The sequence below is a fragment of the Cricetulus griseus genome, chromosome 7 (genome assembly GCF_003668045.3).
Source record: "Cricetulus griseus strain 17A/GY chromosome 7, alternate assembly CriGri-PICRH-1.0, whole genome shotgun sequence".
In the NCBI taxonomy this organism is placed as follows: domain Eukaryota; kingdom Metazoa; phylum Chordata; class Mammalia; order Rodentia; family Cricetidae; genus Cricetulus; species Cricetulus griseus.
The window spans coordinates 58,383,828-58,528,006 of NC_048600.1; the positions used below are offsets into that span (position 1 = coordinate 58,383,828).

General features: G+C 43.2%; 2 protein-coding genes across 2 annotated transcripts; both read right to left on the reverse strand.

Annotated features, from left to right (window-relative positions):
* Nucleotides 1-6,643: 6,643 nt before the first annotated feature.
* Ttc1 (tetratricopeptide repeat domain 1) lies at nt 6,644-29,235 on the reverse strand. The gene is made up of 8 exons (XM_027425259.2): nt 29,122-29,235; nt 27,376-27,741; nt 21,445-21,505; nt 18,864-18,976; nt 13,820-13,856; nt 12,906-13,054; nt 11,004-11,058; nt 6,644-7,276 (listed from the first exon to the last, which is right to left on the reverse strand). Exons 2-8 carry the CDS (start codon nt 27,706-27,708, stop codon nt 7,140-7,142), a joined length of 885 nt encoding a protein of 294 aa, XP_027281060.1. The 5' UTR covers nt 27,709-27,741; nt 29,122-29,235; the 3' UTR covers nt 6,644-7,139.
* Nucleotides 29,236-47,062: 17,827 nt separating this feature from the next.
* On the reverse strand, nt 47,063-104,391 carry Adra1b (adrenoceptor alpha 1B). Its single transcript, XM_027425260.2, has 2 exons — nt 103,443-104,391; nt 47,063-47,661 (listed from the first exon to the last, which is right to left on the reverse strand). Exons 1-2 carry the CDS (start codon nt 104,389-104,391, stop codon nt 47,063-47,065), a joined length of 1,548 nt encoding a protein of 515 aa, XP_027281061.1.
* Between the last annotated feature and the right edge of the window lie 39,788 nt (nt 104,392-144,179).

Genomic DNA, 144,179 nt, shown 5'->3' on the forward strand with positions numbered 1-144,179 from the left:
ACAGCACACATGGCCTGCAATCTCAGCACTCAGGGTTATAGTTCAGGGTCATCCGACACCTATCAATTTCAAGTCCCCAGGGGGAGGCCTACCCAAAAAGACTGATTTCTGTCATCGCCTATAGGATTGATTTGTGAACCAGAAAGTAACTCTTGGTTGTCAGGAGAAAAATAAGTTTCTGAAAACCTGTCGGGAAATTGAGATTTTTGTGTGTATGTGACTGATAAAGACCTCCCCATTTTAGTAAAGAAAACCTTTAAAAGGCTGCCTGGTACTCAGAGGTATATGGAGCCTTTAATCAAAAACACTGTTTAAGTCAGTTGAGCTAGATATCCATAAAAAAGAGCTGCTGGAGTCTGGATCAGTTCATGAGGTCAATAGAACATTATTTTGGGGTTGTCCAACCACGCTTGCAAACACTGTGTCCCACAGACAGCTAGCACATCCCACATCCTTAACATGTAAATACTTTTTACCTCATTCGGTCCTTTTAGCCCTGGCCACTGAGAGCTGCTGTAACTTCCTTCAAGTCCTGAGCTGGATTTCTGGCTTCAAGGTGAAGACACTGACTGGAAGCTGCATTTTGTTGGTTTATGATGTACCAAGTGTGAGTCCAGGTGATGACCCAAAATGATGACCAGCTTGGCAGTACACCCACAGCAGGACAGTGCCATTCTTCCAGTGCAGCTTTCTTCAAGTGTTGTTTCTGTCACATCTGTTGTGACCACCTAATGGCCAGTGACTCTCAGGGTTTGATAGCAGTTCTAGCAAGGGGAACTAGCTAGCAGCTGTGCCTGAGGACTCACCATCCCCAGGTGGCTGAGATCCTATAGCTGACAGTCTCCATCAAATATGGCTCTCTCTAGACTGCCATGGCAGGTGGGGTGGGTGTGGGTGTGGGTGTGGGTGTCTCGGGTGTTGGGGGAAGCAGTAACCCTGCTATGCCCAGAGTGGGAAATGAAAATTACAGAGTTTCTCCTTAAGTGAAGGGAAGAAGGAGGCAGGAGATTTTAAGTTTTGGCTTGGGGAGCTTCTGTATGATGATGTTTATTCATAGCTTGTGGGCTTTGGAGGGATGGAAAATGGAAAGTAATCTTTAAAAAAATTATAACCAACTCAAAAGACTTGTAAAGGTGGAGGCTGGCGAGATAGGTGGCTCTTCAGGGAAGACATGTGCCACTAAGCCTGGCTAATTGAGTTTGATCTGTGACCCATGTGGTTGAGAGAATGACTAGTTTTCCTCTGCCCTCCAAACACATGCTATGACAGGCATGTATGAACATTCACACACATATAAATATGTGAGTGGGGAGATTAAGTTCTTGATGCTCTGAAATAGAAGGGTATTTTTAACCCTTGGAGGGTTTTATATAGTCATTCTGATGTTCTAAGGCTTATTCTAGTTTCTTGGTCCCAAGCAGTCCATTTTTCTAATTTTAGGACCACTCATGACCTCTGGAGTGTGCTCAGGTCAGCTTTACACTCCAAACATTAGGTTGATTAGATTAGAAATGACTAGTATTCCTTGTACAGTATAGTAAAGAGAGACTCCCAGCTACTTGCTGGAGCAGTGAGACAGGAGTTTCAGTGTAGTTTAGGCTAGTCTCAACCTTGTGCCAGTCCTCTTGCCTCAGTCTCCTAAATTCTAGGATTACATTGATAGACACTATGTCTAGTTAAGGTGAGGTAGGTGTGTGTATGTGTGTGTGTAAAATGTAGTGGCATACACATACATTTTGGGATAATCAATTTGACCACAGGGCCTCATACCCACTAGGCAAACCTCCTGTTAAGCTGTAGCTCTAGCAAACTTTTTTTTTTTTGTTTTTTTGTTTTTTTGTTTTTTCAAGACAGGGTTTCTCTGTGGTAGACCAGGCTGGTCTCAAAAGAACTCACAGAGATCCACCTGCCTCTGCTGTCTCCTGGGATTAAAGGCGCCCAGCTTCTAGTAAACTTCTTAATTATTTAGGTTCTTTTTTTTAAGATTTATTTTTTATTATGTATAGTGTCTGTTTGCATATATCCCTGCAGGTCAGAAGAGGGCACCAGATCTTATTACAGATGGTTGTGAGCCATGATGTGGTTGCTGGGAATTGAACTCAGGACCTCTGGAAGACCAGCTAGTGTTCTTAACCACAGAGCCATCTCTCCAGCCCCATATTTATTTTTGAGACAGGGTCTTAATATGTAGACCAGGCTGTCCTCAACTCAGTTCCACCTGCCTGTGCTTTCTGAGTGCTATTGTAGAAGACATATGCCACTATGCCTAGCCATTAAATATTTTAAAATTTTGCGCGAATGAGTATTTTGCATGCATGTATATATGTGCTATACGTGCATGCCTGGTTCCCACAGAAGTCATATTCCCTGAAACTGGAGTCATGAATGGTTGTAAGCTATCATGTAAGTTACAGGAATTGAACATGGGTCTTCACCAAGTGCAACAAGTGTTCTTAACTGCTGAGCCCTCTCTCCAGCCCTACCCAACATTCTGTTACATTGATTTCTCCCTCCCCTCCCCAGAACTTTTTTTTTTTTTTTTCTATGTCTTGGTTGTTCTGGACCTCTGTAGACTAGGTTGGCCTCAAACTAATAGATCTCCCTGCCTCTGCCTCCCAAGAGTGCTGGGATGAAAGGTATGTGCCACCAAGCTCAGCTTCCAATGTTCCTTTCTTGAAGGGACCCCCAAATGATAGAAGAATTGGACTGATTAAGGGGGGAGTTGACAGGCTGAAAAAGATCACGGCCACTAAATTCAGGGAGATTTTGTAAACGTGGGTGCAGAGAGCATACATTATACCCAGGACTGTCACAGAATTCAGTACCTTAAGAAAGGTAGGGGTTTGAGTGTTGGGCATGGTGGCATATGCTTGAGTAACCTGAGGCTGTCCTGGTCTTTATGAGTTCTCGGCCAGCCAGAACTAGATAGGGAGACCTCATCTGAAGAGAAGAAAAAGGGGAGGGCTTAATAAAGGAGGCAGGATAAAGGAGTGACCACAGAAGGCCAAAGGAACAGAGGTTCAGGTCTGGCAGCTGCCTCTGGCTGTAGGCTAACAAGGCTGCTGCATCATATGGATTGCATCCCGTGGACTCCAGCAACTGTCCCAAGGACAAGTCGAGAGGAAAGAGGTAAGCATAACCAAGAGGAAAGCAGAGGCTTGCCACTACTTGCTTTCTGTGCAGAATCTGACTTGTACTATGGGCCTGCTTACCTTTAACTGGACAGTCTTCCTTTAAAGCTCTCAGCCAGGTCCCAGCACTCAGGAGGCCGAAGTAGGAAGATCTTGAGTTTGAGGCCAGCCTGGGTTGCAATAGAAAACCTGGGTTGCTATCTGAAAAGCAAGCTCAACAGGATAGGTAATTCAAGGTCATCTTAGTTATACACTAACTTCAAGGTCAGTCTAGGACACCAGACCCTGTCTCAAATAAAGCTCCCCCACCTTGGGCTGGAGAGATGGCTCAGTGGTTAAGAGCTCTGACTGCTCTTCCAGTGGTCCAATTCCCAGCAACCACATGGTGGCTCACAACTACCTTGAATGAGATCTGGTGCCCTCTGCTGGCATGCAGGCAGAAGATTGAATACATAATAAATAAATAAAATCTCTTAAAAAAAAAAAAAAAAAAACAAAGCTCCCCCCACCTCTGGGAAATAAAGCTACCACTAACTTGCACAGCTGTCTCAACAGTCTGCCTCATGAGCTCCTATCATACTTTTCCATTTTGACATCCCATTCCTTGCTAAGGTGGTTGTAAAAGGCAGGGTTCTTAGGCCAGCTTAGCACTTAGGATAATGCAGCCTCTGAAAAGTCTCCCAGGTTTGTGTTTAACATTTGCTGTTCATTCCCACCCTGCTGTCTATTCAGAATGTCACCCAAAAAGCCTATATCTAGCTTGAATACTCTGAACTGATAGTAGTTTTAGAGGCAAGAGTGGGGATTCATAGCACCAAAAAGACCTATCAGCACAGCTAACATTCTAAGTGGTCCCCTACCTTATCATACATGCCAAGACAAGCACAATATCTTGTACGTGAGCAGCTCTGAAGAGCCAATGCCATGGCATTCTGCTGAAGGTTAGATGTAGGTCCACTACTGTGACATGAGTCACTAGGCTAGACTTAGCAACGGTCCCAGCCTCTGTATCTTGAGACAGTGTAATGTGTCCAAACTGGCTGCAGTGCTCTGAAGACAGGCACATCCGGGAGAAGAAAACAGATTTGAACCAGGACTGGAGGTTCAGGTCTGTCAACTGAGGATAAGGAAGTTAGATCACAAGTTGAATGTTAATGCTGGGCTACAGAAGTCTAAGCTGCCCAAGACACAAGGGTCGTGGTTGAGCCCTTGCCTACTATGCCCAAATCCTGAGTTCAATCCCTAGCATGGGGTTAGGGATAGTCAGGATTCTAAGAGTGGAAGGTGTATATAAGAGTTATAAAACCACATTGTGAGTAAAAAATTAATCTACGGCGAGCTGTATACAGACTCACATGAGTATGAATTTACTGTATAATAGCCCTAAGTATGGCCAAGCCTCTGGAGATACTCCACCAGTGGACAAGTACCCAGGTGAAAGTCACCATATGCTGTGGGTGTAGACACAAGAAATGGCAGAAATATAACCAGAGCGAGTGGAGACACTGAGATTACAGGACAGGTAGGAACTTCTGTAAGTCTCAAGACAGAGTCTAAACTAAGATGTGAAAACTGAGAAGCAGGAGACAAGCACACAGCTGAGGACATTCTACATGACTAAGATGGCAGAGTAGCTTCAGGTAATCTCTTACACAATCTCTTGGCGCTTTGTGGGTATAACTAACAGCTGGACTCACTGCTGAACAAATCCTAGTAGAGCCCTCCACATTTGCCAGAATTACACTTTCCCCAACAATGCATCAGTTGAAAGTCTTCTGTTAACAGCGGGGCCATTTTTTGAGACATGGTCTCACTTTGTAGCCATGATTGGTGTGGAACTCATTATGTACATCAGGGTGGCCTTAAACCCAGTCTGCCTCTGCCTCTAGAAGGCTGGGACTAAAGGCTTGTGCCACCATACCCAGCTGGTTAAGTACGATCATAAACACCTTTCCTGACCACACATAGGGAAAATAGATCAATTCGAATCTGAGGCTAACTTAGACCGAGTCTCTGTCTTAAGAAAAAAACAGCTGGGCTGGAGAGATGGCTCAGCGGTTAAGAGCACTGACTGTTCTTCCAGAGGTCCTGAGTTCAATTCCCGGCAACCATACGGTGGCTCACAACCAACTTGAATGAGATCTGGTGCCCTCTGCTGGCATGCAGGCAGAAGACTGTATACATAATAAATAAATAAAATCTTTAAAAAAAAAAGAAAAAGAAAAAAACAGCTGGGCAGTATTGGCGAATGCCTTTAATCCCAGCACTCAGGTGGTAGAGGCAAGTGGATCTCTATGAATTCTAGGACAGGCAGGGCTGTCTCAAAAAAGAAAAACAAACCTCAAATAGTTAGCCATCATGAGACACAGGCAGGTAGAATCCCTGGAGAGATGACTCAATAAGAAGTTAGCCATCATGAGACACAGGCAGGTAGAATCCCTGGAGAGATGACTCAGCAGTTAAGAATGCCTGTTGTTCTCAAAGAGGACCCAGGTTTAGTTCCTAGCACACATGGTTGCTCACAATCATCTGTGACCTGACTCCAGCCCTGTCCTCTTCTGGCCTCTGTGAGCCCTACATGAATATGGTATACTCACACACACACACACACACACACACACACAAAAACAAAAAAAAACAAAAAAAAACAAAAAAACAGCCCTGCATTAACATGATGCATATAAACACACAAACACACAGAAGTCTTGAGGGCCTTCCTTGTTCCTGGGTTTCTTCCTGAAAGCCTAGAACTTAGTGAGAGGAAGGTGCGCAGTGTCACTTTTGAATTGCCAAGCCTGTCTTCCAGACTGATTATTTAATCAGCCTGGAACTTGTGGTGATCATGTGTTGAGACCTCAGCCTCCCAAGTGCTGAGGTTTACAGATATTAGCTTCTACACTCAGCTCTGCTGTCTACATGCTAAATCTGACATCCAGTTTCCCAGAAATGGGTATGTGTCTACAAGTTGTACAGAAACCCTGGCCAAAAGGAAATTGCTGTTAGGTGCAAAGGCTAAACTAGGTTATAGTACAAGTTCCAAGGCAGTCGTCCCACACAGCTCAGAATGACATGGCAGCTCATTTCCAAAATAAGGTCCACATGTAACGGTGACATTCAGCTAAGAACTAAAATCTCACTAGCATCAACACATGCATAGGAAAAATAAAACCTTGCCTTGAAACTTCTGTCTTCATGCAGTCTGAACAGGTTCTGTTTGGGGACCCATACCATTCTCAGTGAAGCTATTTTAAGCTGAGAATAGACTGATGCTTGGTCAGAACCACTAACTTCACAATCATACAAAGTTCAAGGTTGCCCCGGATGGCTCATGAGGCAGGATTTCTGAATTCCTGCATACTGGGTTATTTATTCAAGAGCTGGTCAAAGAGCAAAAATCTTCAATATCCTTGTGGGTTTAGAATCAGTGACCTTGACTGAAACCAGAACTGGTTCTGAATGTCACAGCATCGACTTCAGCTACTGTTATGAGAACACCATTAACAACACAGCTCCCAACTGTCACAGAAAGCTTTTATTAACACAGGAACTCAGGGATGCTGAAGCTCCTGGGGTGCAGCCTCTGAGAATATGAGCAGGGAGGGGCAGCAGGAGGGGACCCTGTTCAGCATGTATGGTCATCAACTGACAGGTTTGCGTGGTTAGGGAGAGGCTTTTGCTGGCTAGCACATTTGTGTGGCTCTAAGAGGTCAGCCTTGACAAGTAGGCTTCTCCCAGGAAAAAAACAAACAAACAAACAAAAAAACCCCCAGCCAAAACCAAGAACAGCAGCTGCATAGATACCACCTTAAAAATGGAAATTAATGAGGCTCATTACATCAGGAGGCACATTCCACCCTAATCATAAAACAAGAGCAAAAAGGCGGCTCGGAATCTACTACACAGCTTTCTTAGATAAGACACTTTTTAAACATTAAACACCTGCAGGGTCTTGCCCTTGTGAACAGTTCATGGCCTCCCAGCCAGCCTTTATGACTACTGTTAGTTCTGTTATCTATTATTATTATTTGGATTTTGAACAAAGTTGATGGAGTAGGAGCCGGTAGAAGAATCCTGCTTGATCTGGAAATTTTCTGTGGAGAGCCCAAAAGGTCGAAGAACTAAGTTGCCAAGATCTTTTAGTTTACCTGCAATATAAAAACAACTCAGATGAATGCTGGAACAAACAAGCAGGAAGATATCAGTTGACTTTGCCTCTTGTCACACATTATAGATATGCTTGCTTTCAATAATCTGACACTTTCTGGGAGGATTCTCAGCCTCTTCTCAGTGGTGCTGTCACTCCACTCCTGAGTGACACTGGAGCTCCAGGTCCTTCAGGCTCCCTTCTAGGGAGATCATAGCCTCCTCTCAAGCTGGGCTAGCCAAACCTGGCCTTCAGAGCTGTGAGGGCAGCAGCCCCCAAACTCACCTATTTAAGGAAAACAGCAATAGCCACCTGCTGAATTCACATTTCTACAGTCTTCCACATCTCCAAGCACACTCTTAAGCCTCCTACTCAGCCTCCTTAAGGCTCCTGGCATTTCTTGGGGGAGTTGAGATTTTGTTCATTTGGATAGCGCCATCAACCTCAGTAGTTCAGTGTCTACTGACTGACCCAGCTGTAGGCTTTACTCATTTATCAATTAGGTAATGAAGACATACCACAATGTTTCTTATGCTGCTCTAAGACAGAAGAGGCCCATGGAGCTTATAGGTTAAGATGGAACTTGCAGGAGACCATGGGGATTTATGGAGTAGTGGATAGAATTTTCAAACTACGAGTGTTTGGAAAGCCCTGACTAGGATGGGGGAATACAAAGTTTTAATGCTTTCTGAACTGTGTTAACTTTTTTCCAATGGAGGTAAGGATGAGGGTAGATGGAAAGAGACATCTTAGTCCTCATAGCTACATGCTCCTTTGTGTGCTCCTTGCAGGCAACATTTGCCACCCTGAATCCCCAACTGAAGTGAAGACCAAGTGAAGAACTTGTGAAGTCTCATGGTCTTCCCAGTGGGAACTTCTGGACTTCATCTGGAGAGCTGGTCCACAGAAACTTAATGTGTCTGAAGAAGAGCTAATCCATTCTCGGAGACAGCTCCCAGAACCTGGGGAGATCACTCTTGCAGGTGTCCCAAACTGAAATCTGGAGCAAACATGTTCACTGCTGTGGTCTTTGAGCATCACTGACACAGACCTTGGGTACCTACACCCTCAAGCACCCAAGAAACTGGAGCACAGCCATAGTGACAGATATTTGGGTGGCATATCACAGCATACAAAAATCAAGCCAGGTGTTCCCAGGGAATTCCTGAATCACAAACAGCTCCCCCCCCCAGCCCATTCTGAAGTTGTTAAAGCAGGTAAGGAGGGAAAAAAGCTACTTGAACACAACACAATGTCATTATTGGGACAGGCCTGTAATTCCAGTACTAGGGAAGCTGAGGCAGAAGAACTGCCATGAGTTCAAGCTAGCCTGGGATGTAACATGAGCCAATGGTATGCCATCATGCTCCATAGTACAGTGTTCTTAGGCACCAATGATTTGTTTTCAGGCTGGTCTGAACTGAAAGAAATGTGTTGAGTGCACAAAGACAATCCCAAGCTAAGAGGGAAGTACTCAAACTTCTCTAGGTCATCACTTTCCCCAGCTGGCTGAAGGACCTGACGATATGAGGACCTTTGAACTCCATGCTTCTCCAAATGCAGAAGAAACTAAACACTATCATCATGCTCAAACCAAAGCCAGCCTAGTTATGGGTTGCTCAGGCACGTAGGGATAGATCAGGTGGAGGCTACTCGGGCTCCCGATGGCTTTGCTGAAACTGCAGTGGAGGACCCCCCTGCTCTGACAGTAGAGACAAGAACAGAACAGGATTAAGTCTGCACAGTTACAAATGCCTAAGGCCTTCTGATGGATTAATTCACTTAGCATGTGCAATGTGCATGCACACAGCTCCCTGTGTAGTACAAATGGAGTGAAGTGAGCTACACAGCAACATAAATTAAGAATTTGATGGGAGGTAAGACATAGGCAGAGATGGTGAGCCATACATCCAATGTGTGGAGATGACATGAGGCTGCATTATGTATTCAGGTCCTGAGCCAGGCTTAGTGGACTGTAGCTGTTATACTACAGGAGTTCACTGGCAGTTTGAAACAGTTTTAAAGTTGACACTTCTGGTAACAAAGAGGAGAATGGACCCAAAGGGAAAGCTTAAGGATGCTTTGGAAGTTAATTGTGTGGCATTACTCAAGAGGTCATTTATGGAACAAACACCTCTACGAGATTTGGTGAAGAGTCTGAAGCCAGAATACAGCCAGGGTGATCTCAAAGGAACACAACAACATATATGGTAGACTCAGTTTTTAATGTCTGAAAAAGTCAACTTTTGCTTTCTGTGATGATGGCAGGGAAGCAGCCAACTTAGATGAAGACTGCTTAATACACACAATCACACATACTTTCTTGTTGCTGTTTCGACTACTGTCAGTGTTCAGAGGCTAAGCAGCCTCCTCATCCCCAAGGCAGCCTATCTGCCATACTTGTCCCTGGCTGCTAATGCTATGTCTTTCTTACATTGACAGCAATCAGATTTCCTTATTCCCTCCTGTAGCAAACTTGGAACCTTCAGCCTGTGCATTCCAACATATCCATGTAAGGTGGAACCTAATATAGTAGGATCTTACGGCAGTGAGGCTTGTACTGACACGGCTCTTTAGGACTAGAGATCCAATTCTGATTAATCTTAGTTTCTCTGACTCAAAGCAACATTCTATCACAAGAGCCCAAGTGATTCATTATGTAAACATCCCTTTAAAGATCCTGACTGTGTGTGAGAAAGTTTACCCTGAGGATAAGCAGGAATGCTTTGCTTTGCTGTGGCTACAGCACAAGAGGGAGAGATGAAACCCAGTGACTGACGGCTGTTCAGGAGACGCCTGGTACTTCTGTGGTATGGCCACATCCTACTGTGGCTCATAAGCCCTCACCTGAGCTGCCTCTACCACATCTCCCCTCCTAACTCTGTGCCCCAACTGATACTCCCACTCTTGCCCCATTTTGTGTGTGCATGTGCATAGGTGTGCAAATAGAGACCAGAGGACAACAGTGAATATCTTCTATTCCTGCCTATTTTTTCAGACACGGTCTTCTCAATGAACCTGCAGCTCTCCAATTCAGTAAGAGTAGCTGGCCATTGAGATCTCTGTCTCCCCAGTGTTAGGATTATAGGTGTATGCCACCCTGTCTAGCAGCCTTTCTTTTTTTAACTATGGGTAATGGGGCTCTGCACCCAGGTTCTCTGAGTGATCCTCTCAGCCTCCCCACTTATTATTTATTTCACATACTTCTCATGTCTTCTCAAGCACTAAAGGGACATGTAGTGCCATTTTCAAACAAAAACTCCCTTCATTCTGACATTACTGGCTGTAACGACTATACATTAAATGAAATGAAAACCTTAAGAGGAGATTATACAACATAGAAACTCAACTGTTTTATGAAACTATCTGTGAAAGACAAGGTAGAAATTTTGTTTCTGAAAATGCTGATCCCCTCTCAAAACTACACTGCACTTCCTGAAATTAAAAACAGCAGAGCAGGGCCTCATTCCTAGTATTGCTGCAAAGACGCACTCTCAGACAGACAGACAGACAGACAGACAGACAGACAGACAGACAGACACACACACACACACACACACACACACACACACACACACACACGTCTCAATGATACACATGCACATATGAGCACATACCTCAGAGAGATTCTGAGCTGCTGTGTTCTCTAAGTCAGTAAGAACACTGATGGTCCTACCCTAGCTCTTCTGTCTGTTAAGACCAAGAAAAAGGAAAGGAAGCAAACTTACCTAACATCTCTTCTTTTAATCTTTCATTACGTTCTTCAATTTGCTTAGGTAATCTCTGAGGAAAAAAAGGAAAATGAGCGTTCAGTGAAAAATTCTTATTTAAATCTGAGAAGTGTTTAAAAATTGATAAAAAGGAGCAAGTTAAGTAAAAAATAAAGAAAAAAAACCCCACTGATATTGCAAATGACTACAACAGAGGAAGAGTCTTGTCTGATGTACCACTGCATTCTCAGTTCATTAAGTTTTTTTTTTTTTTTTTTTTTTTTGACAAAGTGTTGTTCCAGGCTGGACTTGAATTTATGTCATTCTTCCTGCTTTAGACTCTCAATTGCTGGGATCACAGGCATGTGTGTACCCGAACACTAGGAATGTATTATAAGAGTAGTTATACAAACTAATGTGCTGTATTTTAAAGTAGATCATGTACTCTGACCATATTCACTTTCAATTATCCTTTCCCAATTTTCTCATGTGTTGGTAAATAAGACAGTAACTTAGTAATAGAACAAATGAATCCATTTTTACAAGCCCCACTCCCACTCACCTCCATATTCTCAGTTCTCTTAAAACAATAATATTTATTTTGTGTGTGTGTGTGTGTATCAAAAAATAACTTTCTGGAGCCAGTTCTTTCCTGTCATATGTGGGTTCTAGGGATCATTCCCCAGAGTTCATCTCAGGGAGTCAGGCTTGGCAGCAAGCACCTTTAACTGCTGAGCAGTCTCATTGCATTTTCAGTTCTTAACAGTGTCTAGACCAAAGGAAGACCTCAATAAAAGTTTGGTGAATAAGTCAGTTGGTGTACACACCTGTAATCCCAGTACTTGTGAAACATAAGCAGAATGATCTCTGAGAGTTGGAAGCCAGTCTGGTTTATGTAAAGAGTTACCAGCTAACCAGAGCTACATATTAAGACATTGTTTCAAAAATCCCCAAATGGCTCAGAGAGAGCACTGACTGCTCTTCCAGAGGTCCTAAGTTTAATTCTCAGCAACCACATGGTGGCTCACAATAATCTATAATGAGATCTGGAGCCCTCTTCTGGCGTGCAGGTGTACATGCAGGCAGAACACTATAAACATAATATATAAATCTTAAAAAACAAAAACAACCCTCCCTCCCCGCAAAATAAGGGGTGGCAAGATGATGAGTTTGAGATCAACTTTAGTTAGAGTGAGACACTATTTCAAACAGACAGACAATACAAAAGCATAGTTCAAAATCACCCATTAACTCCATTTCTAGGGGATCTGATGCTTTCTTTTAACCTCCACAGCCACTGAGTACCATGTGGTATACATACTTACATGCAGGCAAAGCACTCATACACACAAAGTAATATAAAATTTTAGAAGACACTCACTAAACCATGTGTAACAAAATATGCCTGATACAACAGAGAAAAAAGCTTATGCAAGTCATTTATTGTTTTTGCTTAATTAATTTTTTGAGATAGGGTCTTTCTATATAGTCCAGCTAGTTCCAAATTTATGTTTCTTTTGCTCCAGTGCTGGGATTACAGGAGTGCGCTGTCATGCTGGTTCATGTCACTTTCAGAGTGGAGATCAAATGGTACATGGTCCCAATGAGTAAGTAGCCATCATAAAGATCTATCTCCCGTATATTTGGTAATCATAAAAATAGAATTTAGTTGTAGGCCAAAAGACTAAAAAGTCACTGAGTACAAAGCAAAAGAAACAGATTTTTTTGGGGGGTGCAGGTAGCAGGAGAGAGACAGAGGAAGGTCTCTAATACATAGCTCTGGCTGATCTGGAACTTGCTATATAGTTCAGGTTGGCTTTGAACTCACAGAGATCCACATGCCTCTGCCCCCTGAGTGCTGGAATTAAAGGCAAGCACCACTGTACCCATCCCAAGAAAATACTTTAAAATTTGTTTTACCATACAAGCTTCTCTTGCTTGATGTATTGATGGATCTTTTTCTAATATCAATTTATAATCTTCCAGTGCTTCATCTAGTTTGTCTGTTTTCTCATACAACTCTGCTCTCCTCAATATTGCACGGATGTAGCTGGGGTTTAACTGAATTGCTAAAAAGAAAAGAAACTGTCATCACAAGAAACGGTCCTATGTACCTTTGGAAGAGCCCTCATTCATTGCTGCTGGCGGTGCAAATTAATACAGTTACTATGGAACTCAGTTTGGAGATTCTTCAAAAATTTAAAACCAGAACTACCATATAACCCAGCTATTCTATTCCACTCCTAGGCATAAATCTAGAGAGCTCCAGAGATAGTGTTTACTGCTAGCACAGATAGGGAACCAAGCCCATTAACAGACAAATGGGGATTTAAAATGCAGTACATATACAAAGTGGAATATTATTCAGCTGTAAAGAAAACTTGAGGAAAATGAATGGAATTAGGAAGTATAATATTAAGGGAAGTGATTCAAACTCAGAAAGAAAAAAAAACTCTATGTTCTCCCTACACATAGATTCTAGCCTATGATGCATACATGTAGATACCTAAACAGCTGTGAGCGTGAGTTCAGAGACTAAGATCCTCAATGAGTCACAAAGACAGGTAATTTGAAGGCTATGGGAGGTAAATTCTGTTCCACACTTGAGTTCTGATGCCAAGGTAGCTTCAAATGTTTTTACATATTGACTACATAATAGGCTGAAAATCCACTTGAAAGCATGCTTACCCTAACATGATGCCCACACAGTACCTCTGAAAATGTCATCCCATAAACTGCTTCTTTAAAAGCCCCAGTATGAGAGACTCGCCTGAATACATATCCAACTCTGTCTGTCTCACTGAGGCAATATTTTTAGTCAACAGAAGTTTTACCTTTGCTGCAGTCATTGATGGCCATTTCCTTCTTGTCCTGTAAGGAAAGATGACATTAACATATTGTATTCCTCTAGTTTCATCTCAAGGGCCAAGCTCCCATTACTATGAGCTGATCATCAGGGTTGAGTATGAAGATAAAGAATGTGGGCTTGGAGAGACTGCTCAGTGCTGAAGATAAGAGCACTTGCTATTCTTGCAGAGGACCTGGGTTTGGTTACCTCTACATGGCAGCTTTGCTGTAATTAGAGTTTCAGAAGTTCAGATACCCTCTTCTATCCCCTGAGAGCATCAGGCTTGCATGCATATGGCATATATACATACATGCAAGCACTCCATACACACATAAAATAAAAATAAATATTAAAAAAGAATGCTGTTCAAGGAAATCTCATGAAAATACATGTTACTTCCAATATAAAATTCAAAGTTAATGTGAGCTCGTCTCTGAAAGACTCTTGGTAACAAATGTACAAGCACTTTCTTTGCTCACCTAAGATGCTGCAAGACAACTTACATTAGAATGTCAACAGAGAAAACTCTGTAGTCAATAAACAAGACTGACATACGGAATAATGAGCCAGTCTTGTTCAGTAGCTAGCTGCTACATTATCACATCTAAAGTGGAACTATCGGGTCCATCTAAAGGGACACTGTCTGTTACAAACCTTATCTTACCCACTGATAACAGAAATATAAACACATTAAATAATGCACCTGATTTATGGCCTGATTCTAGAAACATAGCTATGTCAACAGAACTGGATTCTGGTCCCAGCTCTGACACAGCCACGTTACTTTTCTTCAGTAGGGCTTAGTTTCTCATGTCATTTACTAGCAGGATGAACTGAATGCTGGATAACATGCCTTCAACTTTAAATGTCTTTTGTTCAGCTCAGTAGTACAATATCATAGAAAGAGGTTGGTTTATATAACTGTTCTACAACTATAATGATCACTTTAGCAAACACTGAATATTTTACAGAACACTCTAGAGCAGCATCTAAACTGTGTTCTAGGATGGCTATGTGACTGGTTGTTAAGTATGAAGTATTCTTTCAGGGTCATGGAAGTTCTGGAACTAGATAGTAGTGATGGTTGAACAACGTGATTGGGGAAGTACTTCTGTGTATGTGTTTGTCTTACTGGATGATAAATAAAGTACTGTTTGGCCAATGAGGCAGCAAGTTAGGCAGGACTAGGAGTCAAAGAGGATTCTGGGAAATGTAGTAGAGAAGTGGTGATCCAGGCAGGAAGTGACATAGCAAGGAGACTCATATTTAAGCAAGGAAAAACAGGAAGTCCGCCCCTTTTTTCCCTTCACCTCCTCCAGTGGTGCCATATGATCCACCGGCAAGGGAGGGTGCCAATGGAAGGCGTCCGATAAGTCTTATATATAGATTTATGATAATTAAAACTGAGCTAGCAGATGAGAAATCCTACTCATTGGCCAAGCAGCATTTGTACCTAATATAAGTCTGCATTATTTTGTCCATCCACATGTCGGGCAGAACTCGGGCGGCTTTGGCGGAAAGATTTATCGTAACAAAGTTGTGAAAATCTTTAATTGTATACTGAAATTAGTAAATGTACAAGCATGTGCAAATGCCCTGGGTTCCAGCCCCAGCTTCACATAAAACCAGGTGTGTTTGAGCACACTTTTTATCCCAAGTTGAGTCCACTCTGGGCTACAAAGGAAGACTCTGTCTGGTTGGCTTTTATTTTTCCCCCATATATAAAGCTATTGTATTTTAAAAATGGTTAAATATTTTGGTGAGGGATATCAGTGACTGTATATGGAAATTATAGACTTAAGCTGCAACTTAACACTGACAAGTTTAAAACACCTGTTCATGTGAATGAAGAGAAGGCTTTAGAAGGGAAGGTCAGAACCATTACTTTAGAAGAAAAACAGCTAGTTCAGCATATCTTCTTTTGCAAACTTGGAGTTCTTGAATAACTGCTGCCATCCTGCTTACTGTAAGGTATCACTTCAGTTGCTCTGACATGCTGAGTTCTTGGGCTGTTGTACCACTCTGAGCTCCATGTTTGCATTTCCGCTCATGTACACTAATGTTATGCAATGCTGTAATCTTTGTCCCTGAAACTGTGCATATTAATGATCCTTGATCTTTCAAACTGTAATAATAAGCAAGGAAATGCAGGAGCCCAAAGAAAGATGGTTGTTCCCTGCAATTGCAAAATCAGTACATTAAAAACCTTAACATAGTTGGACCATATAAAAGCACAACCGATGAACAGGGGAAGTGAACTGTAAATTCATGGATGGAAAAACTGGAAGCATATTCATAGTATGGACAATTACTTTTGAAATATTTTACTTTATTGTAAGCTAACTCACACCATACAAAATATAAAGCCATAGTGGAAAATGGCTTAGGATTTGTGATACATCTGGAGATTGAATGTCTAGATAAGTTGGATATTTTGGGTCAGCATTATTGACAGCATGTATCATTTTAATAAACCTAATTTTAATTATCAATAAAAATGAGAGTAAAAACATTTTGTAATCAGGTTTTATCAAAGTAATCAACACAGTGAAACAATTATTTGCTCAGGCCTGGAATTTACCAAGTAAGCTAAGTTCACCAGCTAGAGAGTCCTAAGGATCTGCTTCCCTGCCCTGGTATTACAAGCACATGACACAATACACAACTTTTTCTCTTAGGTTCTGAAGATAGAACACAGGTCCTCGTGCTTACAAGGCAATCATTTAACTGAGTCATTTCTCCAGTTTTCTATCTTGTTCTTTTATGGACTTATCACTTGGAACCTGGAACTTCTTTACAGAGAAGACTTAGATGAAGGAAGACTCCATCTCTTTATTTATTTTTTTTTTTCTTTTCTTTTTTGAGACAGGGTTTTTATGTCCTAGTTGTTTCAATAGTCCTAGTTGTCTTAAAACTGGTTGTGCAGACCAGGTTGGGTTCACACTTAGAGAGCTCTGCCTGCCTTTGCCTTGAGAGATCTGAGATTTAAGGCGTGTGCCACCACTGCCCATCAGGAAGACTCTTATCTTAAAAAAAAAAAAAAAAGAAAAGAGAAAGAAAGAAATCTTGTAGAAGAGAAATGAGAACTTAAAATTAAGTCTGTTTCTTAAAATTTATCAGATTTCCATAAAGTGAAGACATGTCACCAAATGATTTTGTTTTATAAAGTTTTGAAACAGGAAAACCCCTTTACATTAAATGTACACTTGCCATAGTACACTTTGTTTTTCCAAAAGCTTCTATTACGATTTTTGTGTGCGCATCATCTATGTACCCAGAGGCCAGAGAATGATGTCTGTTTTTCTTTACCACTCTCTGCCAGTGGCCAGCAAGTCTTAGCAATGCTGTCTCTGCATTCTTATAGTGCTGGGTTACAGGCATGCTCATACCATACCAGCTTTTTATGTGGGTGCTAGGATCTGAAGTCAGGTCTTTCACACCCCCCAAGCCATCCTCCAGCTCCCTTGAAGAAGCTGTAATTAGGTTGCAGTACATCTTATCATTAGTTGGCCTCTTCAGTAGAGGAATCTGGGCATTTGACTCACTGCAAAACCCTTAGTTTAAAAGATGAGAATAAGCATATATATACATATATATACATATATATACATATATATATATATGTATATATATATATATATACATATATATATATATATATATGGAGTCAGTAGTTTTAAAAAACATAAAGCCCTTTGCTTCCTTTAAAAATCCCATTCAGGATTAGTTAGCTAGATCTAGAGTAGAAGCCACTAAAGCCAAGTTGGCTTTTACTGCCTTTGGAAATGAAATGTGGGGTCTGACCAGAGACACTCAGTCAGCAATGCTACATAGCCTATAAACTTGCCTTTCTGAAGTTCTTCTCAATTAATTAACAATTTGTGGTTGGGTTATTTGTTGTTATTTTACTTTTTCTTTTTGTGGGGTGGGAGCGGAGTGTCACTCTATAGCCCAGGTTTACCTGGAATTTCTGGTAATCCTACTGCCTTACCCTCCCAGTGTCTTCTCAATTTTTAATTTTAGGTTCTTTTTTAAACCTTGTGACAGTTAATCTTGATTGTCAGCTTGGTAGGATTTAGAACTACCAAAGAAAATAACCTCTGGCACATCTGTGAGGGAGTTTCTAGATTGGGTTAACTGAAATGTGAAGACCCACTCTCCATGTAGGTGAGTCCTAGACTAAATGAAAAGGAAAAAGCTAGCTGAGCACCAGCATCCATTATATCTTACTTTCTGACTGTAGATGCTCTGTTTGCCATGCCTTCCCTGTACATATTGAAGCTGTGAGCCAAAGTAAGCCTCCTTCCTTAAACTGATTTTTCAGGGATTCAGTCTTGGCAACAAGAAAATTAACTAGTACAAAATTAACTAGTACAAGTATTAACAAGTACAATTAATTAACAAATCTCAGTAGTAGTATCAACGCATATGTTTACACTTCTGCTTACTTCAGTCTTCTTGCTCTACCATACCGTCCTCACTAATGTAGAAATACAAAGTATTTTCCCCCAACATGTATTTTGCACTTAAGGACACCTTTCATCTCAAGTGTCAGCAACTTTTCCCAGTGTTTATATTTTTAACAGAAAAACCAAAGCCTTAGTAACAAGTGTCTTTTTAACTAGTGCTTCCTTATGCCTCCAAGTCTTGAGAATTCCAGAAGCTTAAGAAAAGTGGCTGTAGCTATTCTGGGATGTGCACTACTTGGCTTCCGGCTTCACAAACCTGCCCTAGTTAGTGGAAACTTGTCAGCCTGCCTTTATGAAAGTATTATTCACCCTGCTATTTTAATAAGGATTGTTAAAGCAAGCCTTAGCTAAGTTTTTCTATGTATTTTTCTATATACTTTTCAACAGGGAAATGCATGGGTACAAAAAGAATAGGAGCTTGAAGCCCCTGTACTAGCTTTGGAGAGAAATGATCCCAGGGACACTGAAAGATCATGTATGACCTATGGAGTGCTGGCAGATCATGCATGAGCCTACAATCACCGGGGATCATGCCCTTAGGGAAAGACCAATAGCTCATACCTGTTTCATCCTTGCAGCAGCTCTATTTGAAAACAGAACAGACCGATCTTTCTGGAAACAGGATGGGCACATCTGAAGGGCTTGACTGTAAGAACTCTCAGCTTCTATGTAATCTAAGGATAATAGCATAAGATGTATTATAATTTTATTTCATCAGATCTCAATGCAGTTTACTACTCACAGGACCAAAGTTTCTAATGAAAAGATTACCACTCTAGGTTATCAGGTTTTAAACATCATTTCCCCCTTTTGTTCCTTCTGTAAAGAAATAATGCCTGCTCTTTGCAATGGCACCAGGCATGTGTTTGGAAACACATGCTGAACATGCTGTCAGTCAAGAGCCCTCAATGCTTAGAGCAGCAGCATGCCCTAGTTACTCGGCTTTCACTTGGTTCAGCAATTTAAAAAAGAAATTTCCAAAGGGGTTTAAGGAACTGGATAGGTTAAAGACTAAAATTCAAGGTCCATGATTCAAGGTGCAGAAGGCATTTCTAAGGTGTGGAATGTAGCTTAGTGATGGAGTGTTTGACCAGTATGGGCATAACTTTGGCCCAGTCCCTAGGACTGGGAGTGGAAGGGAGGAAACAAACTATTGGTTCTGGTATTAAAAAAGTAAATCTTAGCTGGGCAGACAGTGGTGGTAGTCACCTTTAATCCCAGCACTTGGGAGGCAGAGGCAGGCGGATCTCAGTGAAGTTCAAGGCCAGCCTGGTCTACAAAGTGAGATCCAGGGCAGTTAGGACTGTTACACAGAGAAACCCTGTCTTCTCCCTACCCCCCAAAGTAAGCCAGGGCCAGGCATGGTAGCCATGCCTTTAATCCCAGCATGAGGGAGATAGAGGCAGGTGGCTCTCTGAGTTCAAGGCCAGCCTGGTCTACATAGTGAGTTCCAGGACAACCAGAGCTACAGTGTGAGACCCCATCTCAAAAAACAAAAAATAAGCAAACAGCCAGGTGTTGGTGACACACACCTTTAATCCCAGCACTCGGGAGGCAGAGGCAGGCGGATCTTGTGAGTTCGAGGCCAGCCTGGTCTCCAGAGCGAGTGCCAGGATAGGCTCCAAAGATACACAGAGAAACCCTGTCTCGAAAATCAAAACAAAAACAAAAACAAAAACAAAAAAACAAGCAAACAACAACAGAAACAACAAAAAACCCAAACAAAAACAAAACAAAACAAAAAAACAGAAAGTAAACTAGCTGGGTGTGCTTTTAATATCAGGAGACAGGTAGATCACTGAGAGTTCAAGGACAGCCTGGTGTGCATAGAGTTCTAGCCCAGCCAAAGTTAATATAGCAGGACCTTTTCTTAGGGGGAAAAATCTTCAGAAAAAAAAAAAATTAACCTAAAAACCATGAAAGGAAAACTTGAGAGCTCTCCATTCTTAGGCAGGTGCACTTTGCAAATGTGACAGACTGTATAACACTGAGTGTGCTATTGGAATGAACTCCTAAAGTATTCTTAACAAACACAGAAAATGAAAAGAAATAAAAAACACTGCTCGGAAATTGAGAACATGGGAAGAGGGGGGAGGGAGCTACGAGAATGAGAAGGGAAGAAAAGGAAGGATGCAGAGGTCACAAGGGAGCAGAAAGGTTGAGTCAGGTGTAGATTAGGCGAAAGGATATGTGATAGGTAGGGTTTTTAGCTGGGGGGAATGGTAGGGGAGGAAGGGAGGCAGAAGGGAACTGGATTGTCATGTAATTCAATCTTGTTTGTAATTCAAATAAAAAATAAAAATAAAAAAAAGAGCCAAACAAACAAACAAATAAACAAAACTGCTCGGGTTTGACTACAGCTTGCTCCTCCAATGTTTCATGCATTGGTGGAGAAGATCTGCAAAAATAAGGTTTCCTGGCAGGTCCTTCGTGGTGGTGCTGCCCCAGGAGGGGAAAAATAGCTGTAGTATATTGGAGTGAGTCTACAGATAGTTGTTACAAAGCCTGAGCCTCATCCCCAGTCTTCTTCCTCATTTCCTGTGTGGTTCGAGATGTTATCCCTTCCTCTTGCACACATTCCCACCATCTGGCATGGGACCCTCACCAAAGCAGTCACTGTGTTTTTTGACTTTTAGCCTCCAAAACTATAATCTAAATAAACTATTTCCTTTATGAAGTTAGTCTGCTTCAGATATTTTGTTACAAGAATTAAAGTCTAACCAGCAATCACAGAAAAAGGCACACAAAAGAAAGAAAGGTGGGTATGTCTATCCTGGCCTAGAGAGGGGGATCTTGTTTCAAGGGGAAAAAAAAAAAGAACAGAAAGGAAAAACTAAACAAACCCAACAACAACAATTACTTTTCTTTGGAAGGTAGCAAATGGGGACTGGGACGATATTGTTACAGCAATATATTAATATATTAAGGTTAGGGTTTTCAAAAGCTAAAGAGCTTTCTCCCTGATTTCTGGATCCAAAGCTAAATTAAAAAACAAACAAACAAACAAACAAACAAACAAACAAAAAACTCTGCAGGTGCAGGAGCCTCATGGTAACTACCCTTTGCTACTGTTCTCTAGTGTGTCTGGAACAGTGAAAGGACAGGGTTGGGAGAGCACACACTAGTGCAGTGTAGACCTCACCTCCTCTCTTAAACTGTTCGTTCCCCTGCTCCTTTAGTTTAGTGCTCTCTTCTCTTCTTTTCTGAAAGAGATCAAAGAATTACACAATTTCTCATAATATTATAAATGAAGCATGGTGGCTCATGCTGTAATTCCAGCATTCAGGAAGCTGAGGCAGGAGGATGATGAGAAATTGAGGCTAGCCTGAGCTATAATTGAGACCCTGTGCCTAAATTCAAAACTTAAACTTCAGTGTCTTCTCTTAGCTTCTAATAACTTCAGCAACTTATACAGATGGCTTCAAATGTATCAAACACAAAGACAGAACAAAGGCTAGCCTACAGAGCAAAGATAGGACATGCTGAATCTGCTTCCTTCAAGGGACAACCTGACACTGTGGTTGTTCCAAGGCCAACTGGAAGAACTATCTGGAGGCCTACTTCCCACCTCTGGACAGTATTTTGTCCAACCCCCCTCCAAAAGCAAGCAAGCATACAAAGAAAACAAACCATAGAAGTCCCTCCCCCATCTCTTTGTTTAATCCTGAAATCCAATTAACTTCAAAGGGAAAAAAATAATGCAAGCAAGCTATTTCATGTACAAGAGAAGTTAAAACCTAAATAACTGGTACTTTCAAGACTAGGAGCTATACCCGGCTAGAGTGGCACACACTTTTAACACCAGCACCCTGAAGGCAGAGGCAGGCAGCCCCCTGAGTTTGAGGCCAGCGTGGTCTACAGAGCTAGTTCCAGGACAGCCAGGGCTAAAGAGAGAAACCTTGTCTTGAGAAAAAATTGGAAACTAAAATAAAAATCTTACTTGTCTGGAGAAGACTTGCTAATATATTACTGAGGTCATGTCTTGTTAGATGCTGGGTCAAACAGAACATCCGAATGTCGGTAAGGATGCTAAAAGGTAGGTGTAAATTGAAACCCCTCTTTTTTTGTTGTTATTTTTTCAAGACATGGTTTCTCTGTGTAGCTTTGGAGTCTATCCTGGCACTCGCTCTGGAGACCAGACTGTCCTCAAACTCACAGAGATCCGCCTGCCTCTGTCTCCCGAATGCTGGGATTACAGGCATGCACCACCAATGCCCAGCCTGAAACCCTTCTTTACGACATCTGCTGTGACCAGACCCAAATATCTATATGTGTACAATTCATTTCAGGATACAGCATGCCAGGAGTAGAGCATTTGCCTAGCACACACGAGGCTCTGGATCTAACTGCCACCACCAAAGTAAAAAGTAAACACACCCCTTTCCATAAGCAACCACATGTTCTAAGAGTATAAGCTAAATGGGTGGCAGTGATAAGAAAAAAAAAAACTATAACACTAAGATTATATATTCCCAATATCCATGAGATAATTGGATTATAATGTTCTCTAGTGCACTGGTTATAGGTTTAGAACACCTAAACAAAATATATTAAGGAGTAGGTTTAGGGAAAGATACCCAGGAGCTCAAATATCAATAGGAAGCTTCAAGAACAGGTTGAAGAGACATGGCATGAAGCAACTCTCCTGATGACCAAAGCAGAAAATGCTTACTCTAGCCAGACAGGCTGTCAAGAGCAGCAAATAAGAAGTTCCAGTTATTGCCTTGCCTAGATTCAAGATCTTGGTTAGAAGTACCCAACGAACCACACACAGGTTACCTGACTTGTCTGTTAGGAAGGTGGTAATAGACCCAGGCTGTAGCCACTCAACACAATGCTAACATAAGAGAAGCCTGCAACAGAAATGCAGGGTTGGATGATGAAGAGCCAAGAAAACACTGGAGATGTAGAGAGCAGTCATTTTAATCCAGAAATCTGTTAGTTTCTGTCCAGTTTGTAGGACTTTTCAGTTTCCTCCTTTTAAGTGTAATCTCAGCCTACTTTCACATCTGTTGTCCAGAGGCAACTCATAAGGGTGGTTCTACAGGTTCAGATTAAGCAGCCAACCAGATGAGACTCTTGAATGGAAAGGGAGAAAGACATAGGAGACCACTCATGCCCGGGTAAATTTAACATTGAATTTTCAATAGACAAAGATGAGAGCCTTCACACATCTACAAAGGGGTAGATAATCTGGGTCAGCCTGAAAAAAATTTTTCCCCTCCAATTCTTTATAATTAGGAGGACTAAAAGTTAAACTACCAAAGACAAGAGCTCTAGAATATAATTATGAGGTCACTGTGAGGTCAATTACTCTATTCTGGTTGATACAATGTAACCCAATGACCTACTTTGCAACACAGTGGAGTCACTGCCACCTGCTCCACTGATGGTGTAAACTTATTAATGCAATTATCAATACCATGTTGACTGTCTCCATGGAAACAACTAAAAGCAACATTTTAGGGAGAAAGCCAAACTATCTCCCAATTGTGCCAAGAGACGGAATTGATCCCAAAACAAAGACACGGGTTTATTCTGTGCCTTGAACACACTTTTTTCAAAGGACAGCCCAAGAACCCTGTAGATGTTCCTGAAACCCAAGGACAGACTTCATGGACAGGCCAAGCACCAGGAGTCTCTCATGCACACACTGGCAGCAGTGCTAGTATTCTGCAGCACCATAGTACAATCTTCCCTTAGTTGAATCAGGGAGCTCCAAATTAGGTAAGAGATTCTGTCTTTAAAGATAAGATAAGGAAGGAAGAAACCTGACTGCTGTCCTACACACGTGCATACTACATACACAAACTATTTGAGTACTAGTATTCCACCAAAATGATACAGCAATTTAAATTACCAATATTAGTACAAATTTCTGTCATCTTCTTACCATCAATATTTCAACTTTTTCTGCAATTGTAATCTTTCATTACATTTATTTATTTAGTGTGGGAACATTCGTGTCACGGGTATCTCAAAGTCAGAGGACAAGGTGGGGGAGTTGGTTCTCTCCTTCCATCCTGTGGGACTCATCAGACTTGGCAGTAAATGCCTTAACTGCTGAGCCATCTCAACTGGCCTAAAGTTTTTGTTTTTGTTTTAAGAAAAGGTGCTGTCCAGGCTGTCCTCAAGCTCATAACTCAAAGCAATTCTCCTGCCTCAACCTTGCTTGTGTTGTGATAATAGGCATGGACCAGCACACATGACTATAGACATGTTTTCATTTGTATTTTAAAATAATTAGGTTAAGGCTGAAAAATTTCACTTTTTGGCTCATCACAGGATTTTTTTTTTCCAGTTACACGAAATCAATAATCTACAAAAATCAACCACACATGCATTGAAAACATTTCTTCCAGCAAAATAGCTGGTTAATGATAATTTCACAAAAATTTTTATAACACTAGCATAAAATAAATGGAAGCTTTATTTTAGGGTTGGGGTGTTACTCAGTGGGCGGACACTAGCTTAGCATGCATGTGTAAGGTGCTGGGTTTACAGGTACACACCACTGTGTCTGATTGCTGTTCTGGTTTTTTGTTTTGTATTTTGAGACAAGGTTTCTCTGTGTAGCCCTAGCTGTCCTAGAACTCAACTTGTAAACCAGACTGGCTTCAAACTCAGATCCACTGCCTCTATCTTCCAAGTGCTAGCACTAAAGGACTGGCTTGGCTACTAATGGTTTGGCAGATGTTAGCTTATAATGTTTGTTAAAAAAAAAAAAAAAGCCTGTACTACTGATATAAATTGAAATTTGTTTCTATTATGTTAGACAGTATTTGATTTTAATTTGCTGAGTCATTTTTGTTTATAGAGTTCATGAACTTGTTTTCTTTTCTTTTTTTATTTTTGCTTTTTAGTTCTCTTCTGATAAAACACATTAGCAGGAAATCTAACACTTTAAGCTGGACATGGTGAATGACTAAATCTCAGTTCCTGGAAGGTAGAGGCTGGAAGATTAACAGTACAAGGCCTTCTTAAGCTACACAGTGTTTGATGTTTGAAGCCAGCCAGGGCTATCTACATGAGTCCCCATCTCAAAATCCTCTCTACCCTATCCCCCAAAGGTAACTTTCATGTTAACACTCATTTATTTAATAGTGAAAAGTGTCTGTGAGATACATGTTAGCAATACTTGCATGCAGGAGGCTGAGGCAGAGGGATGATGAGTTAAAGACCTGGGCTATGTTTCAAGGCCTTGTCATAGTAGCTTATGCCTGAAGCACAGGGATCAGCAGGGTTGCCATAATTTGAAGCCAGTCAAGGCTACATCTTAAGATACTATCTCACAACAAGCAAACCACCTCAAAGAAAGAAGGGGGAGAAATGAGTAAGAGATAAACTAAGAGGGCCTCATGTAAGATCACAGATGATGTTGCAGTAAGGGAATTAGTCAGACCCCTTTGCTGCTCCTCCAGCTGTGACAATGAATGAAAACTCAGAAGCTTTGGGATAGGGGAGGGAGACTAGAGGATTAGATACCAGCCACCCATGCCCACAACAATTGATTTGTGGTCCTATATCCTTCCCATCTAGTACTGTTGTTAAGTTCATTGCACATGGTGATATCAAGGCATGCTCATCTTGCAGTAAGGACGTATCTCTAGTCAGATACTCCTCCCTTCTAAAAGTACATCAAATTTCCTTGTTTTGTGTGTTGTTGCTCTCTCCTCAGCTTTGCTAAACGATACTTCATGTGAAATCCATGTTAGTGATTCCTTATGGAACCTGCCTGCATCTGCCATATGGGTTATCTATACCTATCCTTTGGTGTTCTATCTCAAACGGATAGCACTTTGGTGGCATAAACTATAGTTTTCATTCAAGCTCTTTACAGATAAGCTCAGACACCATGGGGACTTGTCTGACCACCTGACTTGACAGGTAAAAAAGGAGGGCACCAGGAGGGCATCTCTGTCTCCAACAGAAAACCTTGTCCAGATGTCCATGAGCAAGGAAGCTGAGAATGATGTTTTATTAAATGTTATACCACACTTTGGACTTTCATCCATGAGATCTAAGCTGGAGGAATCTGTTTTGCCATTTGTTAGATGTGTGGTCTTGGTCTTAATACCACACATGTGATCTTAAAACAAGTAACATTTTAGCTTAGTGGCTGGTACACTGTAAGTTTCCTTCACAATGTGTTTCCTGATACTTATTGTGCTGTTACTTATCAGGTATTCCTGATTCACAACTCATATTTTGCTAATAAGTGATTAACAAGTACAATTCATATAACACAAATTCTAAATAAGTTTACAAAAAGTTCACTACAGAAATTTCAGCAACTTACTTTAAGAGTAATCATTTAAGAAAGACAAAGTAGAAGGTGGCAATCAAGATGTAGCTTAGCAGTAGAGCACCTGCCGGCATTTATAAGGACTTGGACTTGGTCTCTAGAGCCACAAAAACTCCCAAAATCTATACATCTGTGCAGATGCATGTTATAAGACCCCTAGGGTAGAAGACAGAGTTCTAAATACACAGGGAAAACCAAGCAACTTCTTTGTTAACTGACTGCTCAGTGCTTCCCTGTGCTACTGCCTTATCTCAGATCTGTCCTGGAGAAGCGGTTAGGACACAGATCAGGTGGTCTATTACACACTTTCATCCTCAAATACTTTTTCTTTAAAGTCAAGGGTCTCCATAAGTATCCCAGGTTAGTCTCTAATCTCTGCAACACTGAGATTGTAAGCCATGCCAATACTGTATTTATTTATAGTTAAGGTGGTTTGAACCAGGCTTTGGTTGTGCATGCCTATTGTCACAGCAAGAGAGGCAAAGGCAGGAAATGGGAGTTCAAATTCAGCCCGGAAAACATGGTCACGCCCTATCTTAGAAAACAAACAAACAAAACAATGAATTAAAATTTTAAAAGAGCTTTAAGCTAGGCAGGCATGGTGGCTCAGGCCTATAATCTCAGCATTTAGGGGGTAGAGTCGAGGGGATTGCTACAAGTTCATTCTACATACTGAGTTTCAGTCTAGCCAAGATGACACTGAGAGACCACATTTCCCAAAAGCAACAACAAAAGTGGCTTAAGAAGCAGGTTATGCATCACATTTACCTGTTTCTCTTCTTCAGGCATGTTTTTTTCCAGTTCAGTTAGGTATTCCTCATCTAGTTCAGAGGAACCAGACTCATCAGTGGCTTTGTCCCCCACCATCTGTGCCCCTGGCTGCTCCTCCTCGAAGGAGGCACTACAGTCATGAAAACATTCCTCTTCTCCATGGTCCTCCTGGGAATGGGCTCCATCATCCTTTAGTAGCTTGCTCTGGGAATGCTGGACCTTGGGATCAGAGACCTGGGGGCTGGCTGACTCTACTTCCTGAGAATCTGTAACTTTCAAACCATTGAACAGATCTTCGGGAACCTTACAGTTCTCTGACTTCTCACCCATGCTGAGTTCAGGGGGGGAGGTGAGGCTAAATGTCTGGAAAAAGGAAAAAAAGAATGTGTTATGTAATGATGGTTATATATATATATTCTTAAATTTCATATCACACCTAAAAAAAAACCTCTGCATTTAATCCCCAAACACAACTTAACTCCACTGGGTATCATTATAAACAGGATATTGTCTGGTGGTGGTGGTGCATGCTTTTAATCCCAACACTCAGGAGGCAGACAGGTGGATCACTGTGAGTTTGAAGCCAGCCTGGTCTACAGATCCAGTCCCATGGCAGACTCCAAAACTACAGAGAAACCCTGCCTCGAAAAACCAAAACCAACCAACCAACCAACCAACCACATAAAATAAATAAAAATAAGAACAGGATATCACCAAGTGTGATGGCCCATACTGGCAGTCATCATTTGAGAGATGGAGGCAGGAAATTCAGAAGTCCAAGGTCATCCTTGGCTACACTGCAAGTTTGAGGCTAATCTAGGCTACATGAGACCCGTATTAGCTCCTTCCTCCACCCAAAATAGATTATAATAAACCCACACTCAATGCCAATTATCATTTTAACTGATGGCTTTTCCTAGTCAAATATGGTATTGGTCTTATGACACTGATATTCCCACTTCCCACCGGTGCTGGAGACGGAATCTCAAACCTTATGGTGCTTGTAAGCCACTGTTTTAACCACGGAGCCACACCCTCAATCCATACTCTAAATTAAAAGACTGATTTTAATGTGACCCTACAACAAGCTGCTGTTTGCTGAGCAGCAAAAATTAGGCAGCAGCCAGAAAGAGTGGCAGGAAGAAAAAGAAAAGGTTCTAATCTTTGTCCAGAATAAATGATCAAGTCATCAACTGGAAACAACGAAGTCCGTCTGGGCCACCATCGCCACCGGAAGCCGGAGAATAAGTTTCTTGTGGAGACCAATATGGCATCTGTGCCCAAACTCTGCCCGTCAATTTAACCGAAATGCAAGCGGCATAGCCTAGGTAGCTAATTCTGGAAGGGGAGCCTTTGCGCAGGAGTTTTCACAGGGTTGCTCGAGGTGGGTCAGAACCAGGGATTGGAAGGGCTGGTTGTCAACCCTCACGGCGCAACTCTGCTGTCCAGACACTGACATTATTTGTCTGCGGTCGGGCCAGGGCGCCTGTATCTTTTTTTTTTTAAGTGACCTGGGTGATTGTAGTATATTAACCACCACTGCTCTAGAAGCTGAGTCAGAACCACCCCTCTGGTAAGCAGCAAAACCATGCCAATGACCCAGTGTCGTGTTTAAGTCCGAATTTGTCCTAGCCCGTACCAGGAACCTCTACACGGATGTCACTCCCCTCCCGGATCTGAGTCAAGGTTAGGAAGGCGCCTCCCCGCGCGATACCGCGCCTGTCCCCCTGCCACACTCCTCACCCCACGCCGCAAGACCCACGACGTTCTTCCCAAGCTCGTAGCTCTGCTTTCCACCACTCGGCCCTCGGAGACCTTCTACTTCCCCTCAGTCAGGTACACTTCCGGCCGCGCTCACCAATGGCGTCGTCGTTGGCAAAGCATTCTGGGAAATGTAGTGGCCAACTCGGAAAGTGAGCGGAAGTAGCTATGTGACGTCACCGTACGGCTCAGGACTATGAGCCACAGCTACCGTCTTGGGTTATGTCAAAACCTATTCAGCACAAATTGTTTTAAAAGTGAGTGCTCGTTGTTTTAAAAACGTCACTCTGGCGTTCCTTGTGCTAATAATGTGTAGAAGAATCCGAAAACGAACTTTATCTCCAAATAAACATTTCTCTCGAGTAGTTTCCTAAGTGACATTCAAGAGATCTGCTAGGAGAGTAACAGTTTATAACACTAACAATTGCATACGCTTTTTACTCATTTTCTCATGGTTGTACGGTGTTTTCCAGAGGCTGTCTTATGATACAGTGCAACAGAAGGCATGTAAAAACAAGTAGGTGATGCCAGCTGCTAGGTAAGCCCCTCTACCCAATGAAGCATAAACCATATCTCTGGCTCTAATCTGTATTTTTCTGACAAATAGGATTGTGAGGGGATGGTGAGATGATTCAGTAGGATAAGGTACTTGGCAACAAGTTTGATGAGCAAGAGTTTGATCACCAGGACCTGGGGAACCTAAAAAGGATACCACATAACTTAGTCTTTCAAATCCTTTAAATAATGTAACCTTAAAAGCCACCAAAACAGCTAGATGAAGTGGCTCATGGTATAATCTCAGTGCTTGAGAGGTGGAGGCAGGAAGATCACAGAAGTTTGAGGCCATCCTAGGTTATGTAGTAAGTCTGAGGTCATCCATGGCTACAGGGTGAATACCTAGCTAAAAAAAAGTGCTAGTAAAAACGTATTAGCTATGGAGACATTTTACTATGCCTGCTGTAATCCCATCTGCCTCCATGAAGGCAGAGGCTGGAGGCTGTTTCAGGTGAGCCTGCCTGGGCTATTGAGAGTTCACAACCAGACTGGGCATCTAAGTAAGACCATATGCACACAAAACAAAAAGTCAAAAATGGACTGAATTGAATAGTGCTTGCCCAAGCATGCATGAAGTCCTAGGTTTAATCTCCATCACTGAAAAGAGAAGGAGTGTGGGGGAGGAAAAAGGAGAGGAGGAGGAGAGGAAGAGAAAGTATGACTTAGATATTTAAGCAAGACTTCTTCAAAGACCAACTCAACTTTATGATGTATATATGCCTGTCTTTTTCTTAAGCACTCCACTTTTTTTTTGTTTCCTTTTAAACAGGGTCTCCCTATGTAGCCCAGGCTGGTTAGGGTTGTAGACCAAGTTGACCTCAAACTCACAGAGATCTGCTTGTCTCTGCCTTCAGATTGCTTGGATAAAAGGTGTGTGCCCCCATGCCTGGTCCAGCCCTCTCTCTTAATGCCCATACCTAAAAACACAGTAATCCAAATGTGGTAACTCTTGGTGTAATCCCACTATTTGCAGGACACTTGCCCTAAATTGGACACAATCTTGGACTACAGGTGAAATCCTATCTAAAATAAATTTAAAGTTCCCACTATGCTTCATAGTGGTTCGCTCTAAAGTTCTCTTTTGAGGGGTAAGATAGCATCCAGCTTCAAGGGGCTGGAGAGTTGGCTCAGTGTTAAAGAGCACTGGCTGTTCTTCCAGAGGACCTCGGTTCAATTCCCAATACCCACATGGCAGCCTACAACTGCCTGTAACTCTACCTTCACACAGACATACATGCAGGTACAACACCAATGAACATGAAATAAAAATAAATAAATCATAAAAAAAGAATCCAGCTTCAAGCTGGGCTCAGTGCCTAAGCCTGTAATCCAACCACTTTTGAGTCTGAGGCAAGATGATTGCTGTGCTTTCAAGCCCAGTTTTGGTTACATAGTGAGTTCTAGCTGTTTCTACAAAAAATAATAAAAAATAACTTCCCCTAAAGAATCTGAGCTTCACATGAATAGAAGTTTTTGAAAGAACTCAGGTTGGCTGAGCATCTCCAGGAATTCCGTTAATCCTAGAATTTAAGAGATAGAAGCAAGAGGACTTGGGGGTTTAAGGTCCAGCCTTAGCTACATAGTGAGTTTTAGTTGGGGATACCTGGGACCTTGCCACAAACCAAATGACAAAACCCCAGCCATTCAAATAAGCAATAACAGCATGGCTATTAATTCCTGATACATCTTCCACTGTCGCTGACAACTGAACCTTCACAATCTGTCAGAATGCATCAGTGTTCTTACACAATAATGTTTCACGGGGCTTCATTGAGGCATTGAACCTTATACACTTAGTAAAAGCCTTGGCACACAGCTCTAACAAAGAATAGGTTTCTTTAAATTGGGCTTGATGGTACACACCTGTATTTCCAGCACTTTGGAGGTGGAGACAAGAGGATCAGCAGTTTAATCATCATCCTTGGCTATAGAGCTTGTTCAAGGCCACTCTGGGACACATGGGACTAGTACTCAGAAAGCAAAGACAAAAGGATTATGGATTCATCCTAGCCTGGGTTATACATAGACAAAAAACAAAACAAAACAATAGGGGCCAGTGAGATGGCTCATGGGTGAAGGCCCTTGCTGCCATGGCTGACAACTTGGGTCCAACCCCAAGGATTCACACTGTACAAGGAGAGAATCAAATCCCCCAAGTTGTCTTCTAGTTTCCATATGCACAGCAAGGCATGTGTTGAGAGAGCATGCATGCACAACACACATCACACACCACACACACACACACACACACACACACACCACACTAAATAAAATAAATAAAAATTTAAAAAGCAGAACTCCAATAAAATCAAACCCTTGATATGAATCACATACATTTTTTAGCCATTTTTACTGTAAAAATATTACATAACTTTCTGTCCATCTTGGCTAGAATAAAACCTGAACTTCCTTACTGTGACCCCCTAGACCTGTGTAATTCGGCCTCCTCCTCAGTCTCTGACTTTGTTGGTGTCACTTTTCTTCTTAGCCACTCATTATTCCTAACTTACAGATATTCTTTTCCCTTCCTTCTCTAGATTTTTGTCACTGTGTTTCCTCTGTGTGACACTGGTGACAGCTGCTCCATATCTTACTCTTTCTTCAGGTCTTTCCTTAAAGCCTCTTAAGTGTATCACTCCACCACATGGTCTCCTGTATTTCCATCACCATCTTTAAGAATCTATTTACTTAGTTGATTAGTATGACTCCTTTCCCCAAGACATCAAGATCCACAAGGACAGGACTCATGTCTGCTTGATTTCTTGAGCACTATCCCAATTTCTAGATTTTCCTGGTATCCAAGACAAAATAGGAACTCAAATGTGGCTTTTTAATTAAAAACAAATTTATTTTGAGACAGGGTTTCCTGTGTATCCCTGGCTGTCCTGGAACTCACTTTATATACCAGGCTGGCCTTGAACCTAGAGATCCACTTGCCTCTACCTCCTGAATGGTAGGATTAAAGGCATGCACTAACCTAGTCAAACATGGCTTCATTCATTAATTCACTTATCTAACATTTCCTAGGCTGGCCTTGAGCTTATAATCTAACTGACCTTGAACTTCTGATCCTCTTGTCTCAACCTCCACATTACTGGATTACAGGCTTGCACCACCACATCTGGTTTTATTCAGTCCTGGCAACTGAACCCATGTCTTTGCATATTGGAGGCAAGCACTCTATTAACTGAGCCATATCCCCAGCTTCAGAACTCAAATATTCATTATGTAAATGTATAAAATCAGGTACAGAGGCTCAGGGAATGTAAAATTCCATCCTCACTCCTACCCATCCCCAGTTACAGCAGCTGGCAAAACAATGGGAATTTAAAGCCTGATCTAGCCCCAGGGTATATGTTCTTCTAAAGGACTAAGACACTGAAAAGATAGAGTAACTTTAACTGAAAAAGTAAGAAAAGCCTTTGAAAGTCATTTATACCTACAATAATAATAGTGGATATATACTTGGCAGGAAAATCTCATAATTGTTTAGTTTTAGGCAAATGGATCATAGCCTGGTTGCAAATAAGATCTTTGTGGCTGGTGATGGATGGCTGAAGATACCATGTGTAATGGAGACTGGCAGTCTTGGAAGGAGTTACCCAGCTTCCCAGCCCCCATTTGCCCTCAACCTTGGTCATTTGGCCAAAAAAGAGGCTTCTGAGCTGCGATTATAAATACAACAGTGAGCTTGCACATTCGCTCTCTCCTCAGGGTTCCTCAGCCGGAACAGATAATTTATTCTGAGTTATGAAAACACATTTCCAGCCTCTTATTATATTAAATATTGATGCCTATGTTAAAGCATAATGCATTGTGTGCATTTTGTACTTTGTAAATTCAGGCAGGAAGCCAGTTACTTCTTTTTTTTTATTTTGAGATAAGGTCTCGATATGTAGTTGTGGTTGGCTTGGAACTTACTAGGTGGCCCAGGCTGGCCTTGTACCCACAGAGATATGCCTGCTTCAGCCTGCTGAATGCTGGATCTGTAATGCCTTCCGCCATGATGGAGTATGGAGTATTGTATTTACTCAGAAGCCTCTTTTTTGGTCAAATGACCAAGGTTGAGGGCAAATGGGGACTGGGAAGCAGGGAAGAGAATGCCAGCCTCTCCAGGGGATGTGCCATCTTTCCAACTTCTCAGCCTCAGAATCATGAGCTAGATAAACAATTCTTTACCAATTAATCAATCTCAGGCATTTTTTTTCACAGCAACAAAAAACAGACTAAAATATATCTTAGGCTGCATACCTTGAGATTTTTTTTTTAGATGAGAATGAGGGAGCAAATGAGGGGCTGGGGGCTGGAATCCCAATATTCATTTTAATATTCATTTTGAGACATCCTCTCAGTGACCTGACTTATTTCCATCTCAGTGACTTGACTTCCTTCCATCATGTCCCACTTCCTAGAAATCCCACTTCCTCCCCTCCTAGAAACTGTAGAAGGGGTAAGCAGATGTCTTTGAAGACACTTATCCATACCATATTGAGCTGTACAGATGGCCTGGTCTGTCTTTGGGTTTCCCATCTTCTTCTCTCCACATTCCTGTTGGGATGACAGTATGTACCAGCACACTGGGCTTGTGGGACTATCTCTTCTTGGTCCATCTCCTCCTTTGACATCATATCCTTTAGCACTGATGACTTCAGTACCACTTAGGATGCTCACATTGGCAAAGCAGCCTTCCTTAGAAGTGAGACACAAGGCTCAGTTCTTTCTGGGTCCCTGGAAGTATACAAGAGAGGAAAAATTTAGTGTCCTTTCTAATTAAAACTTCTCCGTCATAATCACTTTTATTAAAATAAGACTTTCCTACTATTTTTGAGCTAATTTGACTGTTGTACAACTCACTGTATAACTCAGGATGGTCTTGACCTTGTGGCAATTCTCCTGTTTCAGACTCCAAGTGATAAGCTCTACAGGTGTGTGACCTATCACAACCAACTAAAATAACAAGTGTTTTTTGTTGTTTTGTTATTTTTAGTTCAAGAAAAGTAAGATGGAGTTGTAGTATCTTTCCCAGAATGTATAATAGTATATTAGCAACTATTATGCCAGTGAATTTTTCTACTAGTTTTAGATGGTCCTTCCTTCCTTCCTTCCTTCCTTCCTTCCTTCCTTCCTTCCTCCCTCTCTCCCTCTCTCCCTCCCTTCCCTCCCTCTTTCACTCCCTCTCTCCCTTCCTTCCCTCTTTCACTCCCTCTCTCCCCTCCCTTTCTCCCTTTCTCCCCTCCGCTCCCTCCCTTCCTGCCTTCCTTTCCTCCACTCCTCCTCCCTCTCTTTCTCCCTTCCTCCCTCCATATCCCTTTCTTTATTTCAGGTCTTATGTATTGCAGACTGCCTCAAACTTACTATGTAGGTTCTGATGACATTGAACTCTTGATCTGCCTACATCTATCTCTTGTGTGCTAAAATTATAGACGTGCACCACTATACCTGGTTAGCATTTCCTATAAATACCCTGCCCTGTCATCATCCCTAACCCTTTACCACAGGGTCTGGTTTGCTACTTAATTCAGCCGTCTATGCCAAAATGTGGGCGTTTTCAGTGCATTAGTTTAAAGGATACTAAAAACTCTCTAAAATCTCGAAGTAGATAATGTGCATGTGCCACCGAACACATGGGGAGGCCAAAGGACAGCCTCAGGTATTGATCTTTGATATCTACTACATTGGAGACATATTCTTGTTGTTTGCTGCTGCTATAGACCAAGTTCTCTGGCCCATGAGCTTCCAGGGGTTCTGTTTGTTCTTCCCATCTTGGGGCAGGTAAGCTGGGATTACAGCCATGTGCTATCACATCCATTTTCACGTACCTTCTGGGGATGAAAGCTCTGGTGTTTGTGTTTGCACGGTAAGCATCTTACATAATGAGCCATTTCCCAACTCTCTATTTTCTTATGTAGAGAAATTTTGCCAAGGGCTAACAACAATAAATTGTTTTTGTTATTCTTTATAATTAATAGCTCTTTAGAGATTAATTTTTTGTTGTCACTTATGTGTAAGTGTGTGTGTGTGTGTGTGTGTGTGTGTGTGTGTGTGTGTGTGTGTGTGTACTTGTGCAAGCCACAGTGAGTGTGTATAGAAAAGAGGACAACTTAGAGACACCACTTCTCTCCTTCTATCACGAAGGTCCTGGGGCTCGACTTTAGATCATCAGGGTGGCTGGCAAACACCTTTGCCTGCTGAGTCACCTCACCAGCCCAGCCCTTTACATCCTCAAGACCTCTTTGGTGATGAATTTCTTGGAAATCACTGCTTTGAGGGCTCCTGCATGTGATAAGAAGAAATCTGAGTATACTTGAACTCTCAGGTTATCTCTGCCACACTCGCTTTTCGGGGGAAGCAACTCCATCTGCAGCGTCCTCCTGGAAGAGTGTGAGTAGCTATCATGAAAGACTGTTTCTGGAACATTCTCTCACTCAGGAGGATGAAGTGGAAGCTGGGAGGCTGTGGCATGCACTCTCTCAAAATCCCCTTAGAGGGATTCTGTGACATAGTCACATAGAAATCCCCATTTTCCCTCAAGATCAGCATAAAAGGTCTTGGACCAGGAGCCAATTTCTCTGTCTTCAGTGATAATTTCCAAACCACAGGCCTTCTTCTGGATCACTGTGAAAGTGACACAGCGACAGGGCTAAGATTGGATGCAGCTGGTAACAGCCTGAGTTTTAACCAGCATTTTATCCGAAGCATATAATTTTTACCATCTTGAGGGCCATAGCTCCTGTTTTCAATTCCCAAGATCTAACATCAGTCATTGAGTAGTATACTGTTTTGCAAACCTCAGCAGTAGGGTACCCACTGATGGGTCTTTGCTGTCTCTACAGTCCTCCCTTATTTAAGTAGATTTCATCTTATCACTTTCCCACTCAATACCATTTCTTTTCTTTTTGAATTCTGAAGTTATGTCTATCTATATAGTCCAAGCTGGCCTAGAACTCACCTCATAGCCCAGGCTAGTCTTGAACTTGTGGATTATAGGCAACCCCATATCTCCTTCTGCCTCCTCAGGCACTTCGCTCATGTGTACATAACCCCCCAGCTTTAGTGACGAGCACCTTGTTGGGGTGTAGTGGATAAACACATGGGGGCCTTTGTGCCATTAGTCTCTCTCAGTGTACCTGATCAATGCAGATGACATCTTTCTTCCAGACACCTGGATCACTGCCAATCTGCTGACCTTTGTAGTAACCATGCACAACCTGAACTTCTCCATCCTTTTGAAGTTGCACAGACGGACGATTATACTTCTGGCTCAGCTCTTTGGAAAGAGGGGAAGATACCATCTTTCTTGGAAGGTGAGAAATTGCATTGAAATGCTTTTCATGGTTCTTGCTTTGATCAGAAGTCACAAAGGGATTGGACATTTTGGCAGCTGCTGCTCCACTGATGGATGCTAAAGGGAAAATCTCTCCTTTCTTTTAAAATAAAAGGTCTCTTATATGACATTAAAAAGCATGAATCAAAAATAAAGGTATTAATAAATTATAATTTGTCATAATTAAATATTCCTGCACTTTAAACAACATGATTAAGGAAGTCAAATACATAGTATCAACTAGGAGAAAATATTTGTAAAGCACACATACACATAAACATGTATACATACATAATACACACAAACATACAAACATATATATATATATGTATATATATACATATGGAACTGAATGCAATGTAAACAAAGAAATATTTTTTAAAAATACTTTTATTTTTACTTATGTGTGGATATGAGCACTTGAGTTGTGGGTACTTGCAGAGGCCAAGAGAGGGTGTCAGACTTGGATACTTGGAATTGAATCTGGGTTCTCTGAAAGAGCAGCAAGTGCTGCTAACGGCCAAAATATTTCTCCAGCTCTATAAATAAAGAAATCTTACACCCCAGCTTGAAATGGTACATCTTACTAAGGTGAAAATATCTAATAAAAATGAGCAGTCTTGGAAACATCATAAAAATGTATGGAGGGCAAATAAGCACATAAAATGACATTTGACATTATTAGTCATTAGGGAAATGCAAATTTAAGCCACTGGAGAGGACCATCAACCTATTAGGATGACTACAATTATAGAATACTAATATGCCTGGTGCTGGTGAGGAGGCAGAGTTAAACTAGCTATCTCATACCTTGTTGGCAGGAATGCAAATTGGCTCAGCAATATTATAAACAGGCAAATTTTGCAAAGTTAAATATGCATTTATCAGACACCCTAGCAATACCACTCTTAGGTATTTACCCACGGGAAAGTGTGTGTGTGTGTGTGTGTGTGTGTGTGTGTGTGTGTGTGTGTATGTATCCACAGTCCATACCATTATTAATTAGTCAGACTTAGAAAATTACTTCTTTTCCAGAAAAATAACGATCCCTGAACAATATTTGGAGGGTTCCTAGATTCGTTGAAGCCAACACACAGGTCCCAGGTGAAAGCAGTTTTAACCTAGAGCTCCAGAACATTCCCCCAACTGGGAGCCAGGGAAAGGGCTGCAGAGAAGATCCAAGTTGAACTGAAAAACGTTTTCATTCGCGTCGCTTACTCACCTTGGACAGCAGGTGGCGCGCCCGCCTGCCTCAACCGCAGGCTTGTCGCATTCCAAGAACTTGTTAGCGCTCGAGGGGGCGTGGCACAGTGCTGGTCAGGATCTTTTCTAAGGAACAGCCTCCTAGTGTTGCATGCCTGCAGGAAGGATGCTTGGTTGCAGGCGGCGAGGAGCAACCCTGGGGCCCCTATTCCTTCCTAGCAGTGAGCTGTGGATGTGGCATAGCCCACCTACTGAACGCGGTGGGAGACGCGCGCCTCTGGGTGCTCCTGGAGCTCGGATGTGGTGTGCCAGAAGAGCTTCTGGCAAGAGCATAAAACATAGAAACCTGACTGAAAATACTTCCACATGTAAAGGAGGAAACGGAAATCTTCCTGTATTATTTGAAAGGCACAAAAGCTGGAGATGTAGCTCAGTGGTAGGCTCTTGCCTAGCTTGTGTGAGTGAGGAGGATTTAGGTTCAATTCTTGTACTGCAAAAATTCAAATAAAATAAAAAGAAAACGAAACGCACCAAAATAACTACGGTTTGCTTTTTGGAAATCCTGATTCTTTTACAAAACCATCTTTTGCTTGCACAGCAGATTTCTTCCTCACTGTGGGCAAGGGTGTACAGGTTAACTAACAGGGAAGCCTGGCTGGTCCAGTGTGGGGCTATCCCTGGCTCTTCAAAGCTGGAGGGTAGAAGTTAAGACCTAGAAAGCAGCGAAGTTCAGCATGGGGAGGGAAGGAGAGACCCCTCTAACATAGCTCTGGGGAAAGTGGGTCCCAGAAGACACTAGGCGTTGTCAGGCTATCCAATTAGTTGACATGTATATCCTTCCTTACAAGGATGAAGGTGTCTGATGTGCAGGCAAAATAGTGTTTTGTAAGAGAATCAAGGTTTCCAAAAAATCAAACAGCAGTGTTGGCATGGGGGTGCAACCTAGCCCTGTTCCTGAGACAATGATGCTCAAGAGCCATGCTTTTCAGCAGGCATGATGGCACAGGCCTGTGATTACAGCACTGGGGAGGCTGAAGCAGCAGTACCTGGAGTTCAAGTCCAGCTTGGGTGAGTTCCAGGCCCACCTGGGCTAATGTGTGATGTTCTGTTCCTGGAATGATGACGATGGTGATGATGATGATGATGGAGTCTGGCCATGGATCAACTGTGTCTTAAGAACATAGGCAGATAAGGTGCCTGGGTCTTCCATTTGCTAAAGCAGTTGGAAATGTCTGTTTTTTTGTTTTGTTTTGTTTTGTTTTGTTTTGTTTTTGTTTATCGAGACAGGGTTTCTCTGTGTGTTTGGAGGCTGTCCTGGAACTAGCTCTTGTAGATCAGGCTGGACTCAAACTCACAGAGATCCGCCTGCCTCTGCCTCCCGAGTGCTGGGATTAAAGGCGTGCGCCACCACCGCCTGGCTTGTTTTTTTTTTTTTTTTTTTAAATAAACTTCCTTCCACCCTCCCCATTCTTGTTTGTTTTATTGTTTTGTTTAAGACAGGGTCCTGCTCTGTAGCTCAACTGACCTGGAACTCACTATGTATCCCATACTGGCCTTGAACCTCTCATTCTCCCATCTCCATCTCCCAAGTGCTGGGATTGATTGCAGATCTGCAACACCACACCTGGAAACTCTCTGAGTCTGAGAACTATGACTTTTGGCAGTCTAGACAAAAGAGCCACATTCTGAGTACACAACTCCTTCCAAACTTGATTCTCTACTCCAAATGGTCAGATGTGGTCCTGTAATCCCAGCCCTTGGGAGACTGAAGCAGAAGGACTCTGGTGATTTGGAGGTTAACCTCTGCTATGTAGTAAACACCAGGCCTTTTTGCAGGATGACTAAGGTGATAAAGATGCTAACCACTGAACTTGACAATTTAAGTTTGATCTCTGGGACCCACATGGTGGAAGAAGAGAACCAACTTCTACAGATTGTCCTCTGGCTTCCACAAACTCATAATGGTATGTGGGATGCTCCCCTATATACAGTAAATAAATGTAAAAAAACACAAATAAACAAAAACAAAACAAGGCCAGGATCAGTTTTTAGAGAGCTTGCTATCATGAATGAAGGCCTGGGTTCTTTTTTTTTTTTTTAAGATTTTATTTATTATGTATACAACATTCTGCTTCCATGTATATCTGCACACCAGAAGAGGGCACCAGATCTCATTACAGATGGTTGTGAGCCACCATGTGGTTGCTGGGAATTGAACTCAGGACCTCTGGAATAGCAGTCAGTGCTCTTAACCTTTGAGCCATCTCACCAGCCTAAGCCCTGGGTTCTTATCCCAATCCTGCATAAGCTAGACATGGTGGTACACTGCTGATATCTTGGGAAGGTGGATGCAGGAAAATCAGGAGTCCAAGGTCATCCTCTATACCACAGTGAGTACCAGGCCAGCTTGGGTTACATGAGAACCTCTCTCAAGAAACCCCCCCTTTTGTTACGGTTGATAGTGCTGACCTACCTATCATTAATACCATTGAATATTAATTAGCTATGTGTTTCTTATTTTTCATATTTCTCTGTCTCCTGCATTGGCTCATTGATCTCTCATTGCAATGGTGTATAGAAGATTATATATAGTGACTCCAGTTTTATCTGTGAAGCTGGGGACTCACAAAAACCAAAACCAAAGTAAACTAACCAACTACAGCAAAAACCACAGAGACTTGGGAAGGGTGTCCAACAAAAAAGGGCATAATCTATGACTTTTAAAAGTTTCAAGTGTCAGATATAGGTATAGCATAGAAAATCTTCCAGTCACCTTTCTCATCACCGTAACTAAATGCTTCGCAGAAACAACTTAATAGAGAGAGGATTTCTTCTGGCTTATGGTTTCAGAGGGGTTAGTTCATGGCTGCATGACCTCATGTACTCAATCAGAACATCATTGTGGCCTGTAACTGTGTAGTGAGGCAGTTATTCATTCCCTGTTAGATGTGAAGTTGAAAAAAGGGAGAAACAGGATGAATCTGGATCAAGATGCAGCCCCTCCCTACATGCTCCCGGTAATCCAGGTCCTTCCTTCTTCTTTGTATTGCCTCCCAATAATGCCATGCATGAACTGTCCATCAAGGGATTAAACCATCCACTATGTCAGAACACTTATGGTCTAATTGTCTCCTGGGATGCCCTCACACACACAGCCAGAGGTGTGTGTGTGTGTCTAATCTCCTGTTTCTTAGTCCACTTAACTACCACACTGTATAAAGGTGCAAATTCTTCCAAAGCCAGTGTTCCCTACCCCGTGGGTCAACTCCTTCCTCAGAGCCCAGAGCTCTACACCATCCCATCCTTAGTGGAAGATGCTGAGGCTTGACCCACTGAGAATGATGGTGGCACACTTGATGTGACAGTTGCTGACCTACTATGTCCTAGTCAGACTGATTTCCCTGAGTCTGGATCTGTGTCTTCTTCTACATTGTATTTTCAAATCTGACACAGGCGAGGTCCATCATTCTTATTGCTGCCCCACGCGGTGATTTAGATTCTTCTGTATTTTGGTGGAATTAGATTTTTTTGAGAAATCTATAAACTGATTTTCATATGTTCACCAGGAGATTTCAAGCATGAATACAACATGAAATTAGGCTTGTTATGCTTATTTTTCATTAGCTATCAGGAGACTATTTAAAGTTTCGATTTTTCAGGTTTATATGTATGAATATTTTTCTTGCATGTATGCATGTGATCATGTATGTATGTGTATCATGTATGCATGTGCATCACATATGTGCCTGGTACTATTGGAAGTCAGAAGAGAGTATCATATACTATGGGCAGGAGTTTGGGATGGTTGAGAGCCATGGTGCAGATGCTGGGAACTGACTCAGGTGCTCTGAAAGAGCAATGGGTGCTCTTAACCACTGAGTCATCTCTCCAGCCCCATCAGATTATTTTAAAAATAAATTTTACTTATTATTTTTTTTATTGTTGTCAGTGTGTTTGTGCCATGGCACATGTGTGAAGGTCAGAGACAACTTTTGGGAATTGGCTCTCTCCTTCCACTGTGGACTCTGGAGATTGAATTCATGCCATCAGGCTTGTACATATGGAAAGCACATATGCCTGTTGGTCCATCTTTTGAGACAAGATCCCATGTAGCTCAGGCTGGTCTTGAACTCCTGATATTCTAGCCCACTTATCTCAAGTGTTAGGATCACAGGCCTGTGCTGTCATACCTAAATATGTCACCAGATAATTACAGAAGTTGCTGATGCTGGAAATAATAAAAATGGCTAGAAGGAGGGCATGGGGGTACATGTCTGTAATCCCAGCACTGGGGAAACTGAGGCAAAGGGAGTGTTGTAAGTTTGAGGCCCACTTCAGCTACCCAGCCAATTCAAGGCAGTATGGATATGTAGTAAAACCCTGTCTCTCAAACCAAACCAAACCAAACCAAATAACATAATGCTGATTTGTGCAAACTCTTTCATGTTTTGTCTCATTTATTCCCCATCCAAACCTTGGGAGGTAGGTGCTAAATAGATCCTCAGCTTACATGAAAGACTTCCAGGCTCAGCACATAGGCATCTGGTCTGGATAGGAGCTGTCCTGTGCCTCCTTCTTCATCTCCTCACCCGTAGGATATGCTGTTTGAAACATCCAGGCTTCCTTTTCCCCATCACACTCTTGGATCCACCAGCAATTTGTGTGCACATGTGTGCATTTGTGAGCGTGTGTGTGTGCACATACATGCAATATGCAGCTGTGATCACCTAATGCATGTTTATGTAAAGGCCAGAGGTCAACATCTGCATCTTCCTCAATCATTCTTTACTTTATTTTTTGAGACAGGAGCTCTCACTGAACCCAAAGCTTGCCATTTCATCTGGATTGACTGGCCAGCAAGCCCCAGGATCTACCTGTCTCCACCTACCCAGTGCTGGGGTTACAGATGCATACCATGGTGCCTGGCTTCATTTTTATTTTTAATCAAAAAAATTTTTTTTGAGAATCTTGTATTTATAACATTTCCACCCATCTCTTTCCCCACTTTAACTCCTCTAGTGTTCTCCTCCCTCTCAAATTCACGACCTCTTCTATAATTATTGCTGCTACACACACACACACACACACACACACACACACACACACACACACCCTATGGAGCCCATTTGGTGTTGCTCTTACATAGATGTGTTCAGGGCTGACCACTTGGGCTTAGATAATCTACCAGGAGGTTTGTCACTAGAGAAGATTGATTGCCCCCCTCTCAGCAGCCATCGATTGCCTGTAGCTCTTTATCTAGGGTTGGGACCTTGTGAACTCTCCCTTGAGTTGGCATGTGGGCTAGGGTTGTCATTATGCAGGTCTTATAGGTAACCATGCTGTTGACCCTGTCTAGTCTCAAAGATGCTATGTAGCAGCAGGCATCCTGGTCCTCAGGCTCTTATAATTGTTCCACAGCCTCTTCCTTCATATTCCCTGAGCTGTAAGTATCGGGGTTGCAATGCAGATGTAGATTGGGGCTGGTGCCCTGCTTTTTACTATGGGTGCTGGAGGTTCCAACCTGGATACCCCTGCTTGTTCAGGAAGCGCTTTATCCACCGAAACACCTCCTTTCTCCACCTGCAATGCTTTATTGACTTAAAAATAGTTTTTCTTGAGAAAGGGTCTCATGTAGCTCAGTATTGCTGAGGCTGGCCTTGAACTCCTGATCCTTCTGCCTCACCTCCCAAGTATTGGGATTACAGGTGTGCTATACTAATCTAACTTTTGTTAATGTTTTAAATTTTTATTTTTACTTTTCTTTTGGCCTGAGCTCTTTGAGTAATGTTTCTTCAGGCTTCTTCTGGGTTCAGAACACACACACACACACACACACACACACACACACACACACACACACTTTAATTTGCTTGTCTTAAGACAGTATCTCACTCAGCAGCTCAGGATGGCTTGAAACTATGTAACCCAGTCTGGCCTCAAACTAGCCTCAACTTCCTGGGGTTGCAGAAGTAAAGCACCAGATCTGCTCCACAACATCCTTTAAGTCTGTGACTAACATGCGCCTTTCTTTTTAAAGGTGAACCCTGGCAAGGCATGGTGGCACAGACCTATATGCCCAATACTTGGGAAGTTGAGGCAGGAGAATGCTCCTGGACATATAACAAGAAGTGAACCCCGTGTTTTAAGGCTCTGAAATCAATGAATAACTTGAAGCTTTTTGGTTTTTTTGGCCTGCATGTTCAATTTTTCTGAATTTCATATATCCGTGGAGACAACTGAATAAGGAATACCTCTGCACATAGCTGCCAAGTGTCGGGCCCCATGCTTGCTGTTCTACCTCCACCATCTCCTTCATTCAATCTTCTTAGGGTTAAAAGTACACACTATTATTTATTGTCCATAGTAAATTAAATTGAGGTTAGACTGGTGACTTAAGCAGCTGAATGGCAGAGGTGGGATTCGATTCTGTGTCTGGAGGGAGAGCTATCAATCCAGCTTGCCAAGCCACCTGCTTCGTTACTTTGATTGGCAGATTTACTCTGATGTGTGTCTCGGCAGTGACAAATGAAGCAACAGCCACTGGATGGTTGGAGAGTGTAAAGTGGCACTGCTTTGTGCTAGGCTGGAGTCCAGATCACGGAGGCCCTGTCCATCCCCAGAGCTTCTGGTAAACTGCTCTCCCTGCGCCTGGACACAGTGAGGGGTGTGGAGACGCCAGCAGCATGCAGGCTTGGCTTGAGGCTGATTTGGAGCCCAGTACTCTCTGGGGGTTGCTAGCTACTACTTGGCCAATGTTCACTACGGAAGGAGGCAGGCAGCTGCCACCACTCTGTCTCCCACCCCCCCACCCCCCATGTCTGGGTGACCTCCAGATACCAGAAACTGATGAACTAACTGTATCCAAGCAGTGCAGGAAATGCCTTTGGTGCCTGTGGTTTCAGATTTCCAAGATCCAAATTTATAATTCGAATCTGTCCAGACATTTGCATGTCAGTGTTTATGCTGGGGAACAACCTCAGTGAACCTTGATGCTTCCTGGTCAGCTGTAGGATCATGACTGTTTGTGAGGTGGGAAAGGAGTTCAGAGGTAGCAAGATGAAGTGCCGAGGCCCTGCAGAGCCAGGGCATGACACCAGACCTTTTGGTTCCAAATTGCTTTCACTCTACCAGACCCCCAAGGCTCCAGGGTGACTGGGACAAGCCTGGGGAAGGGACTGAGGGAGAAGAAAGCTGAGGAGGCCAGACTCTGTCCTTTCTATGCATTCTCACTCTCTTCTATCATTGTCTGGTGTCAAAGGATGACTTGAAAGAAGGTTTGTGTTGCTAATAAAATGTTTTTGGAGGATACAAGATATTTCTTCTTCTCTGCAAACACAGTCTATCCCCCATCTTTCCCTTGTTCTATGTAGGAACAAGAAGATGCCTTTAGGAGGATGTCTTTAATTGTAGCATGGTAACACAAGGTCCTGAGGACACAGCAAATATGTGGGTTCTTGTAACTTTGGGGATACTTTGCCAAGTTCTTTAAAAAAAATTGTTGCCATTAGGAGTGTGTGTGTGTGTGTGTGTGTGTGTGTGTGTGTGTGTGTGTACATGGTGTAGTGCCTTAGAGGAGGATGACTTGGCCAGATTCACTCCTCTGCTTTCACCACATGAGTCCCAGGGATCCAGCTCAGATCATCAGGCTTGGACACCCTTATCTGCTCAGCTATGTAGCCGACCCTAGCCAAATTCTTTTTTTTTTTTTTTTTTTTTTTCTGAGACAGGGTTTCTCTGTGGCTTTGGAGGCTGTCCTGGAACTAGCTCATGTAGACCAGGCTGGTCTCAAACTCACAGAGATCCACCTGCCTCTGCCTCCCCTGCGCCACCAACACCCGGCCTAGCCAAATTTTTAACCTCAGTCCCCCATCTACAAAAACAAGGACTTGGCTGAGATAATTCTGGTTCAGATTATGACACCCATGCATCTAGGATGTCACAATTAATTCATGGGATCCTAGAGGGAGGATTCTAAATTGTCTTGTGTGTGTGTGTGTGTGTGTGTGTGTGTGTGTGTGTGTGTGTTGTGTTGTGTGTATACTTTTCGGGATGATGTTGTCTGTAGTTTCTGTGGTATTGACTCCTGCAAGTTGTCCTCTGCCCTCCACACCTGCTATGGCATTGTTCGCCCTTTGCAACTAAATAAAATAATAAATATGATAATGATAATAACAACAGCACCACTTATACTGATAGTCTAATTCCCCCCCCCTTGTCTGCCACAAAAGAAATGACCTAAGATTTGGTCAGACCTCAAGGAAGAGGAAATGCAAGGCCCTCCTTGTCTCTCTCTTCACAAATCACTCAAAGCCGCACACGAGAAATGATTTTTAATATCTGACTTGGTTTCCAACCCCATCAAAGTGCTAGCATTGACCAGAGAACAAGGAGGGGCTTGAGAGGTACAAAGTCAAGAGACAAACAACAAACCTGACATTGCCAGGGCGCACACTCGCTCTGCCCCAGCACGCATAAGTGGGCAGGGCCCCCGACACGCACCCATGCAGCCCACACGTACACCGCACAGACACACGCACGTGTACCCACAGATAAATACGTATAGAGGGACTCTTTTTATATATATACAGAGAGAGAGAAGAGAGAGACTTAAGTCCCGGCCGGCGTCGGGGGGGCCCCCAGGCTCTCAGCATGCTCAGCCCAGCTCTCTGCTGTACCTGGCACCCATGCCCCTGCCAGAAAAGCAGCTGCCCCTCTCCCCGCCCCCCTCCCCTTGTCCCCTTGCGACCCTGTGTCTACCCGGGGCTGACACTTCCCCCATGCCCCCGCCCCCCACGATGGTGTCCTCCCCCCTGGGGTGTTTGTGGGGTAAGGAAAGGGACCCTAAAAGTGCCCGGGCGCCAGGGGCATGTTGCTCTTGAAACCCGGCTGCCCGTTGGCCAGGTCGGTCGTGGCGTCGCAGTCCCCATTGCTGGCATCGCCCTCGGTGCCCGGGCTCTCCGGCTCTCCCAAGAGCTTGAAAGTGAAGAGGGGCCCAGAGTCGAGGCGGCCGCGGCGACCCGGAGGCTCTGGCAGGCTGAGCAGCGCCCCGGGTTTCCACTCGGGGAAGGCGCACAGCTCCACTGGTGGCTGCGTTCCGCGACCCAGGTACCCCGGGCTGGGCGACGCCGAGGGCAGGGTCCTCTGGCTGCCACTCATGCAGCTGCCGCTGTCGTCCAGAGAGTCCTTCCGTGACTGCGATCGTTCCAGCGAGCCGCCGCGCGTCCACGGCCGATAGGTGTAAGCGCAGCCGCCCAGACGGCGGCGGCGGCGGCGGCGGCGGCCACCGCGGCATTGGCACCCAAGGATACGCACGAAAGCGCGCTTGAACTCCTTGCTGGAGCACGGGTAGATGATGGGGTTGAGGCAGCTATTGAAGTAGCCCAGCCAGAACACCACCTTGAACACGGCGTCGGGGGGCTTTAGGGTGGAGAACAGGGAGCCTGAAGGGATGTAAGACAGAAAGATAGCAGTTGGTCAGTATACTCTCTACTCAGCGGTTCTCCTACCATGCTTTTGTTTCTTTCTTTCTTTCTTTCTTTCTTTCTTTCTTTCTTTCTTTCTTTCTTTCTTTCTTTCTTTCTTTCTTTCTTTCTTTCTTTCTTTCTTTCTTTCTTTCTTTCTTTCTTTCTTTCTTGACAGCGTTTCTCTGTATTGCTTTGGAACCTGTCCTGAAACTCGCTTTGTAGACCAGGCTGGCCTTGAACTCACAGAGATCCACCTGCCTCTGCCTTCCGAGTGCTGGGATTAAAGGAGTGCGCCACCAACGCCAGGCCCATCTCCTAAACCTTGCTTGATGGCAACTTTCCCTCCCTCATGTGTTGTCCCAGGTGATTTCTCTCATCCCTGCAGGCTAGCCTTTCCGATTTTGAAATGAATGAATTACTTTGGGGCTGGGACATATGCATGGTTTAGAGGGCCTGCTGTTTTGTCACAAAGACCAGAGTTTGGATCCCAGCGCCTACACGAAGAAATTCCCAACTGTCTATAACTCCAGATCCAACGCATCTGACATCCTCTTCTGGTCTCTGGTAATACTCCCCTCCAACACCCTCCCCCCCCTATATACATTGGGGAAAAAAAAAACCTGGGCGGTGGTGGCACACACATTTAATCCCAGTACTCAGGAGGCAGAGGCAGGAAGATGGATCTCTTTGACGTAGAGTCCAGCCTGGTCTATAGGGAAGCCAGAGCAGTTACACAGAGCAACTCTATCTCAAAAACAAAATAAAAACAAACAAACAAACAAAAAGGATAAGGCAGGTATGGTGGAGTTCACTTTTAATCCCTAGTGAGTTTCAGGCTTGTAGGGGAAGCTGTAGCCACGCCTTCTTAGGGGCTGGCTACAGGAGTACCTGAGCAGGCTTGGGAGGGCGTGGTCAGAGTGAGTAGGGGGACTGCTTTTTCGGTTTCGGGGTTTCTCTTTGCTTCTTGCTGTACAGACTACCACCGGCTGGCTGGTTCGCTCTGTAAGTAAGGCTTTTCCCTATTAAATACCCTTATATTGCTACCTGACTCCGTATTGGTAATTACCTACTATACAAGCTTACAAAAAAAAATGAATAAATAAGAAAAAAAGGAAAGAAGGAAGGAAGGAACTCATTAATTTCGACTCTGTCTATGAAACTTTTCCTGATTTGGGTAAATGGATTCCATAGTCCCAACTGTTAGGTTTTGTAGGTGAGCACTTGCTCTTTCTACCAGACCCTTAACAACAAAAGAAGACAACTTAAAAGACTTTAAGAAAAATTTGGAATGAAGAAAAATGATATAGTGTTTCAAAAGGATATTTCACAAGGCAAGAATAGAAACTATTTATATTTTTGGAATAAAAGAAACCCTCTAACTCAGAAAAAGAGCTGAGCATACATCTTAGAGGTGGAGTTCTTTACATGCAAGGCCTCAGGTTCAACTTCAAGGATTTAGAAGACAAACTGTGAACAGCCTCCCTTCTTGTCTGCTGGGGGGATGGCTCAGTGGCTAAAGGCGGTTGCCACTAAGCCAGGCGATATGAGTTCGAGTTTTGGAACAAATATGGTGAAAAGAGGCAACTGATTCCTGCAGTTTGTTCTCAGGAGGCTGAGGCAGGAGGACTGGTAGAAATTTGAGGTCATCCTGGAAGATGTATTTCTAGGCAAGCTTGGGCTTCAGAGTCAGGTTGGTTTGTCTGCAGTACAAAATTAGATTCTGTACAAACACACACATACTCACGTGCGCGTGCGCACGCGCACACACACACACACACACACACACACACACACACACACACACACAGAACCACAAATCAACAAAATCTCCCAACCAACCAACTAACCAGGCATAGATATAACAATCCACTTCCCCAACACAAACCAAAACAAAAGAAGAAATCAAGAAGACAGTATACTCAAGGGTAAAAAACATGGGCAAAGAAAATAGATAATTCACATGAATGCAGACAAGATGTTTGAAGTATCAGGCAGTTAAATACATTAAAATAGAAGCCACAAAGGGATAAAACATCTTTTAAGATGATAGGGAACACTAGAAAGCTGCCAAGTAAGGCTGTGGGGGCATGAGGAGCCCCTGACTTTGGTGCTAAAGACACAGGTTGTATAGATATCTCGGAGGAGATACTGGCACTACTTGGTTCAGCTAAGTGTGCACACATTTTGAGCTGTGTCATTTAGTTTCAGGCCACAGCACTCAAAGAATTTCACATACAACCATAGGGTGGCACATAGGAGGGTGCTTTGGATAGTGTTGTTTGTGGTAACACAGTGTTAGTGTTCAGGCATCTGTACATGCCTGTCCTTGGGGTTCTGACATGGTTTGCCTCAGCTGCTGTCACTAAGAGCACCACCTGTGCACATTCACTATGTTCCCTTTTAAAAGGGTCCTGCCTACTCCCCATCCTTTTTCTTTCTCTCCCTCTCTCTGTCTGTCCCTCCTTTTCCTTTCTTCCTCTCTCCTGCTGCTCCTGTCCCTGGAGGCCCATCACTCCCCTCACCTATCCCTTTTAAGATCCCTCGCCCCAAAACAAAAGAAAACAAAAAACCAAAATAAACAACAAAAAAACCTCTGCTTGAATTATGTTACATGTCTTTTTTTTTTTTTTAATTGCAACACAGGGGAAAGTAGAAGGAAAGCATATGTAAACTTGGCTAATGATTAGTGTAAGAATTCAGGCATTGTGCTGGTCTGCCGTGTCACCTGGCAGAATGCACTCAGGCAGTACCCTGGTCAGCCCAGGGTTCCGTGGTTGCCTAATCTGCACGCAGGTGCAAAGGACCCCTTTAAAAGAAAGACCCCCCCCCAGGCTCTCTTTCCCTCTCTCTTTCCTGCTGTTCCCCTGGGGCAGACAGTTTTCCTGTCTCCCTCTTCTCTTCTATCCCCTCTGTCTCTGCATCTCTGTGCCTCTTTACCTCTTTTCTCTTCCCTCTTCCCTCCCCTTTCTAATAAAACTTCTCACTTAAGCTCTGTCTGCCTGGCGGGGTTGTCCCTCTGCCTCGTCTGCCATGGAATCCGCCAGGATTCCCCTTGCACTTTATCATAACAGCACTTATGACCCAGGATGACATCCCTTATGGCAATATGGGAAGAGTCTAAATACACCATTCTTCATGGGAAAAAGTGTAAAACAGGGTGAGATTTATGAATTTAAGCAATTCACCAAACAGCCATATGTGTTTTGCAGAAACATTTTCAAATTAAAAAAAAACACATCACAAAACCGTATGAAACACTTACTGTTTGCCTAGGGGTGGAGCCAGATGGACATGGAATAGGAAATGGGAATAAAAGGATATAAATCAATAAAATAAGGGAGAGCTTGGCACAGACAGATGACGATGTGATGCAGAATATGAGACCCCAAATCATTTTATGGCAATATCAAATTAAAAACAATTTCTATTTTAAATATAAGGCAACTGAAACCTGAAGTGGGTATGTGGTTTGCTACTGGTCATACAGCGTGCCCCATTTGGCAGACACTGAAACTAAATTGTATCTGAATGCAAAATATGTTTTTAAATAAAAAGATTTGGTCATTAACACTCTTTTTTAGAGAAAGAGAAGATCTAAAAAAGGAAAGATACATATTTTAAAAACAAGCAAAACCTCATAATGCAGAAAAATCACATTTAAACAAGATTATTTTTGAGACAGGATCTAGGTATGTAGCAGGCTGGATTCAAACTTGCAGGTTTTCCTGTTGTGTTTACTTTATGTACATATTCAAAACAACAGGACTATAGTTTACAGAGCATTTTGTACTTTCCAAAAGTCCTCTTACTCCACCTGCAGCCTGTGGGGTATAGAATTTTATGTTCTGTCTCATGTACCATGTCACACTGTGAACCTGACCTGTGGATAATCAATCGTTAAATCTGACTTGATGGATGGATAGAGTACTTCCAAGTGGTGTGGATGCTTCTAGAATCCCTGCCCTTGGTCTGTCCTTGAGATGGCTCAGTGGGTAAAGGTGTTTGCTGCCAAGTCTATTTTAGAAATTTTAGAAATTCAAGCCTGAATTTCTTCTTCAGGGTTCTCATGGATGAAGTAGAGAATCAACCCCTGAAAGTTAGCCAATGGCTTCCCCTTAATGCTAGGCGCCCCTACCCAAACAAACAAATAAAATGCATATAAAAAGAATCCCCATCTTTTATCCTGGGTTGCATTTGCATTCCTCTCTGGGGGCACTTCACCTTCTTGGTCATTTGAGGTTTGTCTTATTGTTCTGGCGAGTTTCAATCCTTGGTTTAGCAGTCCAGTGATTGTGGCTGATGTGGGATTGTCTGGGCTCCTAGATTAAGCCAGCCAGGAGTTTATTCCTGGAATGAGTACTATATATACCTGTGTGTCAATGTTAATGGTCTTCATCTTTAAACTTAGGGGGAAATATGGAAGTGGGCTACAATCCAGATTTGTGGAGCTAAGACAGATAAGGATGCCGCTTTGTGTTCTGATTCTGACCAATATTACAGCAAAAGGCTTCATTTACAGCAAAATGTGCCATCATTTAATCCAAAGATACTGCTTTGGATTGAGACACTGTACAGAAGGCCCCTACTGAAATGTAGTTTATAGTATGTGAACTCACAGTGTCCTGTGATGGGAATTAGCTGTATGTCTTAGGCTATGGGCTTCTTTCCACAACAGAGTCTGAGGGCCCAGGAAACAGGTCTTGACAAAATAGGAAAAGGAGTGAGTGATGAATCTAGGAACCTTATGTGCTACCCTGGAAGGTACATGCTGATGAGCACAAAGACAGCCAGCCTACTCCTTTGCATGGGGGTGAATGGGAACCAGTATGGTGACCAAAGGTGGGAAGGACCAGAGCAAGACAGCCCATTTGCTGAGGATAAACTTTGTAACTTTGCCTGGTGTGACACCTCTTGAAAATGGCAGTGAATTGAGTAACTACACAAATCACAATAACTCGGAACAGCTAGTGCTCATTCAAGCTACCATCTGCACCGTGTGTGCTGTGTTCAAGGCTTGTGCAAAACCTTCTAACAAAATGCACTCTTGCAGCCATGGCCTTGCAAAGTCAGACAGAGGGCTGATGATGGTTCTCCTCATGCGAACCTGTAGCCTTGCACAGTTTATTCCTGTGAGTGGAAGGCATTCTTTGCTCTCAGACAGTTTGGGCAGAATGAAGGGTGACTGAGTACAGAATTCAAATGACCTGGCCTAGTGCTAGGAGTTGACTGTTGAACTTTGGACTTGGCAACCAGTCCTCTCAGTTTCCCATCTCTACAGTGGGACCAATAACTTTCATAGAACTTTTTGAGTACGTGAAGCTGTCTATGTACATGGTAGCACTCATCTACAGTTCCAGCACTTGATAGGTGGAGCAGAAGGATTAGGAGGTCAAGGTCACTGCCAACTATGTAGTCAGTTTCAAAGTCAGCCTGGGCCACAAGAATCTCTGTCTCGAAAGTCAAAATAACAAGACAGAAATGAAAAAAAAAAAAGGAAGAAAGAGAAAGAAATAAATGAGAAAAGAGAGGAAAAGAAAATATCCACATAAAATCCTTGACAAATGATTTGGCACCTTAAAAATAATAACAAATTATGGACTTTTGGAAACACACATATTCCTCTGCCTCGGCAGCAGTGTGGTTCCAGGACCTCCTATAAATATAAAAATTGATGGCTGCTCAGGTTGCTTTTGTAAAATGCTGCAAGATTTGCATGTGGCCTACCTGCTGTCTCCCTTGCACCTTGCCTCATCCTTCGGTGACTGATAGGGAATCAACAATTTATATAATTATAAATACACAAGTGGCTGTCACACTACAATGTTCAGGAAATAGCAAGAAAAGAAGTCTGTACCTCTAGTACAGCTGCAATCTTTACCCTGAAATATATATGCAAATGATTTATTTAATTTTGTGTTACGTGTGCACATGCCATGGAGTGGGTATAGGTCTCACAAGACATTTTTGGGTCTTTAACTATCTCTTTTCATATGGATCTGGGGTAGCGAACTCAGGTCATCCGGCTTGGTGGCAAGCCCCTTTACCCACTGAACCAAGTTGGTTAACCTCTTGGATGTAGAACCAGGGGAAACAGAGGACCAATACATCCTGTCCAGCCTCCAGCCTCCACCAGGCACCTTGCTCTGATCCTCCCCAGCCATGTCAGTGTGATTTCTTTATTCTGCACCCCACTGAACAGATCCAGGCTGATCTCATCCAGCTGAAACAACCATTTCATTGCTTGTTTGTTCATATTGTCAAGCCATGTCCCAGGCCTGGCCTGGCTGAGTCCGTGTTCACTACCTAGATTGTAAATTCCTCCTGGATAGGAAACATGATTTTCATCCCCTCCCACAGATTTATATATTTTGTTATAAAAATGATAATGCTGAGTTAAAGAGTACCTGTTATAAAAGAAATCTATGAAGAAATAAAAATTCTTCAGTCAAGTGCAGAGGCCCAGAGTTAACAGCTGTGCTTTTCGTCCGGGCCTTTTTTTTTTTTTTTTTTTTTTTTTTTTTTTATGGGGTCACACTACATATTCTGATCTGGATGCATAGTAATTTATTTAACATGTTCCCTAATGCCAGTCAAGCAGGTGATTGCTTTCCAATATCTAGCTGTTACCAACCACAGCGAGGAAAAGCCTCAGGCATTGCTCTCCCCACATTAGTTTCTGTAGGCCAAACTCCCCAGTGAGGAATCGCTAGGGCAACTGCACTTTAAGCACTGACAGCTAGCCGGATTGGCTATAGCCTTTTGGTCTTTCTTGTCCCATTTGTGTACTGTTTTATTTTCTCTTCCTTAGTGTAATACCACCCTGCTCTCCAATAAACACTTCTGAGACAGGGTGTTCACTATTCGACTCTAGCTGTCTTCCAACTTGCTAGGAAGCATACAGATTGGCTTTAAATTCAAGATCCTTAGTCTGCATAGTAGACACTTATAGGCATTTGCCAGCACGCTTGAGTCCTTCAGTGATGCCGTTTACTGTTTGTTAATTTTTTAAAGACAGAGTCTCATGTAGCACAAGCTCATTATGTAACTTGAGGGTGACCTTGAACTCCGGCTCTTTCCAAGTGCTGGGATTACAGGCGTGTGCCACCACACCCAGCATCCTCTGAGATTTCTGATGGGTTGGGATGGAGTTGTTTGTGGGTAGAACCCTGAATATCCTGCCTGCAGCCATGTGACAGGGCAAGTTTCATACTTTTCTTAGGGACCTCAGGTTCTCATCAGTGAGTAGTCGCAACTATACCCGGTGTTGTTTAGGATTAAGCAAGATGCAACTTGTCAAGTCTGTAAGGCAGCTCTGCGAACGAGGTCTCTGCCTCACAATCTTATGCCAGAGTAATAGACATTGTCACATAGCACTTATTCCTGTCCTGATGGGTCAGGGAATCTCATAAAAATCACCTAGGACCTGTAATTGATAACTTTGCATATCATGTTTGGGTTATTTTTCTGTCTGGGCCCTCAGTTTCCCTTCTTTGATTTAGTAGCTTGAGCTAAGTGCTTTGCATCTTTGAAGTTCAGCGTCTGTGAAGGCATGTACTGCTCCTTTTTGAGGGTGGCGTAAGGTGGATTTCCCTTGGCCAACCACACGGGGGCACTGTGAGTCAGGAACTGTTGGTGCCCGGGTACAGATTCCAGGAATATTTTGGCTTCTTCCCTCATGCTCTCCACCCCCCACTCCCCAGTCCCACTCCCCGCCTCCACCCTCATACATAGGAGGATTAAGGCTCTATTTGCTGGACCAGCCTATGCCCTGGTAGGATCCAGAAAGCCGTAGTTAACTGGAGAAGGTGCTAAGCCTCTTTGGCATGAAAGATGGGGCCATGCTGATCTTTTCCTCTGGGCACCCAAACTGATCCTTCCTTGGAAAAGGCTGCCAGGAGCCAGGAATAAACGTAACAGGAAAAGTGGGTTCCTGAAAGGCAGGTGATATGTCAAGCTGTAGAGGGCTCTTTGGCAATGTCACTAACTCGTTGTCAACATCCCTGGTCTCTGAGCCTGGCTCTGTTTCTCCAGCTAGTGAAACTATCCCAGTGCTCCAGGCCCTGTGCCTTAGATTGTTGGGCCTTGGCAAGTCTCCTAAGAATGCCTGCTAAGTGGAGGAGTGTGACTCATTCAAGGTCACTCAGCCTGGGGGATAGCAGATAGCCATTAGGATCTGTTCCCGTTTCTGTAGATTGGAGTCAACACATATTTATGGAGGAGTAGAGTTGGGGAAAGCTATGGGTAGGCAGATCTGCATTCTCAGGAATGGGGTGTGGGAGAGGCACCTTAAGAGTGTGGGGCTCAGATGCCTGGAAAACCAGAGTTCTTTCCTGCAGGGATGAAGTGACTGTATGTTCTCTGAAGGCTGGGTGTACTAAAGCTCTCCAGAAATTCAGCTCTCATGGCTGCTATGAGCACATTGACACACAGCTTCTGCTCTGCTATGGACACCAGTTGGGCAAGGGCTCTGTAATGCCTTTTCCCATTTGGGACCAAAGCTGGGTCTACATGGTCTCTGAGCTACTGGAACTGCATGAAACCTTGTATTTTCTTCTTCTTCTTCAGAAAACAGTCTATACCTGTTGCCATGGTTGTAAACGGACCAGGAACCTTCCAAAGGCTGAGATTCCTGACCTCAAGACTAGGCTTACTAAAGTCAGTCTGGGCCACCATTTACTTAATGGTTTCCATGAAATTCATTCACATTTGATACCTAAACTATAGGGTACAAGGTAGAGGGACAGAGGGGTGGAGAAGGAGGAGGTAGGAAGATGAATTAAAACAAATTGTATAAAATTTCCATAATGAAACCTATTCCTTTGTAGAATAATTAAAGATATATAGTCTAAAAGATACGTGCAAACGATATGTTTGATTAAACATTTGTAAATGTTTAATCATGACCTAAATGAACATAAATTCATAAACTACGCTCTTGTGTGTGTTGTATATGGTGTATGTACATCATTGTGAATATACACTGAGGCTATCTGGTATCCTGCTTGGTCACTTTCTACATTATTCCACCAAGACCACATTTCTCATTGAACCCAGGATAAGGCTGGTGACCAGCAAGCCCCAGCAGTCCTCCTGTCTCTGCCCAGCCCTTCATGTGGTGGGGATACATGCGTGTGGGACCATGATCTGACTTTTTACATGGATGCTGGGGATTCGAACTCAGGTCATCATGCTTGCACAGCAAGTATTCTTACACAATGAACCATCTCCCCAGCCCAGAACTATACCCTGGACTCAAGATGCCTCAAAAAGGATTGAAAGATCTTGAGAGAAGCTTATATTACTAGTTGAAAGCCTGCATCACTTGCTATAAATGAAAAGCCATGGTCAAGAAAAGTAAGATTGAAACATAACACTCTCAGTACCATTTGGATTGTTCCAGACTGGCAGACCTTGGGTCTGCTCTCTCTTCCTCAGAAGGTAGAGATGTCTTGACATTTTGATGCTAAAGTGAGAGGCATTCCTTTGTGAGGGACCTAAAGTATTGAAAGATGTGGCCCGAGAATCCCTTTCTCCTTTGGGACCCCAGTCCCTGGCACATAGTAGATGTCCTATGTAAATACTTGATCAGTCACTGAATATGTAATTCAGTGGTGCCTGCACCATTCATAGCTGTCATTTGAAACCATCACATAAACCACTCAAACATGTATCAGATTTGACTTGGCCAGCCATTGAGATATCCCTGGGAAGCACTGTGCTGTTGGCCCTGTGGCCCCACACTGATTTACTTGGCAGTCTTGGGATCAGGCTTATTAACTGGATCTAATGAGACAAGGCTTCTGAAAGGGCTGAGGGGGTGGGACCTCACCACTTGCCTGAGGCATTTCTATTATTTCTCTCTACCTTCTGTTGGGTGCTGGGAGGAGAAGGAGGTAAGTCTTCGATGAGAAGGGATAAAGTGGGAGAGCAGATGTTGTAGGGCCACCTACGTCAATTGGCTCTTAAGAGTCTGAGTGATTTAGGGGGATTGTGAAGTGTAAGGATCAAAGGCTAACAGCCAACTGGACCTGTACAGATAGAAGCATTTGTTGGCTGGACATGGTCCAAGGAGGTCATTCACAAGGGTCTATCCCACAACCCTGAAGAGTAAACACTGAACAACCATGCTCTCAGGCTGCTGTGAGTGAACACTCATCTCAGCCACAGTGCATGTTTGTAGAATTATAGCTATGATTTAACAAAATTCTTTCTTAGCATTTAGCACTGGGCTAAAGACAAGGCCACTTTTTGCCAGTGTGGTAGTTAGCTTTAATTGTCAACTTGTTGCGGTCTGGAAGAGAGCCTCAATGTGGAATTGTCTAGAGCAGGTTGGGCTATGAGCATATCTGTGCAGGACTATTTTGATCACCTTAGTTGAGAGAGGTCCACTGTGGGTGTCACAGTTCCCTTGGCAGGGGCTTCTGAACTGTGCAAGAGTGGAGAAAGTAACTGAGCATAAAGTGTGGGTGCATGCATTCTCTCTCTGCTCTTGTCTGTGGATGTGAATAGCTGTTCATGTTCTTGCTGCATTGACTTCTTGCAATGATGGACTGTAGCCCAGAACTGTGAACTGAAACAGCTCCTCCTTTTCCCATTAAGTTAATTTTGTCAGCATATTTTATCATAGCAACTGGATAAGAAACTAGGATAGATATCCCATTTTACCATCCCTATTCTTAGGACAGCTCCACTCAGGTAATGGCTATATTCTAGCCTGCATTTCCACTCTATAGACCATGATTATTGCATGCTGACACAAGGAAGCCCAGATTCTACAAGTAAGTTCCCAGTGGTCATAGAGCAGGTGGGAAGTAGAGTTTTGAATTTGAGTCTTTCGACTCTTTTAATCCAGCACTCATGAGGCAAAGGCAGGCAGATCTCTGTGAGTTCAAGGCCAGCCTGGTCTATAGAATGAGTTCCAGGACAGCCAGGACTGTTTCACAGAGAAACCTTGTCTCAAAAAACCAACCAACCACTCACCCACCCACCCAACCAACCGAAAAAAAAAGTATTTGAGTCTTTGAATCCAGGCAGCCTCAAACAAAAGCTCTCAACCAGAATAACAGCACAGAGGAAAGATAGATATACAGACTGGAAGAGTGGACAATGAACATCTATCAGCACTGCTTACCTCCAGGTGGTGGGAATTATGGGTGAATTTTCCTTTTGGTGCTTTTTGGTGTTTTCCAAGCCCTGCCTCCATACAAACTAATTATGTAATCCATTGAAACCCAATGGATATTAAAAACTAAAAAAATCCAAACAAGCCATCAGATATTATGTCTAATCACCTCCTTGTTCTGTGTTAGCTGATTTTTTTTTTTTTAGGCTTTATTTATTATGTATACAACATTCTGCTTCCACGTATATCTGCACACCAGAAGAGGGCACCAGATCTTATAACGGATGGTTGTGAGCCACCATGTGGTTGCTGGGAATTGAACTCAGGACCTCTGGAAGAACAGTCGGCGCTCTTAACCGCTGAGCCATCTCTCCAGCGACCTGTGTTAGCTGATTTTTAAAATGATCTATTTTATGCAATTCCCACGATAGCTTGAAGACCAAGGTAGTATTGTCCCTGTGTTAAAGATGCAGCCACAGTGTCACTGATATAATGCTCTACCAAGGCGCCTGTAGGTAAGGGACAGAGACCTGAAAAGCAAACCTTTCAGTGTGCCTATCTGTACCCTACTGACCTTGTTCTCTCACCATGGGGACAAACAGGGAATCTTTTTATTCTTTACATACTCCTTGCTGTGTATACCCAAAGGCCTTCCACCTAACACTGGTGCAAGGACCAAATCATTGAGTATGCTTGCAGACTGCTATGGGGACGCACCAGAGCTCATGGTATGGTTTATCTGGTGTACAGAGCACTAATATTGAGCTGGGTGGTTTTTGGCATCCCTCTAGGCTATGGCACTCGGGGGCTTTGGATTATAAATTCGAATTTGACTTATTTCACAGTTATCATCAGGCAAACGCATGATCTTAGGGGAGCCAGTGGGAAGCGAAACCGTTTTCATCAACTTGTAAATTGAGTGGGGCTTTAGTTTTTATTTTTTTCCCAATGCTCTTATTAGCAGCATTTGGCTACACCTTCAGCCAAGCCACGTCTCCCTAGCTGAAACAGTCTGACCTGATAAAAACTAGAAAAATATAAAACACTTGCTAATTCTTTCAGCACTGGCTCTGTAAAAGGAAGCCTTCCTGGGTTTGGAAACTCCCTTCGAGGTTTTTCCGTTTTCATTTGCCGTTTAGCCCTGGAACAAGATCATAAACTCCTTCGACAAATAGAAAGTCTTTGGGGCCAACAGACCCATGTTAAGTTTTAAAACAAACTGGAAACAATAGTCGGCAGAGTAGCTATTTACAAACACTGGATCCTAAAGTAATCATCAAATAGCATGTATACAGACATCATCTATGGCCATTCTCCTGGTGACTCAGCATTCCACTGTAAAGGAGGACACAGAGGTGTAAGTGGCCCATGCCCAGGAAGGGATTGGCTAGGATTGAAAACCCATCTCTAATGCCTGAGTTCTTGCTCATTGACTGATAAGAAGAGAAGAATGCTCTTTCGTGTCCTTAAACAACAGGCAGTCCCCTCCCCACACCCTTTATCTAAGCATTTCTTACCACCCAGAACATTCCACAGGCCTTTTCTGTACCTAAGATGTGTCTGCTATCACTCTTCACCTTGCATTTCAGTTCTTTGGTCTATGTCTCATCTCTGATTAAATTGTGAACTTCTAGAAAAGAGAGTTTAGGTTTGACTCTCCTCTCTCTGTCCATAGCCTTGCATAGGGCCTGGCAGGTTATGATAGGCACTTACCTAACATACGTTACATGAGTAATAATAGAGGTAAAATAATAAAACAGGACTATGTGAGTAGTCATTCAAAGTGAAACTTCTGAGTAAGTAATACCTAGACCCGTGTTAAAAATGTATTATCTGGGCTGGGGAGATGGCTCAGTAGGGGAAATGCTTATGTAACTGTGAGGATGGGGAGTTCTGATTCCTATTCCCACATTCATGCAGGGCACCTGCCTGGAAGAAGGAGAATGGGTATACCTAGAGCAAACTGGCTAGTGAGGCTAGCCATGAGTGAGCTACGGGTTTGGTTAACTTACGGTCACCTCAACGAATAAGGCAGAAGGGCAATGGAGGACAATTCCCAGCACCAACCTTATGTCTCTACATGTCCTTGTACACACATGCATGCAAACCCACACACTTGTGTGCCTACACAGGTGGATGGATAGACAGGCAGGCAGACAGACAGACACCCATGCGTGCATGTGCATGCACGTGCGCACGCGCACGCGCGCGCGCGCGCGCGCACACACACACACACACACACACACACACACACACACACACACGGATACAAAGAAACACAGAATCTTTGATCCAGTGCATCAGGTCTGCTTCTGAACAGGGTTCATGTGAGAAGTATTATCCCATGTCACACTGATGTACTTATTTATTTGAACCCATGAGTGACAGTACACATGTGCACTCAATTGTGGAGACTAAAAGTCAGTTCCAGGTGTTGTTCATAGGAGTCAGCCACTTAACTTTTTTGAGATGGGATCTCTCACTGGGACCTACTTTTAGACTAGACTGCCCAGCCAACAAGTTCCTGGAGTCCTTCTCTCTCTCTGCCTTCCCAGAAAGCACACCTGACTTTTTGATGTGGGTGCCAGGAATGGAACTAAGGTTCTTATGTTTGCATGGCAAGTGCTTTACTGACTGAGTCATTTCCTGTGTACCCATTTTATTTCATTTTAAAGACAGTCTTGTGTAGTTCAGGCTGGCTTTGAACTCAATAAGTAAACAAAAAATTAAAGAAAAACATGGTACCAGGAGGAAGATTGGGTGGGAGGTTAGCTAGAGGAAGTTGGAAGGAGGTAACAATGGATAGATATGATCAATATATATTGTATAAAATATGAAGCTGACAGATAATTAAGAACATTGTTTCAACAACAGAGACAACAACAATCCCCCACCTTCAGTATGTAGCTGAGGGTTACCTTGAACTTTTGATCCCTCTTCTTCCACCTCCTGAGTACTGACTACGATTACAGTTAGGCAGACCACACCTGTTTACACATGTTGAGATGGACCCAGGGTTTTCATGCATACCACACAAGCACAACTGAGCTACAGCCCCAGGCATAGGAAATTTATTTTTAAAATTTGTTTTCTTGCATCTCTTGGTACTCGGGGAAAAGCATGGGATTGGTTCGCTTGTCCTCAGTTCTCTTGTGGCTCCAATAGTTAGTAGGATAAAGTTCAAGCTGCTGGGGCTGGAATTTAAGACCCATTGAACTTGGCTGAAATGAACTGATCCACAACAACACGCGCTGGCTTTTCTGGCCCCTTTCCTTCTACTAGCGCTCCGCTGTCCACTGGCCTGAGATGGATCTCTTTTCCTCTCCTTCCTTTCCAGACCTGGATCAGTGTCCTTCCTACAACCTCTTTCCTCTGGGGTGTGAAAACAGGAAGGAACAAAAACGAAGAGAAGCTCTGCTAAGTTCTGAGCAGTGCTGGCAGCAGTCGGCCAGGAGGGATGGGCTGTCTCAGTTTACATTGGTACACATTGGGGCCCTGTGCATATGGGAATCATCTAATATCACAACCAGCTCTTAAGTGATGGAACTAGAACTCAGACTCAACTATCCCTGGCCTCAAAGCTGGACTAGCTTACATAACACACAATAATTATTTCTCTACTTTAGCAAATTCTGGGATCACAGAAAGTCAGCATTGTTTACTTATGTCTTTTTAATGAAGTGTTCGTTGTATGTTTTTTATTTGGCCATTAAAATCTGTGCATGTATCTAGAAACCAAGAGTTCTGTGGATTCTTTTCAGCTGGCAGTACTGGTTAAGCTGATAACTTCATGTCATAGAGTTTTAGGGACCCAGAGTGTTATTGTTTTGTTTAAAAAGAAGAAAAGAGAAATTGCTGAGACAGACATATTGACTATGAGTTTATTATAAGGCCCGACAGAATGGGGAGACTAAGAAGAGGAACAGGGTAATGGCTGACCGCCATGGCTGGTCGCCATAGAGAGACAGAGCGGGGAAACAGAGAGACAGGAGACAGGAGACAGAGAGAGAGAGACAGGGGGAGAGAGAGAGCGTAAAGGAGCAGGGGCCTATCTTTTAAAGGGGTCCTCTGCACCTGCGTGCAGACTTCTTTCCCATGGAACCTTGGGCTGACCAGGGTATTGCCTGAGTGGATTCCACCAGGTAACAGGGGCAGGCCAGAATAATGCCTGAACCTTTCACACAGGCCCACTGAGTCTCCTCTTTGATTACCCAGGAGGCACTGAGTCCCCACATTATGAATATCTGCTGTTTCTGCATGTGGGTATGTGCTCTTGAGTGCAAGTACCCTTGGAGGCCAGAGGCATCAGATACTCTGGAGCTGGAGTTACAGATCACTGTGAGCCGCCATGTGCATGCTGGGAATTGAACCTGGGTCCTTTGGAAGAGCAATAAATGCTCTTAGACAAGAAGACATCTCTCTAGCTCCATCTCTTTGTTCTTTTGAGACATGATCTTTATCTATAGGTGTAGGATGTCTTAACTATTACTACATAGCCCAGGTCATCTTTGAACTCACAACAATTTGCCTGCCTCAGCCTCTTGAGTGCAAAGTCACAGGCACACACTATCACATCTGTCTCCCTTCCTCGTCTTTACTTAGCTTTACTCTTTTTGACTTTACCCAGCTCAGTTCTCACCTCTGCCTTGAGACCTTCCCTGACTGCTCCAGGCAACTTCTTTCTCGTTTCTAACCAAGCATAGCCCACAATGCACAGATCAACGTAGGACTCCATTGTTTAAAGGAGGTGCCTCAGATATCTCTAGGCATCATATAAACTCTTTATAGATGGGGGTCTATGTTTCATACTGCTTGTATTGGGTTGGGCATACAGTAAACACCTACTAATTAACTGTTGATTAATTGATAGAACAAAGATCCATCTGCTGGCAATAGCCCAAAGAGAGGAGTAGCAGAATCTTCCATATCACATGACGGTTCTATGTTTTGACCTCATGGGAAATAGTGATTTTCCTTATAGAAGGTTTTCACAAACTGAGCATTGGTGAGATTTATGGGAAAGCAGCTGCAAAACTTTATAAAGGGGTGTAAAAAGAAGACATGTGTAAATAGAGAGACATAGCTTGCTTTTGTACAGAAGTTCCCATCCAACATAAGTCTGTTCCTCCTCGGATTCTTCTGAAAGTCCAAAATAATCTTACTAAAATTCCAACAAGTGTTTTGTGTATTTTTAAAATACAAAAATCAAACATATGCATAATTATGACACATAGAAGGATAATTATGAGAAACTGTCCTGGAAATTTGAAAAAAAATGAAGAGGAATGATGGGTTGAATATAGAGGAGATGAGTTAGCTCACCCCTGTGTATGTTAACTCTGTTATTATAAAATATTAGGGTAGGAAGTACAGGAAAAGGTAGAAAGATCCCTAAAGTTATATAGTTTAGATAAAGAATGAAATACCCATGAAATTTTATGTGTCATTTCAATGTTTTCAGGAAAAATAGAGTATTTGTAAATGATGTGGGGGCAAATAGAAAGGAATGAGGTTGTATCCTTACTTCATCCAATTCTTCCTTCCTTCCCTTCTTTCTTTCTCTCTTTCTTTCTGTTTTGGTTTTTCAAGACAGGGTTTCTCTGTGTAGTCCTGGATGTCTTGGAACTTGCTTTTTAGACCAGGCTGGCCTCAAACTCACGATTGCCTCTGCCTCCCAAGTGCTGGAATTCAAGGCATTTGTCACGATACTTGGCTCTCCATCCATTTCTTATACAGAAATAGACTTGTAACAATTCAAGATTTTAATATTCAAAAATACCATTAAAATATTAGAGGAGAGCTGGGCATGGTGGCACAGATCTGTAATCCTGGGCACTAAGGAGGTTGAGGGAGTAGGGTCACAAGTTGTAGGTCTATCTGGGCCTGCTGAGAGAGCTCGAGTCCAACTCCAGCCTAGGCAACTTAGTGAAATCCTGTCTTACCCACAACTAATCACTGAACTGAACTGAAATCCAGATGCAGAGAAGGACAAATGAAGAGCAAAGGGGTCCAGACCAGGCTGGTGAAACCCACAGAAACAGCTGACCTGAACATCAGGGAACTCTTGCTTCCCAGACTGATAGCTGGGATACCAGCATGGGACTGATTCAGACCCCAGGGACATGGGTTTCAGTGAGGAAACCTCAGAACCTACAGGACCTCCTGTAGTAGTTCAGTACTTATCCCTAGCATAGGTGTGGACTTTGGGAGCCCATTCCACATAGAGGAATACTCCCTGAGCCAAGACACACAGGGGTGGGCCTAAACCCTATCCCAAAGGATATGATAGACCCTGATGACTCCCTATGGCAGGCCTCACCATCCAGGGGGAACAGAAAGGATATGTGATAGGTAGGGTTTTAGTTGTGGGGGATGGTAGGGGAGGACGGGAGGGAGAGGGAACTCGGGTTGCCATGTAAAACAATCTTGTTTCTAATTCAAATAAAAAAATCTGAAAAAAAAAAAAGCTCACCCTGAGAAAAGCTTGAGGCTACACTGGGATCCCAAACACCCAAATGTAGTTGCCAACCAGCTAGTTGAGACTTTCATTTCTGAGCACTTTCCTATGGTGAACAATCTCATCATCGTGGATTGTTTTACTAGCAAAGATTCCAAACATATTTACACAAGTATTAAAAATAGTGAAAGTATTAAGCCTGACTGATCTAGGTAAAATTCTGTTTTTGTCACCTTGTAGCTATGTGACTTAGCTAATCTACTTAACCAAGTTTAATTTTAATTATTTCTGTGTAAAGTAAGAATTGTAATTCTAGCCTCACATACTTTTATGAGTAAAAAAAAACTACAGTATACATCTGAAAAAAAAATCCTGTCTTAAAAAGAAAAACAACAACAAAAAAGGAAAAGTCATCTTAGGACTGGAGATGTATGCAACTCAGGGACAGAGTGCTTGCCTAGGGTGCATGAGGCCCTAGTTCAATCCTCAGTATTGAAAAAAATCAGAAGAGAATATACATAAATATTTTTATGGTTTTGTTAAAAAGGACTATTTTAAGGTGTGACAGAATTTCAGGACTGGTAGGGAAGAAATATAGATGAATTTGTTGAGATATGTCCATAAAGCTACAGATTTTGTTTATATACTTATTTTGGGGGACAAGATACGGCTTTGAATTTTCCAATAGCCAAGGATGGCTTTGAACTTTTTATCCCCCTGCTTTCACCTCTCTGAGTGCTTCAATTACAGGCATGCATGACCACATATGGTTTGAGTGGTACTAGGGATTCAATCAGGACTTCATGCTTGCTAGGCAAACACTCTGCCAACTGAACCATATCTCGATCCCAAAGACTGCAAACTTTAAAACAAAGTTGTAAGAAGAATTGAGAGAAATACTAATATTGCTTTTGTTTTGAGGTGCTGGGGTTGAATATAGGGTCTTGTGAACGTGAGGTGAATACTCTACCACTGAGCTACATCTCCAGCCCAAGAGAATAAAAGGTATGGCATCCCTGATACAGCAAAGCTGTCTTTGAAATCAACCAGAGCAAAACAGACAAGTAGAAAACCAAGCAAATCAAATGGATAAGCAAATAAGATAAGAACAGTGGTCAAGTAAGGACTCAGTGAAAAGAAAATTCTTCTACAAATAAACAATGCAAAGTAAAAGCAGCAAAATGTTTGAGAGCTAATGGTTGAGATGATAGCATAAGCAGTGCTATGGGGGCTGGAGAGATGGTTAGCAGATTAGAGCATTTGCTGTTCTTGCAGACAACCAGAATGTCATGGTGGCTCACAATCAGCTGAAACTCCAGCTCCAGGAAATCTAATACACTTTTTTGGACTCATTAGGCGCGCACGCTCGTGTATATACACACACACACACACACACACACACACACACACACACACACACACACACACAGAAAGAGAGAGAGAGAGAGAGAGAGAGAGAGAGAGAGAGAGAGAGAGAGAGACTCACACACAGACACAGACACAGACACAGACACAGACAGACAGACAGACAGACACACACACACATACCTTAGAGGGAAAATGTGCTAATGTTCTGTTTGCCAAGGGAACAGGAGAGAAGACATTTTTGTGAGTTTGGGCTGGAAAAGTGGTATTATCTAATAAGATCAAAACGAGCATGGGTTTTCATTTATGTATGACACCCAGCAACTTGTCCTCTAGAAGTGTTCTTGAAAGAGAGCAAGATAAAAAGAGTTGGGAACCAAAGCAGTGTTCCCCCAAACTGAGAAATAACCTAGATTGCCAACAATAAGGGATTGTAAAATAAATCATGCAGCATTCATGCCATGAAAAACCATACATTTACTAAAATGGTAAGCTTAGTCTACAGTGACTTATATAATGATATTAAAAGGGAAAAGGTAGCAAGTTTCAGGAGATCATGACTACAATCTTCTTTTCAAAGGATTTACCTATTTTATGTGTACGAACCTTTTTGTCTGCATGTATGTGTGTGTGTACTGTACGCATGCCTGCTGCCCACTGAGGCCAGAAGATGGCATTGGATCCCCTGGAACTGGATCGACAGAGGATCGAAAGCAGCCATGTGGGTTCTAGGAATGGAACTCGTATCCTCTGTAAGAACGGCCAGTCTTCTTGAGCCCAAACAATCTGAAATGGATAAAAACTCTTTCTCTCTGTGTGGACTATTATATTTATAGCAAAAACAGTTTGAATGAATAAAGACTGAATTGTTGACAGACTTAATCTCTGAAGGATGGGTTGCATGAAAAATCTCACTTTGTGTCTAATTTTTTTCTTGTAATAAACAAATGCTGCTTTGCTGGAGTGTGTTTGGGAGAGACAGGTTGAAAATACAGGGTCAGGAGGAAGTCTACACAGAATGAACATCTGGTGGACACTGCGGCCTGGCCTTTCCAGTGCCAGATTGTAGGGTATGAAGCAAGGGACTGATGAACTCTCAGGGTATCTCCTCTCTCTGGCCCTAAGCCTTGTGTTCACCATTGTGAAATGGGCCTGAAGTTAGAGGAAAAAGTACACGGTCTCTTTGGCTTGAGTTTCTTTGAGCCCAGAACAAACAGGCCACCCAGCGCTTGATTCTTCCTTCCAAGGTGGTAGATGAGCCTGTCAGCGGGCTGAAAGGCCTAGGTGTCTTAGATGAAAGGCTCCACAACAGAACAGGGACAATTACTGCCCTTGGGGAGCCAGATGGGAAACCAGCCAGATTGGGCCACTTAGGCCATTAGGCTCCACAAGATTCTTTTCATCCTGTCTCCCAGCAGCTGTTGGTTCATTTGAGTTTTCTTTCTGACTCATCCCTTTGTTCCATCTTTTGGTTGGTGGGAATCAAACTTTTCCTCTCTTCAAATCAGTCTTGCGTGTTTAGCTTGGCTCTGGACCCCCGGATGCCTCTGTAGATTTCTCCCCTCCACCTGTTTGGTCCCATCTGGGACACCGTGTTCCCTCGGAGGCTATGTCTGGGGATCGTGCTGTCTTTGTCATCTGGAGCCCTCAGCGTTCCTTGATTGCAGTGTGAATGATGCCAGTCCCTGACTCCAGGGTGTCCTGTTTTCTCACCGGAGCCCCCCTGCCCCCTTCCTGAGAGCTAAGCCCATTGCCTGGCATTGTAAAATTTCATGTGATGAAACGACTGTTCTTTGCTGCTGACTGGCAGTCACTCTCCAGATTCTAGAAACGTGGAGTTCATTCTGGCTCTTAGACACCTTTGTGAACATGCCCTATAATGACCCTTGGTGCTGTGTGAGCCAGATAGGAGCAAGACATACTGGGTACTGCTCCACAGAAGCGTGGCTGTGGATAATAAGAATGCACGGTACATTTCAAAAAGATAGAAGGAGTGTTTGAAAGTTTTTGCCATAAAGAAATGATCAGAATTGTACAGGTGTCTTATGCTTGCAATTCTGTTTGTCTGGGAACAGAAGCAAGCAGGTGGACGTCTCTGAGTTCTACGCCAGCAGGCATACTTACTGAGATTCGATCTCAAGAGCAGGAAGAGAATGAGGGATGGAGAGATGGCTTATCAGTGAAGATGCTGCTTTGCAAAGGACCTGGACCCATATGGTAGCTCACACCCATTTGTAAATCCAGTTCCAAGGGATACAGCATATCTGGCATCCATGGGTACCAGGCATGTGTGCAGTGCATGTAATATAATTTAGCAGAATGGTAATATCTATAAAATAAAAAATAAAAAAAATCACAAAAATATGAGAGAGAGAGAGAGAGAGAGAGAGAGGACCAGTTTAGTGTTTGAGGAGCTAGCTAGAGAGAGAGAGAGAGAGAGAGAGAGAGAGAGAGAGAGAGAGAGAGAGGACCAGTTTAGTGTTTGAGGAGCTAGCTACCTTTTTTGTTCACTCCAATTTAGAGATGATGCAGTGTATAACTATATCAAAGCATCACATGGTATTCCATTACTATGTACTTTATGTTTTTATGTATCATTGAAAAAATTCAATTAAAAAGCCCCTGAAATTCCTGCCCTTTATCACAGCTGAAAAACTGCTCATAGAAGGGCAGTATTCTGGAGGGAAGGGCCTGGGAAACAGTTCCTTGCTCAGCTGACAGATGTGCTATAGGATAGATACAGAGATGGATGGTTTACTGTGGTCACATGAGAAGGTTTTGAGGATTTCAATAAAAATTCTGAATGTATTAATATTTGTCCCCAGATCATTTATAAATGTGTCACTCAGACATCATCAGGGGGTGCTCTTCTAGAAAAGTAGGTGAGATGTCTTTTAGTCACTTCTCTGTAGCCTTTCACATTCAAAGCCCTCCCTTGGAGTGTTTGAATTCCTGGGGGGATGTCTGGCCTTAGCCTGGCCTTTCCTGCCTTCCCTTGATGATTCCCCTGCTTACATCCAATGTGGCAGTGGTCTCATGAGATAACAACCTCTCACACCATGTGCAGTGTGTGAGTCTTGAACTTCGTAGCTCACAACCATAACTTCCAATGTCATGGAATGTGGAGGTGGGGCTTTGGGGATTCAGTCTTGAGGGTGGAATCCTCAAAAATAAGAATAGTGCCCTTATAAATGGGACTCTAGAGTGCAGGAAAGTACTTGTTTAGTATGTGTAACATCCTGGTTTCCATCCCCAGCATAACCCAAAGTTAGGGGGTTCCAGAGCTCTCTTACTCTTTCTCTTCCATGTGAGGATAGAGCAGTGGGCCTGAATTCTGGAAGAGGCCATCAAAAGAACCGAATTGTGCTGATAAAATAAAGAACACAGTTTGGGGAGATGGCTCAGTGGTTAAGAGCACTGGTTGCTTTTGCAGAGGACCCAGGTTCAGTTCCCAGTACCCACATGGTGGCTCATAACCTTGTGTAACTTCAGTTCCAAGGGATCTGATGCCTGTTTCTGACCTCTATAGGGACCAGATATATATGTGATGTATGTACAAACATGCAGCCAAATACTCATACAAGAAAATTAACAATTAAAAAGAGAAACAAAAACCCATCTGTACTAAAAATAGAGCAACCTAGCAGTTCTAGCCTTTGGTTCTTTCTTGGAGAACCATGAGCTGACTAGGACATCAACCATGTAGAGAAAATGCTGGATGCTGGGCTCCCTGACCTCCTGCTCATCTCCTCTCATTTCTGTTTTGTTCAGCTCTGGGAGATCTGAATTGTTGTTATTTTTGAGACAGGGTTCCATGTAGCTCAGGTTGGCCTCAAACTTACTGTGTGGCTAAGGATTGCCCTGAACTCCTGATCTTCCTGCCTCCATCCCTATAAGCACTGGGATTCTATCCCTAAATTGTTTTTTTTCTTTGATATAGGGTTTTAGATTGTCGATGTCAGCAGGAAGTCCCCAAGCTTTGCTCCACTTTGCAGGGAGCCTCTATCAAACATCTCCTAGATGCCTGCAGCTGGTTGAGCATTTAATCAAGCAGATTAATATTGATCCTGGAATCAAGGAGATTTCATTGGTTATTTTGTTCAGCATCCCCAAGCTTAAGAGGTGAGTGCAATAATTATGTGGTTTACATGTTTAACAACAACAACAACAATAACAACAACAGAAAACAACAGCTTAGTTATTAAGCAAGTTGTCCAAAACTGCACAGTGGCAAAAATGAGATTCAGTTCTAGGCCTGACCCTGAAACTCCTGTTCTCCCTTCTTTCTCTGACTCTTTTGGCCTAGAAACTTGTATGCCCTGTGGAACATTTGGTATGGGGGTGTCTGGAAGAAAACCAGAGGTGCTGGTTACACACAGGGAAAGAGAGACTTGTAGGGGATTGTTTGGAAAGGAGGCATTATTTGACAGTATTGCTTTAAGAAAATGTCCCACCTTTGAGAATGTTGAGGAGACAGATCTGAATGGTAGGGAATATTACTCCCCTTACCCATGGAGGTGTGAGAGCAACTGAATGAGTGTGTTTCAGAAAAGCCTATAGTAGGAATGCAGTTTGGCTCCAGAGAGGAATGCAACTTCCTGATTTCAGAGGTAGAGAGCAGGTGCCAACTCTCACTATACTTAGAAATGGACTCTGCCTTTGTGATGGTTAATATTGATGATTATCAACAGGACTTAGAATCAGGAAGAAATCAGCCTCTGGGCATGCCTGTGAGGGGTTATCGAGATTATGTTAACTGGTGGGAAGATCTACCCTAACTGGGGGAAACATTACTTTTGGATTCTGGACTGAATAAAATGAAGAAAGCAGGCTGAGCATCCATCACTCTTTGCTTCCTGCCTGTGGATACAGTGGGACTAAGTTGCCTCAGGCTGCCTGCATCATAATCAACTGTCCTGGAATTGAGAGCCCAAACAATCCACTCTTCCCTCAATTGCTCCTGTCAGTTGTTCTGTCACAGATGAGAAGATAGTGATCTGATATAGATAACAACAAAACAACAATGAAATCACTTACCGTCTACTGGTAGCAGGCAGGTGGCAGGTGCTTTAACTAACCCCCAATGTGCCTCTGTTCAGTACCCACAAGTTATATATAGGAGCTACTGTTAATTGTTCCCATGTTAGTAGTATGAGGGTTTGAACTTAGGGCTTCATACATGCTAGCTAAGCACTCTGCCATGCAGCTATATCCCCAACCGTATTTTCACCTTTTATTTTGTGACAAGGTTTCACCAAGTTGTCCAGGCTGCCCTCAAATTTGCAACCCTCAACCCTCAGCTTCCCAACTATCGGGGATCATGGGCCTATGTCACCAGACTCAGAACATGTCACAGATGTTACAGTTGAGGCTAGTAGAGAAGTAATGTCCTCAGAGCCAAATGTGACTTCTTTCATTACTGTCTTCTGTGATGTTTTTAGTCCGTATGCAAATACCAAGGTATCAGGTTCCCCAAAGAAGTTTAAAAAAGTAGTGCAAATTGGTACAAACACTGTGGAAACTAGTGCACGGCTTCCTCAACAGAAGTAGAAATAGGTGAATCATATGACTGAGCTATACCTTTCATGGGCATAGACCCAAAGGACTCGATTTTCTGACATAGAGACATGTAGGGGATGCTGTAGTCACGCCTGCTTAGGGACTGGCTACAGTATCCCCCACAGAGACACATGCTTAGCCATATTCATTTTCACAATATCTACTACATGGAAACAGCCTAGCTGCCCACCAGATGATGAGTAGGTAATTGAAATGTGCTGTCTATACACAGTGAAATCATATTCAGCAGCAAACAAAAATAAAACGGTGAAATTTGTAGGTAAATGGGTAGAAGTAGAAAGCATTATACTAAGTGAAGCCATCCAGATCCAGAAAGACAAACATTGCATGTTCTCACTTAAGTGAGGATCCCAGCATGGAATCTTTAGCTTTGTGTGTTTATGTGGGGTATGTGTTGAATCAAAGGAAGTAACAAAAAGGCCCTGGTAGAGACAAGGAAGGAGGTGTGGTAGAACACTCATGATATGGAGGAAAAAGGGCAATAATGGGGAGGGAAGTTTAAGTGAGGGGAGGGATAGGAGGGGAGGGGAGAGGAAGGGACAGGGGAGGGGGATGGAGGAGGGATAACTCACACTAAGGATGTTTGAAAAGAAAATGGAAAGCTCTTTTTTTTATAAGCTTGCCCTCCCTCCCCCTTTCCATAAATTCATATTTGCATAAAAGAGTTGAAATGGATCCACCCTACACAGAGGACAATACTTCTTCCAGAGACATAGGATGCAAAAAAAAAATAGGGTCCAGAGTCAGATGTGGGAGACTACCCCTTGAGTTGGTCAGGAGTGTCCTAGAGATCCCCAAGACAATACAGAATATAACCACTGCTCTTGGTTGCCCACTGGAAGTTTATGGGAAAACTCAATTGTTGAAGACACTACACACTTTGAACATGGAGAAAACAAACAAACAAGAAGAAAGTAGAGCTGATCTGAGCAAGGGGGAGCTCATGGAACCCAGACTGATGGCTGAGAGGCCAGCACGGGACTGATCCAGACCCTCTGAACATGGGGCCTCTGGTAGTAGATCAGTATTTATCCCTGGCATACAAATGGACTTTGGGAGCCCATGCCACATAGAAGGATGCTCTTTCAGCCTGGACACATGGGGGAGGGCCTAGGCCTTGCCCTGGATGATATGACAGACTTTGGAGATCCACCATAGAGGGCCTCACACTTCCTGGGGAGCAGAGGGGGAAAGGGGAGGGGTGGGGGTGGGGACTGGTGGGGGGAGGGGAAGGAGAGGGAGCTGGGATTGACACATGAAGCAAGCTTGTTTCTAATTTAAATAAAATAAACTTCTAATACATGGGGAAAAAAGAGGAAAGTAGAGCAGGGTGAACATTTGGGAGGTAGGCATTTGGGAGATAGAGACAGGAGGATCAGGACTTTGAGGCAAGCTTAGGATACATGACCTTATCTCAAAGAAAAAACAATAAAAACAAAATGTAGAGCAGAATTCACAAGGGAATGCATATAAAGAAGAGGGGGAAAAGCCACATTAGGATATGAATGCATTAGTTTTCAGATGACCTTTCTTCTCAGGCAAATTGGGAGAAACTATTTAGAACTGAAAAATCATTTTTCCCTATGTCTGGACCTCTCAGACCAAGGCTTACAAGAAGGTAGAAGGAGAAGGGATCTTAAGTCACAGATCTTTGGAAGATCTGTAGATGGGCCACATCACAAAGGAACCAGGGGACAGCAAAAGGTGTGCATGTCTGGAGAATGGAGAAAGCAAAGAAAGATGAAAACACAGAATTAACCCACTGTTAAAAGGACCCAAAAATCCTTGTTCCAGTCACTTTCTCATATTTTTGACTAGGATGAAAGGGTCTTGTGTATAGTAAGATCCTAATGGTGGTTGTGATTGGGTCGGGAGTCTAGGGCAGTTTGGATTCCAGTCTGAGAAGTTGCTATGTTCTTTTTGTTTCCTGGTGGCCTAGCCTTCCTGTTCCAATGTAACACAGTTATGCTCTGGGTCACCCCAAAGGGATTACTCAGGCTTGCTAATTCTGTCCCCTTCCTTCCTTGCAGTCTCAACCTGATGTTCAACCCTAAACCTGACACTGTCACTGAGCCTCAATGGCCCATTCTGAAAAATGGCCTCATTTCTTCCAGAGTTGCAGCAGGCTTAGAATGAGGGCATAAAGAAAAATCTACCTGGCTCAGTAGCAGTGAGAAGAGGTGACCTGCTGGACTCTGTTCTTCATTTTCCCTTGTGCCTCTCCCATGCTATAACCCACTGGTTATCCCAGGATGGCATCAGGAGAGCTGATGCAGTCTCTGATGACTTTAGTCAATGCAAATACTAAAAGAGTAGGATGCAAGGAGAGGCCACGTGCAAGTCCAGCATGTGAACAGACACGTTTGGCAAGAGCATCTCAGACTCCTTCCGAAGTCGCTGACATGCATGAATGGAGGCAGGCTAGCCCATCTGTTCTGAGCTCTTGCTGGCTTAGGAGAGGACGGAATGACCTTAGGAGATAGTCTTGACCTGGCCACCTGCCTCTGTGTGGCTAGTGATGCCTTTGTTGAGCCTTATCCTAGTCTCTTTGATCTGCATCTTTCTCCTATGGATTTGTTAAAAGAAAAAGGACAATCTGGTAAAATGAGCATTTATTAGCCCCACTTTCTGTTTTATTTTCAATGTTGTTAATGCAGCAAGCCTCTAAAAATGGTGTCTGTGAACCACTGAGAAGAAAAGGTTGCCTGATGCTAGGATGTACAATTCCTTTGTAACTGTTTCATAGCTTCCATCAGGTTTTCCAAAGAACACTGTACTAAAAAAAGGGGATGAGGACCATTGATTTAAAGAAAATCACTGTTTCAATCAAGAGCTGGCTTGTCCACATGCAGGACCAAGCACTAAGAAGAATGGGCTCCATTTCTCTAACGAACAATTTGAAGCTAATAGTGTTGGTGGGAATGCCGGTGGAGGAGAATAGTATGCACTGATTGTGGGAGTATAAATTGGCTCATGATTTCTGGAGGGAAATTGAGAGAGATGACTGAAAAGCTTGAAAGTATTACGTATTTGAGTTCTTTGGAATTGCAGTTCTGAGAATGTATCCTAGCAGCTATTGTTGTTAACCCTGGAGTTAGACTGACAGGTTAAAATTTAGAGTTATTGTCTCTATCTCTGTGGGGAAGTCAATCGCTCTGAGCTATATATTCCTCACCTCCAAAATGGAGATATTATTTATCCATAGAGCTATTTGGAGGGTTAAATGAAGACGTACATATGAAACATGTAGTATGGCATCCGAAGCATAAAAACTCAACAAGTATGGGTAAAGGCACTTGTTGCCAAGCCTGATAACCTGAGTTCAATACCTGGGACCCACACAGTGGAAGGAGAGAATCAATAAATATTGACTGCTATTTGTATGCAAAAATTTGATTGCCATATTATTTATAATGACTAAAATTGGAACCAACTTCAAAAATGTGACATAAGTAATTGGCCTCATGATATATGACATTTAACCTGTTAAGATTAATGAAGTTATGATCAGAAAAGTATGTGTGTATTTTATAAGATATCTATATATGTATACATACATACACATATACACATATGCATATGTATATGTATTCATACACAAGGATTAGTTCTCTGCCCAAAAGGCATAGGTTGTTAAGCAAAAGCCCAGGACCAGGAAAGTATGTCTCACTTCAAATTGTTGGTCAGCATATCGTGGAGACCCTCCAAAAAATATAGGTATTCACCACTGGTCTTGATTGCCAACCAGAAATTGATAAAATCCTATTGCTGAAGACACCATATATATTGTTTGGTTGGCATGGAAAAATCAAGGAGGCTTCCTATTTGCTGGCTGGTTATCATATTAATAGAAGGCTCTATGTAGGCTATAGGTGGAAAAAGTTATCAACAGTTTTATCCATCTGTGAACCCTGTGAACTGCAATAATGACCAGTGTGTCAAGATATGCCCATGGGTGCAATAGTGACATGAATGTTATAAATTAAGGAGGAAATCTGTGCCTGGAACTGCACATGTGGCCAAGAACCCATGGTCAGGGAGCTCATAGGCATTAGAGGTGAACCTTCTGTTATTTTAGTAAATGTACATACTATCAAACTATAGTTATATCTCCATGCTCACAAATTAGTGCACCTCTCAGATCTCATTAGAGAAGATTCTTGTTCCGTGGGAGGTGTTTAATGCAGAAACTCATAACTAATCAAAGTGCAGAGACTGTCAATGGCATACTCAATCACAAATGGGACATCCCCCCACCACAAAGATCCAGGGACCATTTTGTAAGAGAGAGGAGAACCAAAGGCCAGAGAGGACTGTAGTTCAACAGTGTTTTCTGTACATGACAGGGCTACTGCATAGATGAACTCAACAACTATGGTTGCTTGCATATGGCTTGGATAAGAGCAAGACAATCAACATTCTAGCACAGAGCTGGAGGGGACCCCACCCCTATCTGGGGAGCTATTGGTAGTGGATAGCCTCTGACTGAGGGAGACTCAATTTTCTTGAAGGGCCCTGCTAGGTCAACCACACACCAGTGGATCCTATGTTCATGAACCACAAGTAAGAACTGGGTTATTAAAAAATAAATTTAAAAAAGAGGTCATGAAATTGGGAGGGGGTAGGGAGACAGGATTGATCTGTGAGGAGTTAAGGGAAGGAGTCATGGGTCAATATGGTAAAAATACTTTGTATGAAATCCTCAGAGTTAATTACATTAATAAAATATTATATTGAAATGTTTGTAGTGTTGAAAGACACTGGGGAGACTACAAGGAAGCATGTATAATATTCCACAGAAAAATGGCTCAATAAGTGTTCTAGGCTTTTCAGTGGCTTTGCTTGGGGCATGGGTTTTTATGATCTTCCTTTTGCTTTCTTGTATCTTCTAATGGTTTTTTTTTTGTAATGAACACATGTAGCTTTTTGCAATAAGACAAAACTAACTTAATAAAACCATTTGATGAAAAAACAATGACTAATCACTGTTGAGAAATGTTTCAGGACTCTGACCACTTTGGGGTAAGTCCCTTATCTTATACAGAAAATGCAATTTTTTTGTTTGTTGTTTGTTTTTGAGAAAGGGTCTCATTGTATAGTTCTGGATGTCCCAGAGCTCACAGAGATCTTCCAGCCTCTGCCTCCTGAATGCTGGGATTAAATGTCTGTGCCACACTGCCTGGCTGGAAATTGAGAATTTGTAGCCAGGCAGAATGGCACATGCCTGTAATCCCAGTACTCAGGAGGAGCCAGGAATTCAAGGTTATGCAAGTCTGAGATCAGCCTGGGCTCCATGAGATCTTGTCTCAAGAAACTACAACCATGTTCAATGGGCAGAAGTGCTTGTTATTCAATTGGGAGTACCTGAGTTTGAATCCCCATAACCCACATCATGATGATCTGCAATTCCAGTGCTCCTATGGGGACATGGGAGGCTGACACAGGAGGATCCTCAGACCTCTTGGTCAATTAGCCTGTTATAAAAGCAGCAATTAATAAGAGTCTCTCTCAAAGAATGGAAGGATTTGATCCATGGCTCAGTGGTTAGAGTGCTTGCCTAGCAGACCTTAGGCCCTGGGTTAAATACTTAGCATCCTCCCAAAAGAAAAGGAAGATACCAAACAAGGAAAATGGTGGGGACCAGTACCCAAGGTTGTCCTCTGACCTCCATTACATGCCTGTATTCATGCACACATAACTGGGGGCGATATCTCAGTTGGTAATATTCTTGCTTTGCAAATCCCAAAGTCTGAGTTTAATCCTTAGAACTCATAAAAAAGTATCTGGGTATGGTAACATATACTTGCAGTTCCAGCTTCAGGAAGGTTGGAATTGTGGGCTTACTAGCCAGCCATCATAGCTTGCTTGGCAAGTTAGAGGCCAAGGAGAAGTCCTGTTGTAAGGGGGAAAAAGGTGGAGGTGCCCAAGAAACAATACCTGAGATTCCTTGCTTTCATACTCACACATGTGTAAACACACACACACACACACACACACACACACACACACACACACACACACACAATGAGAGCTATGCCTTCTTGTTGAGGACATGGAAAATATAAATGAATTTTGTTTGTTCTGTGTTTTTGAGACAGTGTTTTGCTGATTGCCTAGGATGGGCAATTGAACCCTCAAGTCTCCCACCTCAGCCTCCAGAGTGCTAGGGTTACAATTTGAAGGGCGAAAATGCTTAGTTCAGGCAGTAGGTGGCACTTATGGGGAAGGGGGGCCCCTTCACCTTTAGGGCTTTCACAAAAGCATCCGTGTTGTCAGCCTGGCTAGTTAGAGTTTTGAGAAAGCACTTCCAGCTCTGGGCTACAGAGCCACTGTTGTTGACTCTAGGGAACTTGGTATGGGTTGAGGATGTCAGGGACTGTGACATTCGTTGGCGAACACTGGATTGCAGTCAAGACTCCAAGTTTAATCTCTGCAGAACTGATGCAGGAGGATGGCTACGCTTGCTAATTAGACAGCAGCAGTGTCATCGATCAAATCGGTTTCTTTCATGACACAAAGCCAAAGAACTCAGCAACAGCTTGCGCCAGCTTCCGAGTAACCAAAAACCATCAGGATTTCCTCTCCCTGTGATGTTACTGTGGCCATTCTAGATTGCCAGGCTGACTTCTGGCTCCCTTCTCAGTGACAGATACTATGGTGCCATTGCGGTAGCTCCTGTGTCTCTCGTGTGGTCTGACTCCATGATTTAAATAGTGCTCATTCATTTCTTTCCTGGATTTACAGCAAACATTAAACTTCATCAGCTTTAAAGAGCTGTTGCTCTCTGAAAGGAAGCAAAGTCACAGCCAGGGTTCCCCACTGCATTTATGAATGGCTCTACAGTTAATTGGAAAGTCAATGTATGAAAAGGGAGTGAAAATGGAAACCACTGGAGGACATGGAGCTTATTGCAGCTGCCAAGCATTGAGACCCACATTTCCAGTCTGTTTAGTGCAGATCAGAGGAAGAAATGCACAAGAGGTGGCTTTGGTTGAGTGATTTGGGGACCCATAAATTTGGCTGTAAGTTCAGCTTTGCTGTTTGTGAGCCTGGAGAACTCTGGGCCATGATTTTACCTTTCCAAACCTTGGTTTCCTTAGAGGTCCAATGGATCAGCCTCAAAGGGCTGTGTCGATGAGGTAAGATAACACAGAGAAATAGCTCACTTCTGAAGATGTGATAAGGGTTCTGTAAATATTAGTTCCCCACCCATGTCTTGCCATCTGAAGAGAGTTCTGAACTCCTGTCTTCATTCTGCAGTACAGGCTCATGGATCTCAGGCTTACTGCCCATACTGTTGGAGTTCCTCATTAATTGGTTATTCTTCTAGACAAGGCTCCCTATTGGATCTCCAGAATTTGGTCTCATGAGGTAGGTGAGCCTTGGCCTTCAACCTCCTAGGTAGCCCAGGCTAGGCTTGAACTCATCAACCTCCTTCCTTGGTTTCCTTAGTGATGGGATTCAGGTATGTGATACTCCATGAAGGTGAGTTCTGCATCTTAAGAGAGGGCCAAACAGAATCCTGAAGTAGGAACTCAAGCAAAGTTTGAAACTAACATGCTCAGCATTACATTTAATTTTTAATATGGCAGTCTTATTGTTACACACACACACACACACACACACACACACACACACACACACACACACCATGGAATGTGAAATTACTATGTTTTTGGATGGTGGTATAGGAGAATCCCTGGTGGAAGAGGAGATTCAGCTTTCACTGTAGAAATGGGGCAATGGGTTAAGCAAGATGGAGTGAACTGATTTACAGAAGGTCCTAGAAAACTATGTGCAGATACACTGTAAGGCTAGAGGTTGGCCTGAAGGGGGCACTGTGGGGCATTGACACCCCTTTCTGTCTCATTTTGGGTGTTACTTACAGGGGTGGACCCACTTGGTGAAAGTGATAGGGTCGTATGCTATATGATCAGTGCACTTTTCTGCAGGGTGTCCCCATGTCAACAGAAAGTTAACCTAAGGAAAAATAGAGGTTGGGACCCCTCAAAAATCCTGGACCATGCTTTTTCCTGAGTAATCTAGATTTTCCCGTTGAAGTACGGAAGTCATCTCATGCTGCCATGTGTTTTGCTTGGACCACCTCTACAGCCTCTCTGCATCTCCTTTGGAGCCTCTACAATCCACTCTCCTTTATCCAATGAGAGAACAAAGTTTGTGGTCCTCCCTTCCTCCTTCCCTTTTTCCTTCCCTCCCTCCCTTCCTTCGCTTTCATAGCTCAGGCTGGTCTCAAACGCACTACGAAGTCAAAGATGATCTTCAGTTTCTCATCCTCCTGATTCTGTCTCTTGAGTGCTAGAATCATAGATGTGCGCCAACACATCTGGTTTTTGTAGTGTTGGGGATCAAACCCAAGGCTTTGTATGTGCTAGACAACCACTCCACCACCGGCTGAGCTACATCCCTTGTCCCCACATTTTATTTTATTTTTTTGTAACAGGTTTATTGTGGTTTGAATATAAATGTTCCTCATAGGCACACGTATTTGAACACTTGTTTGCCATCTAGTCTTATTGTTTTGGAAGATTGTGGAATCCTTAGGAAATGGAGGCGTATTAAAGGAAGTGGGTTAATGTGGGTGGGTCTGGAACCTTCTGCCTCCACATTCCAAATGCTGGGATCATGGGCAATAGCCAAGCTTAGTCAAATGAGGTTTTTATTAACAGAAGCTAGATCACATTGTTTTACCTTCTCAGAGCCCTCTGGCAACTTTTCTCCTTCCCTTAGAGAAAGATCAAACCTCTTTAATCATGACGCTAGGCATTACAAGATGTCCGCGCCACCTTTCTATCTGACACCATCTGTCATCTCTCCTTCTTCCCATTCCACTGCCATTTTATATTACAGCCACCTGACATACAAATTCAGCTGAGGCCCTTTGCATGAGTGGTCCCTGAGATCCCTGCAGCACAGCTCCACGTCACTTGAATTCCAGTCTAAGGACATAGAGTGCTCCTCCCCCCCACATTGTCTTCCTTTGATTTTCAGCACCTTGTCTCCTCTAGCTCATCAGTTCATTTTCTTTCCTCACTAAGGCTCATAAGCACCTGATATTTGCCTGTCTGAGACTTTACTAAATCAAAGTGGGTGGGTGGAGGCTGTGTTTCTTTTGCTCATTTCCATATCTGCAGCATCTCTTAACATCTGGTACATAGATGGTCCCTGGAAAATCTGACTGTGAGATCCTCACATGCCTCTCACTTTCTGAACTTGGGCTTCCACATCAGGAAAATGAGGCTGATGACAAGCCTCTTCTGTGCCCCCAGGGGTCTCATGAAGATTAAAGGTGATAATGTGGATGAGCTCCTCGGAACAAAGAGGAACCATGTGCCTGCAGTGCTAACTGTGAGCCTTTGGGAGACTTACATCCACCAGGCACCTTTAATTCAGCTATCACAAGCTTGAAATCATCTGTTATTAAGGGCATTTTGACAAAATGATAACATGGCCTGTTGAGAGACTGGATTTCTCAGCATTATTCTGATGTTTCCTTGGCTAGGTGTTAGGCACAGCGTGGTACAGTGTGATGTGTAGTAGTTGATGAATACAGGTCTTCTGCTACTTGGGATCATTGTTCAGAAGATAGGGTATCTGGATATAGAAGGATAAGTAGGCCAGGGTGTTGCACTGTGGCCATGCATGCGACAACGGAAGCACTGCACAACCCTCTGTCCAGGAGACGCAATGGAGGCACGACCCCCCTGTCTAAGAGATGGCAACCATAAGGAAGTTTAGAGACAAAGCAGTAACAAATGGGGTTGTTTGTTCCTGGGGCATCTTAGGTAAATTGGTATCTATAGAAATTTTCTATTGACAACAAAACAAAACAAAACTTGCTGGAGAGAGTCAGAAGTGGACAGGGCCTGTCTCCTGCACAGATAAGAGTTTGCAAAGGTAAAAGTGCACATTGAGAGATGCTGAAGCAAACCAGCAAGTCTTGGGTAAAGGCTTGACTCAAGGGCCTTAGAATTGGCTCAGTGGTAAGGGATCTTGCCACCAAGCCTGAAGACCTGGAACACACATGGTGGAGGGAGAGAACTGACTGCTTAAAGTTGTCTTTGACTCATGCATGCTGTGGCATGCATGTACACACACACACACACACACACACACCCCACAGATATAGGGAGTCCCAGTAGCACATTCCTGCCACCATGGAACCACCTGTCACTATGTTTTCCTCTCCATGATGGAACGTATCCCCGAAAACTGTAAGCCAAAGTAAACCCTCCCTCCTGTAAGCTGCTGCTTCTTGTCAGATGTTTATCACAGTAATGAGAGAAGTAACTCACACAGTGTCTCATATTAGGTAGGATGTTAGTTACTTAGGATGCTCCAGGAACAAACAGCCCATGTTAGCCTGACAAAGAGAGAGAGAGAGAGAGAGAGAGAGAGAGAGAGAGAGAGAGAGAGAGAGAGAGAGAGAGAGAGAGAGCTATTGGTTGAAAGGAGGAGAGAAGCTGGGAGACGAAAGTAGGAATAAAAACCATGGAGAAGAGGAATGGGAAGCTAGAGAGGGAATATGAATGAGGGTCAGTGGTAGTCATTCAGCTACCCATGCTGGAGGAAAATCACAGCGCGATGATTTTAGTTACCTGAGAAAGTGGTCCACTGTGTTCCCTTAAGTATATTCTCTTTTCTATTTATGATAGAAGAAAAGATTGGGGGGGAACTGGTGACAAATCAAGTGATAAGCAGATCTCTTCCTTTCCCCAGCCATGAAAAAGAGAAAACCTTTCCTAAGTAGGTCACACATAGCTCCTCAATCCTCTCAGAGTTCAGGATACCGGAAACAAACAAACAAAAAAATGGAGGCAGGTGCTACAAGGCAATCTGGTTAGGGAAAGGTGACATTGGACATCACGGGCAGGAAATCCAAGCCTAACTCAACACCTTGAGTGCCTGGAGTTAGGGATTTGGAGCTGTTTGGGTGTGAGCTCCTCTGGCAATGCCTAACCAGAACAGTCTCCCTATGGTATGCTCTCAACTCCAGAGTTCAGTTTGAAACAGGCACAGCGGTTCACAACTGGGGTCCCAGCAGTTGGGAGGCAGAGGAAGGAGAATTGCTACTTCCAGGCCAACCTGAGCTACATAGTGAGTTCAAGGCCATCCTGGGCTATTGTTTTTGAGGAAAATCCTCAGCTAACAAATGGGAGTGACTGGTGTTGCTTAGGTACTTTGTTCTTTGAAATTACTTTATTATACTCCTGCCCCAGAGGTGATCCAATTTGTACTTTTACTCTAAAAAGAAAGATTTGAGATGCCAATTAAACATGTAATAAATCAATTTAAAAAATGAAGATGGTACTCCTTAGCTTGTATCCTTAAATTCAGGGCAGTAGCTCATGTTTGAGATGACACACTGCTGACTGACTCGCTTCTGTTTGTAAAACTTGCAGCCACCAAAGAGGTCATCACGAAGATTCAGCAGGCAGTAATTGGCTTTCCCATATGAACTTTGCAGCTAAAAAGAGGTTTTTGTCACAGATGTCACAGGAAAGAAAGCCAAAGGCTGCCAGGCCTCCAACCAGCACCACACTGCAGTGAGATTCAGTGGACTCCCAGAGCCACAGAGATACGGTTGGCAAAGTTGGCAGTGTAGCTCCTGGGAGCTTACCTGTTTATTCTCCTTTGAGGCATTTATTACTATTATTACTATTATTTTTGTTGTTGTTGTATGCGTGTGAATGGTGTGTGTGGGTGTGTCCATGTAACAGAATACATGTGCACTCAGAGGACAACTCTGTGGAGTCAGTTTTCTTTCTCCTTCCAGTTTTTAGATGGGTTCCAGGGATCAAACTCAGGTCACAAGGCTTGCATGGCCTTTACTGGCTGAGCCATCCTGCCACCCCTAGTTCACCAGCTTAAATAACTGTGCTATGTACTCATGTATATATTATTCCATAATTAAAGAAAAAAATCCAATGACATTGTTAAAGCATGGTAAAGAAGACTTCATCCGGGACCATCTTCATCCAGGGTTGTCTTGATAGGAATAGGAATGGCAGCAATGAGAATTTGCAGTGGGGAGGGAGATGGCATAACTCTAGATACAGCATGGGCAAGTAGGAAAATATGGTCAAGGTGAACTGGGTGGGTGGGGGGCAGTGGAAGGAAATCCTCAGGAGGAAACTTCAGGTGGAGGCAGTCAATGCTGCACTAACTAACCTACAGAGGATCCTTGTTAAGGACAGTCATAGTAATGACGTCCTTGGGGGCTGGTGGAGGATGGATGCCTGATAAGGCAGATACTGAGGGTGGGGTGGAGTTTACTTTTACACTGATTAACCAGATACTTGCTAAAACTGGACCATACAAGGAAGTGCCAAGGTACTGACTGAAGTCTGAGAGAAGTCTAGGAGACTGACTGAAATTTGATACAATAAGGAATCTGTCAAAACACTCTCTGTCTATACTGCAGCTGGCTCCAACGCTGGACAGATGTTGGAGCCCATCTCACCCCTTCCTTACATTTCCTTTGATTTCATTTTGTGAGTCCTTACTGTGTGGCCCAGGCTTCTGTGAGGTGAGACCCTGTCTCCTGAGGCAGATGGACATCTGAGCTCATCTGAGCTCTGAGTGACAAAGTAGGGATGGCAGTGGATAGAGGAAGCACAAAGGCACAAGGGAGGTAGTGGCTTCTCCCTGGGGCACTGTGGCAGATCTGCAAAGGAGAAGCCACATTTGAGCTGGAAGAAGTCACAGTGCAGAACTAGTATGGAGGTGCATGCTTGTAATCCCAGTTTGCAGGAGCCAGAGGCAGGAGGATCGTTAGTTCTAGGCCAACCTTGGCTACGTAGCCTGTTTGAAGTAAGCCCAGGATACCTGAGACCCTGTCCTTCAAAAATCAAGAATAAACAAAAGTAGAATATATGGTACAGAGTGGGACGGGTGTATGGGCCTCAGGTGTATAGGCTTAGGGTATGTTTGATCAGGGGTGGTCATTTCTCCTTTGGATGGAAAAGTGTAAGTGTGGGCCACTCATGGGTTACCTGATTTAAAATCTTTTAAATTCTCTTACCGACACGGTGCAGTAAGTAAAGTGCCACCACTTTGATAGGCAGCAAGTAGAAGCTGAGAGAGATCGAGTAATGTGTCCAAGGTTGCACAGCTGGTGAGAGACAAAGCACACGGTCTGGAGAGATGAGGTAGGTAGGTGTGATTGTTAATTTTGTCAATCAACTTCACAGGCTCTAGGACCACCTAGAAAATAAACCTCTGGGCAGAAATGTGAGATTTGCTAGGTTAAATTAGCACTCTACATGTGGGTGGTACAGTGGCCTGGAGTCCTAAATTGAATGAGAAAAACAGGCAGAGCACCAGTGTTCATTGCTGTTTTCTAGCTATGGGCATCTCAAGCTTCTGCTCCCATGCCTTCCCTACCACGATGGATGCATCCTCAAACTTCAAGTCAAGTACACCTTCCTTAACTCACCTCTCTCTCTCTCTCATCATGATTTTGGGGGAGCTAAGGCGACATGAAGCTTAGTTGTCCCAAAACACAGCTTTTGTGTGTGTGTGTGTGTGTGTGTGTGTGTGTGTGTGTGTGTGTGTGTGTGTGTGTGCATTTATTCATCCATTTTGGAAGAGAGCTTCATGTAGCTCAGGCTGGCTCCAACTCCCTATGTAGCTGAGAATGACCATGAACTTCTGATCTTTCTGCCTTTGCCTCCTGAAGGCTGGGATTTATAGGCATGCACTGCCATGTCAGGTTTATGTAGTGTTGGGGATAAAACACAGGGCTTCACACATGTTAGGCAAGATCTCTACAAACTGAGCCACATTCCCAGCCAACCTTGGCTTTCTTACTGTGTCTTGCACAGCCTGAGGCCCAGCTTTCTAAGCATGTTGAAGACACAACACAGTCATCTTTTGTCTTTAGGCACAGCCAATGGCAGCAAATAATCTAATTAGGACTGCACAAGCAGCTTGCCCAGTGAAAGCTAATTTAATTAGGGTCTTATTAGTTGTTATAACTACTTTTTAATGAAGCCTTATTACATTCAACTCCACAGATCCCAAGCAATTGTATTAAATGTTGGCAAATGACCCATCAGTCTTTGATTTCTATCTGGTGTTGTTCACACCTATTCTGAGATTCAGATGCCTGAGGTTCTTTTCTTTCTTCTTTTTCTTCTTTTTTTAAATAACCACTTACAGCTTTAAAGGCACATTTCCTTTCTTGTCTGGTTGCTAATTCCTTAGGATTCTCTCACTCTGACTCTGGTTGTATGATGGTTAGTGATAAGAAGTGGAGAAAGACTCCCTGTGCAGGAAAGTCTCTCTGCATTACCCCCTCCCCCTTTGTTTCCTTCCTTAATCATATCTTAATGGTAAAACTGTAAGGCCCCAGGTTGGGAGGCAAATTGTATTTTGGAGGCTAACACAGAAAACCATTATCACAAATTCACACCTCCGCAAGGATTAACTCATCACATTAGCTAATTGGTCAATAAACAAGACTTCCAGAGAATCAATCCTGGATGGGGTAGTTTTGATAGTGGAGGAGAGAAAAGAAAACCAACAGCTCATTAGTCTCTACTGTGCTCCAGGGAATGGGTTAGAGATGTTTGTATTTGGTATCTTGATTAACTCTCTTAACAAGTTTGATATGAATGCATTATTATTATTGGGAAATGGGAGCCCAGGCAAATCTCAGGACAAATGATCAAGGAACACTAAATGATGACAAGGCTCACATTTTGTTCCCCCGGAAGTGCTGATTTGTGAATTTGTGTTCTCCCAAACCCCTTGTGTGTGTGTGTGTGTGTGTGTGTGTGTGTGTGTGTGTGTGTATACATGGGTGTGCCACAACATGTGTATGCCATAACATTTATGTAGAGGTCAAAGAGCAACTTGCAAGAATCAATTCTCTCCTTCTACCATGTGGGTCATGAGGATTAAACTCAGGTTCTCAAAATTGATGGTAGGTGCTATTACCCAAAGGGACATCTCGCTGGCTCACTGGGCTGGCTAGTTTTATGTCAACTGGATACATGCTAGAATCCTCAGAAAGGGGTGAGTCTCAATTGAGAAGATGCCTCCACAAGACTGGGCTGTAGGCAAGCCTGTGGAAAATTTTCTTAGTGATTGATGTGGCAGGGCCCTTGTGCATGGTGCCGCTCCTGGGATGGTGGTCCTGGGTTCTAAAAGAAAGCAGGCTGAACAAGCCATGTGCAGCAAGCCAATAAGCAGCACTCTCCATGGCCTCTGCATCAGTTCTTGCTTCCAGGTTCCTTTTTGGTCCTGATTTCCTTCAATGATGGACTATGATGTGGAAGTGTAAGCCGAGTTAATCCTTTCCTCCCCAACTTGGTTTTGGTCATGGTTTCAACATAGCAGTAATAACCCTAACTAGGACACTCACTTTTCATCTTTCACAATACTACTGGGCAAGGGGGCTGTGACTCTTAAGAAGATGGAATCTAGTATCAGGCCCACTCCCAGACATTTTCTCTAGGGATGGCTCTGGGGGTACTGATTCAATGGTAAACAATGGTTTGCTCACCTCTCGAAGAACTTAATCTTCTTGCTGTGGCAGTAAAAGGGTCTGTGTCAACTGTAACACCAAGAACATGGTCCCTCAGCTTCTGAACTATGTTGGATAAGTGTGAACGGGAACTGATCCAGGGAGCCCAGTTTAACCTCATTCCACTGTTGGTTTTTGAACTTGAGCCTGCATCAGCATAGCCTAGAGTGTGGGGACCTAGATATCCTTGGCTGTACCTGCTGTTCAGACTCAGTTGCTCTGGGGGTGGGCCTTGGTAACCAGCACTGGAGCACATTACTGGTGATGCTGTTGAACTTGGGAGATGGCTCAGAGCTGGTAATCTCAGGACAGTCAAAGGCAGAATATTCTAGGCCCCCTCAAGCCTGGGGTGAACTAGAGGAGCTGGGTTTGCTTTTCCTTAGTCCCTATTTTCTACCTCACTGCTCGGGCTCCCTGAGCCATTGGAAGTCAGACCTTGGGAGCAGGAGCCAAAGAGTTGACTTAATTAACATGCCTTATTTATTTACATATTACTATGTCAGACCCTGGGCTCTCGGGGTTGGAGGATATTTGTGGATTCAATGAACCAATTCTGAGGTTGAAAGTGATGACACAATTCTTTTTTCACGGGGAGTAAGAAGCTGACAGGCATTGAGGAAAAGCTTCCAGCTAATCTATTAGCCTGCAGTTTGATGTTTTTAGGCGGAAGCTTATACTTTGATTTACCAAATAGAATAAACCTTAGGAATGAGGAAGAAACAGCGCTGGACTTTGGCCATTCTTTGCTGAGAAGGATCACTGGGCTGATCAACTAGTGAGATAATAAGTGTGAAGTATCTCAGGTGGATTAGACTAATTTATGGCATTGTGGGTTTTGTTTTAAAAAATAATTAATGTGTGTGTGTGTGTGTGTGTGTGTGTGTGTGTGTGTGTGTGTGTGTGAGTGTGTGTGTACCAAAGTGCACACATGGAGATCAGAGGTCAGCTCTCCTTAGTAGTAGGTCCTCCCTTCCCAGGATGTAGGTCCCAGGGATCAAACTTCATACCTTTACCATTTGAGTCTCTAGTGCTGGGATCACAGGCTTTTTTTTTTTTTTTTTTTTTTTTTTTTTTTTTTTTGTTGCTGCTATTCAAAGATGTATTCTTTTCTTAGAATTCATGACAATGAATTGATCATGACAATATGGATAGGTTGTTATCATTGTTCTTAGGTCAAAGCCGAGAGTCTTTATGTGTTAATAGTTGATGCCTATGTACTACTTGCTAGTGTTTGTGGCCTGGCTGAATCCTTCCTGTATATTTCTCACTGATCCTTCACTACACTTCTGCAAGGGGGACAGACGATTCAGTCTCCTCTAATAGACGAATTAATTGAGGCTCAGTGAGATGGGTAGAGTCAGGACTAAAGACCTGGATTTGTTTGACTTTAGTACTCCAGGCATGTAGGAACCCTGAAGAACATGCCAGGATGTCTCTGGAGGGTTGTGGTGTGGGACGACACTGCTCCCTTCACCAAGATAAGGAGTGTCAGGGCAGCACTGGTGACAAATGACAGGAAGGGCTTCCCAGTCTGGTTCTGAGACTCCATTGGCTGAGGTCTTGCCTCTGTACCATCCCCTTGAAATCCAGGTCTCGTGGAAGTGTGTCAAAGTTTACCTCTTCCCTGTCTCTCTAGCAGCTGATCCCAACAACTCTCGATTTAGTACAGTCTGAAAATAACCCTGCCTCTCCTTCTGGATCAGCAGTTCAAGGTCAAGATTGAATGACACTCTTGCCCAGCCAGAGCCCATCTACTTGTTGAAAAGCCCCCCTTACAAGGTGCAGAGTGGTGTTTGAGTGAGTGCCCAGCATGTGAGGCTGAGCTGTTTGGGGGACAGCTTGAATACTGAAACTAAAATGTGGAGAGCATGTCTCTTGCCTTAATATAGACTGTCTACTGTATCCCACCACAGAGGGGTGGGATGGGTTTGGATGCCTGAGGAGTCTTTTCTTACTAACACAGCCCCTTGGTGCTGGGGGCTAAGGCTACAACATTTTCTTATTCTGTGACAAGGTCTCCAGACCAGGCTGACTTCAAACTCCCTATATAGCTGAGGATGATCTTGAACATCTGACCCCCTGCCTCCACCTTACTGGTGTTGGGATTATAGATGTTCACCACCATTCTTGGTTCATTCGTTGGGTGCTGGGGATGGAATGCAGGGCTTTGTGTATACTCGTCAAACACTCTACCAACTGAGGCATAGCACCAGCCCGGTGCCAGCATTTTCTTTTATTTCTTCATGTTTTTAAATTTGGACCTCGCTCCTGGAGCCTGCAGCCACTGATGTGGACCGTGATGGGCTTGGCTGCCAAGTGAAAGACTGAATCTGGTTTACACCATAGGAGGCTGTTTTTTATTCCCATTTTTTGGGTGATATGCACACATTCCAGGCTTCTGCTTCTTCTGGCAGATGGCTGTTGCATTCCAAGAGGGCAGCACCAGGCTCTGCTTGAACTCTGGGACGCTGACCCAACTTAGCTGGGAGGATCTGAGGCACTCAAGCTTGTCTGGGAGCCTCAGGGAAGAAGCCGACTTGTTACTCTGACATCTGCAATTTCCTGGGCCCTGAGTAGCAAGGAGCTCTCAGTTAAAAGGCACTTTTGGGCTCAGGATGCAGCTAAGTTGGTAGAGTGCTTGTGATTTGTGCACAAAGCCCCAGGCTCCCTCCCCAGCACTGCATAAACCTGGCACACATTTGTAACCTCAGAGCTCAGGGATTAGAGGCGGGAGGATCAGAAGTTCAGCTTCTTATCAAGTTCAAGGTCAGCCTGGGCTACAAGAGATCTTGTCTCACCTCTGCCTCCCCCACATCCCTGAATATTTCCATTTCTACTTCAAGGAGTTGATCTTATAAAAATTTACTAAGGTCAAAGGTAGTGAAGCATGTGTGAGAAGCAAGAATATGATTTTGTAAAAGCAAAATCTTTATAGGCATCTATATGCTCTTCCATAGAATTCTGTTGGAGAAAAGGGAATACTATGCAGCTCTTAAAATGAACGAGGCTGTTTGATTTATAGTGGAGTGGAAAGGTCTTCCTCATACATGGCACGATGCAGAAAGCAAGTGTGACATACTGTTTATAGTATGGTATTTCCAAGGAAAGGAATATATGAATACACCTACATATACACATATCTCTCTATATATACATACATATACATATACATAGAATATTTCTGAAAAGTTATACCAGGAACTAGTGACAGTAGTTGCCTCCAAGTAGGAAAGGGATGACCAGGACCAGGGTATGAGAAATACATGCTTTTAGTGTAAACTTGTACCTTGTGGTGGCCTTATGAGTGCATTGTCTATTTATTTAAATGGGCTGCTTACATAATGGGAGTTGTCAGGCACATTATGGTATCTTTTATTATAGAATTCAACAGCACACTGAAAAAATGAGAAAAGCAAAAAGAAATGAGAAGATTGAGGATTTATTGGTATAGCAAGAAGTGTGTTTGACGAGTATTGAAAAAAGCCTGGGTGATCCAATTTATGTCTCTCTCTCCTGAAAAGTCCATAGAAAAATATGAAGCATGGTATCATAGACCATGCTGTAGTCTGGATTTGCATCTTTGTATTTGTATGTTAAAAATCCTTGCCAGTGTCATTGGGGGCATCTGGGAAGAGAAGGTCATAGGGAAAGAGCCTTTATGGCTGGGATTAGGGTCCTCATGGATGAGGCTTGGGAGAGCTCACTGGGTACCTTTCCTCATGGAAGATTGGGCTGGGTGTGAATCTGTCACCATCCTGACCTTTGACTCTCCAGACCCCCATGGAACTGTAGGCAATAAATTCCCATTGTTTATTAATCACCAAAGGCTGAGACATTTTATGAAAGAGTCTACCTTTCCTGTCTTTTTCAGTTATGATATTATGTATGAATGAATGGCTACTTGCTGTTGAGAATAGTAGAAAGAATTCTGATTTTGAAAAGAACACAAAAGGAAAAAAAAAATCAAACAACCTGCTGTGTTTTTGAAAGGAAGAGTGGTCAGGGCTGTGGCGGCATCAGGGAGAACCAGGAGAATTTGTAAGTGTTCCCACGGCAGAGAACAGGATATGGGCAAAGTTAACAGTAAAAATTATGAGCTAATGTTTGCTGCCAAAGTGCGAGGATCTGAGTTCAAATCCCCAGAACTCATACAAAGCTGGCTGAGGCAGCTATTATCACAGTGATCCTACAGCAAGATAGGAGATGGAGAGAGAAGAGTCCTCAGAAACTGGAGGGTTGGATAGCCTAAGTACACTGTAGTGAACAACAAGATCTTCCTGGTCTCATTCAAGGTGAAATGTGAGCACATAGATGGAATGACCAAGGATAGATACCTTTTCTTTCTTCTGAACTCACTACATAGCATGGAAGTCCAAACAATAACTCTAATAAAACCCAATTTTCATTCTGTTAATCTTCTTAATCTGATATCTTTAATTACAAATGGAGTGTTTGCTTTTTGCAGTATGTGAACTCAGAGGAAGACAGAAAGTTAATAATCTGCTTCTACTCATTAACGTAGTCCCTGAAAATAAGCAAGCTAAAAGCTCTAATTTTTGTTTTTCATGAGAGTTTGTGGGTGCGTGCGTGCGTGCGTGCGTGCGTGCGTGTGTGTGTGTGTGTGTGTGTGTGTCTGAAAACAACCTCAGGTATGGCCTTCCCTATCTACCTTGTTTGAGACAGAGCCTCTTGTTAACACTGTGTACACTAGGGTAGCTGGACCATGATTCTCCTGCCTCCACTTCACTCTTTGCTGCACAAGCACTGGCTTACAGGCAGGAGGTACTAAGCCTCGTCCCAGTGTCCAAACTCAGACTCCCACACTTCTTCAGTAAGCACTTCGCCCACTGAGCCTTCTCTACACACCAGTTCAGGGCTTTTGAAAGTGGGATTGCTGGTTGACAAGATGGATCAGTGGATACAGGTGGCTCTGTGAAGCCTGACTACTTGAGTTCCATCCTTGTGGCCCACTTGGTGGAAGGAAAGAACTATGACTTCTGTAGTTGTCCTCTAGCCTCTGCTCTGTGGCAATGCAACCCCCCTCCATAAAATGTAATAAAAATGAAAACAAAATGAGATTGCATATTATTCAAAGGCTTGCCTTTCTTGTGCAGATATCATGGACATTCTCATGTTGCTAGATTAATAGACCTATATCTAACCAACGTTTGTAACATCACATTACATTTTCCTATACTTAAACCCATTGCTTGCTAGAACTGAACATATTGGAAACTAAATACCAGCAATAATTTACCAGTGATATGCTGCTGGGAAGACAGTGTACTGGGTGTATTCAAACTCTGGCCCTGGAAGAAGATTTCTTTTCTTTTCCCCCCATTTTTCCTTTTTTTCTGACTTAATCAAAATTAAAAATAAAATAAAGTAGTTTATCAAACCAGCTGCTGGAAATAGTCATACAAAGGAGAAAGTGCAATGATATAGACTAAACATCTTTTGGTCCTAAGACAGTAGTTTAGGATATATTTTTGTTTTGTTTTTGTAAACCAGAGTCCAGAAACCTCACACTCAGAAGTCAATTCTTGTGACATCCCAAGGAGAGGGCCTTAGCCTAGGGTTTGAGGAGTTTGGGTGGGAAGAACAAATATTTCAACAAAACAAACAAACCAAACCAAACCGCTTGTCTGCAAGTTTGCCTATGCTCGGCAGGAACACAGGCCAGGGGCCACAGAGGACTCTGCAGGGGTTGTGGCTAAGAGAAGTCAGGTCTACGTGATCCCGTTCCATTTGTTTCAGAGCTCATGAAATGTTTCCTCTTGTCACCACTTCAAAATTACAGTGCTTGCTTATTTGACTGGCTGCCAGACCTTGTTTATTTAATATGCTAAGAAGCACCTTTTTTACTCTGCAATCAATTTGCTTTTCAACATAATAACTGCATTTTAGTATAATTGCTAAGCTTTGACTTCTTGCCTCTTCTATGTGTTTACTTTGAGGAGGGGCTTTATTAGATCACTAACCTAGTCATGGAAGTATAACAAACCGCCACGAATACTTGTGTTCCAGTAAATTCCAAAGAACTGGGTGCAAATGGATTTTTGGAGAAAGGGCCTTCTGTCTTCTATTCATGCCAGGGGACCATATATGGCCTGAATATATGAAGAGATGTTAAGCTGTTGTTGTTCATTAGTGGCTCTCCCTCTCACCCAGATGCTTTCCTGCATCTGCTTTCCTGATCCTGTGAACCACGGTGTAGATGCTTGCTTGCAGGTGACAGGGAGCCCCACCCACCCTTACCTCCTTCTGACCTCCTTCTGGGGCTCAGCCTCCAACACACACGTTAGCCTTGTTAAGCTAAGTCCCCCAACTCATGATACCAGGCCATAGGGAAAGCTTAGGGGAATAAGACTCTGTGGGCAGATACCCCATCCAGAAGCTCAGTGGAGGCTCTGTGAAGAATGGTCTGCTTGTGCTAGAACATGATGTTTCTGAATGTGTTGGCTTGACTTGCTCACTGGTGTAGCTTTTATAGCACAGTGTGCATGAAGGAGAGCTCAGATATCTTGTTGGTGGGTGTGGCTGGAATGTTGACCACCTTAGGACAGGCTGCCAGGGAGCTTGGGTTCTATGGTACCTGACCTGATTCATGCTGTGCCTTGCCAGAGACTAGGTGAGGCTGACAGATGGGCTGAGGACCCCCAGCTCTACAAATTCCTAAATACATCACTAAATTTCTTTCTCCTTCCAGTCTACCTACCCTTCTCTCTGTCTCTTCTATACTCTGTAGGCTTTCACTGTTTACAGTAGTCTCTTGGTCGGCTTCTGGGATAGATCCATTTCTTCCCTTCACTTTTGGTCATTAAGGATTTAGGACTAGTCAGCCCACCGTGCACCCCTGCCCTAGCTCAGCCACTCACTTGTAGAGCTGGAACAAGTGAATTAAAGGAGGGAATACTTGATTGAAAATTTCCTACCAAGGGTTAGACTAACCTCTGCCTTCCACGAAACCCACAGATGGTCAGCTGCATCCATCCTTGTTCATCTGCCGTCTTGGACTATAGATGAATGCAACCAAGTCCAGCTTACTATGGGTTCTGTGGATCCATGTATATGTAGCAAGTGATTTATCCACTGACCCATCTGTCCTGCCGACAGGCTTCTTTCTTCCTGGATTTTCTAAAACCCAGGAAGAAAGCTCAGGGCTCCAAGGCCATTACATAGTTTTCCAAACTAAGGCCTGTTAGCTGAGATCAACAGGGACCCCTCTCTACTTCTGTGATTCTGTTCTGCTGAGTGACCACTTCCCCTGCTCTCCCTTTCCCCTTGCAGGTGTTACAGGGGCCATTAGAATCTGGGGAAGTGAGTGGAGTTAAGCTACATTCTGTTCCATTGCAGTTCTCTCCACTCTGTGTATGTAGTTCATAGCCGTTTCTTTCCGAGTAGCTAGGTCATCACTAGACAGTTGCTGCAGAACAGAGTGTCTAGAAATACTCTCTTCCACAATGCCAGCTTGCCTGGCCTGTGACATCAAGGGAAGGACATAGGATGACCTGTGGTTGAGAAGTGTCCTGTGGTGCTGGCATCATTTGGAGGTTGGTGGAGGAGGCGAATCCAGTCTCAAATGTAATGAAGCCAGAAACAGCACTGGGGAAATTTTTTTCTAAATATTTCTTTCCCCTGATTTGATAGAAATATGATCAAACGTGCTTGTCATTAGTAGCAATAAACCATGATGTTGAAAAGTCTTCCAAAAGTGTCAACAATAAAAGAGAGGTTTTGGTTCATCTTGCCAGTCGGATGACCCAATTATTTTTATGTTCTTTATATCCTTTTGAGGTTGTGATCAGTGGCCATCTGCCCTTCTTTGCCTCCTTCTAAGAATAGAGGTTTCCATAGTTTTTTTTTCATACACTTCCACCCAATGATTCTTTAATGACAAACCCATGTGATGATTTGGATTTGAACTCACATTCAGCTCTTCATCAGCTGTTCTGAGGCAAAGCTCCCCCGTCTCCCCTGAGTTCACACCCATAACTGTGCAGTAGGGATCATGTCAGTGGCCACATCACAAACAGGTCAGGGGCTGTGGGGTAGCCTCACCCTTAGCACCAAGTATCAAGGTCTAATGTATGGGGGTCATTAGCATATCATTATCTGAGGTGTTCAGGGAGTAAATGGCTGCAGACAAGGCCTGTGGATATGGGAGAAAGCAATTGCCAGATGGAGGCTGGAAGCCATCCATTATTTTTACAGCTTCACACATACTCAAGTAAAGCCTTGATAGGGCCCTTGATGACCCTCCAGTACTTATGTGGCCCTCTCATGCCCCAGTAGATTTGTTCACCTCCACCATTGACTCCTGTCCTATGTACCTGACCTATACTTTTACACAGTTCATCCCTCCCTCCTAGTTCCTCTGTCTCAGCCCACTTGGTTTCACTGGAAGGATGAGGCTGGCTCATTCCTCTAGCCCTCCCTTCTTTCTTTCTCCCTTCTTTCCTTCCTTCTTTTTTTCCCATTAGTCTTTATGTATTGTCTGTGATTTCAAGACCTTAGGAGACTCAACTTTCAGACTATTTTTAGAGGCAACTGACAGGGTTGCCAGTTTTTTAAAAAAACTTTATCAAGTAGAACATTACAACACACACACACACACACACTCACACCATTTACTCACACCATACAACTATTATCATTCATTATCATCTTTCCGTCTAAAATGCTATTTTGGTGTCTTAAAATAGAAAGGATGTAGTCTTCAGATTGAAAGGACAGTCATTTAGATTGAATACATTTCATTTTTAAAAGAACACAATGTTTTCTTCATCTTTGTCATGAGCTAGTGGAAACTTTGGGCATCAGATCTCTGACAAATTTGGGGGAAGCAGAATACTAACAATGGATATTTACTGAGTACCTAGTGTGGAGTCTGATGGATTCTACCATTTTCTAGGTGTGTGACCTTGGGCAATTATTGAGCCTTTCTGAACTTGGTGTCCTCATCTCCAGAGGACAGGGATGACGTGACTTGCCTGAAGGGTTGCAACTCTACACAGTACTCCCTGTGTGGTGAGGATGCTTCCTCTATTTCTGTATTTGTGGGGACTCTAGTTCAAAGATACCATCATCCCTCTTGCTTCCTTTCCCATTGATTGGAACAAAGGCCTGGGTAGGACTGAGGATACTTTTGGCTGTGCAATGGAAGCTTGACCACATTTTCTTGGATTTCCATGGGGTATCCCATCCAGGGCTGCCTAGATGTGAAAACTAAATTGTACTGGATGCATGAGAATTCACCCAGGAAAACTTGGTAAGGGCTGAAGATTCTTGGTCTCATAAGAGATTCTGGCACAATAGGTTTCTGGTGGGGCCTAAAGGCCTGGGCTGTCAAAACTCTTCTGGTCAGATGCCCTTTAGTGTAGCTGGTTTTGCTCATAGGGGCTTTTGGCCTAAGGTCAGATGCTCTTTGCTCAAATCATGATAACATCCAGTAGGTCCTGCCCACTGTGGTGCTTTATGAGTCTTGAAAGATATCTGAAGAAAAGTCTGGAAGAAATCCTCTTGCCTGTGCTCAGGCAGTCCCTAATCCTGTCTTCCCCAGCTCAGCAAATGGTACCCAGATGGCTCTCTGCCAGCATCAGGGTTATTCTGGACACACTTCTCTCACTAACCTTCCTATGCCAAGCCACACTAAGTCCCCAACTCTGTCTGCCTCTTGCTATTTCCATTGTCACCTACATGGTCTAAGTCACTGTTTCCTCCCAGCACATTTGAAACCTCTAACTGGTCCCACATCCAGTCTGCTTTGTATGTTAGCCAGAGTGAACTATTCCAAAATCTTTGTGTGTATATGGTATGTGTGTGTTCACATGAGTATAGGTTATCCTTGGAGGCCAGAAAAGGGGATATAAGATTACCTGGCTGGAGTTCCAGATGGTTCTGAGATGCTCCATGTGGGTGGGTGCTGGGAGCCAAACTATGGTCCTCTTCAGGAACAGCAGCTGAACTATCTCTCTAGCCCCATACCATTTTAGAGATACATTCATACAGACTCTTTGGTGTGCTTCAACTTTTTTCCAAAGTGGCCAATGAAGTTAACAGTTAAGACAGAAATCTAGGGCTGGAGATGTAGCTCACTTGGTGCCTGCCAGATGTTCACAGAGGCCCAAGTTCCACTTGGGTGGTGCATGTGTATAATGTCAACACTTGGGAAGTGAAGGCAGGAGGACCAGAAGTTCAAGGTCATACTTGGTTACATAGCTAGTTTTGGCCAGAATGGGCTACCTGAGAACTTGTATAAAAAACAGCAAACAAATAAGCAAACAACCAAAGCAAAACCACCACCACCACCACATAAAGGAAAAACCAAAGCTCAAATAAAAAAACAAACCAAAACTAAATTCCATAATATGGCTCAAAGTCCCAGTATGGTCAGGCTTCTGCCCATGCCTATAGTCATATACATGGGTATATGCTTGCTCCCATCCTAAGCTCTGGGAGCTCTCCATCATTTCCTGCTCCAGGAAATCTTCCGGCTGCATGGATCTCTCTTCTACAAATATTATTGAAGTAGATGCTCTAAACTGTTCAACCTTCTCCCTCCATGTTATTCCCCTGGAACCTCATCATATACTTATCCCCTTTAAGTCATTTTAGTCTCTCATCACAGATACATTTGTTCTTCCTTTTGTGTTTTTACAAACTCCTGTTTACTTCACTAGTAAAGTAAGTTCTATGGCACTTAATTATTTTGCTTACCATAGTTTCTCTAGGAAGATTCCTGGACCCAGCACCCATTTGGTAAATTCATATTAACTCAGTGAATGAATACATGATTAAAGACATGACCCACATTCCTAGGGGAAAGGCAAGTCCCTCCACTTTTCTTCAGCTTATCTGACTGACTGACAAGAGCCTGGTTCCTAAGAATGCTTAGCACCCACATTGCAGGAGGTTTGGAGAAAAACTAGCTTTAAGTTTGAACATGATGGCATGCCCTGATCCTTTATTAGTTGGTGCCCCCCACTTTAGGGATAGCAGGATTTTACGACAGTGTCCCTCCTATCTTCTGACAGGGTGGAGACAGGGTGATTTGCAGTTTCCTGGAGAACATTTACTATGATAGCACAGGTTGCTATCAGTGGACAGAAAGGCCAGGTGCAGTGAGACAGGTAGTGGCCTGTTGTCATAGAGCGGGACTCAAGTCCTTGGCCTTTAACACTGACATGCTGTGTGACCCTGGAAAAGACTCTAACTGTGTTGAGCTTTGATATATTCATCCATGAAGAGGTAGCAGTTACTCTACAGGGCATCTCTGTGAGGGTTAATGTGATAATGCCATAGGAATCCCAGTAGAATGTCTCTACAAGGTATGTATTCAATAACCACATGTTGACTAGGCAGGTAGGGACCCTATTGAGTTTTGGTTCAACAACCCAGCTTCTAGAACAGAGTCAAGGACATAGTAGGCACTTTAGGAAGTCTTTGATTAGCTATTTTTAAAAATGGCCAAATATCATGGACTCTCTGAAGTCTTGAGGTCTACTGAGAGCATGATAAATATGGTTGATACCAATATACTATATTTTAAAAGTTGTGAGATAGTATACTTTAGGTGTTCTCAAAATAAAAATGATGAATATGTGTGATATAACATGTTAATTGGTTTAATTTAGCTATGCTATTGTGAACATACTGTATTCTGTATCATAATTGTGCATGACTTTATTTATGAGCTAAATAAATGAATGGAAAAGAAAAAATAAATAAAAATAAAAAATAAAAAATAAAATAAAAGTGGCCAAATGTATTTCCTCAGTAATATTTCCCTCTTCTAGGGAGGATTGATTTCCTGTTTATAAAAAATTTCCTTCTCACAGAATTCTGAAAGCAGTTGCTTTCCTCAAGGGACTCTCAAAAGCTGATTTGGGGATTCACACACATGTTTGTGGGGGGGTGACTCTGTTCTAGGTTATGTCTGAGACCTTCATTCTCACTTGTGCTCATAGTTCACAAATTCCACGGAGCTCATTTGAATGAGAAGAGAGACAAATCAATGGAGGGATCGCTGTTTGGTTCCAGTACTATATGGAGCACAACTGTTTCTTTGAAATTGACCTTCATTTATTTGGAGGGGAGAGCAGTTAGTTCAATAATGGCTTCCTGGTGCCTTTCAGCATTTTAAAAGGCGGAAGAAAGATTTGGAGCAAGGCAAGTTTCCAGTGTTTTCTAAACAGCCCAGTAGACCCAGCCGCTTGTTGGCTGCCTGGTGCTTCCTACCACCCATCCTCACATCTCATATTGAAATGTACACTCCCTCAGGAGTCCTGCCACTTCCTCAGACTTTGAGCAGTTTCTCTCCCCTCTGGTGGGAGTTGGTCTTCATTGTCATACCATGCAGCTGGAGGTTCTCTTGGACATCATGCCTGGTCCATGGGATAGAAAAGCTACTATATTCTAGTCCAGATTCTCTGACAGTCTCTGGGCCAATTCCGGGGCCAAAGAAAGAGGTCCTTGTTTGATGAAGTGCATCTCTGACCCTGAATAAGTGAGCATTGGTCCCTGATTCTACTTGGTCTGAGGCAACAGGGGAAGGGTGGGGAGAGATGAGTGCAGTGGTGCAGGTGGGGAGGGCTCCACAGGAGACTTCTCTGCAGGTGGCCTAACACTGCTCCCAAAAATAAAAATAAGGGAGGAAGAAAAACAAATGGGGCCTTAGAGCAGGGTCCTGTAGGGTTATGTCTGTTTTCTCTCCTTCTAGAAGGAATCCCAACCCTTCTCTCCTATGGAGAAAACAAACACAGCTATGGAAATCTCATGCCATCCAGGCACCTGCAAGTCTAGATGGATTGGAAATTACTCCTACCTGTACTTCCCTGCATGTCACTCATAGCCTTTCTCACGTCTGCTTTTGCCTTCTCTGAGGAAAATGTCCTTGATGTAAAATTTAGGATTTAGAACCTTCTTCAGATTCCAAAAAGTGCTTCTATTGCCCAACATGCTACTTCTCACTGGGTGTTGTTCTACCTGGAGGAAGTAGGAACCTACAGATCCATCTTTCTGTGATGTCCTTAAATTATTAAGAGAGCAAGCATTGGTCATGTACCTTCTGTTTGAATTCTTGACTACATTTTTGCAGCCATTACAAACCCACAGCTCATCTACAAGGATGACCTCACCTGTTGGGTTTCCATGGATGAAGAATGCTCATTGGACCCACTCAGTGACAATACATTGGAGGGTTCCAAGATGACCATGGCATGGATAGTAAGTTTTCATTGACAGGAGAGGACAAGCTCCGAAGGCAACACAGTCTGGGGGAGTGGATGACCTTTTACTACTATTACATGGGTACTAAGGACCCCAAACACAGGCATGAGCAGAAAGCAAATGAAGAGACTGAAGGCAGATATAGGATACAGAGAGAAGCCATATCATCTCACACCACTGGATGGCTGGGGAAGGTCCAAACTTGCAGCATTTAAGAATGCTGGGCTCTAAAGAGGGCTAAGAGATGCTCTAACCAATGATTCTCAAAATCTCAACTGTGATCCACCTTTTCAGAACCTGCTGGGGTCTTGTTAAACATGCAGATTCTAGATCCATTTGATTTACTAAATCTAGGCATCAGTAGGTTGAACCCAAGGGTCTACTCTATGGAGTTCCTTGGGTGATCATTATACTCAATATACTTTCCCTTGGTCTCATTCAATCATCTTGTTCTCCAGACAGAGAGGCAAAGCAACAAGTCCAGGGGCACAAAGCTAAGTGATGGCCAAGATCAAAGCAGAACTCTGTAGCCTGTACCACCTGAGCCTATTCTTTTCATGTCAACTTGTTGAAAGCTCCTGTTCCCCATGAAGCTCAGAGCCAAGGATTGCACTGGTGATCATTTATGAGTCCTATTGGATGATTTTTCTTCTTTTTTTGATTTTTTTGATTTTTCTTCTTAAACATGCCCTGGTCATAGCTTCTGTATGTTGGTGGGTAGATCTGGGAGGAAGTAAAGGTGCTGCATTGGCAAAAGTGTATAGGGGAAACCCACCATTGTCTCCAATAGAGCGACTGGGGCTTGGTTTAGAACTGACATCTAACTTGAATTAAATACTTGCTGAGGTTCAGATTCTATCTTGTCTTTTCCTTACATCAACACAAACCCTTGAAGCAAAGACTAATTAGTCCCATTTTGTAGATGAAGAAACTGAAGCTCATATAGGAGCAGTAGTGATTACTCTAAGGTCATATGGCCAGTAAGAGACTAAATCACTCCTACACAGAACTGTGATCTTAGTGATGGTCCAACACAATGCAAGCTAATTCATTGTTAACCAAACAAGCCTGCCAAAGGTCCCAAGACCTTGAGAAGGAGAACCATTCTCCTCTACAGTGGGGTGTAATCACTCCTGGGGCAGAATTTCAAGCTCTTTGTATTTAACACCATTGAGAAATACTTCTGAACAGAATTATTCTGCCAGACTTCCTTAGAAAAGATTACAGAGACAGTGTTACATAGATCATTTTTTCTTATATAAAAAGAAAGAAACTCTTGGTAACCATTTACTTTCTTTTCATTCACTTTTTTCTCCCAGAAGCAGCGTGACTCTGGAGTCATAGCTGCTGGAGGGGTTTGGTCGCCCCTGAGACCCTGCGGCATGACTGTAGGAGGTCTGTAGTATATGCAGTAGCTGTCCCCTCTTCTAGTACATGCCCTGAGCACTTCCTTCCATTCATTTTCCTCCAGTTCTCATCAGGGATAGGAGAAGAAATCAAAGCAGATCAATGCACCAGAAAAGGGACAAGGATCTCCTAAGCCTTGTGAATAGCATGTCACTGCATCTCCTCTCTGTTATTTCAGCTAGACCTTGGTATTCTTCCCTAGCAGGAAGCAGTCAGCCTTTTGAACAATTTTACTAGGGTCACCAAGCCCCAAATGATGGACACATTTTTGTAGATGGGGCAGAAGGCACTGAATTCTATCTTGCTTAGTTTTGGCATCTTATAGCCAAAGGTGAGGGTCAGCTATAATTAAATTCTGAATATATCATAAATCACCAGAGTTGGGAGCATTTTGGGGTGAAAATTGAGAATGTTTCTCTTTGAAACCCCAAGCTTCAGAAACTTAAAGGCCCCTGAAAGCTACGTGGCTGTAAAATGCTATGATATCTGGTAAGGATGACACAGTGCAGAAAGAGGAGAGCCAGCCGTGAGAGAGGAGGGGGGAGGAAGCTGCAGCCACTGCATGGCTGAGAAACGTGGTCCCTGCAAATATTGAATGAACACTGCCTCTCTCTGTAGGAGCCGCCTCCCTGCTTCTCCAATGCCGCGTCTGCAGTAACTACAAACTATTTGGTATGCTGCGTTAGTGACGCTGCCTTCTCAGACACATCGTTACTACCGAAATAACACTGGTGTGATGTTGGAGCCCAGTGTCCTTTTTAATTATTAAACTGAGGCCAGTGAGTGAGTCATTCTACATCCCAGATTCTCCTCCCATGCTTCTATTTCAAGTGCCTAGTACCTTAGCTTTTTTTCACCAACACCTGAGTTGGTTCTTAGCCAATCCCCCTATCTGCAAAGCCTTTGCAGAACAAACAGTATTATCCAGTCTCCAAACACACATTGATGTGATTGAAAATAACCAAACCCACACAAAAACTTTAGGGTGAGACCATTAGGAAACCCAAGGAAAAGGTCTTTCTCCCTTCTGCCAGTCCCCTACTTACCAAGTGGGAGAGCGATGAAGAAGGGGAGCCAACACAAGATGAACATTCCGACTACAATGCCCAAGGTTTTGGCTGCTTTCTTTTCCCTGGAGAACTTAAAAAGTTTGACAGCTATGGAACTCCTGGGGTTGTGGCCCTTGGCCTTGGTACTGCTGAGGGTGTCCTCATGAAAGTTCTTGGAGTGGATCCTCAGGGTCAGCTCCTTGGAGTTGGACATCTCCTTCATGACTCCAGCCTCCAGGTTCTTGGTGGTCCTCTTGGCCACGATGTAGACCCGGCAGTACATGACCAGAATGACCGCGAGTGGGATGTAGAAGGAGCCCAGGGAGGAAAAGAGGGCATAGAAGGGTTCTTCTGTGACTCCACATTCCTTGTCGTCGTTGGGAGCAGGTTCTTTCCAGCCTAGGAGAGGCCCGATGGAGATGACCGTGGACAAAACCCATACACTGAGGAGTGCCAAGATGGCCTTCCTGCGGGTGACTAGAGTAGGGTACTGCAGAGAGTAGCGCACCCCAATGTAGCGATCAATGGAGATAGCACATAGGCTCAGGATGGAGGCCGTGCAGCACAGGACATCCACCGCTGCCCAGATGTCACAGAAGATGCGTCCCAGAACCCAGTAGCCAAGCACTTCCAGGGTAGCGGAGAAGGGCAGGACTGTGAAACTCAACAGCAGGTCAGCAATGGCCAGGTTGACAATGAAGTAGTTGGTGGGCGTCCGCAGGTGCCGATTGCAGGCCACTGACAGGATGACCAGGATGTTGCCCACGATGGCAAAGAGGATGAAGGCACCCAGCACCAGGCCCACAGAGATGGCCCTGGTGACGTCCAGCTGGGGCAGTGTGGAGTTGCTCGAGGTCTGGTTGGGGCCAGTGAAGTTGGCATCTTTCAACTCTCCCCAGTGGGCAGGTGCTGATGTGTTGTGGCCGGTGTCCAGATCGGGATTCATTTTAGAGTCCGCCCTCCATAGCCAGGGAGGAGATTGGGCTCGGAAGGGCTGCGACCAAGGCTCCTCAGCTGCCCAGAAACTTTACTCCCTCCGTGGTCTTCTTTTCAGAGGCGTCTTCCAGGCGAAAAGTCATCTCCCCCGGGCAGCCTAGCCCGGCAGCACGTCGCCTGCCTGCACCCAGCGGCTCGCTTGCCTGTCAGAGGGAGGAGGAGGAGAGAGGGGACGAGGCGGCAGCTCCAAGTTTAATGGTCCACGTCAGGCGCGCCTGGCCGGGCTGGCGCGGGAGCGCGGGGAGGAGCGGGCGCCGGGCCGGGTGTGCCCGGCTATGCCCGGCCCGCGGCGGGTCTGAGGACCGCGGTGCCTTCTCCGCCCAGCGATCGCGAGGAGGGTCTGCTTTCAATGAGCCGCCTCTGGGCTGACTGCACGGCAGTGACATCAGGCGGGGAAGCCCGGGCGCCCTGACTCTGTGCGGCACTAGGGGGCAATGCGGGTCCAGCCAAGGCGCGCAGCCCCGACGCCGCCGCCAACCGGATCGGCCAGGAGACCAGCCGCGCCCGGCACCGTTCTCTCTGTGGGGATGGGGCTAGGGGCAGAGCCGGGATCTGGCTGTGAGAATCCCGGCTCATACACCCCAGGGGGTCCGCTGGGATTATTTTCCCTCCTGTTCACGCTTCAGTTAAAAGGTGGGCTGGGAATGCTTACCTCTAATGGGGGCTCCTGGAGTTAAGTCATTGGCTCAGAGGGATGTACAACTTGTCCAGCTTCTACAAAAGGAAGAAAATTCCAGGGTTAGGCAGATGGTAGGGACTTGAGTAACATCTGAGACCAGCCATGTACTTTATTTCCCTCTTGTATATAACCTCTTTGGCCTTGATAAAACCTAGGCTTCTGTTCGCTCATTCATTCGTTTGTTCGTTCGTTCTTTTATTCCTGCACACATTCGTTCGGTGGGTGGTTAATGTTCACTTCCAGACAACGGTTCAGTTCTAGGCACTATTCTCCAAGAGCTGCAGTGGTAGCCAGATTCCTGACCTGTATGCCTGAGCTTACATTCTAGTGAGACTAGACAAAAGAAACAAACAAGCAAAATTTGAGGTATGTCATCTGATGGTAGAAGTTAAGAAGATTAAATGAAGACAGGAACATGCAACCAGGGTATGGAGGAATAGGAATTGGAAGCTGGCTTTGTTTTTAAGCATGAGGATCACTTTGAACTCTTGATTTTCCTATCGTCAACTCCTGAGGGTTGGAATTACAGGTATGCAAGGCCATTGCCAGTTTATGCGATCCTGGGGATGGAACCCAGGGCCTCACACACGCTAGGCAAGTACATACTCTACCAACTGAGCAACATCTCCAGTCTGAACTCATGTAAATAGGTACTTGGAATGTCACTAAAGAGAGACTTAGCAAGGGATGGAGGGGAAGGAGGGAGGGAGCTAGTTGGCCCTGTGGGAGTAAAGAGCTAGGGCAGATTGCCAAACTCTGGGGAAGGGGCTTGGGGGATCTTGGTTATCTGTTGGCTCTTTTCTTGTATTGCCTTATATTCATGTTGGATATTAAGCTACAAGGTCTGTTTTCAGAGGTGGATGATGGTATGTAATTATAAGAAGGTGGGGAAGAGAAGCAAACCAGAAAGAGTTTTCTTGCTAGTTTTTTTTTTTTTTTAAACAAGGTCTTCCTATATACTCCAGGTTGATTTTGAACTCAAGATCCTAATGTCTCCATCTTCTGGTGTTGGTTAGCCCAAGACATAGGTCCTAGTCCATGCGCTAGGCTCACTTTTGCCTTTTCTCATAACCCAATGAGAGGAGACTTAGTCTCATTCGGATTTCTGCTTTGAGGATGGGACTCCAGTTCACAGGGAAGTTGAACCCTTTGTTCATGTAGATATACCTATTGAAGAGAGGAGCTGTGAGGTGGAGTTGAACCCCATTGCTGGGTCTTCTGTTGTAGAATATTATTTCAACCTTAAAATCATATTTGTTACATTTGTTCATGCTCTGGAACATTTGTTTAATGATGCAAAGATGTGTTTCATTCTTTTATGCTACAGTTGATTAACTATGATTCTGCATTACTTTGCCTGACTAAAACACCTGGTTGGTCTAATAAAGAACTGAATGGCCAATAGCAAGGCAGGAAAAAGGATAGGCAGGTCTGTCAGGCAGAGAGAGTGAATAGGAAGAAAAATCTGGGAGAGAAGATTGAGGCACAAGAAAAAGAGGAGGAGAGAGGAGACTGGGGGCCAGCCACCCAGCCACACAACCAGACACGGAGTAAGAAGTACAAAAAGGTATATAGAAATAGAGGAAGATAAAAGCCCAGAGGCAAAAGGTAGTTGGGATAATTTAAATTAAGAAAATCTGGCTAGAAACAAGCCAAGCTAAGGCTGGCATTCACAAGTAATAAGTCTCTCTGGATGTATTTCTTTGGGAGGTAGATGGCAGGTCCCCCAGAGAGTCAAAGAGTAAATAAACAAAACAAAACAAAAAACTAATGAACAAAAAACTACAGTTTCCCTACTTCAATGCTGAGCACTTAGCTACAGATTCACACTGTTCTCATAGGGGCAAAGCAGGGGACAGAGTGAATGTTATAGATGGAACTCTTTTTAAATGGCTCATTTTGGGGCCCAAGTTACTTTGGCTAGCATGGGACCCACATCTGTTGAGCTCCTGCTGATAGTAAAAAATTTACTTATTTCCTTTCTTCCTTTCTCTTTTTGACTGGGTCTTGCTATGTAGCTCACACTAGCCTGGGACTCACTATATAGCCCAAGATGACCCCAAACTCCCACCCACATCCTTTGGTCACAGCCTCCCCAGCACTAGGATTACAGGCATGAGCCACCACACCCAGCTTGCTTATAGCCCAAGATGACCCCAAACTCCCACCCACATCCTTTGGTCACAGCCTCCCCAGCACTAGGATTACAGGCATGAGCCACCACACCCAGCTTGCTTATTTTCTTTCTTTAACAATTCTTAAGAGAAGCATAACTGTTCGCCATAGACACAGAAAACAGTGGAGTAGAGAGTTAGCTATATACTAGTGATACAAGGTCGGACAGGGTAGTTGCTGCTGAACTGAAATGAGACACCTACTAAACAGCTAAAAGCACACCACAGAGCCCACTGAGAACCCACTGAGACTCTCTCCACATAGCCACAGCAAGCAGATGCAATGAGAAAACCCAGTGCATTTGACATTTTTTTTTTTTTTTTATGATGGCAAAAGGCCAAGGAGCTCGTACACAGGCACACACACACACACACACACACACACACACACACCTACCTTATAAAGAGCAAATCTGAGATTCAAAATTGGTTTATCTTTATTACCAAAGAGAATAGTTTATTGTCCAGGTGAGGACTTGTGTCTCCACTCAGTGTCAGGATGTGGGAGAGATTATCGAGGCAGAGCGGGAAGTCAAATATCCTTGCAGATTTCTGACATGCTGTTATTTACCAGTGTCTTTCACACAGGCAAAACAAACATGTCCCACCACAAAGCAAATAGCAGCCTTAACAGCAGACCTGAGGCAGGGCCCCCACTAATCAAACCCTGCGATGGATGGTCATTTCTTTGCTTTCCTCTGTCCTGAGCCTCACTGGAGACACCTCTTCACCCTTCTGGCAGAGTTTTGACCCATGGAATTGTTTAGGTATCATGAGGCTACAGACGATATTTCATTTTCTCGGTACTCCCTGGGGCACAGCCAAGCACAGAGTTCTGACTCACTCAAGGCTTGGGGAAGAAGAATCTTTTCATTACCCATCTTATTACATTAGAAACCTCTGGTGTTGCACACTTTCATTTGTGTGAGTCCACTAGGAGAAGCCGTCACTAAATCTGAAGAGAGGAGAAACTGAGGCTGGCAGTGTTTACTGAGGGCATTTATAGGAGGAAATCTCTCTCCTGGAACTATACAGTTATCTTATTTTATTTATGGCTTACTCTGTCTTGCTCTCCCCACTTTCAATCCAATCAGATATTGACAGGTGCATCTGTTTTTGTGCGAGGTACGCCACTAAGTGCCGTGGCTGAATCAAAGATGAGTTAACTAAGCAAATGGTAACCTAGCACTCACTGTCCACTAAGTGTGGGGAATGAAGGAAAAACACCTTTTTGGGAGAACCTTCCATGTGCCAGGCACTCCTCATAACAGTCCAAGAGAGGACTCATGCCCATTTGACAAATGAGGAACCTGAGGCTCAGAGAGGTTATGGACGTGACCAAGGCTATTCAGTGAGCAGTCACCTCAGTATTCACAGCATTATCATCTGGTTTCAAAGCTGCAATGCAACCTTCTTTCTGCACCAGACTGAGATTTAAAAAAAATGCAAAATCTCTATGTTAGTCTGAAGGAAATTACAGCAGAAAACAGAATGCGGCCAGGGTCCTGAGTGAGTAGAGGTCAGGAGGAGGGACCACAGAACCATCTCCCATAGAAGGTTCTAAAAAGGCACCCTCAGATCAGCCTGCCCTACTCCCAGTACTCGGTCTGCCAAGGAGTTGAAGGCTGGCTTGGATTCATTGTAATCCTACTCCATCCGTTAAGAGCAGCTAATGTGGCTTTGGGGAGGGGAATAAAATATTAAGAGCCAGAAGTTTGGCATCTGGATGACTGGGTTTATGCCCCACTCTCTTAATTGGTGATCTTGGGTAAATCACATAACCACCTTACACCCCCAAGATCACCGTAGTTCCTGATTCCTGAGGCTATGGTGAAGACGGAGTGTGATATTGTGTGAGAAGTGCCAAGTGCAAGATGATAGTGACATCTATTAGTCAGGGATGGCAAGGTGTTTAGTAAGTACTTGGCATAGGGCCAAAATACTTGGCATAGTATATCTTATTTAATTGTGACAATGACATTAGGTAGATGCTGCTATTGTGGACATTGGATGGATGAGAAAACTGAGGCTCAGTGGTTAAATGACCAGCCTGAGGCAATAGGACCAGCAGAAAGTATAGGTAAGAGACAAAGCATCCCTTAAATGAGGTGAAAAAGAAAAAGACACCGATGGGGTGAGGAATCTACTCATGAGGTACCCTGGGGACTGTGGGCTCTCAAGGGAGAAGTTTTGTTCCTCTGTACCTCTAGGTTAGAGGGACAGGAAGGGTCCTGTCCTTTCTTCTGGCAGGGGATGCTGGCTGCAACAGACATACCTGTTACTTCTAAAGCCAGCATACATGCCAAAGGCTCCCAAGGGTGAGGAATCTCAGCTCCTTCTATGCAGAATGGCTTTTGTCTGTGATAAACTTTGAGGAGCTTGGATTCCCTCAATGCAGAGCATGCACCCCATCCTGTGAGCAGGGAGGGCTCCATTCCAGTGCCCCACAGCAAGCTGATGAAGATTAACTGCCAAGTCATCCAGGGGCTGAGTTCACATCCCATCTTAGGGAAGAGCCTGGGAGCCCAGGGCGCAGGCCTAGGGTGCCTGTGCATAGAATTCTCTCTGTAGGTCTGGAGAACAAATCTTTTATGCCAACTAGCCACTGCACTAGAAAACGATGCCAGGGTCACTGTAACAACACGTGCTACAGGCATCAATGCTTATGACAACAGGCTCCTTACAGGTGCCTCTTCACTGCCCTGGGCCCTCAGAGCTTTACCACTATAAACCAGGACCCAGAACTTCTAAAATGTCAGAGCAACAGCAGTAGCAGCAGCAGCACCACCACCACCAACAATAACTCCCAGCCCCAACTCTAAAGAGCATCTAGTCCAGGACCTGTGGATTAAATCAACCCACGTGCCTGTTTATTTATTTTGTTTTTTGAGATAGGGTTTCTCTGTGTAGCTTTGTAGACGATGCTTGGCCTCGAACTCATAGAGATCCGCCTGTCTCTGCCTCCCAAGTGCTGGGATTAAAGATGTGCACCACCACTGTCTGGCTTATTTTATTTTTTAAATAAAAGTCTCATTGTAATCCAGCCGTGCCCATTTAGTTTGTGTATAGACCACGGCAATTTTCACACTAGAGTGGCAAAGCTGAGTATTTGCAACATCTGGGTCATCTGGCCTGTACAGCCTAAAATATTTACTATCTGACATGTTGGAGAAAACTCTTAATTGAGCCTGGCTTTCTTATTTTACATGTGGGGACACAAAAGCCCTGGAAGAGGATGGGGCTTGCCTGAGGCAGAGCCAGTGTCAGTAGCCAAGAGATGTGACTCTATGCTCATAGCTCGGTTGCCACGGGTATCATGTTTCTGCATGATGCCACAGGCTCTGAGTTTTAATACAGTTTTAGTAGCCCAGCCTGGTGACCTTTGGACAAGCTATGTAAGCTGTTTCAGTCCCCTGACTTGCTTATGCCCTAGGGATAATGCTTTCTATTCCTTGAGACAATGCATGTAGTGGGTGGATGTGCAGATGCAAGGCAGTCTGGTCTTTATTGCTTAGCCTGGAAGCTGGCTACGAAAACCCTCAACAAAGGACTGCAACTGTTGTTACATTAATATTCTCTGTAATTTTATATTTATAATAGGTATGCATGTATGTATACTTTTATGGTCATCTATGCATCTATGTATTTGTCATTAATCTGTCAATTACCTATCATGTGTATGTATCTATTATGTATGTATGTCTATACATGTATGTATTTGTCTATCATGTATGTATGTATGTATGTATGTATGTTTGTATGTATGTATGTGTCTATTGCTTTGTCTTATGATTTTCCTTAATTTATTGTGGCTTCCTCAGGGTCAAATTCTTGTTAAGACGCTTAACCAATTTATTTCTATCCTGTTGCTTACAACTGTCTGTAAGTGTCTCCTATTCGCTAACTACCTCGCTCTTTTACTTTGGGGCAAAAGAATGAATCCAGTGTTTTACTACTTATCATTTATCATAAAAGACAACTTGAATTGAATCAAGTGGATTGATGCTGGCCTCCTTTGTTCTCGTGGACTTTGCAGTCTGACATATATAATGGGGAAGCAGAGGACTGTGTCTGACACTGAACAAGGATGCACATTAAAGGAAAGAAAGAAACACAGGATGCAAAGCTCAAATTTCTCTACCCTTTCTCTTCTTCCTCATTTGTACTTTCTGATCTAAACCACACAAGCCTATTGGGGGATTTTCACTTGTGGTCACCGAGTTCATAGAGTTCTAAAGGAAGTGGTGGGAATCTTTTCCTTGGGGGCATCTAAAAATTGTATCTGGACAAAACGCCTTGCTTTGGAGGGGACAAACCAGGCCCCAGGGGAGCAAGGCAGATGAGCAAACTGGCTTCTGCTTTCTTGTCTCCCTTCTTGGGCAGAAATGTTCTGGGATGAATATAGGCAAGCTTGTCAATTGTGTGGGGCATCGCTTTGGGTACAGGGACATGGTGAGGGGTTAGAGGGTGAGAGAGAGGCAGGTTCCTCTGCTCATCTCAATAGAACCCTGGGTAATGTGAGACAGGAAGTGCCTAGAGAGTCTTAGCTGTTTACTGGACACCAAATTAAAAGATTTGGAAGCTTGCCTGGGGAGTCTTTGAAAGATGAGGGGAGAAACAGGAGGCTTCCTGGTCTCTCTGTTTCTTATGGGGACTGTGCTGGTGAGTAGGAAATGTTTTGGAAACTTCTAAACAAGAGAACGCTGGGATAATGGAAGTTAACTACATGATGCACATTCCCAGAGGCTCCCTGTTTATCTCCTCTGCTCCTCCAGTAGTGTGAAGCACTTTGTGGTGGACTTTGCCTGCTTCTTTTGGTCCCATTTACATTAACTGACTTTTTTTTTGGTGCACACAGGCACCAGAATATGCCCAGGTCACCCATATGAGTCCTTTCATGTAACCTTGCAACAATACTTTGTGTGTGTGTGTGTGTGTGTGTGTGTGTGTGTGTGTGTGTGTGTGTGTGTGTTGGCTCAGTCTCATAGGTAAGGAAACTGAGGATGGGAGAGATTCAGTAACTTGCCTGAAATTATGCAAATATGGGATTGGAATAGGGACCATCTGATGAGAAAGCTGATATTTTTCATCTCTTAGGTACCCCACATTTGGCTATACTTTGATATTGCTGCTGAAAAAAATCAACAGCAAAAACACTACAGAAAGTTCTGGACAAGTCTCAGTAGACCAGGAATACAGCTCTATAGAAGCAGAAGTGTTTGGGATTGTGTTACAGTAAAGCACAAATGTGGGCCCTTCTCTGTAGGATCCAAGTATTGAATCTCTCCTTGTATAAAGAAAATGTGTTATATATACAAGTGAAATGTTTTCAGCCTTAAAAATTTAAATCTTGGGCCAAGTGTGGTGATGCATGCCAGTAATTCCAGCACTCAGGAGGAGGAGGTAGGAAGGTTAGGAGTTCAAGGCTTGCCTCACCTACATTGCAAGTTAGAAGTCAGTCTGGAATACAAACAACAACAAGAACAAAGATAAATGAACAAAACATATTAAAATCTGAAATCTGGAGTAGAAAAGATGGCTCAGTCATTAAGAGTACTTGATGCTTTTGTAGAGGGCCTGGGTATGGTTCCCAGCATCCATGTGGTGGCACACAGTGGTAACTCTAGTGTGTGTGCCCCTATCCCCCCACCACCACTTTTTGGTCTTTGTGGGAAGTAGACACACACTCAGTGCACATACATGAAGGAGAAATCCTCAAATAAAATGAAAATAAACAAATTAACTAAAAAGCAATTATAAAGAAATTTGAAATCTCATTTTATGGGTAACATGGATGGAGCTGGATGACTTCATGTTAAGCAAACAAAGCTGGCACAGAAGGGTGAAAAACAACGACATCACTCATCTGTGGAAGCTATAAATGTCAATTCTGAGGGAGAAGAGAGCAGCAGAGTAGTCACTAGAGACCAGGAAGGGCAGAGGGAATTTGGGTAATGGGAGCTGAAGTAAGAGGAAGTAATTCTAGGGACATAGTAGGGTTTATATGGCTAACAACAATAATATGATTATCTAAAAATAGCTAGAGAGCCTGAAGCCTTCCAACTCAGACTAGGACAGATGATCTAGGAGGTAGAAATGCTAATTGTCATAATTTGGTCACCACACTGCATGTATGTGCAGTAGATTATCACATTCTGACCCACAAATATTATGTATTTCTTTAAAAACATTCTTTTAATCTTTCCTGGCATCTCAAGTGAGCTTACATCAGGCTCCTGTCTCCACTACTCCAAGATGTGTGGGAGATGGTGGTGGCTAATTTTGGTTGTCAACTTGATAGGAATCTAGAATCAACCCAAACAGAAGCCACCGTGAACTCCTAGGAGAAACTTTCTTGACCAGATTATTTGAAGTGGGAAGGGCCACCCTAAATGTGTGTGTGACCCCTTCTGTTGGCAGCCTAAATCAAAGGACAAGGAACTGGGGAACTTCCTTTGCCTGTTTGCTGTCACTCCTACTGGCAAGTTCATCTATTTTGTTGCTGCTACTGATATCACAACCAAATTCTCCTGGTTCCCAACATAGATCGAAGACCAGCAACTCTCCAAGCATCCTCCAAGCCTTCTGTATCAGATCAGGATTGCTGAGATATCCAGCCTACTGAACTGACCAATTACCAGATTACTAGATTCTCTGATGTGACACAGCCGTTGTTGGACCACCAGACTGTTTTGTAAGCCAGTCTAACAAATGCTCCTTTAGGCCTCTGGCAGTGGAACCAGGATGTATCCCTAGTGCACAAACGGACTTCGAGGGCCCATTTCCCATGGAGGGATACTGTCTTAGCCTAGATACATAGGGCAGGGCCTAGGACCTGCCCCAAATGACTTAACAGATTTTGATTATCCTTCATGAAAGGCCTCACCCTTCCTGGGGAGTGGATGGGGGATGGGATGTGGGTGTGGGTGGGGGGCATAGGAGAATGGGAGGGAGAGGGAACTGGGAGTGATATGTAAAATAAGGCTGTTTCTAATTTAAATAAAATTTATAAAAAAGGAAAAAACCAAATGCCCCTTTAACATATATGCATGCATGTATATATATTTATCTATTTATTTATTCTATCAGTTCTGTTTATACAAACAGACCCTTACTAATATAGAGAGCCAACTAAATAATTGTCATTTGTGTATTTATTTATATTTTATATACATTGGTGTTGTGCCTGCATATATGTCTGTGTGAGGGTGTGAGATCTTGGAATTGCAGACAGTTGTGAGCTGACACATAGGTGCTGCGAATTGAACCCCAGTCCTCTGGAAGAGCAGTCAGTGCTCTCAACCCTTGAGCCATCTCTCCAGCCCCAAATACTTGTCTTTTTTAAGGACTGTAAGGGTTGCTGGCTCTATGTTGCTAGTTAGCTGCTGCTGGAGCAAGAGGGAGAAGAAGAGAGTGAGAGAGTGAGAGCCAAGAGGTGGTGTAGATGCAGACCCCAAGGGCAGCAAGAGATGCCAGTTAGCCTTAAGGAAGTAGCCCATTACACACCACACTGCTTTCATCTGGACAGATCATATTTTCACTCTTGCCTCTTTTGGGCTTTGTGATCTGGAAAAGCTCCTTCATTTGTTTAACCTCCCATCTGTTTGTCTATAAAATGGGGGTTTTAATAATATTTACCACATCAAGTTGTTGAGAGGATTAAATGGAACCGTGCCTGGAACCTAGAAAGCTTTCAACAAATGTTAGTTGTTGCTGATACTTTTGTATAATCTTTAAAGTACACAACAGATTTCTCAGTCCTGAATGGTTTAAGTACACACATGTCGAGCCAGCCTCTCAGCTGTCCTTCCAACTCTTGATTGACAATCGACATAACTGATGCATTCTTTTCATTTGTTTATTTTTTGTGAGATAAATTTCTATTTCTGTTTACAAAAACACAGGTAATAGAGAACATTTGTCCAGAACTTGTTGTGCCCCAGGATACATACATTGTATGCTTTGCAAAGATTACCCCCTTTGTATAGGTGCATGTGTGTATATGCACATGTGCAGTGTGGGTATGTATGTATGTATGTATGTATGTATGTATGTATGTATGTATGTATCTATGTACAATCTCTGGCATCATTTCTCTTTAGGTACCACCCACCTTGTTTTTTGTTTTTGTTTTCTTTGAGACAAGATTTCTCCCAGAGTCCTGGGGACTCACTGGTTAGTTAAGGCTGTCTGGCCAGTGAGCCCCAGGGATCTCTGTCTGTATCTAGGTTGCCAGTACTGAGATTAGAAGCATGTGCCACCACAACCATCTTTTTTTATGTGTGTGTAGGAGAACTCAGGTCCTAGATTTTGCAAGGCAGCTATATTACTAGCTGAACTCTCTCACCAGCCCACAGTATTCTCTCCTTTCAACACAAGTATCCTATCCAGTACACAGAAATAATCTAACTGCCTTTACTTTTCAAATGGCCATATTCAGAGAGCCAGAGCTCTTTGGAAATCACTCTGCCTTTCCTGGGTTTGAGGCAAAGCCAGTGTGGTGTTGGTGATCTCAGGGAGTGGAGTATGGTGGGGAGTTGGCCCAGTGGAGCTTGCTGTGCAGAGGAAAAGAGCTGAACTCCACACCAGGGCAGCAAGCTCCTGCCTTGTGATTCTTGGCCACTGGAACAATTATGTCAATAGGAATTTTCCTTGTGTATCAGGCCAATGAGGCTGATAGATAATAACCCTTTAGCCAGGGAGACCGCTCACACCCTAGGAGCACAGGGAAGGAAGGGGAAAGGGATGTCCAAATGCGCCCTCCCTGATTCCACCTTGAGAGGGCCAGGACCCTGAGAAGGAAGGGGATGAAGAGAAGGGGAGAGAAAGCAGGAGATAAATGCTGAAGAATATGCATTTCTAGTTAAATGCCAGGGCCTGAGTTGAGTTCTCTAGTCAAGCTGGGAAAGTCACCTGCAATGAGGCCTAAAATCAGATGCCTGGGCATTCTGATACTGTGACTCTGATGTGGTTCAGGAGTTTGTGTTTTGTGCACGTGACCTAAGTGGCTCTTTTATAATAGACTGACAGACCACGTTTGGGAGACATCATTAAGTTCAGATAATCAAATAATGGCCCCTAAAGTATAAATGACTTAGCTGAGGGTCTTGAACACAGGGTTTTTGAAGGACCAAGGTCTTAAACCCAGGTTATCTGATTGACAGTCCTAGCGCTCTTGTCTCTGTGGGACCCATGACCCCCACTTGTTGCATCTTATCCCTGCCATATTCCCCACCTTCATCAGACCCCAGATCACAGTTTACTTACTCAGGGATAGCTACTTTTGTGTTGTTTTCTACTTAAAAACTTTTTAATTAAAAATTTTAGCATATAAAATACTAGTTTTCATTATGCCATCATCATGCATATTTATCATGGTACTTTGCTCATATTTACCACCATGACTTTAGAAATTGTAAAATTAATTTGTGTGTGCATGCGTGTGTGTGCACACGCACGCGTGTGTGTGTGTGTGTGTGTGTGTGTGTGTGTGAGAGAGAGAGAGAGAGAGAGAGAGAGAGAGAGAGAGAGAGAGAGAGAGAGAGCAGGGCAGAGGACAACTTTCAGGAATTGGTTTTCTCCATCTACCACCTGGAGACAGCCTGGTTGGCAACCATCTTTAGCTGCTGAGCCATATCTCCTGTCCATCCCGTTACTTTTGTGGTCCTCTTTCCTGGTTCTTGCCCTCCTTCCAATAGATCACCTCCATTTTATGGTGCCCTGCCCCCACCCATGACCTTCCTATGGCTGACTTTCCCTCCAGTTTCCAGGCTAGGGCCTTTCTCTGTTCTCTGCATCTATCATAGCTGGTAGACCTGACCTTGCTCTGTGGCCACAATACCTCTATGTGTTCATTTCAGCACCATCAGCCCCTCTCCCTAGATTCAGGCTCCATGTGAGATGGAGAAGTGTTTCTTTTTGTTCACCCAAGGACCCAGTTTAGAGGTTGACAACACCCTTAGCTGAGGGCTAACATAATCAAGATGCATGTGAAAACTTTGACTTTCAGTGGCATCCCATTTATAAATACCTTTATTCATGGTCATCTTTACTTTTCAGGTGCATTTAGTTAATTAATTTTTTTGAGACAAGGTCTCATGTATCTCAGCCTTCTTGTCACTCACAATGACGCTGCCAATGACCTTGAACCTGTGATCTTCCTGCCTCCATCTCCTGAATGCTGGGATTACAGGTGTTTGTCACTATGCCTGGTTCATACCATGCTGAGGATCAAACCCCAGAGTGTTCTGTATCCTAGGCAAGCACCCTATCAACTGAGATACCCTCATCCCACTTTTTGGATGTTTTTGAGACAGTGTTTCATACTGCAACTAACAGTCTGTTCTGGATCTCACTATACAATGAAGACTGGCCTCAAATTCATACTGTAGGCATCCCCAGCCTCCTAACTAATGAGACTTTGTATATGAGGCACTGTGCCCAGCTGCATATAGATATTTTTAAAGATTTATTTTATGAGTGTGAATATGTGTCTGCATGCATGTCTGTGCACCATGCATGTGCCTGGTTCCCTTGGGTGCCCTGGAACTTGAGTTACAGATGCTTGTGAGCTGCCCTTTAGTGACTGGGAACTGAACTCAGGTTGTCTGTAAGAGCAGCAAGTGTTTTTAAATACCGAGCTATCTCTCCAGCCCCCATGTATAGATTTTTGGAATTGTGGGTCTTTTTTCTGGGTCAGCGCTTTCTTGCCACCTGCACACCCTATTCCTGAAACTTGAGTTTGCTAAATGTAAAATTAGGCAGGAGAAGGCTTGCATAGCTCGACTCTATATAAACTTTGTATTTCTGCGGGGGGAAATTTTGGGTCGAGAATCAGCTCTGCCCTGTGTAACCTTCCTTCCCTTCTATCATTTCCAAGAGCGCAGTGAATCCAAAGGTCCCTTTGCTGCCTTCAGCAACCCCTAAATTGTGGCCTTTTCTAACCTGTTCCCAGACAAAGTCTGCCAGCCTCATGTTCCCTTTTCTTGAGACTCGTGAGTGTCAGGAATGCTTTACAGGGTTAGATTCTTACTAGTGTGAGAGAACATTTTTTGGTTGCTCCTCTTCCTCACCTTTGAATTGGAACTGAAATGATTCTTTCTTATATAGAGCCCAAGAAACACCGATTACAGAATTCTGGTGACCTGAAGATACTGGGCACCCTAAGAAACTTTGCTCATGAGTTCCATGCCAAACAATGGTGATAGCAAGTGCTACGAATTAGACTAGAGCGTGGATAATGGGCTGTGTCGCCAGCCTAATGCATAGTAGGCCTGCTCAGTAATGTTAATTGTTCCTTCCTGTAAAAGGCCTGGAGAAATTTCCTGGGTTGAATGGTTAGCTGGTCTTCACTGAGAAAAAAATCTCTCAGAGCTCTGCAGAACACATTCAGCTTCTGATGAAATCTGGACTCCCAAATGAGCCCATTTACATTCAGGACTGATTTCTTGTCTATGCATTTTACTTTACTTGAGTGTATATAGAAAATAAATATTCAGAATCACAGCTGGTGGGATTGTAGAAGGAAGGGACCCTTCCTTTATGTCACAGGCAAAGAAACTGAGGCCAGGTGAATGCCTTGACTGTGGTCACCCAGAGGCAAAGAATAACTGAGAGGTTATTGATGTCCAGGCAATAGTCATGAGAATAAGTGTATTCAAATTAGCCACATATTATTTTCATTATTTAAATACTAAATGGATAACAGCAGATTTATCAAGGCACATTGTACTGTGGCAGAGAGTGAAGGTTGTAAAGGCATATACAAGGCATATGCAAAGGCACATATAAGGCAGATGGTGAACTGTGGAAAGGCATAGAAAGCCAACAGGAAGCCTTCATCCTCCACTCAGAGGATACCACTGTTAATATTTTAGAAGATGTTTTCTAGGCCACACACACACTCATTCACAACTCTCTCACACACTCATGCTCACACACTCACACTCACACACACTTATACATACTCATACACGCTCATATACACACTCACAACACCCACTCACACCCCCCACACTTATACACACACATACATGCACACTCACTCTCTCACACACACTCATTTTCTCACACACTCACTCACATACACTCTCCCACCACTCTCTCTCACACACACTGTTTGGTCTGTTCTCTGGGTCACTGACCTCTTAGATCCAGGCTGACCTTTCCCTTAGACTTAGCGGTGGACACATGGCCCACCTAGAGCTCACCAGTGCCCAGACTCATTTAATGAGGAATTTTAAAATAAAAAATATGTGTTTGAAGCAAGGTCTGGAGGTGTTCCACAGGGAGGGGGCTCTCTGGGTGAGTGCATTGGTGGACTCTAGCTGTTTTCTCCACTCATTCCCCTAGAGTTATCAGAATAACTTTAATCCTCTAAAGCAGCTAGCTGGTTATTATTACCAGATCAGATTCTTAGCTGAAGGCCTTTGAGCAAACTGCTTCACCTCTCTGAACCTAGTTTCCTTATCTGTAAATGGGATAATATGGGAGAAAGTATAGCGAGGTTAATAGGTGTTTACTATTATTACTATGACAATAAACAACTCAACAATTAAATTTATAGCTATGTCTACTAACTACTTGGTATACATCAGGACTTATGCCAAGCAGTTTATAAATGTTCCACTAATTTCCACACCCATGAACGGTGAAAGAAAGAGTGCCTGCCTGTGTCCTGATGGAAGATGGAAAGGCAGAAAAAGACCCCAACAGACCTGGTGCCATCATTTTGCTGACCACTTTGGTCTCCTTCAGCTTTTGGAATAGAGACCTTGGCACTTTTCAGGGCCTCTTGGCTGTGATATTCTTTTAAAAGCCTTCCACAGGGACAGCACTCTGACTGGTGTAGAAGGAGGAAGCGCGCCTGTCCGGCTGTCAAGGCAGAGGGCTGAGACACTGGCCAGAGTCCTGTGTCTGAGAACCTCCCTTTTGGCTGTGTCTGGGTGTTCCCTAGGTAACGCTGAGGGGACACAGCAGAGATTTATGGGCCTGCTGCTCCCAGCAGCTACTTGACATGCTCTGTCCAAGAGAGACAGTGTCTGGTCCCAGGTGACTCATCAGGATGGAAGCAGACACAAGCTGGTGGTGTGGGAGGAAGGATATCCCCCACATCCTCACTTCCCATGATTAAAGGGGACCTGGAGGGATTTCTCCAGCACATAGACTTTAAAAAGGCAGGTGTTCAAGACTCCTTTTATAGATGGAGAAACTGAGGACCCATTCTAACAACTCCTTTATTATCATTATTTGCTGTTTTTTTTTTTTTTTTCAGTAACATTGGTGGATTAGTGGCTTTGTGCCAAGTACAGAGTTAGACTGCATGGCAGATCCAAACATAAGCAAAACACAGACTGTACCATTAACAGCATTGTTGACTAAGTGGGAAGGGATTAAGATTGGACAACAGAGGACGGTCATGAAAGGTGCCGCCCCGAGAGCGGGCCTGCCTGTGGTTTGTGTTTGAACTTTACTGCTAACATCATTTTTCCTTCTCCTCTCCCTTCTCTGTCTTCTCTTCCTCCACCTCCCTTTCTTCCTCCATACCACCCCCACCTCTGCCTCATCCTCTTCATTGTAGTAAAAGCTCATAGCACAAAATTACCCTCTTCGTTTATAAACGGGCACAGCAGTCTTGTGAACTGTATGTGCTAGAACTTGACACGAGTTCTGTGCCTATTAAGCCAATTTTGATATGCTCTTCCCCCTGGTCAATGGGATTCCCTATCCTCCACTTCTGTGTTTGTGACCTCACCTGCTTTAAATGCCTCACATGAGTATCATATGATAGTTATCATTTTTTCCCCAGTGGCACTCTGTATTTAACACAACATCCTCGAGGTTCATATGCTTTGTGTCATCCAACAGGATCTCCTTTTTAAAGGGTCAATGATATGCTATTGTATGCAATCACGAACTTGACTTATTCATCTATGTATGGATAGACATTTGAATTGCTCCCACTACTTGGCTGTTGTAAACAAGACAGTGCAAATATCTGTCTGAGATCTTGTTTCCAACCCTTCTGGGCTGTGCCCAGAGGGAGGGTGCTGGCTTTTAATGATAGTTTCAGTTTTTTTTTTTTGAGGAACTTTCACAGTATGTTCTCAGCAGTGGTACTGTTGTGACAACCCCACTATCAATTCAGAAAGATTCCTGCCTTCCCACATCCTCACCAACACTTGTTATTTTGTTTTATTTCCCCCGTGGGTTTAAATATTTATTTATTTATCTATTTATTTATTTGTGTGTGTTCGTGTATGTTAGTGGAGGCCAGAAGTCAACCTTGTTTCTCAGGGTACTGTTCATATTGTCACCGGAGACATGGCCTCTCACTAGCCTAGAGCTCACTGATTTAGCTAAGATGTCTGACCAGTGAACCCTAGGATTTTCTTTCTCTACTTTCACAGTGCTGAGATCATAAGTGTGTGCCAGCACACACAGATTAAAAATTAGTTATTCATTTTCATTTTATTTTATGTATATGGGTGTTTTACTTGCATGTGTTTATGCACCACATGTGTGCAGTGAGAATAAAGGTCACAAGATGGCGCTGGGCCAGTGAAACTGGAGTTACAGATAGTTGTGAGCCCTCATGTGGGTGCTGAACCTAGGTTCTCAGTTAGAACAAGTGGTCTTAACCACTGAGCCAACTCACTAGCCCCAGCACCCAGATCTTCTTCTTCTTCTTCTTCTTCTTCTTCTTCTTCTTCTTCTTCTTCTTCTTCTTCTTCTTCTTCTTCTTCTTCTTCTTCTTCTTCTTCTTCTTCTTCTCCTCCTTCTTCTTCTTCCTCCTCCTCCTCCTCCTCCTCCTTTTACATCTAGGTTTTGGAGGTTGAACTCAGGTCTCAGGCTTGCATGGCAAGCACTTTATCAATGTTTTTGCCTTTTAAAAAATTACTTTTTTAATCATTATGGTGGCTTCTCTAATGGGTGTGTGGTGACAACTCATGGTTTTGATCCATATTTCCTGATGATTAATGACAGTGAGCATCCTTTCAACATTGATCATTTATATAACCTCTTTGAAGGAAATGACCATCGTTTTGCTTACTTTAAAATCTTGCTATCTGTCACCACACATATTCTTTGAGTATTTATTTCTAATGCAGAGGAGAGCTGAGATGATTTTGAAATTCCCGTGAAGCCTTTTGGAAGACTTTCGTAGGGGTGGGACTTCATTAATGTAATGTAGGTGATTGTGTCATATAGTATTGAAATTACACCTTAGAAGTTTATCAGTTTACAGTGCTATTCAGAGAGACTTTGAAAATAGTATTGATCCTGTTGGGGTTCTTGTGGTTTGTCTGGGGGCCCAGGGTGCGTGTATGGGGTGCTTCTGGTGAGAAGCCCCCCCACCTTTATCCTCTGAGGAATGTGGCCCAGTTACTCCATGGTGGAAAGGAAGGGAGTCAGGTTCATTAGGATCTTTTAGACTAAGGTGTCTGTGGTCTCCAGTCCTTGGGAGACTCTCTCTTGGAGTGACACTCATTTTACACAGTAAATAACTCGACATTTCTGTTTCTACAGAAAAAAAATCATAAATGCATCCTGAGGTGAGTTTCCTGTTGGAGGTGAAATCTTGCTTCAGTCATTCAGTTATGCACCTTTTGATATTCTCAAATTGGTGACAACACTGGCTTTGAGAGCTGGCATGATCTTTAGAGGCATCAGGTGCCTTGAAGACATCAGGAGCTGGCCTTTGTGTCTGTCCCAGGTCTGTTCCTTGGCTTCCCTTCCTTACATGTCTGAGGCTATCAATAACTCTGTTGATCCCTCTCATAAGTTTCTAGATGGGTTCTCAGTGGGGGTGTGTCGGGCTGGGGGAGATAAGAGAAGTGAAACTCTCCTTGTCTCTGTTCTCATCCTCATCTTCATCCCCTTCCTCCTCATTCTCTCCTCTCCCCCTTTCTCTCTCTGCCTTGGGCTATTCTGGTCCAGCTTCCCCACCCCCATGACTCTCGCTCCACCAGACATGTATATAGCAGTGTGTATTAATGGGCTTGCTATATATCAGCATGGATTCACTACAAAACAGAACACAATAGTAGCCATACGTAAAAAATATCCAGAAATAATTTTAATAATGGACATAAAGGACCTATGTGATAAAACTTTACTGAGAAGCATAAAAGAAGACTTGAGCAAATGAAAAGACACATTGTGCTTCTGGAAGTATTGAGAAGATGTCAATGGCCTGCAATTCAATTTTTTCTTTCACTGCAGCTCTATAGGACATATCAGAAGGATTTGGAAGGAACTTAGCAAAATGATTCCAAAATACTTCTGCAATAAATGCTTAAAGAGAGATCATAAGATTTGACAAAAAATAAAAAAGGTTAGAGAGGGAAATCCTACTGGGTTAGAATACTGATTATGTGACTAAGACAGGAGTGCTGACAGAGGCTAGCCTGGAGTGGACTATCTATATAATGTCTGGATGTTGGTGAAATTTAACATTTGTATACAGGTAATATCTATTTGTTGCAATGATAATGATTTTGGATGTTTGAAAAGGCTAAAGTCAAAGCCCTATCCACTTCTTATCTTGCACAAACTGTGAAGCCCAGGCTATAATATGTGTGGCTCAGTAATAAAGCTTCATATACATATAAATTAGATTTAAATATAAACATATAAATTATAAAAGTAGGAAAGTATAGGCAAATATTTTCAAAATTCAGAAAAATCCGTTTTTTTAACTGTGGTACCAACCAGGAATAATCATCAAAACAAGTGAGAATGTAAATAAACATGTATTGGGGCTGGAGTTAAAAGTACTGGCTGTGCTTGCAAAGGACCTGGGTTCAGTTTCCAGCACCCATATTGTGGTTCAAAATAGTGTAATTCCAGTTACAAGGCATCTGATGCCCTCTTCTGTCCTCCAAGGGACACTGCATGAAGGTAGTGTACAGACTTACATGTACACATGGACATAAACTAAATCTTAAACATATAAATAAAAATATAAAACTTGTATTTCAAAACTTCCACGTTACCAAGTTAAGGAACAAAGGATATATTAAAGTATATTTTGAGCATGCATGAGTCATAGACAATTGATGTTATGATATTAGAAAAATCCTTAGAGATCTGTCATGAAAAAGTGAATAAACACCCAAACAAAAATGTGGAAATTATCCATGGTTATATAAAAAGCAGTAAGGTAGTAAAGTAGATGCAAACCACGTACCAAAAATGCCTGGGCTTCTAACTCACTATGCAGAGGGAAAGGAATGAGATGTAATCTGAAGAGAGTAGGGAAGGACTCAAACCATCCCTTTTGGTAGAGAAATCCAACTTCTTGGACTTGTCCTCAAAAATGCAAACATACAGGCTAGAGAGATGGCTCCTTGGTTAAGAATGCATACTGCTTTAGAAGAAGATCTGGTTTGGTTCCCAGCATCCATATTGAGAAGCTCTTGGGTGTCTGAGGCCACTCACAGACATCTGCACACACACACACACACACACACACACACACACACACACACACACTTATGTAAAATAAGTCTTATAGAGATGGTTTAGCAGTTAAGAGCACTGGCTGCTCTTCCAGAGGACTCAGGTTTAATTCCCAGCAACCACATGGCAGCTCACAACTGTCTGTAATTCAAGTTCCAGTGGATATGACATCTTCATACAGATATACATTTAGGAAAACACCAATGAATATAAATAGAAAATTTAAAAATGTAAACATATACACAGACCTATTTCTCAGAGTTTTGATACAAAAGAGTTGCATCTTCCTAAACTCCCAATAGAACTGAGAGCAGCCTGCATTGCATGCTCCCTCATAGGAAACTGCCTAAAACATCCAGTCTCATATATTCCTGTAGAAAATTCCATCCACTATTTATTTAAGTTGATGATAAAAAAAATCTTACCAGAGTCTGTGTTTAGTGTCCTTGTGTAAATAAAACAATGTAAAGTAGAAAAATCTCAGATATCAAGTCACATGGATAGATTAAAATCTACCTAAATAAAACACAAACATTTAAATGCTTTAAAGAGGTCACAGGTCAATGGCAGAGAAGAGCAGTCTCATAGGGGTTACCAGAGGACTCTACTGCCCAGTGAGTTTTTTTAAAAAACTCTCTTCTTCAAGTGTAGATACACAAACACTTATTATTTTGTTACAATAAATTATTGTATTCAAGGCAGCCACATGCTGTACAGGTTTGTAGCCTAGGAGCAATAGCCCATATGGGGTAGCAGGCTAGAACTCTATGATGCCCACACAATAACTAGGTTATTGGATGATGCATTTATCAGAACACATTTCCACCTCTAAGTGAGGCATGGTTGAGTGTATTAACTGAAATCATGTTTGAGGAGGTAAGATAGGGTTCTAAGTGATTTTATGCTTTCCTGTATATCAGAATTTATTCTATGTCAACTAGTAGAATGTGCACTTTGAAGGCTATTATATAACTGGGCTTCCCTAGCAATATGGACCTGGGATCCCAGGCAGGCCCTTAGCAAACCTCATATGCATGCTATATCTCTGTCTCTTATTTTCATTCTACAGAACAAAAACCTTACCTGGTTCATGTGTTGGGAATGAAAATGTCACAACTTGAACATCTCAGAATGGAAGGGGCCACCAACAGTCCACTTCATTTCCCCACATTCCCATGGAAGTGTGTGCATAAGCCTGAGCTGTTTATTGGCTAAGCCTGTTGGACCTACGGGTGGCCACACAGAACAGTCAACTGTGTGGACAGAGTGGACCTCTTCTCCCTGCCCATCTCCTGGTTTCTGTAATAACCCCTTTCACTTGATGGGTAGTCATAAGACTTGGCTGTAATTTTGGTTTAGAGCCTCTTCTGTGAGTGTGTGTGCATGCCAGTGTGCACGTGTATTAGAAGGCAGGTGACCTCGGGTGTTGATCCTCAGGAGCTGCTTACTTTGTGTTTTGAGAAGGGTGTCTCTATGGTCTGGAGTTCAGCAATCAGGCTAGATTGATGGTCGAGGAAGCCCCAGGGATCCTCCGCTCATTACCTTCCCAGCCCTGGGATTATAAGCATGCATCGCCATGCCTGGCTTTTGATCTAGAGTCTTATTGGCAGGTTCTGCAGACTAGGTCTGAAGGCCTTCAAAAGAGTCCCAGAAGCATGTGTAATAAGAAAATTTAAATTCCTAGTCCCCTTCCCAGTGACTACTTTGATGGTATTTGGAAATGAAAGTCTTGGTATATAGGAATCGTGTATTTCATTCCCAGCCTCATTACACGCCATGAGAAGATCTGAGATGTGTCTGGGGTGGCGCAGAGCAAGAACCTCACAGACATTTCCTCTGTGTGGCTCTTGTCAGTGACAGCAAGGTCACATTTCATCCAGAGTTAGAAATTCACTCTTTAGATCATACCTGCGTACATAGCACTCCAAACTGATGAAGCAAAAGGCCGAATAGGCTCATGTTAGAGAATGTCTGGTGCAGGTGAGGCTGGGGACAGAGCTCACATTGTGTGGCCAGGATATGGTTTCTCTATTTGTGGCCCAGGAATCTTTGATAAGGGTCCTATTTTTAGACTTTTCCTTCATTGTCACCTGAAACACTGTCCGCACTTCTTGGGGGTGACACCCCCAAGATCTCAAGCCAACTCTCTTTTAAGAAACCCCGCCAGGCTTGTGTATCACATTGGGCCTGAATGGGCTGTGCATCTGGCTCTGAGAGTCTCTGTGGTCAATGGTGGGTAAGTCATACTGCTTGGTCACATGCTCACCTCTGGGAGGAAGCTTAAAAGCTGAGGGTGGAGAGGGCAGATCCCCAAACACAATGGCATATGATACACAATGGCCAGATGGGGAGGAACTGTGCAAATCCAAAATCAAATTTCACTGCATACATATTTGGCCACAACTCTGAGGACACTGTCTTCTAAATAACTAATTTCACAGCCTATAAAACTGAGATCCAGCAAGGGGAAGGAATTTTCTAGAAGACATAGAACACATTAAACAGGGGCAAGGGTTCTTCAGTTTTCATTTGATGCTGTTTGCACTATGCCTCTTTAAGGCAATGATTCTCAACCTTCCTAATCATGCAATTCTTTGATGCAGTTCCTCATGTTGTGGTGATCCCCAACCATAAAATTATTTTTGTTGCTACTTCATAACTGTAATTTTGCTACTGTTATAATCATAATATAAATTTCTGTGTTTTCTGATGGTCTTAGGCAACCTCTGTGAAAGGGTCATTCCACTCCCAAGGGGTCTCAACCCACAGATGAGCTTTAAGGGCTCATCTCTACAGCCCAGGTCATCATCTCCTAGCCCCGCTTTACTTTTCATGAGGTATCATGAAAGCAGGACTGCCCAGCAATTTTATAGACTTCAAGATCGGTATGAATGTTGTCCACTAAAACTGTGTGGCGTATAGCCTGTGTGAGCATCCTTAGGCATCTGGAAGATGGATCAGTTCTTCAGTTAAGATGGAAACTGCTTGTTCCGTGTAGTGACACTTTTGCCTGCAGTACTATGACAGCCATTGCCTATCAATCATGCCACTTTCTCCTGCTAGTCCAGGCTTGGTCTCCGGAGCTTTCTCATTTAGCCTTCCAGTTTCTTGCCAGTTTTTAGTTACAGCAGGCACTTGAGCCCAAAGCTTTTCACCTATTGCTGTCGGTCTGTAGGCCGAGGCTATCTTCAGTCCTCAGAATGATTCTCTCTCAGTTCTCTACCCTGCTCTCTAGGATTGTATGAGATAATACAAGTAAAGCCATTAGAAAGTGACTAACGCCTTGCGAATGACCACTGATGTGCATTTTAAAATAACAAACATCTAAAACGTCAGCATCTTTAAAGTCATCCTGTTGGAAGTTGCACAAATGATCAGCCGCTAGTGTCTACATCCTCAGGGTATCTATCCCCTAAGCTATGAAAATAATACTGGGGGGTGTTGTTCTCTCTCTCTCTCTCTCTCTCTCTCTCTCTCTCTCTCTCTCTCTCTCTCCCTCCTCTCTCTCTCTCTCTCTCTCTCTCTCTCTCTCTCTCTCTCTCTCTCTCTCTCTCCTCTCTCTCTCTCTCTCTCTCTCTCTCTCTCTCTCTCTCTCTCTCTCTCTCTCTCTCTCTCTCTCTCTCTCTCTCACACACACACACACACACACACACACGCTCCTTTTGAAATTCAGTACTTGCAGTTTTAACAACATGGGGTGGGGGTACTGAGACTAATGGCTGTCTTGAGTCTCCTTGTCTCTTTTTCTGTCTCTGTCCATTGCTCTCCCTCCTGCTGTCTGTGTTCACAGGACACCAAGTGACTAATAGGGTTGTGCTGGTGTCAGGGTATCAGGTGGTTGTCACTGGAATCTTAGAGGCAGACAATCGTATATGGAAGCTGCTGTGGCCCCTGCATGACTGGCTTCCTTAAATGAGAGGCAGAGGCAGCTAATGCTTTGGACCAGCCCTGCCTGGGGCTTCCCTGTCTGCAGTCTGCTTACCAAGCCAGGCTGGTATGAGGAGAGGATGGGTGGGAAGGAGGGTATGGTGTGTTGTTGTATGGTGTGGAGCATGGCTAGCCTTGTGACATTAGACTCATGTTGGTCTAAAAGAGTGATTGATGGGCTCCAATCCATGTGCTGGCCTGTGCCAGGAGTTCTCACAGCGTGCTCTACATAGATACCCCTGAGGCAGTGCAGAAGGAAGGACTGAAAAGTTTAACATGGCTGTGCATTTTTAAGTGTTATTGCAAAGATATCATCTTTCTATTTGTGATGTTTCTTTTTATAATATTTCCTTTTAAAATAAATGTTGTGAGTTAAAAAAAGATTCAATTTAAAAGCAAATCAAACTTTTCAGTTTAAAGTCATGGGTTTTGTGACAGTTGTGCAGCTTGATCTGTTTGTAAGGCTCCTAGCAGTGAGATCAGGACCTGTCCCTGGCACTTAGCTGGCTTTTGGGAACCTGTTCTCTATGGTAGATTAGCTCCTTGATGCAGTGGGAGGAGCTTGGTCCTACCTCAATTTGAAGTACTTTACTTTGTTAGAGTCCATGGGACGCCTGCCCCTTTCAAAATGGAGACTGAGGAGGAGTGGATGGGGAAGGGGAGTAGGTAGGAGCTGGGGCAGGGAACAGGAAAGCAAGGTGAAACTATGGATAATAAATGATATGTAAAGTGTATGTAAAATAAACAAAGCATGTTAATAAAATAAAACAAAACAAAGCAATGGGTTTTGTTATGGCACCATCACACACATGTCATTGTATGCTGTCTTCTCGTCCACAATGCCCTCCACAGACCCCTTCCCCACTCTGTCTGATTCTCTTTCTTCCCTCCTAAGACCTTAAAGGGGAATCTAGAGCTGCCTATGACTGTGCCATGAGGTACTTTGATGGCGGCCAGGGGAATGCTGACTTAGAATGAGGTCCTGAGTTGTATCAGATCTCTGTTTCCGAGTTTGCAAGTTGACGGTGACCTCATTACCTTCTGGGTGTCTGGAAAGGTGACACGGGGTGGGGGGGCACTCGTGTGAAGGGTGGTGCATGGTGCTTGAAATCCTAGCTCCACTCCACACACAATTGTGTTGCTGTCCCGTATCATCTTCATTTCTCATGTCCCTAACTAAAATTAGCTTGTTTACAGCTGTTCTCCACAATTCTGAGAAATTCCAAGCACCTTGAAATTAGACGTTAAAAATATAAATGTAAATTTTCATTTTTTTTGGATGTGTATACATGAGCATTCATGGGTGTGTGCCACGCCTGTGGGTGTACACAGTCACAGCATACATTTGGAAGTCAGAGGACAACCTTGGGTGATTTTTCCCCTCAGGCTTCTTTCACTTTTGGTTTGAGGCAGGGTTCTCTCACTGGAATGGGACTTTGTCACCTAGGCCAGGCTATCAGGCTCATGCACTTCCAGAGATCTCCCTGTCTCTGTCTATAGTCTCTGAGTCTCATTTTATTCTGCATGGATTCTGGGGATTTGAACTCAGGTCCTCGCACTTGCAAGGCAAACACTTTACCAACTGAGCTGTCTCTCTAACCCATCTATTTACAGCTTTTGTAGCAAAATCTGTACCTTGATAGATGTGAAACACTCTGCTTTCTTAATTGACTTCCTGCAGTGTAAATATTTACATGCACAGCTGCAGAACCATTAACACATCTGACTCTGCAGTGCTGGCCCAGGTGCTTCAGGGTAGAACACACAAGATGGCATTGAACATGTCAGACAGCACCTCTCTAAGACCAGAAAAAAAAATCTTTATTTCCCAAACAACTGGTGACAGGGCCTTCAGAGAAAACATTGTAGGCTCTTAGTTGTTTGTTTTCCCAGGCCAGTGCACAAATCTAAGACAGCAGGGGTCTTATTTGCCAGTTTAAGGTTCTATCTTGAGTCCTGCATAAGAGCTGGCCCAAAGCAGGCACTTTATGTCTGTGAGCGGGCATGTGTCTATGGAGTGTGATGTCTGGTGGTGGTAAGGGTGTTACTGGTAGCACAGCAAGGTGCAGTTTTTGGTTGGCTGGCCTATAGTGGTCACAGGAGGTCATGTACTTGTGCTATGTGAAAGGCTGGTATGGCTTCTGTAAAATTGGGTCCAAGAGTGACTGGATTTACTTGGGACAGTTTGGACTGCTCATTCAGAGATCCCTCTCTAATCCCATCCACCTGGCCTCTTAAAGTCCCCATTCCTAGTGCAGGTTCGATGCTTGCTGCAGTATTAGAATGGTAGGAATTTTCGAGTCCCCAGCCTGCCTCTGACCCATCAGCATAACCTCCAAATCTCTGGATTGGTATTTCCAGAAGCCTCTTTCTGGAATGATAGTTGTGTTAACTGCCACTCTGCTCAGTTTCCTTAGGTAGCACTGCTCCTGTGTTCTATTCACTAGAATAGGGCATCTTGAATGGAGCAAGGACCTGGGAAATATTTACTGAATAGATGGATGAATGAATGAATGAATTGCATCTTTCTTGACATTTGATGTCATGTCTTTCTAGCTTCGTATAATCTTTAGTCTTTACCTGTGAGGTGTTGGCCCATATGTCTTGTTTCCTATTTTGCTTTGTAATGAACAGATACTCCATAGTTTATGGTGGGGCTCCATCCTTAGAAATGGTTATTTCTAAGTTGCAACCATTGTAAGTTGAAATGCATCCGATACGTGTAACCCATGGACCATCCTCACTTAAAAACAGGACATGTGCAGAAGACCAGTGGCTTCTCTTGCTACAAGGTGACTGAGCTCTGGTTCACTCCAGGGCAGAGCACCAAGAAAGTACTGGATTGCATATCACCTTCCCGAGAAATGACAAAAAGTCAGAATCAAAGTGCAGTTTCAACTGAACCTGTTTCATTCCACATTACTGTAAAGTAAAACATTCCTTAAGACAGAAGCTGTGATGGTTAGTGTGAATTGTCAGCTTGACAGGACGGGGAACCCTCGGGGAGATGGACCTCTGGGCACACCTCTGAGGGCTGTCCTGAGAATGTTAATTGATGTGGGAAGAGCTGCCCACTATTCGTGGAGTCATTCCCTGACTGGGATCCTGAACTGTGTACACCGAGAGGTGCTGAGCCGAAGCTTGCATTCAATGCTCTCTTCCGACTGCAGATGTAGTGTAACTAGTTGCTTCACGCCCCTTCTGCCCTGGTTTCCCCATTGCTTTGGGACTGAGAACTAAAAAGAACCTGTCTCCCCTAGCCCCTTCGGTCAGGGTTGTTTTTTTATAGCACTAATAAGGGACACAAAGGCCGGTACTGTTCGCTTTCAGTTGGCAACTTTGAATTTCCAGGTTCTGGCGCCCCTTGGAGTACTCCCTCCCAATCTCCTCCCCCTCTTTATCTTCATCCTCATTAAGCATTGAGTACCCACTGCTTGTGGGCCAGAAGCTCAAGTGAGCTCATTATCTCACCATCTTATTCCTTCTTTTCAGAAAGGTGAATGAAGTAACTCACCCAAGGACACACAGCTAGGAAGTAGCAGAGCTAGATGCAAAACCCAGGCCTGACATTCCTCTGTATAGCCTTGGCCCATTCAAGCCTCCCCATTTTCCTCCTTTGAATTAATCCAGTTTGCCAAGGCATGTACTAAACTCTCAGCTTGGCCTGCTGAATCCTACAGTGCAATGTCAACCCTTGGACACTTAGCACCATCAGCTCAAGTCACCAAAGACACTATGATTACCACCACGGGATTCTGTGGCTGTGTCAGGCTCTGAAACCTCACACAGATGCTTCTGGGTCACATCTTTAATAACATCAAATAATACATCCAATAATAATCCTGGTGGGTATACAAAGACATGTGTTTGCTTAATTAATTCTTCTCAGAACAAATAATGCTTGCTTGAGAAGCCTTCTGTTCAGTGATGGGCCCACACCAAGTATGCTCAAGGAGTACTATTTTCATTTGCCACAGGAATCTCTTTCAAATATTTAAACTGTTAGCCGTGTAAGCGAGACCCAGAGCTGCCCTTCCTCACACAATTGGGTCCTGGTGTGTCTACACTGGGTGAACAGTCTGGAGTTCGGACCTAGTTCTGGCTCCCCTGAACACAGTTTTGCCCTTGTCTCCCAGGGAGGCAGGCTGAGTGTGTGAGGCTGCAAGAGAGGGTTCTGAAAACCCTAAGCAATGAATCACTGATGCTTCGCCTGAGGGCTAAAAGAGAAGTTAATTGATTTGGTGCTTTTTCCACCTTCAAATTATCCAGTTCCTGCAGGATTCTTAGCTCAGGAGCATTGACGGCAGTATAGCCAATGTCCCCCGCCCCCCACTCCCGTGGTGGTAGAAGCCACCTTTTTGCCTGGTTCTCTCCCCTTCTCAGCAAAGTTGTTGGAATTGTTCATGCTGAGGTGCCCATCCCTCAGGGATTGGGTCTTAATGAATACAACTCTGGAAGGCAGAAGTTGAGCAGAGGAAATACAGTACCAGCAATTATTGAGCTTCGTTTGTATTTAATGCTGCATGCGTTTTTTTGTTTATTTACTTTTTCATCAGAAAAGTCATCTTGGAGCTTATTGATTGAAGGGACCTAGGGAAGCTGAAGTGCTGAATGAACTATAAAGCAGTGTATGGCTCGGAGGGTTATTGAAATGAGTATTGTTGAGTTAATGCTTGTAGCAGGGAGCCCTTTGAGGTGACATTTGCTTTATGGCATTTATTTGTTTTTCTTCGGAAGAAGAAGCCAAGAGAACATCTGAATCTCCCTGAGCAGACCCTTGTCCCCTTAGAAGATGGGTAGCTATCAGGGATTCTGTACTTAGGAGGCGGAGTGCATATGTGAGGGCAGGCAAGAGTGTGTTGTCACAGGAGCCAAGTACAGTGAGTTCAAAATGGTCTCCTTAGCCTGGAGATTACTGAAAGTGACTGGCAGAAATATCTATCCGAGGTGGTGGCATTGAATGTCTCCCACTCCACAGGCTTGTTTTCACCGTATGACATTGCACTCCGCCAGAGAGGCAGGCATCTCCATTTTCTTCTTTTGAATAAGGGCAGATCTTTGCACCTGACTTGACTAACTGTCGAGATGGCATCATGTAGCTTCTGAGCGGAGACTGTAAAAGGCAATTTCTATTGGCTCTTGGAAGCCAGTAGCCATCTTGATGAGAGAATCCAGGAGTCATATGTCGGTGTTCCAGTGGCTAGCTTCAGGCAGGCCTCTGGCTAACAGTCAGCATCAACTACTGGACATTTAAATGAATGAGCTATATGTGAGCGCAACCTCCATCCCTTAAGTTTTCTTGTTGAGACCTCAAAGTATCATATGTGGGCTGGAGATATTATCTCTATAAGGCCATAGCTGACTTCCTGATCCCTAGACACCATTAGCAGTGATAAAGGACTATTCCTTTAAGTCATTAAGTTTTGGAGTGACTTGTTGTACAGCTACAAAGGACCAATTTGATAGAAGATGGCTTGGAACAGGAGAGTGGGGAAAGGAACTTGCTCCTCAAACAATCTCTGGAAGGAGTTGGGTGTTCAGAGTTTACAAGAATTAGTTTGTGACCATTTAGAGTCTTGGGGAGGCAGGAGCACAGTTAAGAACTTTCCAGGTGGGTCAAATCCTTGTGAGCTAGACAGGAAGACAACTCAGAGTGCCATTAGGTTTTGAGTTGACCCTCAAGGTCACAACTAAGCACCCTTTGCCATGGTCATGGTTGAAACAGCATGCTGCTAGACCACTGGATGCTTAAGAAACCAGAACATTCCCATATCTCAAGACTTCTGGAACTTCCATGGCAGTATCTACTTATCTTTTATTGCTTATTTCTCTTTGCTAGAGATGGAGATGAACCTTCATAATCCCTTAGGTAGTTCAGAGTTCAAGATGCAAAAATATGTGGTCATAAACAAGGGATTCATGTTTATCAAGGTTCTCAGCTGTAAATAACACACAGTTCTCCAAGATTTAGACCGAAGATGAGATTGTTGAAGTTCTTATCACTGGAAAAATTAGAGAACAAAAGCCAGTTCACAGAGACAGCTAGCACGTGAGAACTGTGTACTGCTGAGCTCCAGATGGAGCCATTAGAAGGACCACCATTGTAATCCTAAGAACCTAGGTGTGGTTTCTCTATTACAATGGAATTTCTCTGTCTCTACTTCCTTTGGTCACTAGATTTTGATTCCAAGTCCAGGAGCAGATGTGCCTGACTGCTGGATCATAAGTGATGTGCTATCTTCTGGCTTCAAGAAAACTGGGAAATCAAGATTCTAGAGCAATGGTTCTCAACCTGTGGGTCTCTACTCTGGGGGAGTGTCAAATGACACTTTCACAGGGGTCACATATCAATTATCTTGCATTTCAGATATTTATATTACAATTCATAGCAGCAACAAAATTAAATTTATGGAGTAGCAAAGAAAATGCTTTTATGGTTAGGGGTCACCACAGCATGAGGACCTGTATTTCAGGGTCACAGCATTAGGAAGGGTGACAACCACTGCTGCAGAATGTAATCTTTATATGGTGGAGAATTCTCCCTGGATGCCAAGGAGCTTCAAGTACTGGACAGACTACAAACTCCACGCTTCTGGGTTGTTCTGGACTTGTGATTATGAGCACATTCGTATATGATGTGCTTTTGTGAGGTGAGATGCAAATCAGTCCTTGAATTTGAGAACTCCAGGGAAAGTATTAGGGAGGAAGATTGCATTTAAAAAATATGGATGTGTTGCCTGGCTGCCTACTTATTCCCAATGTCTTTTTTACCTTCCATGTTTTTGCTGTATCGAGTTCCGGATTACTATAAATCACAGATCCCCGCAGGAGGAAGCCTGGATGGAGAGATAAGTCACTCTTTCTGTGCTGCTGTCCCCTGTGTGGGCTTTGGGAGTGACTGATTCTGATAATTTCAATGTTAGTCACAAGAACTCGGTGCTGATCTGAGAAGCCATTCCTATTGGCTTTGTCCTGACTTGCTTCTCCATCTCCCCTTCTGATGTCACGAGTTGTGCCTCTGGGCTTGGATAATGGCACGTTCTTACGTTTGTTCCAGCCCCGAGGGGTGACTGCATTCTGAGCATCCTAGTCTCTGGTTCTTGCCTCTCTTCCCTTTATGTTCTCATGTTCAAGACTTTGCAACAGTTACTTGGAACAAACCCTCTCTACTTGAAATTCCTCATATGGCTCTAGTTTCCTGAGTACACGCTGATATACATCCTAATTTGGTTAAAAACAATACCCATCTGCAACATAGTTCTCAACAGCAAAAAGTTCTAATGTCTGGAATGCTCCATTTGGCTTCCCCCTTTCTATCTGAGGAACTCACATGCACCATATAAAACTTCATTTTGACATTAGTTCTCCCATGAAATTTTCTCTGATACTACTCTTACCCCAAGAGTTAAATGCAGTATCACATACTCACAGTGGGAGGTGACAGAGTGCTTGTCTACAGCAAGTGTTATGAAGACTGCAAGTGTATGTGTTAAAGAAGAAACATTTAATAGCTTTTCCTTTTATTTTTCATATCTGTTTGTCTGTCTGTATATAGGTGGACACATATATCATGGCCACAGGAGGAGGTCAGAGGACAGATTGTGGGGATCAGTGCTCTCCTTCTACAATGTGGATTTTAGGAAGTGACTCAGGTAGTTAGGCTTGGTGGCAAGCATCTTTACTCTTTGAGCCATCTTGTCAGCCCTTCAGTAGCTTTTCTTAGGCAAGTGTGCTGGTCTTGAAATCTGAGGTTCTAGCCCAGACTTGATTAGCATTTAGCTGTGTAATCCTGGGCAAATCAGTTGACTCCTTTGGGGTGCAGTTATTTCTCTCAAGAAATTAGTGTGTTTCATTAGGACAGTGATTTCCAAACTTTAAAAAATTGTAAGTAGAATGAGTTAAGTGTTCAGTTTGTACAATAGAGATGAATGTGCCTGTTACTGTGAAGGGTGGAAATGGTAGAATTAACCCCACTGTTCCCAGACACTTGCTGGCACCTATGCCAAACTGCAAGGGCTCCCTGGAGGATTGGGATAACTATGCTAATGACTTTTTAAAAACATCTCAGTTATACAAAGCAAGGATCAAAACCACTCAATATGTCACTATACATGATAGTTGGACCAAGGCCTTCTATCTATCAGTAGACTTATAAATCTGCATGCAAATTTCCCTTAAATTTATGTTAAATAAGACACATATATTTTGTTTCTCTAATACCATACCAACTAGTAACATGTCTATGTGAAATCCTGGGGTATTTTAAAGAAGATAGGCCAAATCTTTTCACCATGAACTTGAGAGGATCATCAGAATGTCGTTGAATACTTTGGTTCAAAAAGTCTTTGAACAGTTGGCTTGGTTTTCCTGTTAGCAACATGGCCTCTTGAAATGAGCCATATCTGTGTTGGTTCATCAACTGACTGATCGACTCCACTGAGCAATGGTGGGTACTCATCATTATCTCAGCTTGACACAATGGGGAATTATCTTTGCAGGCAGTCACAGAGAAAACATTTCTTTTTGGGGGATAAGTTTATGTACTGAATTGTGTTTCATTATGGGGAGAAGAAGCATGGGTCAAGGCACAAATTAGAGACAGAATCTCTTCTAGTGAGCCCAAGGCTACCAAGGAGAAACTTTGACCATGAGAACTATCACAAGTTTTTCCATCCATTAAATTTACCAGCACCAGCACCTGCACTACCGCCACCACCATCACCACCACCACCACCACCACCATCACCACCACCACCACCACCACCACCACCAACACCACTACCACCATCACCATCACCACCACCAGCACCACCAGGACCTATACCACTATCAATCATCATCATCATCACCCATCACCTTTGTCTTCCTCATCATTCAGTCAATATTGCTGTCTTTGAAGATCTTGCACATCACTGAGTCAAGTAGTATGCTTATCATAGCTCATATTCACCATCTTACCACTCATTGTTATTCATTTTCTTTTGAGACAGGGCCTCATATAGCTGTATAGCTGAGGACAACCTTGAATTTCTCATCCTTCTGCTTTCACTTTCTTAATGCAGGGATTGCAGACATGTACCACTACACTGGTTTATGAAGACAGGCTTCATGCATGCTAGGATAGTCATCTACCAACTGAGCCAAATCCCTACTCTGTAGCACAAGGTCTTAAACCACACTACCCCCCTCTTACAAAGGAAAAGGTAGATGTGGAGAAGTCTCTCTCTCTCTCTCTCTCTCTCTCTCTCTCTCTCTGTGTGTGTGTGTGTGTGTGTGTGTGTGTATGCACATGTTCAGGCCAGAGGACACTTTTAGGTATCATTTTTAGGAATGCCATCCATATCCTTTGAGACAGGGTCTCTCACTGGTCTGAAACTCACCACTTAGGAGAGACTTCTCTAGAACCCTAAATCTGTTTGTCTCTGTCTCCCCAGGACTGAGATTACAAGCCATGTGCTACTATGCTGGCATTTTCACTTGGGTTCTGGGCATAGAAAACATAACAGAGCCATCTCTCTGGCTTTGTTACTTACTGTTTTGCATTTATCATCTAGCAGCCATGAGAATTAAGCCATGCCTCAATTATAAGCCCCCATAACTTTCCTCATAAACCCCACCGCACAAGATTATCAACCCATGCTTTTTGTTGTATTAGCACGGTAATAGTATCAACATCAGTCTGTCCCCTTACTCAGTAACAACCCAAGGCAAATGAGGTTTCCAGGGTGGAACTCCTGGCAACTAGGCCTCCACTTGCTTTCTTTCTATGCTTGAGACAGTTGGGCTGTCTGCTGGCCAGCTCAGGAGACCTGCTGAATCAAGACCGAAGCCAATTAGCATGGGAAAGCTGCCAGCTTCCCTTCCAGTCCCCAGCAGACAGTCTGACTTTCTTGCTGGTGAGAACTTCCTACTGGCAGAGTGCTCAACCCTGTAGGGAACTCTCCGGAAAGAGTGACATGTCTGTCTACTAGCACCACAAAGCCAATGAATGAGCTGTAGAGGCAGAAATGGAAATGACAGTGGAAGGAAGATGACCACAGAGAACAAGGGGACAGGGCAGTGACTGAAGAATGGGACAAGCCAGTTAAGGCTGGCCTGGCTTGGGGTCTCATGAGAAGGGATGCTTAGGCTATGGTATAGGGAGTGACCAACTGAGATCTTTGTCAAAGGAGCATCAAAGGAACACTGCAGCTTCTTTTCAACTTTCAGACAACATTGGCTTACAGTTGTTTTTGGAACAAGCTTATCCTTTTTGGGGAGGTTATACAGCATGGAGGCTAAAAGTGCCAGCCCTAGTATTCTGCATCAGTTCTCAACTTCATTTCCATCATTCATTGGTGGATTCAGAGAAAATTATTTAATCTCTTCAAGCTTTGTGTGTCCCCCCCACACCTCCACAAGTGTAGAAGAGATGGGGTATGTTCAGGGCAGTATGGTTATAGATTTGCCCTGTACAGAATGAGGTAGTATGTTACCAATCTCACATAGTTGTCACAAGGATTAAGGAAAGATGTCTGTAGAGTACCAAGTGCAGTGACTGTCACACAGTATCATCTAATCTAGGATGCTTTTGGCTGAAGTCAAACCTTCTACTCAAAGTGACTTTCAAATGCAAGTGTGGTGACTTGGTGTGAGCAGAGATTGAAGAAGAAGCTATCTCTAGGGTTGGTTAAGTTAGGGTCTCAGTGATGTTCTTAAGAACCTGTGTCTGGGCTGCAGAGATGCCTTAGAGATAAAGTATTTGAGAGGACCTGAGTTCAAATCCCCAGAACCCATGTAAATCTGGATGCTATAGGGACATTACACCTGCAATCCTAGTGTAAGATGGGAGGCAAGACAGGAGATCTTTGGATGTTTGCAGATCAGCTAGCCTGATATACACAGTGACAAACAGCAAAGAGACCCAATTTCAAATAAAGTGGAAGGTGAACACAAACACCTGAAAACATCACCTGTGTGTTGTGACACATGCATGACCACCCTCCCCCATGCATGCACACATGTGCACATACATATTCACACACACCACACTCACATATATACATGTAACACATATACACACAGAGAGAACCTGGGTTCCCCTCTGTTGCTATTTTGCAATCCTGAGCATCATCCGCCCACCCTTAGCTGGAAGTGGGATCCTCGAATGAGTCCTGGGAGTGGCTTTTAGATGCATCACTATGTAGTGGAATAGGCAGGATGTCTCCCTTAGGACTCTATTTCACAGGAAACAGGATCCCAATCACAAATATCTTCCCGTGTCTCATTGGCCAGATCTGGGTCATGTGCTTATTCTAACCTATCACTGGCAAGAGACCTTTGAGCAATGATGCTCATCCTGGAATTAGTGGCTGCCACTACTTCAGCAACGGTTGCGTGGAGGGAGGCTAGAGGCCTAAATAAAACTGATGTATTTTAGGAAATTGATTAGGATCTTACTGTTGTCTAGACACACGGTAGAAATCTCTACAATCAATAAATGCATCGAGTAGAGCGATAAGTGGTAACTTGTAAGGTGCCTTTGAAGACAGTATTTTATATCTATATAGGACCTTTTCATTGTTGCTGTGGGACTAACTCAGGAGCTGGAGTGTTGGTGACACTACCATATGGAAAATAGAACGATGACATTGCCTTCATCTCAGTGTTTTCATAAACTAGCCCCTGTATCTTGTCACATTTTCCCAGAGTTGATGCTTAAAATTATTTGTCAAATTGGAAGACAATGCATGTTTAGTTTCATCTCATTTAATAGATTTAATAGATTAAGTTTCTTTAAAATTGAGTCTTCCTATACAACCTCAAGAATGTGGTTTATATTTAGTTCAGGAATAGTTTTGCACAACTGTAGTACTAGCTACTCAGGAGACTATCACAGCAGGACTGTGTGAGTCTGAGGTCAGTTTGGCAACTCTAAGACCTCCTCTCCCTATGTCAGCAACAGAAATGACCTCTTTGAAAGCAAGTACCGCTGGGTGTTGATGGCGCACACTTTTAATCCCAGCACTCGGGAGGCAGAGGCAGGCAGATCTCTGTGAGTTCGAGGCCAGCCTGGTCTCCAGAGCGAGTGCCAGGACAAGCTCCAAAGCTACACAGAGAAACCCTGTCTCGAAAAACAAAAAAACAAAACAAAAAAAGAAAACAAGCACTAAAAACAAAACAAAGAAACAAAACCCACATCTGCTCCAGGTGTGCCCATCTTGAAAAATGCATCAAATATACCCTCTGCAGAGGTTTTACCCATAGCATCTTCCAAATTCAGTTATTATTTATTCTTTCTAGGGTCTTATTCCACCCTTCTTACCTCACAACTTGTGCAGAAGACTTCCAAGAAATAGAAATGACATGCTTTTGGCAAGTAATTGCCAGGAATGTTCAGCACTTCTGTTTTGGGTATATGAGTACTTCCATATTTTATTTTACTTACTCTATTTTTATTCACATTTTACTTTGCAAATGGAAGAGGCTTTTATATGTGGACAGTATAATTAATGTACACAGAGGTTTTTATGATACTTTAAAGGAGAACAAGTTTTTTTTGACTGATTGAATATTCCTGTGTGCCAGTTTTGTTATCATTTTGTGAGATGGTTTCACCCCTGCTCTGAACAAGTGATTCAGATTTTAGGCAGGCCCTACAAAGATGGTCTTACACAGTGGCATTATCTAGAAGATATCCCCAGGTTGTTGTTTTTGCTGACATCACTGGCTTCTGTCTGGGGCAGGAATTTGAGTGTCTGTGATTTGCCTTTTCTCCAATACCCCAACTTTAGACATTGATGGCAATACATATATGAGTATGTAGGGAAGTGTTGCCCTTGCATTGATAAAGAAAGCCAGGATGATACTCTCTTGTAGAATGTGTAGTCATTCTATACAATTTTCATCATAATGTCATCATTATTTTATTGGTATAATAAGTGTTCTTCAGGTTAGAGCAAAAACTCACTGTATAAAAGATATTTCACTTTATTCCACAATGTGCTGATTTTCACTTGTGTTTAAACTAAGAGAAGTCAATATAAAGTCCTGTTTATTTTAAATACTAGTTGTCTATTTCTAGACTGTAAATTACATTGTTCACCAGCTAACTACTATCTGCATTTCTTAACATGTTTTAATAATTGTTAATAATAAAAGCAGTTGCTAAGAATTTTTAAAGTATGTATGCATGTATGCCTGTATGTGGGTATGTATATGTCAGATGCTGATAAGTCAGAAAAGTCAGATCCCTTGGAACTGGAGTTACAGGTGAGCCACCATCACTCAAGCCAGAGCTGTTTTACAATTACACAACAATCCCATTCTTTGAAAGTCTGTGTGGTTTATCAACACATTATTTAATAGGGACAGCCAGATGGCTCATCTGAAAAAGGTGTTTTCCATTCAAGCCTGGCAGTCCAAGTTCCTCTGGAATCCAAGTTAAACGTGGAAGCAGAGAGCAGAAAACTTAGTTGATTTAAAAATATTTCATAAATTTGTAGTACAACCCATGTTTCTTTTTCTCATTGTATTATTGCTATTGCATTTCAGCTAGATTCTGAGGTATGACCTGTGTTCTTCTTATAATACCCATTTATTTTACATACAGTGGAGTTCTTTTTCTAATAACAAAGTGAAATTAATGTATCCCAGTTAATCTTTGTGCTAATATTTTCTGAGTTCAGATTGATCTTGGTTCTAATTAGACACAGTGTCAGTGCATGAAGCAGAAGATGACACAACTTGCCAGTTTATATTTGGAACCAGAAAACTTGTCCAAGGCCCCAGAGTTACAGAACATATTGTTGCAATGAGGAATCTGTTCTTGTAGTGCAACAGCACCTATGGCTAATTCTTAAACTGTACCCTAGTAAGTAGTTACAGCACATAGATATTGGCCAGATTTGGACTCCAGCATATAGTTTGCCAGCCCTGGCCTCCTGCACAGAGGATATTTGGTAGATTTAGAAACAGAAGTTATGCAAAGAACATCTTTTCTTGTACCCATTTTCTGAATCCTCTACATGATCAAATAGGTAGCTACATTCATTAGTGGGAGAAATATTTAAGCCTTTTGCTACTTGGCCCTTAAAGTGCTGTATTTTGAACTACTTTTACAGTTAGATGCTTTAGACATTGAAATATGACCATCAACAGTGATTAAAGCATCACATTGGTTATTCATATTTAATCTTCCATGCCCAATCCACAGTATCAATGAGTTAACCACTCATGGTACATATAATAGTCAGTAACTTTCCTATGCTTGTACAAATGTATATGGAATTTGTAGATGTTTGGTCTTTGTATTAATGCTTTTTGGAGGTTGAGTCTCTAGCCCAGTCTCAAACGATATGTAGCTGAGGATGACCTTGAACACCTGATACTCCTGCTCCACCTGCCTGGTTTATTCAGTTCTGGGGATCAACCTAGGGCCTCCTGCATGCTAGGTAGGCAATCTTTCCACTGAGCCAAATCCTCAGCCCCCTGTATTAATGCTTTAAACTTTCTTCTCTTCCATGGAATCAGTTTAAAGTTAATATATCATGGATGTATTTCCAAACCAGTAAGTATAACTTACAGACTTTACATTAGATATAAATTATGCATGATAATGGATTGAGCTATTTCTTTATTTTGAACAATGCAATTTAATTTTATAAAAATGTGCTTTGCTCCTACATGTGATGCTGTTTGGATAATTGCAAAACTATGATAATATATTTGTATTCCTACTTATATAATAGTTCTGTAGGTAAGGTAATATTAGTCCACCATCAATGGATGCCTCTGGCTTCTGTCAATATTGTGAAATTGCCCTTATGTTTCCTGGGCTAGCTAACCTAGAGTAGTGGTGGACTGACAGTGCTAATTTCTATAAACTTCTGTTTGCTAGCTTTCAACAGCCTTTTAAATAGTAGTTAGCCTAATAGGTGAAATACTAATTTTAAAACTTTAGCCTAATTTAAATGTTACATATAGAATTAAATAGTTCTCTGGGTTATTCATGATAGAAGTGGCACTTGTACTCCTTCAAGAACTGTACAGACATTTAGAATGAGAAACCACTAAGTGTTTCCAAATTTAGCACTTCTTCATGAGCACTTAAGTATACATTATGATGAGTTTCTCTTTCTCTTTCATTTTGATATGATTTTTAGAGCCAAACAGATAATCTCATATGCTCTTTATCCAGGCTAGCTTTCTCTCTGCATTCCTCTCTCCCATCGTTTCCTTTTCTCTTTCCCTCTCCTTTCCTCTCCTCTTATTTCTCTTTATACATGTCACTTTGTCTTCTGATCTATATATTAGTTGAGATAGGATATTCCTATTGGCTAATATCTAACTTCATGCATTTTAATAAAACTTGTGTATGCCCCTTTAAACCTGGTTTAAGATTTATGAACATCAGATGCATCATCACTAGTTTAAGAGTATGCCATGCACATTGCCTGCATTTACACTTCACCATTTGCCTTAGTTTTATTCTTCCCTTCCATGGAATCAAACAGT

Excerpts from the sequence above, each read along its gene's own strand:
- Ttc1 (XM_027425259.2), bottom strand. The coding sequence starts at position 27,708 with ATGGGTGAGAAGTCAGAGAACTGTAAGGTTCCCGAAGATCTGTTCAAT. Across the intron at positions 13,857-18,863 it reads CTGCTGCAAGGATGAAACAG|GACAAGAAGGAAATGGCCAT; the intron begins GTATGAGCTATT and ends CTTTCCTTACAG. Across the intron at positions 11,059-12,905 it reads AAGCAAGAGAAGCTTGTATG|AGATTACCTAAGCAAATTGA; the intron begins GTAAAACAAATT and ends TTTTTTCCTCAG.
- Adra1b (XM_027425260.2), bottom strand. The coding sequence starts at position 104,391 with ATGAATCCCGATCTGGACACCGGCCACAACACATCAGCACCTGCCCAC. Across the intron at positions 47,662-103,442 it reads CTTCATCGCTCTCCCACTTG|GCTCCCTGTTCTCCACCCTA; the intron begins GTAAGTAGGGGA and ends ACATCCCTTCAG.